The sequence below is a fragment of the Eleutherodactylus coqui genome, chromosome 11, assembly GCF_035609145.1.
Source record: "Eleutherodactylus coqui strain aEleCoq1 chromosome 11, aEleCoq1.hap1, whole genome shotgun sequence".
Lineage (NCBI taxonomy): Eukaryota > Metazoa > Chordata > Amphibia > Anura > Eleutherodactylidae > Eleutherodactylus > Eleutherodactylus coqui.
The window spans coordinates 1,957,042-2,101,220 of NC_089847.1; the positions used below are offsets into that span (position 1 = coordinate 1,957,042).

A 144,179-nucleotide genomic window follows, 5' to 3' on the forward strand; every position below is an offset into this window, starting at 1 on the left:
CTGAACAGCCCCCAGATATCCCCTCTACAGAAGCTGAACAGCCCCCAGATATCCCCTCTACAGAAGCTGAACAGCCCCCAGATATCCCCTCTACAGAAGCTGAACAGCCCCCAGATATCCCCTCTACAGAAGCTGAACAGCCCCCAGATATCCCCTCTACAGAAGCTGAACAGCCCCCAGATATCCCCTCTACAGAAGCTGAACAGCCCCCAGATATCCCCTCTACAGAAGCTGAACAGCCCCCAGATATCCCCTCTACAGAAGCTGAACAGCCCCCAGATATCCCCTCTACAGAAGCTGAACAGCCCCCCAGATATCCCCTCTACAGAAGCTGAACAGCCCCCCAGATATCCCCTCTACAGAAGCTGAACAGCCCCTAGATATCCCCTCTACAGAAGCTGAACAGCCCCCAGATATCCCCTCTACAGAAGCTGAACAGCCCCCAGATATCCCCTCTACAGAAGCTGAACAGCCCCCAGATATCCCCTCTACAGAAGCTGAACAGCCCCCAGATATCCCCTCTACAGAAGCTGAACAGCCCCCAGATATCCCCTCTACAGAAGCTGAACAGCCCCCAGATATCCCCTCTACAGAAGCTGAACAGCCCCCAGATATCCCCTCTACAGAAGCTGAACAGCCCCCCAGATATCCCCTCTACAGAAGCTGAACAGCCCCCCAGATATCCACTCTACAGAAGCTGAACAGCCCCCAGATATCCCCTCTACAGAAGCTGAACAGCCCCCCAGATATCCACTCTACAGAAGCTGAACAGCCCCCAGATATCCCCTCTACAGAAGCTGAACAGCCCCCCGATATTCCCCCTACAGAAACTGAACAGCCCCCCCGATATCCCCCCTACAGAAACTGAACAGCCCCCCCGATATCCCCCCTACAGAAACTGAACAGCCCCCCCGATATCCCCCATACAGAAACTGAACAGCCCCCCCGATATCCCCCATACAGAAACTGAACAGCCCCCCCGATATCCCCCATACAGAAACTGAACAGCCCCCCCGATATCCCCCATACAGAAACTGAACAGCCCCCCCGATATCCCCCATACAGAAACTGAACAGCCCCCCCGATATCCCCCATACAGAAACTGAACAGCCCCCCCGATATCCCCCATACAGAAACTGAACAGCCCCCCCGATATCCCCCATACAGAAACTGAACAGCCCCCCCGATATCCCCCATACAGAAACTGAACAGCCCCCCCGATATCCCCCATACAGAAACTTTGTGTTGCGATGGCGAGACTAATACATACAGCGCTGACAGAGGTCTGTTCACCGGTATTTATACCACAATCTGACGCTTGGCGGGACGAACAGAGGGGTCTTTACAAACTTCCAAACAGTAACAATGAATTCCAGATTGAAATGTGTCTCATAAACAAAGATCTGTGACTAGTGGGACAGAGACCTGGTGCGGAGCAACGAACCACTGCCCCAGCTTTATATGAGGGAGGCGGACGATATACCCCGGAACCAAAGAAACGCATTTAACTGCTCGGTCCGGTGGGGCCTACGGATGACTACAACAAACCTGAGTGTGACAACTCTTATATCCAGGCATGTTATAAAGCCAAGTCACAAAAGACCTGAATACCCCCTTTATTAGAGCTCAGCCAGCCCATTGATCACAGCCCCCGGCCCCTTCAATACAGCCCCTGACCCTCTCATGATTGCCTCTTCCCTGTACGGTAATTCTCCCCGTGACCCCGGAGTGCGGCATAAAATCACGTGACAAGTTTTCCGCGGATCCGTTTCAGTGTGAATCCACATTAGATGGAAGATCCAGCGATCGGAGCGACTTCCAGCGAGGCCGATCATCGGCGCTAGACTAGCCGGGGTCTCACCACCAACCGCGGGGGGGTTCTCGTGTAACGGTGTGGGGAGTATACTGAGAATGGCGCGATCGAGGAAAACATCCAGCGGAAGGGGATCCTGCGGACGGAAACAACTCATCACTGAAAGGGGTCGGAGGAGGATGTCAGGAATCGTTCTGACCAACAGGCTGCACAGTCAGCTGAATACAACGCTGGAGCTCCAACTAACGTGTCCGAACGCACAACTCGCCGTTCCTCCGCACGGATGGTATAACAGCGGGCGACCAGTTCCAGCGCCATTGTGTCTAAGAGGAACAGAAAGACTCCAGCGGGCAAAAGAGCGCAAAACTTGTATCACTGAGCAGCGGAGGAACATCTCCTGGTCAGATGGAGCCAGATTTATGTGCTGATGGGAGGGCAGAATTTGGCGCAAGCAGCATGAATCGCTGACCCCTTCCTGTCAGCCGGTCAGAACATGTCAGCACCGCCATCTAATCTGCGGTAACTACAAGCTTCCTGTCCGCAGGGGCCGGTATTCATAAGTGGCATCTAAGCCACCACGTTATAGATGGGTGGCTGTAATAAAGTGGCCATTCAGTGTATCTGGTAGCTTGGCTGATTCACACCTGTTGTTACATTATTGAGGAGCTCCTCTGGTTTGTAGCCGGCGGGGAGATATCATGGTGTGATGCATCTGTAGCCGCTTCACAAGAACGCTCGCCGCATTCTTCAGTAATTGTTTTCACTCTGAATATTAAGCTACCAGAGCCGGACGGCCAAGTGCAACACGGCGCGGTCAACGTCCGGCCAACCAAAACACAACTTCCCTGGGATCTCAGCACTTTAATTTGAGATTGGATGCAGATCAGCACAGACTACATTATAAGAACTGAGGGGAAATAGGGGGCTTTGGGGCTTTTAACGGGGGGCTGTATTGTTTTAGGAAGCATTTGGAGCAGATTAGCTCCAGATAATATTTAAGATATAAAGGATTAGGTTTTCAGACTTCCTCCGCGATGAACATCCTTTAGTTATTTTGAGATTATATCAGGGAGAGATGACTTCCAAGAAAATATTCCATCTGAAATCCCAGCGTCTGAGAAGAGCCGAGGTCTGATCAGCCCCAGATCTGGCCCTAAGCTCTCGCAGCAAGAAGTCGGATATGTAGCACCTCCAGGTCTACAAGCTGACGGGCGCTGCAGGTGTTCTGTATCTGTGAGGTTTGGCCTCCCATGTCTCCAGACGATTCTGGCAGGTTTCAGGTTACTCTGACCAATGCGGGAGGAAGCATTAGATTCCAGCCCAGGAATGTGCCGCTCAGTGACACTTCAGTCTTGGCACCAGATACATCAATGTGACAGGTCGAGCTCTGCAGAGGTTTGCGTTGGCTCAAAACTATTACTAAAACCTATCAGAATTACAAATGACAAAGTAGCTGCCGTGAGCACAAGGAGAAAGCTTGCGTTACACTTTTTCTTCCGTCATCTGTTCCTCTGAGTCTACAGCTCCTATGCGGACCAATGTGTTTCCATGGTAACAGACTACAAACTAGTCTAATCTGACCCTGTAGTCCTATAGCCTTTCATCTGTCAGCTACTTTTTATTAACTTATAGTCAGTAGGTTAGGGCCCGTCCACACTGTCTTGTGCTGCATCCGTTTAACACATGGACTTCCAAGGCGTGTCCCAGCCTGACCAAACCCAGTACATCATACACACGTATAACCTTCCGCAGTCACGCTGGGAGATGCTTTGGAAGTCTGCGTGTTAAATAAATGCAACTAATACAATGTGGACAGGCTCTTAATAAGAAGTAGAAGACAGATGGATAACAATATGACGGCAAGTTCACACTACATACAGAGCTTATAGTCTGCACCGTGCTGCACCGCCATATTTCTCCTCCCTCATCTGTCTACACTCCCCATGTTCTCCATGCTACTAATGACCTTTGTCTAAATTCACCAATAATCCAAAACCCCTGCTCCCATCTCCAAGACTTCTCCTGAGCTACACCACTGGTCTGGAATTCACTGTCTCAGACAATCAAGATAATTCCAAACAGTTTTAAGACAATACCTGCTGGCGGCCCCCTCACCCTTGTCCCTCCACACCTTTCACATCAGTACTTACATCAATAGCGGCAGGTGAGAGCCTTGTACAGCTTTATGTTTAATACCCTATTTATATAAAGGATGAACCAGACCCCTATAGAGAACAAGCATCGCTATCTGTGTTGTGCCCCCCTATTTCCTCAGATTGTAAGCTTTTGCCCCGCCCCCCCATTAACCCCTCATAAATTGTAAGATCTTGTACCCCCCTACTTCAGATTGTAAGCACTTGCGTCCCTCATTTCATAGATTGTAAACTCTTTTATTCTGTTTTTCCTCATAGATCGTTAGCTATTGTGTCATAAAATGGTAGAGTTGGAAGGGACTTACAGGGTCGGCAGGTCCACCCCCTGCTCATTGCAGGATCACTAAATCATCCCAGATAGATGTCTGTCCGGCCTCTGAAAACTTCCATTGAAGAACTCCCCACCTCCCGAGGCAACCTGTCCCACTCATTGATCCCCCTTGCAGTCTAATATCTAATCTGTGTCTCCTCCCTTTCAGTTTCATCCATTGCTTCTAGTCTTCTACCTTATGTGATCTAGACTCTATGCTTTTCTTAATACATCCCAGAATTGTGTTTGCCTTTTTGGCTGCTGCATCACATTGTTGACTCATGTTCAGTCTATGATCTATTAGTATACCCAAGTCTTTTTCACATGTGCTGCTGCTTAGCCCAATTCCTCCCATTCTGTATGCGCTTTCTTCATTTTTCTTGCTCAGATGTAGGACTTTGCATTTCTCCTTGATCACGCTTGTCCAGATATTTTGAATCCTTTTTCTCTTCCCCAGTGTTAGCTATCCCTCCTAGCTTTGTGTCGTCGGCACATTTGATCAGTTTCCCACAATTCCCTCCTCCAGATCATGTATAACAATGTTGACCCACACTGGGCCTAGGACAGAGCCTTGTGGTCCCACTTGATACATTCTTCCACTTGGATGTGCAGCCATTTATGACCCCTCTTTGAGTACGATCACTCAGCCAGTTGTGAATCCACCTAACAGTCGCCTTGTCAATCCCAGATTTGGTCATTTTTTCATTAAGTCTGGTATGAGATACTTTGTCAAATGCTTTACTAAAGCCAAGATATACTATATCCACCGCATCTCTCTGATCAACCCAGTCGGTGATTCTGTCATAGAAGGAGATTAGATTAGTCTGACATGACTTGTTTGTTACAAACCCATGCTGCCTCTGGTTAATTATTCCAATCTCTTCCAAGTACTTGCATGTATGTTGTTAATCTGTTCACAGATCTTTCCCAGTATAAAAGTTAGGCTCACAAGCTTGTAGTTTCCTGGATCCACCTTCTTCCCTTTTCTGAAGATAGGGACAATATTTGCACTTCTGCGGTTCTCCAGGAATTTTCACAGATTCCGGTGAATGGTTCAGCAATTACCTCTGCGCATACCATGAGACTTGGATTCATTGTTAGCTAAGTGCTCCCTCACCTACTCTCTGCTTATAGTGTACATTCTTGTTTCCCCCAATAGCACAGGAAAGATCAGATGTTACATTCACTGTCTGAGAGAAAACAGATACAAAATAGGATGTAAAAGTTCTTCCTTCTCAACATTATTTTTAACCAATTCACCATTTCATCTTGTAAACATCCAATAGCATTTTTGACTTCTCTTTTGCCTTTGACGCCCAAATCCTTTTTTATTGCTTTTGGCCTCTCTTACAAGCCTCAATTCATTATCAGCTTTAGCTTTTCTGACCCTTGCCCTACAGTTTCTGCAGACCCCATTATATTCTTCTTTAGATATTCCCCCTCTTTCCATTTGATAAACATATTTTTCTTCCTCTTTAACATGTGTACAAGTTCTGTGTTCATCCATCCGGGTCACTTTAAATGCTTCCCATTCTTCCTTCTTTTAGGGATTGGTAACGATTGTGCTCTGAGAATCTCATTTCACAATTTTTCCGAACCTTCTGTCCTTAAGAACATCCAGCCATTGGATTCTTCCGATCCTCTTTCTGTCTCAGTCTTCTCAGGTCTTCCTCCCCTTGTTATCCAACATCCAAGGATATCATGATCACGGCCTCCTAAGGTCCGGCCACCCTTACTACTTCAACCATTCCCTCCCTGTTGGTATACTCTCGTATTTCCTTATAGACTGTAAGCTCTTGTGTCCATTATCTCCTCAGAGATTGTAAAATCCTGCCCTCCCATTTCCTCATAGATCGTAAGCTTTTGTGACCTCCTAGATTATAAGCTGATGCCCCCCTATTTCCTCAGATTATAAACTCTTGCGAGTAGGAGCTTACTCCTGAAGTTAAAATTGCTTATTAGCTTAATTTTCCATGCAATGTCTGAGTTTTGTATGTACGCGCTGTGTAATATGTTGGCACTATATAAATATATTAGTCTGTAACCATGGAAATCCATAGGTCGATGTAAAACCTGCAAACAAAAAGTGGATAGAATTCTAAAAGGGTTGTTCGAGTTCCGAAAGGACAGCAGAAAGGGTCCTGCCCGATGTAAGATAACAGAACAGCTGATACTCCCCTCTCCGCTCGTCCCCCATCGGCAGCTCCGGTCTCCACTGTGTTGTTGTTTACAGGCTCAGTCAGCTGGTGACATCCTGGAAACCTGCAGCCAATGACAGCGCTCAGTGATAATCGCCGAGTGCTGTGATTGGCTGCAGCAGCTGGTCTGTAAAGGACTCAAGCTGACTGCAGCCTGCAAAGAGGATGTTAGCAAAGAGATCTGGAGCCGTGGGCGAGAGGCAAGTACCAGCTGCTTTATACCATGGGGGACCCCTTAGGCTGCCCATTCATAACTCGGACAATCCCTTTAATAAAGACTCTTGGCAAAATTACATTATTTTTTTATTTTTGTTGTACTGAGACAAAAAAATGGGCAAGAGGCAGACCTTCACTTCAGTGTGCTGCCAACAGAGGGCGCTACAGTCACATCAAACCCAGCTGAGATGGTTTGGGGAGAGTTGGAGCACAAAGTCAAAGAAAAGCAACAAGTGTTCAGCACTTCTGGAAACTCCTCAAGACTGTCGGAAAACCCTTCATGAAGCGGAGAGAATGCCGAGCGAGAGGCGACTGTGAGGAATGTAACATCCAACAGTCGGGTCAATACTTGGTTCACTGCTTAAGCAACACTCGGGACCGGGAGAAACAGACAGCTGCCCCGGCTCATCGCCAGGGACTAGTACGCGTCACTGGTGTACGGACCCTTTTACACGCAACGACCTGTTGATCAGATACCCGCAGGTTGTCCAAGCCACATATTAGCCTCTTACTCTCAAGGTCAGTACTATCGAGCAATTCCAGCAACCTGATTGGTTGGTTGTCTGATTCAACCTGATTGGTTGTTAGGGCCGAGCTTGAGAGTAATCTAGATATATGCGTCCCAGCCATAACCCTCTGCAGTTACACAGGATGAGCATCGCTCAGTGGATGGAGGCGAAGCGGTCTGGGGATCGTCCCGACCCATCTACACACTACGCCTGCTGCCATTAGTCGGTGGTGCCCATGTGTAGTGATGTATACCGTATTACTATGATGCTTAGCCTGACGCAGACCCCGAGAGGTTCGCAGGCTCGCCGTAACATCATGTATGTTTGTAGCCATTACGTGGTTTCTCTTGCTGGGAACAATCATATTCTGCAATGCATAAGTCACGTGAGATTCACACGTGTGTGCACGGAGCCCAAGGCCAGCTTCACACGGGGCTCAAAAATCACGTGAGATTTGTGCGTTTCAAGACGCAAAAACACAAACCTAATTCTTTTGGCCGGGTCACACGTGAGCGATGTTTTCCCGCATGGCACCGCGATCAGATCAGGAAACAATTCCGGGCGTGTTCCATCTTTGTGCGTTCTCTGGCATCGCAGCGTGCATTGTTTTCATTGGGCCTGGCAGTAGCATCGCCGGCCGCATTGAAAGCAATGGGAAAAGCTCTGCGATCCTCCGCTGCGCTGTGACGGCTGCGGATTGCTTCTTCTGCGTAGTGATGCAAGGCTATCTCGCATCACTTGGAATTTCACGATGCAGAGCGCGATACGAGGGCAGGATTCACGGCCCCATACCGCGCTTAGCCTTAGTCAGAGAAGCGCTTCAGCCATTGTTTGCCCAGGCCTGGAGAGTCACTTTAATTCAATGGGTGTTCCTTCATAGGTTTCAGGTCTACAATGTGGGAAAACACATGGGATGAAGATTGGTGGGGGTCTGATGCCTGCAGTACCACTCCAGACCCCCGCACTGGGGACAGAGCTGTGAGCTGCCAGCAGACATCCGTTGCAGGTGCTACGGCCCCAATGAAGTACTGATTGGCAGGGGCCCCGCGCAGTATACCCTCATTCATCAGGCATTGATGACCCATCCTGATGATAGGCTATCAATTGTTCAAGGCTGGAAACCTTCTTTAAAGGTTTATTCACATGCTGGGATCATTTCACAGTTTTTGCAACAATTGTTGTGGAATCAAACAGGACCTAATTTTGCAAAAATACAGCTAAAACGAGTGAGCAGGCGGTCTGAGGGATGTGAGCGCCGCGGTCAGATCTACAGGCAGACGCCCAAGCGGTCATGCAGCTCCTCAGGTCCATCATGGGGGAAGCTGTTCACTCTACATCTGTCTGCAGCCTCCTTTAGGGCTCATGCCCACGAGCGAGGCGAAGAATGCCCACGGATATTCCCCCGCAGGAGTACTGCAATTAAAAAACAAAGTGCCAGCGAGTGATCGCGTTTTTCTGTGGTCTCCATTCCTTAATATCAATGGAGCCCTCCTGCGGCGTAAATCCGCGGTAAAATAGCACATGCCACGAATTTTTTCCCCGCTCACGGAAATCCGCGGTGGGAATCTGCATGTGTCTGTTGGCAGGCAGAAAGCCATTAGCTTCAATAGAACCCTGCCACTGCGGCATTCACTCGGAGAAGTGGTGCAAATCCGTCCGTGGGCATTCACCCTTAGGCTGCATGTCAACGGGCGATGTTCCGCCGGCGAATCACGCTGTGGGAAGCTTTCCATAGTGTTGCTAAAACCCCCCGGCTAACATCCACGGCGGCGAGACGGACGGCGCTGACCCCTCGACTCACAACCACCGCAGCGGGACAGAACGCGCTGTGCGCCCCCCCCGGCTCAGATCCGGCGCGGCGGGACCGACGGCGCTGACCCCCCGGCTCACATCCGGCGCAGCGGACGACGCTGACACACACAAACCCCCGACTCACATCCGGCGGGGCGGACGGCGCTGACACACTCTCCCCCCCCCCCCCCCCGGGGTCACATCCGGCGGGGCGGACGGCGCTGACCCCCCCGGCTCACATTCACCGCGGCGGGGCGGACGGCGCTGACCCCCCCGGCTCACATTCACCGCGGCGGGGCGGACGGCGCTGACCCCCCCGGCTCACATTCACCGCGGCGGGGCGGACGTCGCTGACCCCCCCGGCTCACATTCACCGCGGCGGGCGGACGGCGCTGACCCCCCCCCCCCCCCCGGCTCACATCCACCGCGGTGGGCGGCGCTGACCCCCCCCCCCCCGACTCACATCCACCGCGGCGGGGCGGACGGCGCTGACCCCCCGGCTCACATTCACCGCGGCGGGGCGGACGGCGCTGACCCCCCGGCTCACATTCACCGCGGCGGGGCGGACGGCGCTGACCCCCCGGCTCACATTCACCGCGGCGGGGCGGACGGCGCTGACCCCCCGGCTCACATCCACCGCGGCGGACGGCGCTGACCCCCCGGCTCACATTCACCATGGCGGACGGCGCTGACCCCCCGGCTAACATTCACCGCGGCGGGGCGGCCGGCGCTGACCCCCCGGCTCACATCCACCGCGGCGGACGGCGCTGACCCCCCGGCTCACATCCACCATGGCGGACGGCGCTGACCCCCGCGGCTCACATTCACCATGGCGGACGGCGCTGACCCCCCGGCTCACATTCACCATGGCGGACGGCGCTGACCCCGCGGCTCACATTCACCATGGCGGACGGCGCTGACCCCGCGGCTCACATTCACCATGGCGGACGGCACTGACCCCCCGGCTCACATTCACCATGGCGGACGGCGCTGACCCCCCGGCTCACATTCACCATGGCGGACGGCGCTGACCCCCCGGCTCACATTCACCATGGCGGACGGCGCTGACCCCCCGGCTCACATTCACCATGGCGGACGGCGCTGACCCCCCGGCTCACATTCACCATGGCGGACGGCGCTGACCCCCCGGCTCACATTCACCATGGCGGACGGCGCTGACCCCCCCGCTCACTTTCACCATGGCGGACGGCGCTGACCCCACGGCTCACATTCACCATGGCGGACTGCGCTGACCCCCGGCTCACATTCACCATGGCGGACGGCGCTGACCCCCGGCTCACATTCACCATGGCGGACGGCGCTGACCCCCGGCTCACATTCACCATGGCGGACGGCGCTGACCCCGCGGCTCACATTCACCATGGCGGACGGCGCTGACCCCACGGCTCACATTCACCATGGCGGACGGCGCTGACCCCGCGGCTCACATTCACCATGGCGGACGGCGCTGACCCCGCGGCTCACATTCACCATGGCGGACGGCGCTGACCCCGCGGCTCACATTCACCATGGCGGACGGCGCTGACCCCCCGGCTCACATTCACCATGGCGGACGGCGCTGACCCCGCGGCTCACATTCACCATGGCGGACGGCGCTGACCCCCGGCTCACATTCACCATGGCGGACGGCGCTGACCCCCCGGCTCACATTCACCATGGCGGACGACGCTGACCCCCCGGCTCACATTCACCATGGCGGACGACGCTGACCCCCCGGCTCACATTCACCATGGCGGACGGCGCTGACCCCGCGGCTCACATTCACCATGGCGGACGGCGCTGACCCCGCGGCTCACATTCACCATGGCGGACGGCGCTGACCCCCCGGCTCACATTCACCATGGCGGACGGCGCTGACCCCCCGGCTCACATTCACCATGGCGGACGACGCTGACCCCCCGGCTCACATTCACCATGGCGGACGGCGCTGACCCCCCGGCTCACATTCACCATGGCGGACGGCGCTGACCCCCCGGCTCACATTCACCATGGCGGACGACGCTGACCCCCCGGCTCACATTCACCATGGCGGACGGCGCTGACCCCCCGGCTCACATTCACCATGGCGGACGGCGCTGACCCCCCGGCTCACATTCACCATGGCGGACGGCGCTGACCCCCCGGCTCACAGCCACCATGGCGGACGGCGCTGACCCCCCGGCTCACATTCACCATGGCGGACGGCGCTGACCCCCCGGCTCACATTCACCATGGCGGACGGCGCTGACCCCCCGGCTCACATTCACCATGGTGGACGGCGCTGACCCCCCGGCTCACATTCACCATGGTGGACGGCGCTGACCCCCGGCTCACAGCCACCATGGCGGACGGCGCTGACCCCCCGGCTCACATTCACCATGGCGGACGGCGCTGACCCCACGGCTCACATTCACCATGGCGGACGGCGCTGACCCCGCGGCTCACATTCACCATGGCGGACGGCGCTGACCCCGCGGCTCACGCAGACGTTTATTTACATCCAGCCTTTATTATCGGGACGGTGAAGGCGATTAAACATGAACTGCAGGCGGGAAAAGAAAAATGGCGCCGTTCCCCCTAGCAACCGTCCAGCGCAGCCCCCTCCCCCACTGGATGATCCCCGGGCGGTGCAGGCCGCAGCCTCCGGGCTCTACTCCAGGTGCGGCCAGCCGCCTCTGCCCGCTCCCCGCCTCCTCCCGCCGTCCTCCCCGCTCTCTCCCGGCAGCGGGGGTCTCCGGGGAGGGCGGCGGGAGCCCCCAAAGGCCCCGTGAGCCCGCAGCCCCGCCGCTGGTCGCCAGTTACCGTTTGGGGGCGAGTTCTCGTGGTGTTTTGTGGGCGATAATGGCGTCCTTCCTCGCGAGAGAATCCAGCGCCTCCTCTCCTCCTCACCGCCGCTCGGCCGCACTGCGCCTGCGCAGCCCCAGCCACAACGCGCAGGCGCGGCCCGGCGCTGGGCGACGATCTCCCTCTGCTGGTCAGAGTGTAGAGGTACAGCCGCAGGACCCTGGAAGGGAGATCACGTGTCACATGCTAGTAGTAATAATAGCAATATAATATACTACAGCTAATCATATTTATCTAATGCAGTGGGAAGAAGGACTCCAAGGGGATGAATGAGGGCATATGGTCAACCTCCCAACAAGATGTATTTAGGGATGACTAAAAGTTGTGGGCGCTGGGAATTAGGCCGCCTGCACACGGATCAGTCGGACTCTATGACCCCCGCATACCTGTCTGCAGTTTTCTTTATCTGTGTTGCGGATCTGCCGGTTGTCATGTTATGCTGCACCATCGCTAGAATGACGCGGATCCTGCGGCCTTTCTGCAGTCATGATTGGGGCGGGCCGCGGGTCTGACAGCTTCCATTGACTTCTATAGAAGACGCCCGCACACAATCCGCCTCCAGATAGAGCATGCTGCGATTTTTTCCCCGCGAGCAGAAAACCACAGATGCTTTCCATAGCGTGCCATGGCGGTATCTGCTGCGGAATACGGAGGCGGACGCCAACTCCAGGTTCTGCAATGCACATCCGGACATTTACAGGCCTCTTTAACCTGATAGTCTGCGCTCATCTTGGAGGTGGGAGGTCTGGGTAAGGCCTCATGCCCACGGGCAGATGTTTGCTGTGGAATCGGTCCTGGATCCGCCGGCGGGCTCCGCACCGGTAACCCCCATAGCATTCTATGGAGAAAGGATTCTTCCTGCACCAGCTGCGGTTTCTGCTCGCGGATGAAAAATCGCAGCACACTCCATTTTCCTGCGGTTCGTGCACAGAGGGCTTCCACTGCAGTAATAGAAGCCATCCGACCCTCGGCCTCTCTACAATTCACATAGCGGACCGCCCGGGGGTGACGTGGATGGAGAGGGGTGATGTGGATGGAGTATACTGATGGATGGAGAGGGATGATGTGGATGGAGTATACTGATAGAAGGAGAGGGGTGATGTGGATGGAGTATACTGATGGATGGAGAGGGGTGATGTGGATGGAGTATACTGATGGATGGAGAGGGGTGATGTGGATGGAGTATACTGATGGATAGAGAGAGGGATGATGTGGATGGAGTATACTGATGGATGGAGAGGGATGATGTGGATGCAGTATACTGATGGATGGAGAGGGGTGATGTGGATGGAGTATACTGATGGATAGAGAGAGGGATGATGTGGATGGAGTATACTGATGGAAGGAGAGGGATGATGTGGATGGAGTATACTGATAGAAGGAGAGGGGTGATGTGGATGGAGTATACTGATACAAGGAGAGGGGTGATGTGGATGGAGTATACTGATGGAAGGAGAGGGGTGATGTGGATGGAGTATACTGATGGAAGGAGAGGGGTGATGTGGATGGAGTATACTGATGGATGGAGAGCGGTGATGTGGATGGAGAGGGGTGATGTGGATGGAGTATACTGATGGATGGAGAGCGGTGATGTGGATGGAGTATACTGATGGAAGGAGAGGGGTGATGTGGATGGTGTATACTGATGGATGGAGAGGGATGATGTGGATGCAGTATACTGATGGAAGGAGAGGGGTGATGTGGATGGAGTATACTGATGGAAGGAGAGGGATGATGTGGATGCAGTATACTGATGGAAGGAGAGGGGTGATGTGGATGGAGTATACTGATGGAAGGAGAGGGATGATGTGGATGGTGTATACTGATGGATGGAGAGGGGTGATGTGGATGAAGTATACTGATGGATGGAGAGGGGTGATGTGGATGAAGTATACTGATGGATGGAGAGGGGTGATGTGGATGAAGTATACTGATGGATGGAGAGGGGTGATGTGGATGAAGTATACTGATGGATGGAGAGGGGTGATGTGGATGAAGTATACTGATGGATGGAGAGGGGTGATGTGGATGGAGTATACTGATGGATGGAGAGAGGGGTGATGTGGATGGAGTATACTGATGGATGGAGAGGGGTGATGTGGATGGAGTATACTGATGGAAGGAGAGGGGTGATGTGGATGGAGTATACTGATGGATGGAGAGGGGTGATGTGGAAGGAGTATACTGATGGATGGAGAGGGGTGATGTGGATGGAGTATACTGATGGATGGAGAGGGGTGATGTGGATGGAGTATACTGATGGAAGGAGAGGGGTGATGTGGATGGAGTATACTGATGGAAGCAGAGGGTTGATGTGGATGGAGTATACTGATGGATGAAGAGAGGGGTGATGTGGATGGAGTATACTGATGGGAGGAGAGGGGTGATGTGGATGGAGTATACTGATGGATGGAGAGGGGTGATGTGGATGGAGTATACTGATGGAAGGAGAGGGGTGATGTGGATGGAGTATACTGATGGATGGAGAGGGGTGATGTGGATGGAGTATACTGATGGATGGAGAGGGGTGATGTGGATGGAGTATACTGATGGTAGGAGAGGGGTGATGTGGATGGAGTATACTGATGGAAGGAGAGGGGTGATGTGGATGGAGTATACTGATGGAAGGAGAGGGGTGATGTGGATGGAGTATACTGATGGATGGAGAGGGATGATGTGGATGGAGTATACTGATGGAAGGAGAGGGGTGATGTGGATGGAGTATACTGATAGAAGGAGAGGGGTGATGTGGATGGAGTATACTGATGGAAGGAGAGGGGTGATGTGGATGGAGTATACTGATGGAAGGAGAGGGGTGATGTGGATGGAGTATACTGATGGAAGGAGAGGGATGATGTGGATGGAGTATACTGATACAAGGAGAGGGGTGATGTGGATGGAGTATACTGATGGATAGAGAGAGGGATGATGTGGACGGTGTATATTGATGGAAGGAGAGGGGTGATGTGGATGGAGTATACTGATGGATGTAGAGGGGTGATGTGGATGGAGTATACTGATGGAAGGAGAGGGGTGATGTGGATGGAGTATACTGATGGATGTAGAGGGGTGATGTGGATGGAGTATACTGATGGAAGGAGAGGGGTGATGTGGATGGAGTATACTGATGGAAGGAGAGGGGTGATGTGGATGGTGCATGCTAATGGAAGGAGAGGGGTGATGTGGATGAAGTATACTGATGGATGGAGAGGGGTGATGTGGATGGAGTATACTGATGGAAGGAGAGGGGTGATGTGGATGGAGTATACTGATGGATGGAGAGGGGTGATGTGGATGGAGTATACTGATGGGAGGAGAGGGGTGATGTGGATGGAGTATACTGATGGAAGGAGAGGGGTGATGTGGATGGAGTATACTGATGGAAGGAGAGGGGTGATGTGGATGGAGTATACTGATGGATAGAGAGAGGGGTGATGTAGATGGAGTATACTGATGGATAGAGAGGGGTGATGTGGATGGAGTATACTGATGGGAGGAGAGGGGTGATGTGGATGGAGTATGCTGATGGAAGGAGAGGGGTGATGTGGATGGAGTATACTGATGGAAGGTGAAAAGTGATGCGGATGGAGTATACTGATGGATGGAGATAGGGGTGATGTGGATGGAGTATACTGATGGATGGAGAGGGGTGATGTGGATGCAGTATACTGATGGATGGAGATAGGGGTGATGTGCATGGAGTATACTAATGGATGGAGAGGGGTGATGTGGATGGAGTATACTGATGGAAGGAGAGAGGGGTGATGTGGATGGAGTATACTGATGAAAGGAGTGGGGTGATGTGGATGGAGTATACTGATGGAAGGAGAGAGGTGTGATGTGGATGGAGTATACTGATGGGAGGAGAGGGATGATGTGGATGGAGTATGCTAATGGAAGGAGAGAGGGGATGTGGATGGAGTATACTGATGGAAGGAAAGGGGTGATGTGGATGGAGTATACTGATGGATGGAGAGGGGTGATGTGGATGGAGTATACTGATGGGAGGAGAGGGGTGATGTGGATGGAGTATGCTGATGGAAGGAGAGAGGGGTGATGTGGATGGAGTATACTGATGGAAGGAGAGGGGTGATGTGGATGGAGTATACTGATGGAAGGAGAGGGGTGATGTGGATGGAGTATACTGATGGAAGGAGAGGGGTGATGTGGATGGAGTATACTGATACAAGGAGAGGGGTGATGTGGATGGAGTATACTGATGGAAGGAAAGGGGTGATGTGGATGGAGTATACTGATGGATGGAGAGGGGTGATGTGGATGGAGTATACTGATGGAAGGAGAGGGGTGATGTGGAAGGAGTATACTGATGGAAGGAGAGGGGTGATGTGGATTGAGTATACTGATACAAGTTGAGGGGTGATGTGGATGAAGTATACTGATGGATGGAGAGCGGGGATGTGGATGGAGTATACTGATGGAAGGAGAGGGGTGATGTGGATGGTGTATACTGATGGAAGGAGAGGGGTGACGTGGATGGAGTATACTGATACAAGGAGAGGGGTGATGTGGATGGTGTATACTGATAGAAGGAGAGGGGTGATGTGGATGCAGTATACTGATGGAAGGAGAGGGGTGATATGGATGGAGTATACTGATGGAAGGAGAGGGCTGATGTGGATGGAGTATACTGATGGATGGAGAGGGGTGATGTGGATGAAGTATACTGATGGATGGAGAGGGGTGATGTGGATGAAGTATACTGATGGATGGAGAGGGGTGATGTGGATGGAGTATACTGATACAAGGAGAGGGGTGATGTGGATGGAGTATACTGATACAAGGAGAGGGGTGATGTGGATGGAGTATACTGATGGAAGGAGAGGGGTGATGTGGATGGAGTATACTGATACAAGGAGAGCGGTGATGTGGATGGAGTATACTGATACAAGGAGAGCGGTGATGTGGATGGAGTATACTGATGGATGGAGAGGTGTGATGTGGATGGAGTATACTAATGGATGGAGAGGGGTGATGTGGATGGAGTATACTGATGGAAGGAGAGAGGGGTGATGTGGATGGAGTATACTGATGGATGGAGAGGGGTGATGTGGATGGAGTATACTGATGGAAGGAGAGGGATGATGTGGATGCAGTATACTGATGGAAGGAGAGGGGTGATGTGAATGGAGTATACTGATGGAAGGAGAGGGGTGATGTGGATGGAGTATACTGATGGATGGAGAGGGGTGTGATGTGGATGGAGTATATTGATGGAAGAGAGGGGTGATGTGGATGGAGTATACTGATGGATGGAGAGGGGTGATGTGGATGGAGTATACTGATGGAAGGAGAGGGATGATGTGGATGCAGTATACTGATGGAAGGAGAGGGGTGATGTGAATGGAGTATACTGATGGAAGGAGAGGGGTGATGTGGATGGAGTATACTGATGGATGGAGAGGGGTGTGATGTGGATGGAGTATATTGATGGATGGAGAGGGGTGATGTGGATGGAGTATACTGATGAAAGGAGAGAGGTGTGATGTGGATGGAGTATACTGATGGATGGAGAGGGGTGATGTGGATGGAGTATACTGATGGATGGAGAGGGGTGATGTGGATGGAGTATACTGATGGAAGGAGAGGGATGATGTGGATGGAGTATACTGATGGAAGGAGAGGGGTGATGTGGATGGAGTATACTGATGGATAGAGAGAGGGGTGATGTAGATGGAGTATACTGATGGATAGAGAGAGGGGTGATGTGGATGGAGTATACTGATGGATGGAGAGCGGTGATGTGGATGGAGTATACTGATGGATGGAGAGGAGTGATGTGGATGGAGTATACTGATGGAAGGAGAGGGGTGATGTGGATGGGGTATACTGATGGAAGAGAGGGGTGATGTGGATGGAGTATACTGATGGATGGAGAGGGGTGATGTGGATTGAGTATACTGATACAAGGATAGGGGTGATGTGGATGGAGTATACTGATGGAAGGAGAGGGGTGATGTGGATGGAGTATACTGATGGAAGAGAGGGGTGATGTGGATGGAGTCTACTGATGGAAGAAGAGGGGTGATGTGGATTGAGTATACTGATACAAGGAGAGGGGTGATGTGGATGGAGTATACTGATGGAAGGAGAGGGGTGATGTGGATGGAGTATACTGATGGATGGAGAGGGGTGATGTGGATGGAGTATACTGATGGAAGAGAGGGGTGATGTGGATGGAGTATACTGATGGAAGGAGAGGGGTGATGTGGATGGAGTATACTGATGGATGGAGAGGGGTGATGTGGATGGAGTATACTGATGGAAGAGAGGGGTGATGTGGATGGAGTATACTGATACAAGTAGAGGGGTGATGTGGATGGAGTATACTGATGGAAGGAAAGGGGTGATGTGGATGGAGTATACTGATGGATGGAGAGGGGTGATGTGGATGGAGTATACTGATGGAAGGAGAGGGGTGATGTGGAAGGAGTATACTGATGGAAGGAGAGGGGTGATGTGGATTGAGTATACTGATACAAGTTGAGGGGTGATGTGGATGAAGTATACTGATGGATGGAGAGCGGGGATGTGGATGGAGTATACTGATGGAAGGAGAGGGGTGATGTGGATGGTGTATACTGATGGAAGGAGAGGGGTGACGTGGATGGAGTATACTGATACAAGGAGAGGGGTGATGTGGATGGTGTATACTGATAGAAGGAGAGGGGTGATGTGGATGCAGTATACTGATGGATGGAGAGGGGTGATGTGGATGGAGTATACTGATGGATGGAGAGGGGTGATGTGGATGGAGTATACTGATGGATGGAGAGAGGGGTGATGTGGATGGAGTATACTGATGGATGGAGAGAGGGATGATGTGGATGGAGTATACTGATACAAGGAGAGGGGTGATGTGGATGAAGTATACTGATGGATGGAGAGCGGGGATGTGGATGGAGTATACTGATGGAAGGAGAGGGCTGAAGTGGATGGAGTATACTGATGGAAGGAGAGGGGTGATATGGATGGAGTATACTGATGGAAGGAGAGGGCTGATGTGGATGGAGTATACTGATGGATGGAGAGGGGTGATGTGGATGAAGTATACTGATGGATGGAGAGGGGTGATGTGGATGAAGTATACTGATGGATGGAGAGGGGTGATGTGGATGGAGTATACTGATACAAGGAGAGGGGTGATGTGGATGGAGTATACTGATACAAGGAGAGGGGTGATGTGGATGGAGTATACTGATGGAAGGAGAGGGGTGATGTGGATGGAGTATACTGATACAAGGAGAGCGGTGATGTGGATGGAGTATACTGATGGATGGAGAGGTGTGATATGGATGGAGTATACTAATGGATGGAGAGGGGTGATGTGGATGGAGTATACTGATGGAAGGAGAGAGGGGTGATGTGGATGGAGTATACTGATGGATGGAGAGGGGTGATGTGGATGGAGTATACTGATGGAAGGAGAGGGATGATGTGGATGCAGTATACTGATGGAAGGAGAGGGGTGATGTGAATGGAGTATACTGATGGAAGGAGAGGGGTGATGTGGATGGAGTATACTGATGGATGGAGAGGGGTGTGATGTGGATGGAGTATACTGATGGAAGGTGAGGGGTGATGTGGATGGACTATACTAATGGAAGGAGAGGGGTGATGTGGATGGAGTATACTGATGGAAGGAGAGGGGTGACGTGGATGGAGTATACTGATGGATGGAGAGGGGTGATGTGGATGGAGTATATTGATGGATGGAGAGGGGTGATGTGGATGGAGTATACTGATGAAAGGAGAGAGGTGTGATGTGGATGGAGTATACTGATGGATGGAGAGGGGTGATGTGGATGGAGTATACTGATGGAAGGAGAGGGGTGATGTGGATGGAGTATACTGATGGAAGGAGAGGGGTGATGTGGATGGAGTATACTGATGGATAGAGAGAGGGGTGATGTAGATGGAGTATACTGATGGATAGAGAGAGGGGTGATGTGGATGGAGTATACTGATGGATGGAGAGCGGTGATGTGGATGGAGTATACTGATGGATGGAGAGGAGTGATGTGGATGGAGTATACTGATGGAAGGAGAGGGGTGATGTGGATGGGGTATACTGATGGAAGAGAGGGGTGATGTGGATGGAGTATACTGATGGATGGAGAGGGGTGATGTGGATTGAGTATACTGATACAAGGATAGGGGTGATGTGGATGGAGTATACTGATGGAAGGAGAGGGGTGATGTGGATGGAGTATACTGATGGAAGAGAGGGGTGATGTGGATGGAGTCTACTGATGGAAGAAGAGGGGTGATGTGGATTGAGTATACTGATACAAGGAGAGGGGTGATGTGGATGGAGTATACTGATGGAAGGAGAGGGGTGATGTGGATGGAGTATACTGATGGATGGAGAGGGGTGATGTGGATGGAGTATACTGATGGAAGAGAGGGGTGATGTGGATGGAGTATACTGATGGAAGGAGAGGGGTGATGTGGATGGAGTATACTGATGGATGGAGAGGGGTGATGTGGATGGAGTATACTGATGGAAGAGAGGGGTGATGTGGATGGAGTATACTGATGGATGGAGAGGGGTGATGTGGATGGAGTATACTGATACAAGGAGAGGGGTGATGTGGATGGAGTATACTGATGGATAGAGAGGGGTGATGTGGATGGAGTATACTGATGGAAGGAGAGGGGTGATGTGGATGGAGTATACTGAGGGAAGGAGAGGGGTGATGTGGATGGAGTATACTGATGGAAGGAGAGGGGTGATGTGGATGGAGTATACTGATGGATGGAGAGGGGTGATGTGGATGGTGTATACTGATGGAAGAAGAGGGGTGATGTGGATGGAGTATACTGATACAAGGAGAGGGGTGATGTGGATGAAGTATACTGATGGATGGAGAGGGGTAATGTGGATGGAGTATACTGATGGATGGAGAGGGGTGATGTGGATCGAGTATACTGATGGATGGAGAGGGGTGATGTGGATGGAGTATACTGATACAAGGAGAGGGGTGATGTGGATGCAGTATACTGATGGAAGAAGAGAGGTGATGTGGATGGAGTATACTGATGGATGGAGAGGGGTGATGTGGATGGAGTATACTGATGGATGGAGAGGGGTGATGTGGATGGAGTATACTGATGGAAGGAGAGGGGTGATGTGGATGGAGTATACTGAGGGAAGGAGAAGGGTGATGTGGATGGAGTATACTGATGGATGGAGAGGGGTGATGTGGATGGAGTATACTGATGGATGGAGAGGGGTGATGTGGATGGAGTATACTGATGGATGGAGAGGGGTGATGTGGATGGAGTATACTGATACATGTAGAGGGGTGATGTGGATGGAGTATACTGATGGAAGGAAAGGGGTGATGTGGATGGAGTATACTGATGGATGGAGAGGGGTGATGTGGATGGTGTATACTGATGGAAGGAGAGGGGTGATGTGGATGGAGTATACTGATGGATGGAGAGGGGTGATGTGGATGGTGTATACTGATGGAAGGAGAGGGGTGATGTGGATGGAGTATACTGATGGATGGAGAGGGGTGATGTGGATGGAGTATACTGATGGATGGAGAGGGGTGATGTGGATGGAGTATACTGATGGAAGGAGAGGGGTGATGTGGATGGAGTATACTGATGGAAGGAGAGGGGTGATGTGGATGAAGTATACTGATGGATGGAGAGGGGTGATGTGGATGGAGTACAGTGATAAAAGTAGAGAGGGGTGATGTGGATGGAGTAGGAGGCGTTCCTGTCTCTGCCTTGGTATGACTGCAGGACACTTAGCCATTAAATTAATCATGCCGGCCCCGACACAAACGCCTCCCCAGGACTACATCTATATTTATAGGGAATATGTGCTTAGATCCTGGGCTAATTACTCTTATTAAGCAATTAACACTTACAGGGCTACTGTAGCGAAAACACATTTCTGCACCCCTGCCCCTTACCTGGTTGCCTGTCACACTTGGCTGGTCTCCTCTGTGTTTTGCAGCCACTTCCCAGCAGTGCAGCCGTAGTGGTCCCGAGCTAGCGGGGCCCCTCCATAATGTTAAATGTTTGCCTTCCGCCATTGTATTGTCAGTGTCTTACATGTTGTATGCATTTAATGTGTATTGTACCTCTGCAGCACTGAATGGGTTAACGACTGGGTTATGTCTGAGAAATGTATCTTGTTGTGTGTCACGGGACTGTGTTTTATATATGTGTTAGTAAGGATGCTATGTGAGTCAGTCTGAGGGAGTTAGTCAGTAATTCCATCAGGGTGTGGGTCACACAGGCATTGTCTGGTCTGTGTGGTAAAGAATGGAAGAGGCTTAGAGACACCCCTCTATGCTTGGCCTAGGACTGCTTTGCCCAGGACGTGCCGGCATCATTGTTAGGACACCGAGTGAGAGAGAAAGCAGGAAAACACCTGAAGAGTGAGTAAGAGAAGGAGAGTCGCCGGGAGCGGGATCACACAGATAACTGGGACTGTGGATTGTCTGGATTTTCCTGAGCATCCTCCTTTCACACCACCGTCACAGAGTGTCATTTATATTGTTGTGGTGTTACTTTGTTGGAAGTTGAAGTAAACAGATATTACCGACCGTTCCCGGTTTTGTTCAGAGAGTTATCCCTGTGTGTGGACCTATTGCCATCTCAGGATTCACCACAGGGGATGGAACGGTGGCGTCACGAGTGACAACGAACTTTAAGGTAACCGCTAGGTATCCTTTTCCTCTAACCTCTCCCAGCAGTAACTTGGTTGGGTCCTGAGATACCCCCAGGGGAGGAGATGGTAGCGCCGCCATGACAGAAATCCTCATCTATCCCACCATCTCCTCGGCTGTGGGCTCGCTCCTCGGACGCTGCACAGCCCCCTGTCTGATGCTTCTCAAAAACAATCTTCAGGGCTTATTCACACGTCTGTATATCGGCCGGGTATTCACGGTATATACGGTGTCCCTCTATGCAGGGGGAGGAGGCGGGCCGAGAGTAGTGTACTGAGCCCCGCCCCTCTCCACCTCCTCTCCACCCCTCACCAGTGTTTACAATGGGAAAGACAGGACGGGGCGGAGCTAAGTGCATTACAAATAGTGGCGAAGGGCAGAGAGGGGGCGGGAGCTCAGTGCACTGCCCCCGGCCCGTCTCCTCCCCCTGCAGAAAGGGACACTGTATATCGGCCGGGCGTGATAACCCGATATACGGACCTGTGAATGAGCCCTTATGCTGAGATGTTTTGCTGTTAGTTTCCTATCAATCCCATGATGCATCGTCTCAGCGAAGCTTCCACCACTGTGCCTGCAGGGCTTATCATTAGCTTCTACAGACCATCAATTGTTCCTTCCTGTGATTTTTTTACGCACGTTCAGATTGCTGTGAATACAGTAACAATAAAAAATACCTGGACACTATAATAATATTACACTGCAATACCCCACAGCTGATAATACTGCAATTAATAATAATCAGTATATCAGCATTTATTTCTCAGTGTTATTATACTGTAAACAGATATAACATAAATGCAGTTACCCCGACCGCCCCTTTATTACCCCCATCTAGTAGCGTTGGGCTCCTTCACCCTTCAGAGCTGCAGAGATTCGCCGTGGTGTAGATCCCACTGGGCGATGAAACGGGTCTGCAGGAATACCGGCCCCTGCGGACAGGAAGCTTCTTGTAGTCCCTGCAGATTAGATGGCGGTGCTGACATGTTCTGACCGGCTGACAGGAAGGGGTCAGCGATTCATGCTGCTTGCACCAAATTCTTCCCTCCCATCAGCACATAAATCTGGACCCATCTGACCAGGAGATGTTTCCCCGCTGCTCAGTGATACAAATTTTGCGCTCTTTTGCCCGCTGGAGTCTTTCTGTTCCTCTTAGACACAATGGCGCTGGAACTGGTCGCCCGCTGTTATACCATCCGTGCGGAGGAACGGCGAGTTGTGCGTTCGGACACGTTAGTTGGAGCTCCAGCGTTGTATTCAGCTGACTGCAGAACGATTCCTGACATCCTCCTCCGACCCCTCTCAGGGATGAGTTGTTTCCGTCCGCAGGATCCCCTTTCGCTGGATGTTTTCTTCGATTGCGCCATTTTTTTTTTTCATCTTGCTTACCTTTGCAATTTTACTATCTGTAGTCCCGGGGGACAGTAGTAGTAATACGTAGGTATATCTCGTCAAACTGAAAAGTGACAGGTACCACGCCCCCTGTCACTTTCCGACCCTTATGTTAATGTGACAGCTGCCCCCCTTCTGAACCTAGGGAGCTGCACCAGCCTAGGTTATTATGCCGTCCCCTTTAGTTCAGTGAAATTAGCATGGGATAGCAGAAATGTCAGTCCTATGACGTGTCAATCATGATATACTCTGCGGAGCACAGTATATTCGGAATATGGCCGGGTTTATCTACAGCTGATATTAAGTAAAAATGAGTATATTATGAGACTTTATCTACAGTCTCTTATTTCATGAAGTTATCTATCTCCATGAGAGTGTACTATAAGGCTTTTAGCCCCCACCAGACCCCTTCATAAAGTTAAAGGGGTTGTCTCGCGGCAGCAAGTGGGTCTATACACTTCTGTATGGCCATATTAATGCACTTTGTAATGTACATTGTGCATTAATTATGAGCCATACAGAAGTTATTCACTTACCTGTTCCGTTGCTGGCGTCCCCGTCTCCATGGTGCCGTCTAATTTCAGCGTCTAATCGCCCGATTAGACGCGCTTGCGCAGTCCGGTCTTCTCCCTGGTGAATGGGGCCGCTCGTGCCGGAGAGCTGGTCCTCGTAGCTCCGCCCCGTCACGTGTGCCGATTCCAGCCAATCAGGAGGCTGGAATCGGCAATGGACCGCACAGAGCCCACGGTGCACCATGGGAGAAGACCCGCGGTGCATCGTGGGTGAAGATCCCGGCAGCCATCTTAGTAAGGTAAGGAAGAAGTCGCTGCAGCTCGGGGATTCGGGTAAGTACTAAACGTTTTGGTTTTTTTTAACACATGCATTGGGTTTGTCTCGCGCCTATTGAATAAAAAAAAAACCCGTTTCGGCGCGGGACAACCCCTTTAAGCTTTTATCCCTCAGTCTTTATGTCAGGAAGCTGCAGACCCCCCACCTTTTTTTGTTTTCACAACAAGAGAGAGAGCGCAGGAGACTGATGCAAAGTTTTAAAAAGCTTTATTGAGTACACAGGCGAATACATAAATGAAAAAAGTTATAGAAATACTATATAATTATTACACAATGAACTATATAGTCGCATTTTTTACAGTGATTTACAACTTTAACCAAGCCATTTGAAGCAATGGTAGATTCCTCTTTTTAGGCAGCAAGGTGGCCTGTGTCCCACTTGGCGGTGTGGAAGGATAGGGAGGTTTTTCCTCTGCGGGGTAGCGTGTGCTGAATCGGCGTTCAGGTCCATTTTCAGCGCCTGGAGAATTTCTCTAGTGCCGTGGCTGCCAATGACCGTAGAAGGCATATTAATCTCGGCCATCGATCGCATAAAAGCGTCCCAACCCAGAGGGTGATTTTTCTTGGTAGCGCTATGGCTCTGCGTAGCATGACGGATCAGGTCCAATATGTTGGACCCTTGAACGGGTTGCCCTTTGTATACGAACTCCTCTTTAGCATTCCACGCTGTAATATCACCATTCTGCGATAAGCTGTTTAGCAAAAGTTCTGCATTTTTTCTGAAACGGGGATTGACATGATTTACAATTTCATGAACAGCATTTCTATTAACAGGTTCGGCATTTGACAATTGCTGATGACCAGTATCATTAAGACTTTCTTAACCATTACGAGCAAATGTAGGTTTACTAAAAGGAAGAACAAACTCTATATGGCAGCAGGAAACACCTGATCCAAGAGTAACCTGGTGACTAAACAAGGATAGAGAGTTGAAATTTAGGACTCCAGAACTCCAACAGAAGAATCAATGTATGCAAAACAAGTTCCATGTGAAACTATACTGCTACCATGAATGACTAGGCACCGCCCCTGCACATAGGATCCCAGATTGGTGGAGTTAAAGGCTCCTCCGGGGTCATCAGGTCCTCTGGGGTCATCGGCTCCTCCGGGGTCATCGGGCCCAACCCCCTGCTCAGTGCAGGATCACTAAATCATCCCAGACAGATGTCTGTCCAGCCTCTGAACACTTCCATTGAATGAGAACTCCCCACCTCCCGTGGCAACCTGTTCCACTCATTGATCACCCTCACTGTCTAATTTCTAATCTGTCTCCTCCTTTTCAGTTTCATCCCATTGCTTCTAGTCTTTCCTTGTGCAGATGAGAATAGGGCTGATCCCTCTGCACTGTGACGGCCCTTCAGATATTTGTAGGCAGCTATTAAGTGTCCTCTCAGCCTTCTCTTCTGCTAAACATTCCCAGATCCTTCACCCGTTCCTCATAGGATATAGTGTCTTAGTATGTAAGGCTGAAAAAAGACATGTCCATTTAGTTTAGCCAATTACCCCCAATGTTAATCTAAGGAAAGGCAAAAAAAAACCCAATGGGGTAGAAGCCAATTTTCCCCATTTAAAGGGGTTGTCTCGCGCTGAAACGGGGTTTTTTTTCCCCATAGGCCCCCGTTCGGCGCAGGACAACCACAAGGGATGTGTTAAAAAAAAAAAACATATTACTTACCCAAATCCCCGCTCTGCGACGTCTTCCTTCTTCTTCCTTCACCAAGATGGCCGCCGGGATCTTCACCCACGATGCACCGCGGGTCCTTTCCCATGGTGCACCGTGGGCTCTGTGCGGTCCATAGCCGATTCCAGCCTCCTGATTCGCTGGAATCGGCACACGTGACGAGGCGGAGCTACGCGATGACATGTAGAAGGGGGCAGAGCCAGAACGCCGCTCGTGCCTGGACCGAGCAGAAGGGGAGAAGACCGCACAGCGCAAGCGCGTCTAAAAAAGCAAGACATCAGAATTAGACGGATCCATGGAGACGGGGACGCTAGCAACGGAGCAGGTAAGTGAATAACTTCTGTATGGCTCATATTTAATGCATGATGTACTTTACAAAGTGCATTAATATGGCCATACAGAAGTGAATACCCCACATGCTGCCGCAAGACAACCCCTTTAAGGGCAAAAAATTTCTTTCTGCCTCCAATCTGGCAATCAGAATAATCCCCGGATCACCGACCCTCCTGAAGGTATTAATGATAATATATAGTATTGTATCGCACAAGAACAATGTCCAGAACCTCTTATACTCTTATACCGTATCGCCGTCACCGCGTCGTCAAGACAGAGTTCCATAGTCTCACTGCTCTTACAGTAAAGAACCCCTTCTATGTTGTAGAAACCTTCTATCCTCTAGATGTAGAAAGCGCCCCATTGTTACAGTCCTGGGTATAATAGATGATGGGAGAGATCTCTGTACTGACCACTGATATAATATACATAGTTATTAGAGCGCCCCCTTGTTACAGTCCGGGATATAATAGATGATGGGAGAGATCTCTGTACTGTACCCACCCCTGATATATCTATACAGTTATTAGAGCGCCCCCTTGTTACAGTCCTGGGTATAATAGATGATGGGAGAGATCTCTGTACCCACCCCTGATATATCTATACATAGGTATTAGAGCGCCCCCTTGTTACAGTCCTGGGTATAATAGATGATGGGAGAGATCTCTGTACTGACCCGTGATATATCTATACATAGTTATTAGAGCGCCCCCTTGTTACAGTCCTGGGTATAATAGATGATGGAGGAGATCTCTGTACTGACCCCTGATATATCTATACATAGTTATTAGAGCGCCCCCTTCTTACAGTCCTGGGTATAATAGATGATGGGAGAGATCTCTGTACTGACCCCTGATATATCTGTACATAGTTATTAGAGCGCCCCCTTGTTACAGTCCTGGGTATAATAGATGATGGAGGAGATCTCTGTACTGACCCCTGATATATCTGTACATAGTTATTAGAGCACCCCGTTGTTACAGTCCTGGGTATAATAGATGATGGGAGAGATCTCTGTACCCACCCCTGATATATCTATACATAGGTATTAGAGCGCCCCCTTGTTACAGTCCTGGGTATAATAGATGATGGGAGAGATCTCTGTACTGACCCCTGATATATCTATACATAGTTATTAGTGCGCCCCCTTGTTATAGTCCTGGGTATAATACATGATGGGAGAGATCTCTGTACTGACCCCTAATATATTATACATAGTTATTAGAGCACCCCCTTGTTAAAGTCCTGGGTATAATAGATGATGGAAGAGATCTCTGTACTGACCCCTGATATATTATACATAGTTATTAGAGTGCCCCCTTGTTACAGTCCTGGGTATAATAGATGATGGGAGAGATCTCTGTATGACCCCTGATATATTATACATAGTTGTTAGAGCGCCCCCTTGTTACAGTCCTGGGTATAATAGATGATAGTAGAGATCTCTGTACTGGCTCTGATATATCTATACATAGTTATTAGAGCGCCCCCTTGTTACAGTCCTGGGTATAATAAATGATGGGAGAGATCTCTGTACTGTCTCCTGATATATTTATATATAGTTATTAGAGCGCCCCCTTGTTAAGGTCCTGGGTATAATAGATGATGGGAGAGATCTCTGTACTGACCCCTGATATATCTATACATAGTTATTAGAGCACCCCGTTGTTACAGTCCTGGGTATAATAGATGATGGAAGAGATCTCTGTACTGACCCCTGATATATTATACATAGTTATTAGAGCGCCCCCTTGTTACAGTCCGGGATATAATAGATGATGAGAGAGATCTCTGTATGACCCCTGATATATTATACATAGTTATTAGAGCGCCCCCTTGTTACAGTCCTGGGTATAATAGATGATGGGAGAGATCTCTGTACTGACCCCTGATATATTATACATGGTTATTAGAGCGCCCCCTTGTTACAGTCCTGGGTATAATAGATGATGGGAGAGATCTCTGTATGACCCCTGATATATTATACATAGTTATTAGAGCGTCCCCTTGTTACAGTCCTGGGTATAATAGATGATGGGAGAGATCTCTGTACTGACCCCTGATATATCTATACATAGTTATTAGAGCGCCCCCTTGTTACAGTCCTAGGTATAATAGATGATGGGAGAGATCTCTGTACTGACCCCTGATATATTATACATAGTTATTAGAGCATCCCCTTGTTACAGTCCTAGGTATAATAGATGATGGGAGAGATCTCTGTACTGACCCCTGATATATTATACATAGTTATTAGAGCGCCCCCTTGTTACAGTCCTGGGTATAATGGATGATGGGAGAGATCTCTGTACTGACCCCTGTCTTCTGCATACAGCTGCTTTGTTCTCGGAGCTTTCAGCTGGTATCCGCTGTGAACTCAGTGTCGCTGATAAGGCTCATTGCTGATTTTTAGTTTGCACGATGGCCGTCCGTTTAAATTAACAATTATCGCTTTTGAGTGAATTTTGAGTGATTAGCATTGTGTCTAAATGGGCCCTAAGATACACTGGAGAAGGACTATTTAATAGATTTGTTTTTGGGTCCCTGACAAGTTGGGGAATTATCTTTACTTATTGACAGATTGTTTCCTTTATGAGATCTGCAGGTTTCAGCTTCCAGGTTATATCTGGAAAATTAAAGGGGTTATTCAGAAAGCGCCCTCCAGGATACCCCGGGGTTGGAGTGGGAGCGCCGCTCCGACCCCTGAATAAAGTCCCCATAATAATGACCTCCTTGTGATTTGCTGCTTCATCTATTTGCTTCAGTAATGGATCTTCAGCGGCTTCTCTTATGTTTGGTGTCTATAGAAACCCCATATGGGGATTTTATTATTGTCTTTGCCTCCATGTATTTCCACCCATATAGACTCCACATCTTCATCTCTCTCCCATATATCCTCCCGTAATGTGGGCTTTATACTGGATTTTACATAAAGACAAGCCCCTCCCCTTTCTGTTTTTTACATTCCCTTCTGAACAGACTGTAACCCTGTAATTTTACTGCCCAGTTAAAGCTTTCATCCAACCAGGTCTCAGTTATTCCAACTATATCATAGTCTTCTTCAGAAATGATTACTTCCAATTTATCCACCTCATTGGTCAGACTTCTAGCATTTTAGCACAATTGGCGCTGTTCGATATACTGTGGGTGCCATATTAGGTGTGGTTAGTAGGAGTTCGAGTTACAAAACCAAATACAGTTACATCATTCATTTGGTTCAAAACGGGTTTTGCTTTTTGAGGTGTAAATAATGGACACTTTCAGTTGACTCGTCTCTGCTGTCTCAAATTGTATAGATAGGAATCTGGCATCCTTGTGGTTTTTCTTGTCTTTTTTCTTGTCTCAGGTCATAAACCTCATTGCTGTAAGGCATTTACTCTGCAGAACCTCCTGCTTACTGACCTGACCAGAATCAGGCTGAACCACAAGCTGATTCAGGCAGCATATAATCCCCCTCACAATCAGCAGCCCTACCGGACAGATTTCTAGAGGTAAGCCGGGTTTAGACACGATTATCACTCAGAAATCTTTTGAGTGACTTTTGAGCGATAATCGTTGTGTGCCTTTACAGGGCAAGGACATCGCTCAAACGTTGAGCGATCACTTTGCGCTCCGAGCAGGGGATGCAGAAGAGAGCGGGGCCGCTGTCTTCTGCATCCAGCTGTTCTCTGCTCGGAGCGCCCGGCTGTTATACAGCTGGACCGCTCTGTTCTTCATACCCGGCTGTCATCAGGGAGCGGGATGAAACAATCGGATCAGCAGTGAATCCCTGATAAGGCTCATCATCAGCCCGCTGAAAGACAGCGATGAGCGACGGAGAACAAAAACTGCCGATGTCAGTGCAGATACACAGCGACTATCGGTCAGAAGACGGGTTTGAGCGATTTTTGAGTGAAAATCATTGTGTCTAAATCAGCCTTTGGTGCCCTTATTGGTCAGACTTCTGGCATTTAGTCTACTGCGGCCATCATGACATCACCCACCGGGTGACTGCGCTGCAGCCATCATGTCATCACCGGCCTGGTTACTGCGCTGCGGCCATCATGACATCTCCCGTCCAGTGACTGCGCTGCGGCCATCATGACATCACCGGCCTGGTTACTGCGCTGCGGCCATCATGTCATCACCGGCCTGGTTACTGCGCTGCGGCCATCATGACATCTCCCGTCCAGTGACTGCGCTGCGGCCATCATGACATCACCGACCTGGTGACTGCGCTGTGGCCATCATGACATCATCGGCCCGGTTACTGCTCTGCGGCCACCATGACATCACCGGCCTGGTGACTGCGCTGCGGCCATCATGACATCACCGGCCCGGTGACTGTGCTGCGGCCATCATGACATCACTGGCCTGGTGACTGCGTTGCGGCCATCATGACATCACCGGCCTGGTGACTGCGCTGCGGCCATCATGACATCACCGGCCCGGTGACTGTGCTGCGGCCATCATAACATCACCGGCCTGGTGACTGTCCTGCGGCCATCATGACATCATCGGCCCGGTTACTGCTCTGCGGCCACCATGACATCACCGGCCTGGTGACTGCGCTGCGGCCATCATGACATCACCGGCCCGGTGACTGTGCTGCGGCCATCATGACATCACCGGCCTGGTGACTGCGCTGCGGCCATCATGACATCACCGGCCCGGTGACTGCACTTCGGCCATCATGACATCATCGGCCCGGTTACTGCTCTGCGGCCATCATGACATCACCGGCCTGGTGACTGCGCTGCGGCCATCATGACATCACCGGCCTCCTGCACTAATGTCCTTTAGTCTCGCAGATTAGTGAATAATATTAAATCTCTTTGTGCTTTTTGGCCATGTGTTCCCTTGTCCTGTTGGTCTGGGGGGTAGCTGTGTCCTTGCTTGTCCTGGGTCAGTGCCCCCTGGGCCATAATGCTGCTGTTTGTCCCCCTCCGTCCTCCTCCAGGATCAGAGGCCATCAGAGATATACTAGATAAAGATTAACCAGCCGCCCACGGAGCAGCGCTGTGCAGATAACGGCGGAGAGATGAGCGCATTAAGTGGATACGTCTAATGGATGCGGGCCCTTCCTGCACCTATGTGGAAAATGGGGGTCAGCTGCACCAGGAACTATGCATTGGGGTACCTCCATGCTGGACACGGGTGCAGGTCCTTGAGGTGGGACTATGAAGCCTGTGGAGGTCCCAGAACTGTTTGAGGTGGGAATACCGAAGATTAGAAAGAAGGGAGGTTTAGGTGGAATTACCCTTTAATTCAATCTACTGTTCAGGCCAGGAGCTTAAAGGAGTATTTCCGGACTAACTATTGATGAGCAGTCCCAGGATAGGTCATCAGTAGCCGACTGCCGGGGTCTGCCGCTCGGGTTCACCACCCATCCGTTGACTGTTTGGCCCACTATAACAGTTGTGGCTCCTCACTGTGATCGGGGCCGGAGACAGCGCCCCCAATGCTGTCACTAGGAGTGGAGCTGGCTACTATGGTGCCAGTGCTGACCACCGATGACCAGGTCCAGCTCGCTGCACTGACAGTGGACCGAACGATCAGCTGATGGACGCAGATCCCGAGCGTTGGACCCCCACCAATTAACTATTGATGACCTGCCCTGCGTACGGCTCACCAGTAGTCCTGGAATACCCATTTAAAATGAAGGTTCACAGAACGTCATCATTGAGGGTCTGTTGGGTTGGCCTCTGGCTGGTCGCTAAAATGAAGGGGGTCACAATATTCTTCCAAGCTCTGCACACTTTTGGCTTCTGTGGATGGCGATGCTTCGCCAACAAGTTGATCATTGTACAGAATAATGAAAACTTCTACAACTTTGTGATATCATTACATGAAGGGCGCTCCACAAATCAGGATGAGTTTTCAGTCTATTGACTTCATCAAGAAAGTTTCCATTCACCTTGGCCATTCATTTTCCCTGCAGCCTACCTGAACCCATCCAAATGAATGGCCGGCCATGAGATCCACGGATGGGACACGTCTGCCAAAGCTGAGTTATAAGAAGCTACACGGTATGTCACATAGAGGGGCGTCCCCCACCCTCCGCCCAAACATCCTAATGGGACAATCCCTTTAAAATGGAAGTAGGCTGCACTACTAGCAGAAATCAAGTGCAAGTAATTCCATCGGATGGCGCTGGGTGGGGGAGGGGGCGCTCGCACCGGCGTATATTATGTCTGTATGTTTCACTGACTGACTACAGAAAGCACACGACCAAACCAGAGCAGTGCTGTGTGACCCCTCGTCTCATGTCCTGGAAGCAAACCTTTCATGCACGGCCGCCGTTGTGCAACCCTCCAGGCGCCGGCTCTGCTTCTTCACCCTCAGAGACCCAGCCGTCCTACGAGCATGGCGACCCCGAGGCTCCCGTTTCATCCTATTCCCCATTTGTCCTCATTTATATTTACTTATTCACAAACCGCAATAACATTGTTTCCATCCGACATCAATGGGATCCGATAGTTGCCGGATTATCAGACAGTCCACATTACCGGGAGGCGTTGGTCACTTCTCTATAGAGATGCAGTCTGCGCAGCGAGAGCGCTGGTAGGGGAAGATGTAGGTCAGGAGATGCAGTGATGGCGCGGCCGGCGGCGACACGGTACCTTTTACTACCGCACATGTGATTTACACTTCATCGCTCCGTTACGGTGAATTTATGTACGGCGCAGACAGACGGCCGCAGGCGCAACGACGCTCGCCGGCACGGAGAGTAGCTGCGCCAGAACGAGGGAAATTTCTTCGCCTTCGCCACCCATCCAAACTCCGTGCCAGAGCGTAGGAGGCTGAAGGTAACTGCAAGAAGATAGCGTCCGCCCATCCTCCGCGCACGAGGTGTTCACTAGGGGGCGGGTCCCATCTGTTCGCGGCCGCAGTATTAACGGGCAAGAAAGGAGCCACGAAAACAAAACCCTTCAATCCATTGCGTTTAGACGTTACATTTTCTCCCGTTATGCGGCTGTGATTGTCACATTCATGTGTGTTTGTCCCAAGGCCTCATTCACACATTAAAAGAGACCGCGGAGAGCGAGTGCGCAGGAGAAAGAGACCGCGGAGAGCGAGTGCGCAAGAGGAAGAGACCGTGGAGAGCGAGTGCGCAGGAGGAAGAGACAGGGGAGACCGAGTGCGCAGGAGGAAGAGACCGCGGAGAGCGAGTGCGCAGGAGGAAGAGACCGCGGAGAGCGAGTGCGCAGGAGGAAGAGACAGGGGAGAGTGAGTGCGCAGGAGGAAGAGACCGCGGACAGAGACTGCCCAGGAGGAGGAGACAGTGAAGAGCAAGTGCGCAGGAGGAAGAGACAGCAGAGAGCGACTGCACAGGTAGAAGAGACCGCCGAGAGCGGCTGTACAGGTAGAAGAGACAGGGGAGAGCGAGTGCGCAGGAGGAAGAGACAGCGGAGAGTGAGGGCACAGGAGGAAGAGACCGCAGACAGAGACTGCGCAGGAGGAGGAGACAGTGAAGAGCAAGTGCGCAGGAGGAAGAGACAGCGGAGAGCGAGTGCACAGGAGGAAGAGACAGCGGAGAGTGAGGGCACAGGAGGAAGAGACCGCAGACAGAGACTGCGCAGGAGGAGGAGACAGTGAAGAGCAAGTGCGCAGGAGGAAGACACAGCGGAGAGTGAGTGCGCAGGAGGAAGAGACAGCGGAGAGCGAGTGCGCAGGAGGAAGAGACAGCGGAGAGCGAGTGCGCAGGAGGAAGAGACAGCGGAGAGCGAGTGCGCAGGAGGAAGAGACAGCGGAGAGCGAGTGCGCAGGAGGAAGAGACAGCGGAGAGCTACTGCACAGGAGGAAGAGACTGCGGACAGCGAGTGCGCAAGAGGAAAAGACAGGGAAGAGTGAGTGCGCAGGAGGAAGAGACAGCGGAGAGCGAGTGTGCAGGTAGCAGAGACAGCGGAGAGCGAGTGCGCAGGAGGAAGAGACCGCGGACAGAGACTGCGCAGGAGGAGGAGACAGTGAAGAGCAAGTCCGCAGGAGGAAGAGACAGCGGAGAGCGACTGCACAGGTAGAAGAGACAGCAGAGAGCAAGTGCGCAGGAAGAAGAGACAGCGGAGAGCGACTGCTCAGGTAGAAGAGACCGCCGAGAGCGGCTGCACAGGAGGAAGAGACCGCAGAGAGCGAGTGCGCAGGGGGGAGAAACAGCGGAGAGCGAGTGCGCAGGAGGAAGAGACAGTGGAGAGCGAGTGCGCAGGAGGAAGAGACAGCGGAGAGCGAGTGCACAGGAGGAAGAGACTGCGGACAGCGAGTGCGCAAGAGGAAAAGACAGGGGAGAGTGAATGCGCAGGAGGAAGAGACAGCGGACAGAGACTGCCCAGGAGGAGGAGACAGTGAAGAGCAAGTGCGCAGGAGGAAGAGACAGCAGAGAGCGACTGCACAGGTAGAAGAGACCGCCGAGAGCGACTGCTCAGGTAGAAGAGACCGCCGAGAGCGGCTGCACAGGAGGAAGAGACCGCAGAGAGCGAGTGCGCAGGGGGGAGAAACAGCGGAGAGCGAGTGCGCAGGAGGAAGAGACAGTGGAGAGCGAGTGCGCAGGAGGAAGAGACAGCGGAGAGCGAGTGCACAGGAGGAAGAGACTGCGGACAGCGAGTGCGCAAGAGGAAAAGACAGGGGAGAGTGAATGCGCAGGAGGAAGAGACAGCGGACAGAGACTGCCCAGGAGGAGGAGACAGTGAAGAGCAAGTGCGCAGGAGGAAGAGACAGCAGAGAGCGACTGCACAGGTAGAAGAGACCGCCGAGAGCGGCTGTACAGGTAGAAGAGACAGGGGAGAGCGAGTGCGCAGGAGGAAGAGACAGCGGAGAGTGAGGGCACAGGAGGAAAAGACCGCAGACAGAGACTGCGCAGGAGGAGGAGACAGTGAAGAGCAAGTGCGCAGGAGGAAGAGACAGCGGAGAGCGAGTGCGCAGGAGGAACAGACAGCAGAGAGCAAGTGCGCAAGAGGAAGAGACAGCGGAGAGCGAGTGTGCAAGAGGAAAAGACAGGGGAGAGTGAGTGCGCAGGAGGAAGAGACAGCGGAGAGCAAGTGCGCAGGAGGAACAGACAGCAGAGAGCAAGTGCGCAAGAGGAAGAGACAGCGGAGAGCGAGTGCGCAGGAGGAACAGACAGCAGAGAGCAAGTGCGCAAGAGGAAGAGACAGCGGAGAGCGAGTGCGCAAGAGGAAAAGACAGGGGAGAGCGAGTGCGCAGGAGGAAGAGACAGCAGAGAGCAAGTGCGCAGGAAGAAGATACAGCGTAGAGCGACTGCACAGGTAGAAGAGACCGCAGAGAGCGAGTGCGCAGGGGGGAGAAACAGCGGAGAGCGAGTGCGCAGGAGGAAGAGACAGCAGAGAGCGACTGCACAGGTAGAAGAGACCGCCGAGAGCGGCTGCACAGGTAAAAGAGACCGCGGAGAGCGACTGCACAGGAGGAAGAGACCGCGGAAAGCAAGTGTGCAGGAATAAGAGCCCACGGAGAGTAAGTGCGCAGGAGGAAGAGACAGTGGAGAGCGACTGCACAGGTAGAAGAGACCGCCGAGAGCGGCTGCACAGGTAAAAGAGACTGCGGAGAGCGACTGCACAGGAGGAAGAGACCGCGGAAAGCGAGTGTGCAGGAATAAGAGCCCACGGAGAGTAAGTGCGCAGGAGGAAGAGACAGCGGAGAGAGACTGCACAGGTAGAAGAGACCGCCGAGAGCGGCTGCACAGGTAAAAGAGACCGCGGAGAGCGACTGCACAGGAGGAAAAGACAGCGGAAAGCGAGTGCGCAAGAGGAATAGACAGCGGAGAGCGCAGGAGAAAAAGAGACTGCAGAGAGCGAGTGCGCATATCACTAATATAGTATTTATAACTACTATAATACTGCCCCCTATGTACAAGAATATAACTACTATAATACTGCCCCCTATGTACAAGAATATAACTACTATAATACTGCCCCTATGTACAAGAATATAACTACTATAATACTGCCCCCTATGAACAAGAATATAACTACTATAATACTGCCCCCTATGTGCAAGAATATAACTCCTATAATACTGCCCACTATGTACAAGACTATAGCTACTATAATACGGCCCCCTATGTACAAGAATATAACTACTATAATACTGCCCCCTATGTACAAGAATATAACTACTATAATACTGCCCCCTATGTACAAGAATATAACTACTATAATACTGCCCCCTATGTACAAGAATATAACTACTATAATACTGCCCTCTATGTACAAGAATATAACTACTATAATACTGCCCCTATGTACAAGAATATAACTACTATAATACTGCCCCCTATGTACAAGAATATAACTACTATAATACTGCCTCCTATGTACAAGAATATAACTACTATAATACTGCCTCCTATGTACAAGAATATAACTACTATAATACTGCCCCTATGTACAAGAATATAACTACTATAATACTGCCCCCTATGTACAAGAATATAACTACTATAATACTGCCCCCTATGTACAAGAATATAACTACTATAATACTGCTCCCTATGTACAAGAATATAACTACTATAATACTGCTCATATGTACAAGAATATAACTACTATAATACTGCACCCTATGTACAAGAATATAACTACTATAATACTGCCCCCTATGTACAAAAATATAACTACTATAATACTGCCCCCTATGTCCAAGAATATAACTACTATAATACTGCCCCCTATGTACAAGAATATAACTACTATAATACTGCCCCCTATGTACAAGAATATAACTACTATAATACTGCCCTCTATGTACAAGAATATAACTACTATAATACTGCCCCTATGTACAAGAATATAACTACTATAATACTGCACCCTATGTACAAGAATATAACTACTATAATACTGCCCCCTATGTACAAGAATATAACTACTATAATACTGCCCCCTATGTACAAGAATATAACTACTATAATATTTCCCCCTATGTACAAGAATATAACTACTATAATACTGCCTCCTATGTACAAGAATATAACTACTATAATACTGCCCCCTATGTACAAGAATATAACTACTATAATACTGCTCCTATGTACAAGAATATAACTACTATAATACTGCCCCCTATGTACAAGAATATAACTACTATAATACTACTCCTATGTACAAGAATATAACTACTATAATACTGTCCCCTATGTACAAGAATATAACTTCTATAATACTACCCCCTATGCACAAGAATATAACTACTATAATACTGCCCCCTATGTACAAGAATATAACTACTATAATACTGCCCCCTATGTACAAGAATATAACTACTATAATACTGCCCCCTATGTACAAGAATATAACTACTATAATACTGCCCTCTATGTACAAGAATATAACTACTATAATACTGCTCATATGTACAAGAATATAACTACTATAATACTGCCCCCTATATACAAGAATATATCTACTATAATACTGCTCCCTATGTACAAGAATATAACTACTATAATACTGCTCATATGAACAAGAATATAACTACTATAATACTGCCCCCTATGTACAAGAATATAACTACTATAATACTGCCTCCTATGTACAAGAATATAACTACTATAATACTGCCCCCTATGTACAAGAATATAACTACTATAATACTACCCCCTATGTACAAGAATATAACTACTATAATACTGCCCCTATGTACAAGAATATAACTACTATAATACTGCTCCTATGTACAAGAATATAACTACTATAATACTGCCCCCTATGTACAAGAATATAACTACTATAATACTGCCCCCTATGTACAAGAATATAACTACTATAATACTGCCTCCTATGTACAAGAATATAACTACTATAATACTGCCCCCTATGTACAAGAATATAACTACTATAATACTGCCCCCTATGTACAAGAATATAACTACTATAATACTGTCCCTATGTACAAGAATATAACTACTATAATACTGTCCCTATGTACAAGAATATAACTACTATAATACTGCCCCCTATGTACAAGAATATAACTACTATAATACTGCCGCTGTGTACAAGAATATAACTACTATAATACTGCCCCCTATGTACAAGAATATAACTGCTATAATACTGCCCCCTATGTACATGAATATAACTAGTATAATACTGCCCCCTATGTACATGAATATAACTACTATAATACTGCCCCCTATGTACAAGAATATAACTAGTATAATACTGCCCCCTATGTACCAGAATATAACTACTATAATACTGCCCCCTATGTACATGAATATACCTACTATAATACTGCTCCTATGTACAAGAATATAACTACTATAATACTGCTCCTATGTACAAGAATATAACTACTATAATACTGCCCCCTATGTACAAGAATATAACTACTATAATACTGCCCCCTATGTACAAGAATATAACTACTATAATACTGCTCCTATGTACAAGAATATAACTACTATAATACTGCCCCCTATGTACAAGAATATAACTACTATAATACTGCCCCCTATGTACAAGAATATAACTACTATAATACTGCCCCCTATGTACAAGGATATATCTACTATAATACTGCTCCTATGTACAAGAATATAACTACTATAATACTGCTCCTATGTACAAGAATATAACTACTATAATACTGCTCCTATGTACAAGAATATAACTACTATAATACTGCCCCCTAAGTACAAGAATATAACTACTATAATACTGCCCCTATGTACAAGAATATAACTACTATAATACTGCTCCCTATGTACAAGATTATAACTACTATAATACTGCTCCTATGTACAATAATATAACTACTATAATACTGCCCCCTATGTACAAGAATATAACTACTATAATACTGCCCCCTATGTACAAGAATATAACTACTATAATACTGCTCCGTATGTACAAGAATATAACTACTATAATACTGCTCCTATGTACAAGAATATAACTGCTATAATACTGCTCCCTATGTACAAGAATATAACTACTATAATACTGCCCCCTATGTACAAGAATATAACTACTATAATACTGCCCCCTATGTACAAGAATATAACTACTATAATACTGCTCCTATGTACAAGAATATAACTACTATTATACTGCCCCCTATGTACAAGAATATAACTACTATAATACTGCCCCTATGTACAAGAATATAACTACTATAATACTGCCCCTATGTACAAGAATATAACTACTATAATACTGCCCCTATGTACAAGAATATAACTACTATAATACTGCCCCCTATGTACAAGAATATAACTACTATAATACTGCCCCCTATGTACAAGAATATATCTACTATAATACTGCCCCCTATGTACAAGAATATAACTACTATATTACTGCAACCTATGTACAAGAATATAACTACTATAATACTGCCCTCTATGTACAAGAATATAACTACTATAATACTGCCCCCTATGTACAAGAATATAACTACTATAATAGTGCCCCCTATGTACAAGAATATAACTACTATAATACTGCCCCCTATGTACAGGAATATAACTACTATAATACTGCCCCCTATGTACAAGAATATAACTACTATAATACTGTCCCCTATGTACAGGAATATAACTACTATAATACTGCCCCCTATGTACAAGAATATAACTACTATAATACTGCCCCTATGTACAAGAATATAACTACTATAATACTGCCCCCTATGTACTAGAATATAACTACTATAATACTGCCCCCTATGTACAAGAATATAACTACTATAATACTGCCCCTATGTACAAGAATATAACTACTATAATACTGCCCCCTATGTACAAGAATATAACTACTATAATACTGCCCCCTATGTACAAGAATATAACTACTATAATACTGCCCCTATGTACAAGAATATAACTACTATAATACTGCCCCCTATGTACAAGAATATAACTACTATAATACTGCCCCTATGTACAAGAATATAACTACTATAATACTGCCCCCTATGTACAAGAATATAACTACTATAATACTGCCCCCTATGTACAAGAATATAACTTCTATAATACTGCCCCCTATGTACAAGAATATAACTACTATAATACTGCCCCCTATGTACAAGGATATAACTAGTATAATACTGCTCCTATGTACAAGAATATAACTACTATAATACTGCTCCGTATGTACAAGAATTTAACTACTATAATACTGCTCCCTATGTACAAGAATATAACTGCTATAATACTGCTCCCTATGTACAAGAATATAACTACTATAATACTGCCCCCTATGTACAAGAATATAACTACTATAATACTGCTCCTATGTACAAGAATATAACTACTATAATACTGCTCCTATGTACAAGAATATAATTACTATAATACTGCTCCCTATGTACAAGAATATAACTACTATAATACTGTCCCCTATGTACAAGAATATAACTACTATAATACTGCCCCTATGTACAAGCATATAACTACTATAATACTGCTCCTATGTACAAGAATATAACTACTATAATACTGCTCCTATGTACAAGAATATAACTACTATAATACTGCCCCCTATGTACATGAATATAACTACTATAATACTGCCCCCTGTGTACAAGAATATAACTACTATAATACTACCCCCTATGTACAAGAATATAACTACTATAATACTGCCCCTATGTACAAGAATATAACTACTATAATACTGCTCCTATGTACAAGAATATAACTACTATAATACTGCCCCCTATGTACAAGAATATAACTACTATAATACTGCCCCCTATGTACAAGAATATAACTACTATAATACTGCCTCCTATGTACAAGAATATAACTACTATAATACTGCCCCCTATGTACAAGAATATAACTACTATAATACTGCCCCCTATGTACAAGAATATAACTACTATAATACTGTCCCTATGTACAAGAATATAACTACTATAATACTGTCCCTATGTACAAGAATATAACTACTATAATACTGCCCCCTATGTACAAGAATATAACTACTATAATACTGCCGCTGTGTACAAGAATATAACTACTATAATACTGCCCCCTATGTACAAGAATATAACTGCTATAATACTGCCCCCTATGTACATGAATATAACTAGTATAATACTGCCCCCTATGTACATGAATATAACTACTATAATACTGCCCCCTATGTACAAGAATATAACTAGTATAATACTGCCCCCTATGTACCAGAATATAACTACTATAATACTGCCCCCTATGTACATGAATATACCTACTATAATACTGCTCCTATGTACAAGAATATAACTACTATAATACTGCTCCTATGTACAAGAATATAACTACTATAATACTGCCCCCTATGTACAAGAATATAACTACTATAATACTGCCCCCTATGTACAAGAATATAACTACTATAATACTGCTCCTATGTACAAGAATATAATTACTATAATACTGCCCCCTATGTACAAGAATATAACTACTATAATACTGCCCCCTATGTACAAGAATATAACTACTATAATACTGCCCCCTATGTACAAGGATATATCTACTATAATACTGCTCCTATGTACAAGAATATAACTACTATAATACTGCTCCTATGTACAAGAATATAACTACTATAATACTGCTCCTATGTACAAGAATATAACTACTATAATACTGCCCCCTAAGTACAAGAATATAACTACTATAATACTGCCCCTATGTACAAGAATATAACTACTATAATACTGCTCCCTATGTACAAGATTATAACTACTATAATACTGCTCCTATGTACAATAATATAACTACTATAATACTGCCCCCTATGTACAAGAATATAACTACTATAATACTGCCCCCTATGTACAAGAATATAACTACTATAATACTGCTCCGTATGTACAAGAATATAACTACTATAATACTGCTCCTATGTACAAGAATATAACTGCTATAATACTGCTCCCTATGTACAAGAATATAACTACTATAATACTGCCCCCTATGTACAAGAATATAACTACTATAATACTGCTCCTATGTACAAGAATATAACTACTATTATACTGCCCCCTATGTACAAGAATATAACTACTATAATACTGCCCCTATGTACAAGAATATAACTACTATAATACTGCCCCTATGTACAAGAATATAACTACTATAATACTGCCCCTATGTACAAGAATATAACTACTATAATACTGCCCCCTATGTACAAGAATATAACTACTATAATACTGCCCCCTATGTACAAGAATATATCTACTATAATACTGCCCCCTATGTACAAGAATATAACTACTATATTACTGCAACCTATGTACAAGAATATAACTACTATAATACTGCCCTCTATGTACAAGAATATAACTACTATAATACTGCCCCCTATGTACAAGAATATAACTACTATAATAGTGCCCCCTATGTACAAGAATATAACTACTATAATACTGCCCCCTATGTACAGGAATATAACTACTATAATACTGCCCCCTATGTACAAGAATATAACTACTATAATACTGTCCCCTATGTACAGGAATATAACTACTATAATACTGCCCCCTATGTACAAGAATATAACTACTATAATACTGCCCCTATGTACAAGAATATAACTACTATAATACTGCCCCCTATGTACTAGAATATAACTACTATAATACTGCCCCCTATGTACAAGAATATAACTACTATAATACTGCCTCCTATGTACAAGAATATAACTACTATAATACTGCCCCCTATGTACAAGAATATAACTACTATAATACTACCCCCTATGTACAAGAATATAACTACTATAATACTGCCCCTATGTACAAGAATATAACTACTATAATACTGCTCCTATGTACAAGAATATAACTACTATAATACTGCCCCCTATGTACAAGAATATAACTACTATAATACTGCCCCCTATGTACAAGAATATAACTACTATAATACTGCCTCCTATGTACAAGAATATAACTACTATAATACTGCCCCCTATGTACAAGAATATAACTACTATAATACTGCCCCCTATGTACAAGAATATAACTACTATAATACTGTCCCTATGTACAAGAATATAACTACTATAATACTGTCCCTATGTACAAGAATATAACTACTATAATACTGCCCCCTATGTACAAGAATATAACTACTATAATACTGCCGCTGTGTACAAGAATATAACTACTATAATACTGCCCCCTATGTACAAGAATATAACTGCTATAATACTGCCCCCTATGTACATGAATATAACTAGTATAATACTGCCCCCTATGTACATGAATATAACTACTATAATACTGCCCCCTATGTACAAGAATATAACTAGTATAATACTGCCCCCTATGTACCAGAATATAACTACTATAATACTGCCCCCTATGTACATGAATATACCTACTATAATACTGCTCCTATGTACAAGAATATAACTACTATAATACTGCTCCTATGTACAAGAATATAACTACTATAATACTGCCCCCTATGTACAAGAATATAACTACTATAATACTGCCCCCTATGTACAAGAATATAACTACTATAATACTGCTCCTATGTACAAGAATATAACTACTATAATACTGCCCCCTATGTACAAGAATATAACTACTATAATACTGCCCCCTATGTACAAGAATATAACTACTATAATACTGCCCCCTATGTACAAGGATATATCTACTATAATACTGCTCCTATGTACAAGAATATAACTACTATAATACTGCTCCTATGTACAAGAATATAACTACTATAATACTGCTCCTATGTACAAGAATATAACTACTATAATACTGCCCCCTAAGTACAAGAATATAACTACTATAATACTGCCCCTATGTACAAGAATATAACTACTATAATACTGCTCCCTATGTACAAGATTATAACTACTATAATACTGCTCCTATGTACAATAATATAACTACTATAATACTGCCCCCTATGTACAAGAATATAACTACTATAATACTGCCCCCTATGTACAAGAATATAACTACTATAATACTGCTCCGTATGTACAAGAATATAACTACTATAATACTGCTCCTATGTACAAGAATATAACTGCTATAATACTGCTCCCTATGTACAAGAATATAACTACTATAATACTGCCCCCTATGTACAAGAATATAACTACTATAATACTGCCCCCTATGTACAAGAATATAACTACTATAATACTGCTCCTATGTACAAGAATATAACTACTATTATACTGCCCCCTATGTACAAGAATATAACTACTATAATACTGCCCCTATGTACAAGAATATAACTACTATAATACTGCCCCTATGTACAAGAATATAACTACTATAATACTGCCCCTATGTACAAGAATATAACTACTATAATACTGCCCCCTATGTACAAGAATATAACTACTATAATACTGCCCCCTATGTACAAGAATATATCTACTATAATACTGCCCCCTATGTACAAGAATATAACTACTATATTACTGCAACCTATGTACAAGAATATAACTACTATAATACTGCCCTCTATGTACAAGAATATAACTACTATAATACTGCCCCCTATGTACAAGAATATAACTACTATAATAGTGCCCCCTATGTACAAGAATATAACTACTATAATACTGCCCCCTATGTACAGGAATATAACTACTATAATACTGCCCCCTATGTACAAGAATATAACTACTATAATACTGTCCCCTATGTACAGGAATATAACTACTATAATACTGCCCCCTATGTACAAGAATATAACTACTATAATACTGCCCCTATGTACAAGAATATAACTACTATAATACTGCCCCCTATGTACTAGAATATAACTACTATAATACTGCCCCCTATGTACAAGAATATAACTACTATAATACTGCCCCTATGTACAAGAATATAACTACTATAATACTGCCCCCTATGTACAAGAATATAACTACTATAATACTGCCCCCTATGTACAAGAATATAACTACTATAATACTGCCCCTATGTACAAGAATATAACTACTATAATACTGCCCCCTATGTACAAGAATATAACTACTATAATACTGCCCCTATGTACAAGAATATAACTACTATAATACTGCCCCCTATGTACAAGAATATAACTACTATAATACTGCCCCCTATGTACAAGAATATAACTTCTATAATACTGCCCCCTATGTACAAGAATATAACTACTATAATACTGCCCCCTATGTACAAGGATATAACTAGTATAATACTGCTCCTATGTACAAGAATATAACTACTATAATACTGCTCCGTATGTACAAGAATTTAACTACTATAATACTGCTCCCTATGTACAAGAATATAACTGCTATAATACTGCTCCCTATGTACAAGAATATAACTACTATAATACTGCCCCCTATGTACAAGAATATAACTACTATAATACTGCTCCTATGTACAAGAATATAACTACTATAATACTGCTCCTATGTACAAGAATATAATTACTATAATACTGCTCCCTATGTACAAGAATATAACTACTATAATACTGTCCCCTATGTACAAGAATATAACTACTATAATACTGCCCCTATGTACAAGCATATAACTACTATAATACTGCTCCTATGTACAAGAATATAACTACTATAATACTGCTCCTATGTACAAGAATATAACTACTATAATACTGCCCCCTATGTACATGAATATAACTACTATAATACTGCCCCCTGTGTACAAGAATATAACTACTATAATACTACCCCCTATGTACAAGAATATAACTACTATAATACTGCCCCTATGTACAAGAATATAACTACTATAATACTGCTCCTATGTACAAGAATATAACTACTATAATACTGCCCCCTATGTACAAGAATATAACTACTATAATACTGCCCCCTATGTACAAGAATATAACTACTATAATACTGCCTCCTATGTACAAGAATATAACTACTATAATACTGCCCCCTATGTACAAGAATATAACTACTATAATACTGCCCCCTATGTACAAGAATATAACTACTATAATACTGTCCCTATGTACAAGAATATAACTACTATAATACTGTCCCTATGTACAAGAATATAACTACTATAATACTGCCCCCTATGTACAAGAATATAACTACTATAATACTGCCGCTGTGTACAAGAATATAACTACTATAATACTGCCCCCTATGTACAAGAATATAACTGCTATAATACTGCCCCCTATGTACATGAATATAACTAGTATAATACTGCCCCCTATGTACATGAATATAACTACTATAATACTGCCCCCTATGTACAAGAATATAACTAGTATAATACTGCCCCCTATGTACCAGAATATAACTACTATAATACTGCCCCCTATGTACATGAATATACCTACTATAATACTGCTCCTATGTACAAGAATATAACTACTATAATACTGCTCCTATGTACAAGAATATAACTACTATAATACTGCCCCCTATGTACAAGAATATAACTACTATAATACTGCCCCCTATGTACAAGAATATAACTACTATAATACTGCTCCTATGTACAAGAATATAATTACTATAATACTGCCCCCTATGTACAAGAATATAACTACTATAATACTGCCCCCTATGTACAAGAATATAACTACTATAATACTGCCCCCTATGTACAAGGATATATCTACTATAATACTGCTCCTATGTACAAGAATATAACTACTATAATACTGCTCCTATGTACAAGAATATAACTACTATAATACTGCTCCTATGTACAAGAATATAACTACTATAATACTGCCCCCTAAGTACAAGAATATAACTACTATAATACTGCCCCTATGTACAAGAATATAACTACTATAATACTGCTCCCTATGTACAAGATTATAACTACTATAATACTGCTCCTATGTACAATAATATAACTACTATAATACTGCCCCCTATGTACAAGAATATAACTACTATAATACTGCCCCCTATGTACAAGAATATAACTACTATAATACTGCTCCGTATGTACAAGAATATAACTACTATAATACTGCTCCTATGTACAAGAATATAACTGCTATAATACTGCTCCCTATGTACAAGAATATAACTACTATAATACTGCCCCCTATGTACAAGAATATAACTACTATAATACTGCTCCTATGTACAAGAATATAACTACTATTATACTGCCCCCTATGTACAAGAATATAACTACTATAATACTGCCCCTATGTACAAGAATATAACTACTATAATACTGCCCCTATGTACAAGAATATAACTACTATAATACTGCCCCTATGTACAAGAATATAACTACTATAATACTGCCCCCTATGTACAAGAATATAACTACTATAATACTGCCCCCTATGTACAAGAATATATCTACTATAATACTGCCCCCTATGTACAAGAATATAACTACTATATTACTGCAACCTATGTACAAGAATATAACTACTATAATACTGCCCTCTATGTACAAGAATATAACTACTATAATACTGCCCCCTATGTACAAGAATATAACTACTATAATAGTGCCCCCTATGTACAAGAATATAACTACTATAATACTGCCCCCTATGTACAGGAATATAACTACTATAATACTGCCCCCTATGTACAAGAATATAACTACTATAATACTGTCCCCTATGTACAGGAATATAACTACTATAATACTGCCCCCTATGTACAAGAATATAACTACTATAATACTGCCCCTATGTACAAGAATATAACTACTATAATACTGCCCCCTATGTACTAGAATATAACTACTATAATACTGCCCCCTATGTACAAGAATATAACTACTATAATACTGCCCCTATGTACAAGAATATAACTACTATAATACTGCCCCCTATGTACAAGAATATAACTACTATAATACTGCCCCCTATGTACAAGAATATAACTACTATAATACTGCCCCTATGTACAAGAATATAACTACTATAATACTGCCCCCTATGTACAAGAATATAACTACTATAATACTGCCCCTATGTACAAGAATATAACTACTATAATACTGCCCCCTATGTACAAGAATATAACTACTATAATACTGCCCCCTATGTACAAGAATATAACTTCTATAATACTGCCCCCTATGTACAAGAATATAACTACTATAATACTGCCCCCTATGTACAAGGATATAACTAGTATAATACTGCTCCTATGTACAAGAATATAACTACTATAATACTGCTCCGTATGTACAAGAATTTAACTACTATAATACTGCTCCCTATGTACAAGAATATAACTGCTATAATACTGCTCCCTATGTACAAGAATATAACTACTATAATACTGCCCCCTATGTACAAGAATATAACTACTATAATACTGCTCCTATGTACAAGAATATAACTACTATAATACTGCTCCTATGTACAAGAATATAATTACTATAATACTGCTCCCTATGTACAAGAATATAACTACTATAATACTGTCCCCTATGTACAAGAATATAACTACTATAATACTGCCCCTATGTACAAGCATATAACTACTATAATACTGCTCCTATATACAAGAATATAACTACTATAATACTGCTCCTATGTACAAGAATATAACTACTATAATACTGCCCCCTATGTACATGAATATAACTACTATAATACTGCCCCCTGTGTACAAGAATATAACTACTATAATATTGCCCCCTATGTACAAGAATATAACTACTATAATACTGCTCCTATGTACAAGAATATAACTATTATAATACTGCCTCCTATGTACAAGAATATAACTACTATAATACTGCCCGCTATGTACAAGAATATAACTACTATAATACTGCCTCCTATGTACAAGAATATAACTACTATAATACTGCTCCTATGTACAAGAATATAACTACTATAATATTGCCCCGTATGTACAAGAATATAACTACTATAATACTGCCCCTATGTACAAGAATATAACTACTATAATACTGCCCCCTATGTACAAGAATATAACTACTATAATACTGCCTCCTATGTACGAGGATATAACTACTATAATACTGCCCCTATGTACAAGAATATAACTACTATAATACTGCCCCTATGTACAAGAATATAACTACTATAATACTGCCCCCTATGTACAAGAATATAACTACTATAATACTGCCCCCTATGTACAAGAATATAACTTCTATAATACTGCCCCCTATGTACAAGAATATAACTACTATAATACTGCCCCCTATGTACAAGGATATAACTAGTATAATACTGCTCCTATGTACAAGAATATAACTACTATAATACTGCTCCGTATGTACAAGAATTTAACTACTATAATACTGCCCCCTATGTACAAGGATATAACTACTATAATATTGCCCCCTATGTACAAGAATATAACTACTATAATACTGCTCCTATGTACAAGAATATAACTATTATAATACTGCCCCCTATGTACAAGAATATAACTACTATAATATTGCCCCCTATGTACAAGAATATAACTACTATAATACTGCTCCTATGTACAAGAATATAACTATTATAATACTGCCTCCTATGTACAAGAATATAACTACTATAATACTGCCCGCTATGTACAAGAATATAACTACTATAATACTGCCTCCTATGTACAAGAATATAACTACTATAATACTGCTCCTATGTACAAGAATATAACTACTATAATACTGCCCCCTATGTACAAGAATATAACTACTATAATACTGCCCCTATGTACAAGAATATAACTACTATAATACTGCCCCCTATGTACAAGAATATAACTACTATAATACTGCCTCCTATGTACGAGGATATAACTACTATAATACTGCCCCTATGTACAAGAATATAACTACTATAATACTGCCCCTATGTACAAGAATATAACTACTATAATACTGCCCCCTATGTACAAGAATATAACTACTATAATACTGCCCCCTATGTACAAGAATATAACTTCTATAATACTGCCCCCTATGTACAAGAATATAACTACTATAATACTGCCCCCTATGTACAAGGATATAACTAGTATAATACTGCTCCTATGTACAAGAATATAACTACTATAATACTGCTCCGTATGTACAAGAATTTAACTACTATAATACTGCCCCCTATGTACAAGGATATAACTAGTATAATACTGCTCCTATGTACAAGAATATAACTTCTATAATACTGCCCCCTATGTACAAGAATATAACTGCTATAATACTGCTCCCTATGTACAAGAATATAACTACTATAATACTGCCCCCTATGTACAAGAATATAACTACTATAATACTGCTCCTATGTACAAGAATATAACTACTATAATACTGCTCCTATGTACAAGAATATAATTACTATAATACTGCTCCCTATGTACAAGAATATAACTACTATAATACTGCCCCCTATGTACAAGAATATAACTACTATAATATTGCCCCCTATGTACAAGAATATAACTACTATAATACTGCCCCCTATGTACAAGAATATAACTACTATAATACTGCTCCTATGTACAAGAATATAACTAGTATAATACTGCCCCCTATGTACAAGAATATATCTACTATAATACTGCCCCCTATGTGCAAGAATATAACTACTATATTACTGCAAGCTATGTACAAGAATATAACTACTATAATACTGCCCTCTATGTACAAGAATATAACTACTATAATACTGCCCCCTATGTACAAGAATATAACTACTATAATACTGCTCCAATGTACAAGAATATAACTACTATAATACTGCCCCCTATGTACAGGAATATAACTACTATAATACTGCCCCCTATGTACAAGAATATAACTACTATAATACTGCCACCTATGTACAAGAATATAACTACTATAATACTGCCCCCTATGCACAAGAATATGACTACTATAATACTGCTCCCTATGTACAAGAATATAACTACTATAATACTGCCCCCTATGTACAAGAATATAACTACTATAATACTGCCTCCTATGTACAAGAATATAACTACTATAATACTGCCCCCTATGTACAAGAATATAACTACTGTAATACTGCCCCCTATATACAAGAATATAACTACTATAATACTGCCCCTATGTACAAGAATATAACTACTATAATACTGCCCCCTATGTACAAGAATATAACTACTATAATACTGCTCCCTATGTACAAGAATATAACTACTATAATACTGCTCCCTATGTACAAGGATATAACTACTATAATACTGCCTCCTATGTACGAGGATATAACTACTATAATACTGCCCCTATGTACAAGAATATAACTACTATAATACTGCCTCCTATGTACGAGGATATAACTACTATAATACTGCCTCCTATGTACAAGAATATAACTACTATAATACTGTCCCCTATGTACAAGAGTATAACTACTATAATACTGCCCCCTATGTACATGAATATAACTACTATAATACTGCTCCCTATGTACAAGAATAGAACTACTATAATACTGCTCCCTATGTACAAGAATATAACTATTATAATACTGCCCCCTATGTACAAGAATATAACTACTATAATACTGCCCCCTATGTACAAGAATATAACTACTGTAATACTGCCCCCTATATACAAGAATATAACTACTATAATACTGCCCCTATGTACAAGAATATAACTACTATAATACTGCCCCCTATGTACAAGAATATAACTACTATAATACTGCTCCCTATGTACAAGAATATAACTACTATAATACTGCCTCCTATGTACAAGAATATAACTACTATAATACTGCCCCCTATGTACAAGAATATAACTACTGTAATACTGCCCCCTATATACAAGAATATAACTACTATAATACTGCCTCCTATGTACCAGAATATAACTACTATAATACTGCCCCCTATGTACAAGAATATAACTACTATAATACTGCCACCTATGTACAAGAATATAACTACTATAATACTGCCCCCTATGCACAAGAATATGACTACTATAATACTGCTCCCTATGTACAAGAATATATCTACTATAATACTGCCCCCTATGTACAAGAATATAACTACTATAATACTGCCTCCTATGTACAAGAATATAACTACTATAATACTGCCCCCTATGCACAAGAATATGACTACTATAATACTGCTCCTATGTACGAGAATATAACTACTATAATACTGCCTCCTATGTACAAGAATATAACTACTATAATACTGCCCCCTATGTACAAGAATATAACTACTATAATACTGCCCCCTATGTACAAGAATATAACTACTATAATACTGCCCCCTATGGTCCCGAGCACATTTGAGGAGTGCTGTATACTGCTTAGTTTGCTCCTTAGTAGATGTTCTATGTAGTGATACACAGGCGGCCTCAGACGTGATAGATGGGTTGTGTCCTGATTTACGCTCAGGACTGCTGAATGTCTCTGCGGCTTCAGTCCCTCCCCGGGAAACTTGGAGCCAATGAAGAGTTCTGGGTGGAATATTAACTCTGCTGCTCAAAACAAACAGCCCCTCAGCATCTGGCATATATAGGAGCAGCGCCCATCTGTGCGGGCAATGAGCGGCTGCCCATAGGACGCAGGGATGAGGGTGCCCTCTATCCTGACACTCAGTAGACGGCTGGTAAGATGTGTCGTCCATCCAGACAAGAGGCTACTAGTCAGACGCTGCAGCCTGGCTGCCTGCTCCCTCCAGCACAAGGATGCAAACTGTGAGTACCTGAGAGCGCCCTCGTCTGGCCAGGGTGGTAAGATCGAAGTCTACCACCTAGAGGGGCACAGATATACAATGTGCACCACTGACACGGATGTAACACTAACCAAGCATATAAATTAGTGGGACCCTTTAATGACCAGCATCGCTGGCACGGGGGCCGTTGGAGGGGTGCTGCCTTCTTGCCCACCAGTCCTGGCAGGTTTCTTTATCCTTTTCTGCTCTTTTTGGAAGAAACAAAATAACTGATTTTCATGTCTTTTGATACAAAGTGTCTGCGTTCTGCCCCACCCCCAGAATGCTGAGACAGGGACGTTTTCTTAAAGGGGACATTTCCTTCCGATGTTCAGTTAAACTGGTTGTGCACTTTGCAACAATGATGTGTTGATTCTAGGGGGTCCTTCCCTGAGACCCCAGAGACTTACTGAGGTTAGTGAATGCCATGTAATACATGGAGGTGCAGACATCACCATTTCCCCTATAGAGACAAGGAGGTTTCTATAAGAATTCACAGGGATCCAGATGAGGCACAACTTAAAGGAACTTTCCAGCGATACATTGGGGGGGGGGGGGGTCCTCCGGATGGGTCATCATCAGTAGATTGTTGGCGGTCAGCTGCTTGGGATCGCCGCTGATCAGCTGATTAAAGTGACAGCGCTGCTGAGGGAAGTGCTTCACTCCTCTGGAAAGAGAACACCAGCTGGATGTCCCCAGCCATATTACTGAGGAAGGGGCGCTGCGGCTCCGAAACGCGTCTATTGGAAGTGGGATCTATTGCAATGAAAACAGAGGAGCTGAGCTTAGAAATACGTCTCCTGCCGCTTTAAGAAAACCACGTTTCCTACCTTTATTCTACGTATCAGCTGATTGCAGTGATGGCGGTGCTCAGTTGGGCGCCGCTGTCACTTCACTCCATGCCAGCACAGCAGTGTAAATTGTATAGCGCCCGTACCCGGTATTGCTGCTCTCTGGCCATGCGATTGATGAATGTGATGTCACGGGCCTGAGGTAGGTGTCGGTACTCACCCCAGCGCTGGGCAGAAGAGCGATGACATCACAGCATACGTATAACGCATCATACTCGCGGATGCATGTTGTACAGACCTGTAATACGCTGGCATGAAGGGTTTATGGTACCACACTGTGCCCGTGCTATCAGATGGCGCTACTCGCAGTAATACACAACTGTTACAACACTGAGTGCCGCCGAGCCGGCTTCGCTGTATACATGAGAGCCCAAAGCTGAATATTTATGGCACGATGGCCTCTGAGAAGGCTACTTGTTTGCATCTCATGTGTTGGGCACATGGGAGGTATACATCCGGTGCCCATATTGCCAGGGTGCCCATAGGCTCTCATGTGCCCAGCATATGGTAGCGGAGTGTGTTTTTGGCATACGCTGCACCGCTATTGGTCGTCACTTTATAGCTGCGTGGTGAATGGGCAACCTATGCCCGTGTATGCAGTATAGTGCAATATCCCGGAGGCGCCCGAGGGCAACGCTCCTGCCAGATGCCACTGAAGAGAGCTTACATCCTGCCGTCTTCTTGTCTTGGGCATCAGAGTCCGCTGTAACGACCACCTTTGTGCCACCAATAGTTATGCTCCTGCATGGCGGGTTGTTGTATCGCGTCCGATTAGCTCCGCCCTCTTCTAGCTGTAATTACCACTTACGGACGACCTTGTGTTTAGTGATGTTCCTGACCGCTTCAGGGTCATTAATGATCCATTAGATGGGCAGGGTTAGGGAAATTAACCCCCCCTCGCAGGCTTCCGGGGGGCGCTCTGCTGCTCCAAGTGACAAGTAATACCCCCTGCAGATGATAGGTGGCGCTGTAGCGAGCCAGGTCCACCATGGCAGCATTCATCAGCATGTCGTAGTGATTGAGGCGGATTCACTGCGTTCCGCGATGGAAAACCTGGTTTTGTGAATGGAGAGCATTGCTGGGAACCAGGGGGCTTCCGGGACATTCGTAGCGGGATTTGTGCAGCTGTAGCGCCACCTATTGGCAACGTATTTACAATTTTTTTTTTCATGAACGGCGAGTGCATCGTCTGAAGGGGCCGCTGTCTGGATTTCTTCCCATTTGCAGCAGCAGAGCGCCCCCCAGAGGCCTCTGAGGTGGGGAGTTTTACTTTGCTAACCTTATACATACCCACAATGCACCTCTGCTAGATCATCCGTGCGGCCCCTGAATATTTAGGTATTTTTCTGTTGGTTACCCCATTGACACCCATGACATTTAGTCACCTGCACTGACTAATGGGAAGCCTGTACTTACTGCTGTGATGCTGCCCCCTAGTGGTCGTATTTATGTAAAATGGATAGAGGAAGTAGTATATAATAGTTAAAGGGGATGTCCGGGGTTATAATCGCCTGCCTGTGGGTTGTGTGAGGTGTTACAGCTCATCCCCATTCACTTCAATGGAGCTAAGCTGTAATATCAGACCAATCCACAGACAAGGGTGGCGCTGTATTCGGTAGTAAGCAGCCATGTTTTCTTAACTCTGGACATCCCCTTTAAGAACAAGACCGGGATTCCAGGAAGACTTTCTGCAGCACAATGTTCTCATCTATTAGCAGCGGTGTGGCACTTAACTCCTTCCTCACCCAGGATATAAATGGACGGCGTGGGTGGGGGGCTTCGTGCGGATGAGCGTGCACTTACACCCTGTGGATGGCGTCAGCCCCCTGTTAATACATGCTGGGATCACGACATGTTAAAGGCTCACAGCGGGAGGGCGCTCCACCTGTGACGTCATCGCCCCGCCACCATGCAATCCCAGAGGGCTGATGGGTTACCATGGCAACCGGATGCCAGTCAATGGCGTCTGGGTCCACCATGGCCTATGATTGCTATGAGAAGTACTGCAGTGTATACTAAACCTGGTCAGAGCATCGCAGCTTCAAGTCCTGAGCAAGGACCTAGGAAATGTAAAAAAAAATTTGGGAAAAAGCCATGAAAAAAACCCTTAATTGCGCACTTTCTCCTGTTTTGGTTAAAAAAACTTAAAGAGAACCCCACACTCCGTATCGGCGCATCGATAACGACCGGAGAATCCATTCAACACACCTTCTAACCAGCAGAGATAGGGCTGACCGGCGGAGATCCGTCTGCTGGCTCCTGCTCCCGGGGCGGAGATCTGCTGCGGCACTTCACAACGCCCGTGGACAGCCGGCCTCGGGGTGACTACCCACTAGCGTTTGTGAATCTTCAGCGTATTTTTCCAGGTGTCTTTGGGGCTTTCTAATGTTAAACCGCATCACGGCAAAATCGCAATTTACCACGAAATCACGATTTTGCGCGATGCCATTTTAACATTAACAAGTCCCATAGAGCCCGGAGAAAAAACGCTGCAGAAGAGCTGCAGGGGGTCGGCACGCCAAGAGCAATGAAAAGCCTCACGTGGCCCAAAATGGTACCAGAAAAACCAGCGTGTCACGCGAAAAACACGCCCTCCCTGCGCGCCGTCCAGCGACACAGAAAAACATTGTCGCACTTTCATTTTTTTGCCCGAAAAAGGGTTTTCAACGTGCAAATGTGAAAAAACCTCAAATCCACCATCTTCGTCTGGTAATCGCACCGCCGCGTCCGGCCGTTTATGCTGCATGATTAACGCTGCAGAGCAAAAAACATAAAAAACACGCAGAATCGTTTATTTTTCTCATCGCCCGCCATAAAAATTACTAAAAGTCAGACATTATGTGCCCAAAGAAGAGCAAATTAAAGCGAAAAATATCCCTCGTAGCGCCGCGCCAGCGGGAAATAAAAGTTATGGCTTTGGCATAGCGGAGATACCCCCCCCCCCCCCCCCCCCCATATTGTTACGTCCTTCGGTCCGTCATGAAGGGGTTAAGCTTGGAAGCCGCACACAAAGCCTCCATGACACCAGGGCTACGGCCAGGCTCCCACCGCCGGATGTGAATTGCGCATTGCGTGGGCTCTGTCCGTGTGATACGCGGCAGCTCACAGGCAACCAATTACATTGGCTTACGCAGTTCAGATCCCTTTGGCGTGTCGGCAGTGCATAAACCGCGAGCGGCAAATAGAACGCAGCATGTTGTATCTTACCGCGGATATATGCAACATGAAGCCCATTGTTCTGTATGGTCGCGGATACGCCCGCAGCCCGCATGGATTCACACTGCGCATGGGCTGCGGGCATCCGCGTCATCGCTAAGCGGCGGCATGGGGGATACAAATAAGAAAAAGAGGTGCATTGCGCGAGACCGGCTGTGTGAGAGCGCGGTTATACGCAGTCCGATCTTGGCCGCGCTCATGTGATCCGCTGTGGAGCCGGCTGCGGTTTTCGCTCACGGCCGTGTGAGCCCAGGCACCGCTCTTCTCCTACAGGCCGGCCGTGGGGGTCTTGCTGGTTTCTGTGGGGTCCTCAATGTGTCCTTGGAAGCGGCGGGTAAAGAGGGGATGTTGTAGAATGTCTTGGAGGCTCCTGGGGCAGCGGAGGCCACAAGCAGCAGAGCCGTGGCGGCGGCGCTGACTCATCCGCAGCTTTTATGACTCATCGCATCTCATGAAAAGCTCCCTTTATAGGAAAATAACTGAAAGAAGGAAGAAATGTGAGTGTGCTAAAGAGCAGCGGGCAGCGGAGGCCGTCAGCAGGCAGGCGGCACACAGCCCTGCCGGATGAAGTGGAGGCGCAGCTCGCCGGGCGCCGGCATACCAGAAACGCTGCCAGTGAAAACGCAGAATGACGACACAAGGATCCTCAATGATTCCGCTGCCATCTGCGATGCTCGCCCGTCGGCTCTGCGCTTTTGCGTTTTTCGGTCTTTTTACGCCCCGTGTTCCCTGCGGAGCCTCCTTTTTGTCGCTTCGTATGAACTTGTGATTTCATGTGATGCGCTTATAAAATTATAAACTCCTACTGACTTTTGTGCGATAAAACCGCGAGATGCGACAAAGATTACTCTCAGGTACGGACATCGCTGGCGCGCAACAAGTGCAAGAACAAAGAGGCGATTGTCTCGCGGTCTCCAGTGTGGGGGAGGTGCCAGGCTGCGGCTTTTACACGATCCATTATAGTTAAACACAATGATCGGCCTGCGCACATCTGTTCGGCGGTAATCCGTCAGTGCGAACGCGGCCGACACGAATGTGTTTGCTTCTCGTCTGTTGTTCACTTTCTGTTCGCAGCTCGCCGCGTGTAAACTGTCATCATTCAGCCGTTCGCACGGACTGGTGGTACAGGGAAGCTGAACGACTGAACCTGAAGGAAATTGCGCGCAGTCAATCTGCCGTGTAAACACGCTCAGGAGTGAACGCCGTCACCGTTTAATTGTGCGAATGCTTTATCACTCCGTGTAAAAGGAGGCAAAGTTGGCGCTCGTCATGTGACCGGCCAGAAGAGGAAGGGCAACAAACGGCACCTTACAGGTGGGCAAAGTACATGGTCACATGACTGCCATTCGCATCCTCTGTGGCATGCAGGCAAGGGTTCCGCTAACGAGACGACTCATTACCGGCATGGGAGTGCAGCAGTGAGGATACTTGTAATGGACGGCTGGGGCTTATTCACACTGTGTAGTTGGGGAATCCCTTCTTCGACAGCAGCCGCCGGATCTGGTCATTGAACGGATTAGTGCGGCCGGGAAAAGAGGGGGTGAAAACGAAACGACTGAAATCCCCGGAGATCGCCGGTCCCGTTAGACGGCCGCGATTATCACATACGGGGCATGACCGCGCTGCTCTGCATCCGCCCTTAAAGGGGATTTTCATTCCTTCTGAACCATTAATGCTCCGTGTAAATGTATGCAGAAGCCTGAATGACGCTTCGCCCCGAGCGAGCGGGCAGCATCGCTAACGGAGAATGGAGGCGGCGGGAAGAACTGTCGCTGGGATGGCGCGGCGGGAATCTGTGCCGTGAGAAAGCGTCCTCCGTATCTGCAGGTGGGAAACAAGATGGGCTGCACAATATGCAGAACCAGCAGGCAGATACCCCATGGGGGGAACCCCAAGACTGAGCGCCCAGAAGATGCCCTACTGGAGAACCTGCAGACTTCACGAGCGAATCCTGGAAGCTGCCCGGTAATAAGGGTCTGTCTGCCCAGGAAGTGGTCAACAGCCCTGGAGGAGCGCCGGCCAAACTCTGGGGTCCAAGACCTTCAGAAGTGAAGAGGCGGAAGCCTTCAAGCCCCGATCTTCTGCAGAAAAGAGGATAAACAGGTTACCACCCTCCTAAAGCTGAGATACAAGATGTGATACGGGGAGCATGGAGGCTCTAGTACCCTGTTGTACCGCCTCTAGCTTGGATACAAGATGTGATACGGGGGGCATGGAGGCTCTACCACCTCTAGCTTGGATACAAGATGTGATACGGGCGGGCATGGAAGCTCTAGTACCCTGTTGTACCACCCTCCTAAAGCTGAGATAGAAGATGTGATACGGGGGGCATGGAGGCTCTAGTACCCTGTTGTACCACCTGTACCTTGGATACAAGATGTGATACGGGCGGCATGGAGGCTCTAGTACCCTGTTGTACCACCCTCCTAAAGCTGAGATAGAAGATGTGATGCGGGTGGGCATGGAGGCTCTAGTACCCTGTTGTACCACCTGTACCTTGGATACAAGATGTGATACGGGCGGCATGGAGGCTCTAGTACCCTGTTGTACCACCTCTAGCTTGGATACAAGATGCGATACGGGCTGGCATGGAGGCTCTAGTACCCTGTTGTACCACCCTCCTAAAGCTGAGATAGAAGATGTGATACGGGGGGCATGGAGGCTCTAGTACACTGTTGTATCACCTCTAGCTTGGATACAAGATGTGATACGGGCGGGCATGGAGGCTCTAGTACCCTGTTGTATCACCTCTAGCTTGGAAACAAGATGTGATACGGGGGGCATGGAGGCTCTAGTACCCTGTTGTACCACCTGTAGCTTGGATACAAGATGTGATACGGAGGGGTGGAGGCTCTAGTACCCGGTTGTACCACCTCTAGCTTGGATACAAGATGTGATACGGGCGGGCATGGAAGCCATAGTACCCTGTTGTACCACCTCTAGCTTGGATACAAGATGTGATACGGGCGGGCATGGAAGCTCTAGTACCCTGTTGTACCACCTCTAGCTTGGATACAAGATGTGATACGGGCGGGCATGGAAGCTCTAGTACCCTGTTGTACCGCCTCTAGCTTGGATACAAGATGTGATACGGGGGGCATGGAGGCTCTAGTATCCTGTTGTACCACCTCTAGCTTGGATACAAGATTACAAGATGTGCTACGGGAAGGCATGGAGGCTCTAGGACCCTGTTGTACCGCCTCTAGCTTGGATACAAGATGTGATACAGTAGACATGGAGGCTCTAGTACCCTGTTGTACCGCCTCTAGCTTGGATACATGATGTGATATGGGCGGGCATGGAGGCTCTAGTACCCTGTTGTACCACCTCTAGCTTGGATACAAGATGTGATACGGGAAGGCATGGAGGCTCTAGTACCCTGTTGTACCACCTCTAGCTTGGATACAAGATGTGATACAGTAGACATGGAGGCTCTAGTACCCTGTTGTACCACCTCTAGCTTGGATACAAGATGTGATACGGGAAGGCATGGAGGCTCTAGTACCCTGTTGTACCGCCTCTAGCTTGGATACAAGATGTGATACGGGGGGCATGGAGGCTCTAGTACCCTGTTGTACCGCCTCTAGCTTGGATACAAGGTGTGATACGGTTCTATTGGAAATAAAGCTCAGCAAACCCTCCAGTTCTCGGGCCAACAGAGGTGGGAAACGCACAGCCAGGAACTAAAAATGACCTAAAGGTAATGGTCCGTGGATCAGGTGCCATCTGCCCCTTGCCCGCCGGCCAGTTAGGTGCGGCTGGGTCTTCGGACTGACGGGTTCTTCTAATTAGGAAACATACTTTTTTAATATCTTATTTTAGAGACCCCCGTATTGTGCCGCCGGTAGGACTAAGGGGGAAGCCATTCTGGGACATAATGTAACATTGTACAAGGGCTGCTGTGTACGGAGGTCCTGTGCCTGCTGCATGCAGTGTCTGCACTTTGTGTCAGGACCTGGGATCCTCGCTGCGGGGCACGGAGGTGGAATGTGGATCTGGGTGCGGTTTTTGATGTTCTTGGCACTTCTTCTGCACATTGTGTCCCGGATGGAGGGGGGTGGGGGGCTGCTACACTGCATTACCTACATCAGACAGGCGGATAGCGAACGCGCTGCTTGAAGGGCCTCTACGTCTTATTAACATGTTCTGTACAGTTTGGTTTTTCAAGGTATCTAAAAAATTGTAGATTGTGCAATACCTGCCGCAACCGCCCTGCGTACCGATCACTGCGCCGTACGGTGTTACCAGCGGGTGCAAATAGCACTTCCAGAAGTAACCCTGCCACCTCCATGCATTGCACCAGTACACAAAGCGGCCACTTTATTAGAGACCCCCATCTAGTAGCGCATTGGACCACCTTCCTCTGGCCTTCTGAACCGCAGCATTTCGTTATGGCCTCCACAGGACACCCCAGGTGCACCAAGAACACCTCCCCCCACCATTACTGCACCTCCACCAGCTGACAGGAAGGGGTCAGCGATTCATGCTGCTTGCACCAAATTCTGCCCTCCCATCAGCACATAAATCTGGCTCCATCTGACCAGGAGATGTTTTCCCGCTGCTCAGTGATACAAGTTTTGCGCTCTTTTGCCCGCTGGAGTCTTTCTGTTCCTCTTAGACACAATGGCGCTGGAACTGGTCGCCCGCTGTTATACCATCCGGGCGGAGGAACGGCGAGTTGTGCGTTCGGACACGTTAGTTGGAGCTCCAGCGTTGTATTCAGCTGACTGTGCAGCCTGTTGGTCAGAACGATTCCTGACATCCTCCTCCGACCCCTTTTCAGTGATGAGTTGTTTCCGTCCGCAGGATCCCCTTCTGCTGGATGTTTTCCTCGATCGCGCCATTCTCGGTATACTCTCCACCCCTTTACACGAGAAACCAACCCGTGGTTGGCGGTCAGACCCCGGCTAGTCTATTACCGATGACCGGCCTCATTGGAAGTCGCTCTGATCGCTGGATCTTCCATCTAATGTGGATTCACACTAAAACTGATCCACAGAAAACTTGTCACATGACTTTATGCCGCACGCCGGGGTCACGGGGGAATTACTGTACAGGGGAGCACCAATTGTGAGAGGCCGGGGGTCTAATAAAGGGGCCACCAATGTACCAGTGCCCCCATACTGCGCTCCGGTATTCGCTCCACATATTCTCTGCACACATAAGGAGATCTCAGGACATTCTCATTTCTTAAATGGCTCAGGAAAATGACGCGAGCGATGTGATTGTAAGACGGATGGTTTATTATCAGGTGTGGCGCGGCCGCTGTGTCGGTGTTCAGGGTCTTCTGCTGTATTTTGAATGACCTAATAAAATATAATAGGAGGGGATTTCCGTGTCGGCGTTCATTATCAGCGCGCACGCCGGGCCGTCCATAATAACAGACCTTCCCTTATAATTAGCTTATGTAAATGAAGGCGCAGCGCTGTGCTGACCTCTACTGGTGGAATTCTAGAATGCACCAAAGGAAAATTCATTTCTGGTTGCTCTGGATAAATATCATCAAAATAACCAAATATCCAGATTCTGTCATCTCCAGCGGCACGGTGTGAGCGCGACTGTCGTGGGAATAATGACTGGCAGGGCGGGGCTGTAGCTTTGTGCCACCTCTAGACCCGCTCTTCCATTAGCCATAATAGGACATGATAATCCTATTTTTGTAGGCTTCCCTGAGGCCCCCTTGTCCGCGGCCGAGGCGGGATATCACTAGCAATATTGTGTCGCGGGGATCAGGGGGGAGAGCTCACAGGTCTCTGAAGTGAGCCTAACAGATAGGCTTACCGCGACAATCACAGCATGCCGCCATCTAAATCCCGCAAACGGATAATCACTATAATTCTGCGCTCATGGTCGCTGGCGCTGCACTTTCCATGGCAACCCTATGGAAAGCTTTGCAGAGCGTGATCCATGGGCGATTTATAACCAGCGCATCATCGCCCGTGGACAATCGCCCTAAGGCAACAGAAAACCTTTGGGTTGTGATCGTCCCCCAAAGATTACAATTAGAGATGAGCGAGCACACTGGTATATAGGCACTGTATTAGGTGGCCCCTGTATAGTAATGATTAGAGATGAGCGAGCACACTGGTATATAGGCACTGTATTAGGTGGCCCCTGTATAGTAATGATTAGAGATGAGCGAGCACACTGGTATATAGGCACTGTATTAGGTGGCCCCTGTATAGTAATGATTAGAGATGAGCGAGCACACTGGTATATAGGCACTGTATTAGGTGGCCCCTGTATAGTAATGATTACTGGTCTGAGCATTAGGGTACTCGAGATGCTCGTTACTGGAGACGAACACCACGCGGTACTCGAGTCAATTGCATTTCCTTCCCCGCATGTTTAGCGCCATTTTCTAGCCAATACACATGCGGGGATGGCATTACCACTTCCTCCTGTGACATGCCAGCCCTATCCCCCCCCCCCCCCACAGCAGTGAGTGGCTGGGCCGATCAGGTGACCGCCGAGTACTTAAACTGGTCCCGCCCGCGGCTCGCCTCAGACGCACGCTGGCAGAGGTTAGGGAAAGTGTTAGTGTAGGATCCTGTCTTCAAGAACCCCAACGGTCCTTCTTAGAGCTACATCTCACAGTGTGCATTACTGTTGTGGCTGGCTGGGAGCAGTAGTGCACCAATTTTTGTATTACGCATCTAGGCCTGTTCCCAGCCTTTCAGTAATAGCGTTCTCAGCCTGCAGTGCCTTACAACCAGCTCTCACCGTGAATCTGCTCTCTAACATTTCCTAGCCTGCTGCGAATGACTTCATTTATACCGTTCTCTGTCTGCAGTGCATTAGACAGAGGTCTCACCGCTAAACAGTACTGTAATATTTCCTGGGCCACTGCAAAGTATTTCAGCTCAGCCGCTGTGCAGAGCATCTCACAATACCCTTTCCTTGGTGGGGTTGAGATCGCCGCAGTTACCAGCACTATCCACTGGCTTTAGAGTCTTCTTGCGAGCGGTAAATTACCCCTAGGTATCAGCGCAAGACAGCGGGTTACTTATTTCAAGTCACGGCATAGAGCCTCCACTATCTACAGTCTCTGTGTGCAGTGAATTAGCCCCAGTTGTCAGTGCTGTACAGTGGGGTAATTTATTTGGGCCCTGCTCTATTCTTAATCCGCCATGATGAGGAGTAGGGGTAAGGGTCGAGGACGCGGAGGTCCAAGTGAGGGTGTGGGCACAGGCCGAGTTCCTGGTCCAGGTGAATCACAGCCGGCTGCTGCGGGATTAGGAGAGAGGCAAGTTTCTGGGGTCTCCAGATTCATATCACAATTTGCGGGTTCGCGTGGTAGACCTTTATTACAAACAGAGCAGTGTGAGCAGGTCCTGTCGTGGATGGCAGAAAACGCGTCCAGCAATGTATCAGCCACCCAGTCTTCTACGCAGTCCACTACTCCCGGCCTAGGGACTGCAACTCTGAATCCTCTGGCTGCTCCTCCTTCCCCCCCAGCCTCCTCACTCCATGAAAATGACACATTCTGATAAGCAGGCAGACTCCCAGGAACTGTTCTCGGGTCCCTGCCATGAGTGGGAAAAAAACGGTTCCTCTCTCACCGCAGGAGTCTGTCGTGACCGACGCCCAACCTTTGGAAAGTTCCCGGAGGTAATGAGGCTGGGGACTTCCGCCAACTGTCTAAAGAGCTTTTTGTGTGTAAGATGCAAAAGAGCTATCAGCAAACAAAATTTTCTGTGCTCAATAAATAGTGTGTAACCACAAATAGTAATCTGTCAGAGAATATATAGGAGTTACACTTACTGGGGAGGAGGGGGGTATGATAACCATGAACCCCCTCCTTGAAGTGATGACTCCTTCAGCCTCCAAATAGATGTTTACCACACGTATTACAAGTGAAGCAATAACACCTTTAATTCCAAACTAACAGGCAACGCGTTTCAGTGCACACAGGCACCTTTCTCAAGCCATAATTCAACATAAAATCATCACATATATATAGGAGATGGATTACTTACAATACATGCCGCTAGTGGGGGCAGCCATGATGGAGGCGTGTCATAATGTGCCGACGTCACGGCGCCGGTCACATGGTCGGTGCCCTGACATTACACCACTGCTGATGAGATATGGGGGCGTGCTGTGGCGTGCTGTGGTGAACCTACGTCATTACGCCGGTCACCTGACCAGCGTCCCGACGCCCACCACCAAACACGTCTCCCGGTGGTGGTGGCCATATTTAGGGCATGTGTTAGATTAAACAGCATCATCACGTCAGTCATTTGACCGGCGCGGTGACGTGTATCAACATGTATACGTGTATTTGTGTGTAAGGAGAATGATGACGATGAGACACAATTGTCTATCACTCAGGTAGTAGTAATTGCAGTAAGTCCGAGGGAGGAGCGCACAGAGGATTCGGAGGAAGAGCAGCTGGACGATGAGGTGACTGACCCCACCTGGTTTGCTAAGCCTACTGAGGACAGGTCTTCAGAGGGGGAGGCAAGTGCAGCCGCAGGACAGGTAGGAAGAGGCAGTGGGGTGGGCAGGGGTAGAGGCAGGACCAGAGCGAAGAATCCCCCCAACTGTTTCCCAAAGCACCCCCTCGCGGCAAGCCTCAGTGCAGAGGGCTAGGTGTTCAAAGGTGTGGATGTTTTTCAGTGAGATCGCGGATGATCGACAAACAGTGGTGTGCAACCTGTGTCACGCCAAGATCAGCCGGGGAGCCACCACTACCAGCCTCACAACCACCAGCATGAGCAGGCATATGATGGCCAAGCACCCGATAAGATGGGGCGAAGGCCATTCACTGCCTCCGGGTCGCACCACTGCCTCTCCCCCTGTACCCCAAGCTGCCACTCAGATCCAGCCCCCCCTCTGAGGACACAGGCACGAGCGCCTCCCGGCCTGCACCCACACCCTCACCTCCGCTGTCCTCGACCCCATCCAGCAGTGTCTCTCAGCGCAGCGTCCAGCTGTCTCTAGCACAAGCGTTGGAGCGAAAGCACAAATACGCCACCACGCACCCGCACGCTCAAGCGTTAAACATGCACATAGCCAAATTGATCAGCTTGGAGATGCTGCCATACAGGCTTGTGGAAACGGAGGCTTTCAAAAACATGATGGCGGCGGCGGTCCCACACTATTTGGTCCCTGGTCGCCACTATTTTTCCCGGTGTGCCGTCCCAGCCCTACACCAGCACGTCTCCCGCAACATTAATCGTGCCCTCACCAACGCGGTTACTGGGAAGGTCCATTTCCGCACAGGCGGGCAGGGCCACTATATCTCCCTGATGGCACATTGAGTGAATTTGGTGGAGACTGGGACTGAGTCAGAGCCTGGGACCGCTCACGTTCTACCCACACCCAGAATAGCGGGTCCTGCCTCGGTTCTGGTATCTGCGGTGGTCTATGCCACCTCCTCTAAACCCCCCTCCCCCTCCTCCTACCTCTCAATTAAGAAGTGTGAGCACATCGCCAGCAGTCGGTAGTGCACGGCGCGGCAGCACAGCGGTGGGCAAGCATCAGCAAGCCGTGCTGAAACTAATCAGCTTAGGCAACAAGAGGCACACGGCCTCCGAGCTGTTGCAGGGTCTGACAGAGCAGACCGACCTCTGGCTTTCGCCGCTTAGCCTCCAACCAGGCATGGTCGTGTGTGACAACGGCCGTAACCTGGTGGTGGCTCTGCAGCTCAGCAGCCTCACACACGTGCCATGCCTGGCCCACGTCTTCAATCTGGTGGTTCAACGGTTTCTGAAAGACTACCCACACTTGTCTGATCTGCTTGGCAAGGTGCACCGCGTCTGCGAACATTTCTGCAAGTCCACCACGGACGCTGCCACCCTGAGGACCCTGCAACATTGGTTTCAGCTGCCAGAGCACCGACTGCTGTGCGACGTGCCCACACGGTGCAATTCTATGCTCCACATGTTGGCCAGGCTGTATGAGCAGCATAGAGCAATAGTGGAATACCAGCTGCAACATGGGTGGCATAGTGGTAGTCAGCCTCCCCAATTCTTTACCGAGGAGTGGGCCTGGGTGGCAGATATCTGACAGGTCCTCGGAAACTTTTGAGGAGTCTACCCAGATGGTGAGCGGCGATGCTGCAATCATTAGCATTACCATCCCGCTGCTATCCCTACTGAGAAGTTCGCTGCAAAGCATAAAGGCCAGCGCTTTGCGGTTGGAACAGGAGACGGGGATGAGAGTATGTAGCTTGATAGCCAGACCACCCTCATGTATATATCTAAGCGCGTTTTGGAGAAGGAGGGGGAGGAGCAGGAGGAGGAGGGGTAAGATACAGCTGGGCACACTGCAGAGGGTACCCATGCTGCTTGCCTCTCATCTGTTCAGCGTGTATGGGCTGTGGAGGAGGAGGATCCTGAAAGTCATCATACTAGTGAGGACAGCGATGTGTTGCATACTGGTACCCTGGCACACATGGAAAGGGGTTTGAGAGTGATGCAATACCACAGGGACCTGGTGGAGAAAGTGATGCTAAACTTTCCATCTGACAGCGCTAGTGGCAGAAGACACAGTTCCGAGGGCCAACTATCAGGGGAGGTGCGGGGATCAGGCAGCATGTCCAGCGCAGGCAGGGGAACACTCTCCAAGGCCTTTGCCAGCTTTATGGCTCCCCAGCAAGACTGTGTCACCACTCCCCAATTAAGGCTGAGTCGGAAGGAGCACTGTAAAAAGATGGTGAGGGAGTACGTAGCCGATCGTACCACCGTCCTCCGTGATGCCTCTGCTCCATACAACTATTGGGTATCAAAGCTGGACACGTGGCACGAACTTGCGCTGTACGCCCTGGAGGTGCTGGCTTGCCCTGCCGCTAGCGTCTTTCTCAGAGAGGGTGTTTAGTGCAGCTGGGGGAATCATCACAGATAAGTGTACCTGCCTATCAACTGCCAGTGCCGACATGCTTACACTCATAAAGATGAACAAAGCCTGGATTTTCCCAGACTTCTCTTCTCCACCGATGGAGAGCAGCGGAACCTAAAGATTCTTTTCACTGCAACCGGAGAAAAAAGCATTCTCTATCACCGGAAAAAAGGGGGAATTAGCTTTGTCAATCACTCTCGGATATTATTAGTCCTCCTCCTCCTAAAACATCATGTCATCACGCTGAAATGCCAATTTTTCTGCGGCCCAAAAGGCTTGGCTTATAATTTTTTTTTACAATTTTTCAAAGTTTCTAAAGTATTGATACTTTAACAGACACCAATTTTTTTCACAGGGCTGCCTTCAGGCTCTGTTACAAATTAAGTAACAGCGAGCTGTATCTTTAAAAAATGTTTCTGGGTTTCACCTGCCCTCGCGGTTGAGCAATTTTTCAGGGGTGCCCTTGTACTCTTGGTACACTAATTTTTCTGGCCCTCGCCTATACTGTTATCTAACTAATTTTTCTGGCGCTCGCCTATACTAACTAATTTTTCCGGCCTTCGCCTACACTCATGGTACACCAATGTTTCAGGGGTCTGCCTATAGTCTTGCTACAGAAATGTTACAGGGGTCTGCCTATACTTTTACTACAGGAATGTTACTGGGGTCTGCCTATACTTTTACTACAGAAATGTTACAGGGGTCTGCCTATACTTTTACTACAGAAATGTTACAGGGGTCCGCCTATGCTTTTACTACAGAAATGTTACTGGGGTCCGCCTATACTTCTGCTACAGAAATATTACTGGGGTCCGCTTATACTGTTACTACAGAAATGTCACTGGGGTCTGTCTATACTATGGGCGCACCATCGCGGTGTTTTACCTATCTGGCACAAATACACTGACTGACTAGGGCAGAAATATGGGCCGAGGTCCTTGGCAGGGTGAAACTCTGCCATGTTTGGGCACTCTGATTTCTTCCTGTGTAATACCATCTTTGTGCACCCACAGCATAGGCAAGCCCAAGGAACTCAAAGACTTTCCCTTGTGGTGTTGAGCTATCTGACACCTACACAGAATATATTGTGCGGGGACACATGAATTTCCCATTGCTATGTAACTCAGGGCACCTTGGGTCACACAAGGTGGAGGCTGGGACCGAGCCTGACCCAGGGCCCGCTCACGTACTTCCCACACAGACTATTGTGGGTCCTACCTCGGTCATGGTTTCTTGGCCTTGTAAGGCCACCTCCTCCTCCTGCTTGGGGTCTGGGGATCAGCACTGGGCATCATGTATTTTCTCTTGTGTTACCACCGTTATCTGAGACACTGGTTTGGGCCGAACAAAAGGAGCGTTACTGCATTAATGAGACGTTCACAGCTGCACTAGCATCGGAGTCCGCTCTATGCCCACGATTGCTGAGGGTGTGTGCAGAGGCCGAGGTCTTTGGCAGGGTGAAAGTCTGCCATGTTTGGGCACTGTCATTTCTTCATGTTTATTACTGTTTTTGGGTTTCTTTGGCTCGCCTATGCTGTGGGTGCACAAAGACTTCCCATAGCAGTGATTTACCTGTCTGGCACAAATACACTGACTGATTAGGGCAGAAAAGTGGTTGGAGTCAGCCAATTCTTACTCGGTGGTTAGCGTCAGCCGCGTCTTGCTCGGTGGTTGACGTCAGCCGCGTCTTGCTCGCTGGTTGGCGTCAGCCGAGTCTTGCTCGCTGGTTGGCGTCAGCCGAGTCTTGCTCGCTGGTTGGCGTCAGCCGCGTCTTGCTCGCTGGTTGGCGTCAGCCGCGTCTTGCTCGCTGGTTGGCGTCAGCCGCGTCTTGCTCGCTGGTTGGCGTCAGCCGCGTCTTGCTCGCTGGTTGGCGTCAGCCGCGTCTTGCTCGCTGGTTGGCGTCACCTGCGTCTTGCTCGCTGGTTGGCGTCAGCCGCGTCTTGCTCGCTGGTTGACGTCAGCCGCGTCTTGCTCGCTGGTTGGAGTCAGCCGCGTCTTGCTCGCTGGTTGGAGTCAGCCGCGTCTTGCTCGCTGGCTGGAGTCAGCCGCGTCTTGCTCGCTGGCTGGAGTCAGCCGCGTCTTGCTCGCTGGCTGGAGTCAGCCGCGTCCTGCTCGCTGGTCGGCGTCAGCCGCGTCCTGCTCGCTGGTCGGCGTCAGCCGCGTCCTGCTCGCTGGTCGGCGTCAGCCGCGTCTTGCTCGCTGGTCGGCGTCAGCCGCGTCTTGCTCGCTGGTCGGCGTCAGCCGCGTCTTGCTCGCTGGTCGGCGTCAGCCGCGTCTTGCTCGCTGGTCGGCGTCAGCCGCGTCTTGCTCGCTGGTCGGCGTCAGCCGCGTCTTGCTCGCTGGTTGGCGTCAGCCGCGTCTTGCTCGCTGGTTGGCGTCACCTGCGTCTTGCTCGCTGGTTGGCGTCAGCCGCGTCTTGCTCGCTGGTTGGCGTCAGCCGCGTCTTGCTCGCTGGTTGGAGTCAGCCGCGTCTTGCTCGCTGGTTGGAGTCAGCCGCGTCTTGCTCGCTGGCTGGAGTCAGCCGCGTCTTGCTCGCTGGCTGGAGTCAGCCGCGTCTTGCTCGCTGGCTGGAGTCAGCCGCGTCTTGCTCGCTGGCTGGAGTCAGCCGCGTCCTGCTCGCTGGTCGGCGTCAGCCGCGTCCTGCTCGCTGGTCGGCGTCAGCCGCGTCCTGCTCGCTGGTCGGCGTCAGCCGCGTCTTGCTCGCTGGTCGGCGTCAGCCGCGTCTTGCTCGCTGGTCGGCGTCAGCCGCGTCTTGCTCGCTGGTCGGCGTCAGCCGCGTCTTGCTCGCTGGTCGGAGTCAGCCGCGTCTTGCTCGCTGGTCGGAGTCAGCCGCGTCTTGCTCGCTGGTCGGAGTCAGCCGCGTCTTGCTCGCTGGTCGGAGTCAGCCGCGTCTTGCTCGCTGGTCGGAGTCAGCCGCGTCTTGCTCGCTGGTCGGAGTCAGCCGCGTCTTGCTCGCTGGTCGGAGTCAGCCGCGTCTTGCTCGCTGGTTGGAGTCAGCCGCGTCTTGCTCGCTGGTTGGAGTCAGCCGCGTCTTGCTGCATGAGGTTCTGTGTGGGATTCCCTTGTCTGTTGGTGTGAACAATGTCCTGTTCTGCTTGTATGCTGTTTACAATCTGGGGTGGGCCGGGCCCCGAGGTTCCAGCATGGGGCCTATTAGGGCATTCACCTGCTTGCAGGCAGGACTCCTAGGGTAAGTTGTCTTGTAAGTGTAGGGACCCACGAAACAATGAGGACCTTGTCGTGGGTCGTGAGCTTAAGTATGTTGGCCCCAATATGACCCAATACCTCGCAGGTACTGTAGCGATTCCATCTGCCTGCGGGTACGCTGGGTGAGTGTTTTGGTGTTCGTCAGTCGTTGTTGGATGTCGGCTCACAAGTCCTGCTTGCTCTTGGCGTTGGTCCCGGGCGCACTGTGCATTGTGCTGAAGGCGGCTGTGATGTTCATCCAGGAGGTCCTGCAGTATCTGTAGGTTTGGTCCATAATAGGCTGATCATCATATCTGCTGTTCTTGCAGGGCGGCACTTGTGGACAGCTCATTCATGTCAGAAAACATTAACAACTTTTATCCATTTGAAGTTTGTGATGCGGGCGCAGGTGCGAATGAAGGAGCGTTAGTCAGCGGACGGCGCCGTCCCTCAGCTGTGTGGAGGGTCCTAAAAAAAATAGGTGGGGAGACGCACTGAGATTGTGGGGCCCAAGAGCTGGAGGGTCAGGTAGCGGGAGTGTAGAAGCAGCAACTAATAATAATATAATCTTTGTATAGCGCCAACTTATTCCGCAGCGCTTACAGGACACGGAGGAACACAGGCAGTACAACCGTTACATGTGAGGCACAATCAGTATGAAGCCAACGGGGAGGGGGTGATACAGGAGGTACAAGGGGGGGGGGAGGCATGGGGGAACACAGGCAGTACAACCGTTACATGTGAGGCACAATCAGTATGAAGCCAACGGGGAGGGGGTGATACAGGAGGTACAAGGGGGGGGGGGAGGCATGGGGGAACACAGGCAGTACAACCGTTACATGTGAGGCACAATCAGTATGAAGCCAACGGGGAGGGGGTGATACAGGACGTACAAGGGGGGGGGGGGAGGCATGGGGGAACACAGGCAGTACAACCGTTACATGTGAGGCACAATCAGTATGAAGCCAATGGGGAGGGGGTAATACAGGAGGTACAAGGGGGGGGGGGGAGGCATGGGGGAACACAGGCAGTACAACCGTTACATGTGAGGCACAATCAGTATGAAGCCAACGGGGAGGGGGTGATACAGGAGGTACAAGGGGGGGGGAGGCATGGGGGAACACAGGCAGTACAACCGTTACATGTGAGGCACAATCAGTATGAAGCCAACGGGGAGGGGGTGATACAGGAGGTACAAGGGGGGGGGGGGGAGGCATGGGGGAACACAGGCAGTACAACCGTTACATGTGAGGCACAATCAGTATGAAGCCAACGGGGAGGGGGTGATACAGGAGGTACAAGGGGGGGGGGGGAGGCATGGGGGAACACAGGCAGTACAACCGTTACATGTGAGGCACAATCAGTATGAAGCCAACGGGGAGGGGGTGATACAGGAGGTACAAGGGGGGGGGGAGGCATGGGGGAACACAGGCAGTACAACCGTTACATGTGAGGCACAATCAGTATGAAGCCAACGGGGAAGGGGTGATACAGGAGGTACAAGGGGGGGGGGGAGGCATGGGGGAACACAGGCAGTACAACCGTTACATGTGAGGCACAATCAGTATGAAGCCAACGGGGAGGGGGTGATACAGGAGGTACAAGGGGGGGGGGGGGGGAGGCATGGGGGAACACAGGCAGTACAACCGTTACATGTGAGGCACAATCAGTATGAAGCCAACGGGGAAGGGGTGATACAGGAGGTACAAGGGGGGGGGGAGGCATGGGGGAACACAGGCAGTACAACCGTTACATGTGAGGCACAATCAGAAACAATTGGGGTGGGAGTGGTACAGGAGGTACAAGGGGGGGGGGGGGGGGGGGGGACACAGGCAGTTGGGGATTTATTGTAGAAATCAGTTATTAGGAAGCAAACGGGGTGGGGCGGTAAGGAGATGCAGGGGTACAGGTCATATGTGATAGGCAGGGTGGAAGGTGTGGGGAGCCATAGGGAGGGGCAGGGGACTAGGTCAGGGGATTTGGTATGCCTCCCTGAAGAGGTGCGTTTTTAAGGCACGTCTGAAGTTCTGTGCATCGGGAATTGTCGGGATGCCTTGGGGTAGAGCGTTCCAGAGGATGGGTGCAGCTCTGGTGAAGTCCTGGAGGAGAGCAACAACAGCACCAGTGCTGCAGGATCTGATGTGGTTTAGGCAGTGAGAAGACAGAGGAGTCTGTGGATTCGATAGTTATGGTCACCAATAGATGGATTTAGGGTTATCCTGGGAGTGGGAGCTGGAGGAGGTGCGGTCATAGAATCCTAGACTGGTAGAGTTGGAAGGGTCCTTTGGGGTCATCAGGACCTCCAGGGGTCATCGGGTCCTCCGGAGTCATCGGGTCCAACCCCCTGATCAGTGCAGGGTCACTAAATCATCCCACACAGATGTCTGTCCAGCCTCTGTTTGAACACTTCCATTGAAGGAGAACTCCCCACTTCCCGTGGTAACCTGTTCCACTCATTGATCCCCCTCACTGTCTAATATCTAATCTGTGTCTCCTCCCTTTCAGTTTCATCCCATTGCTTCTAGTCTTTCCTTGTACAGATGAGAATAGGGCTGATCCCTCTGCACTGTGACGGCCCTTCAGATATTTGTAGGCAGCTATTAAGTCTCCTCTCAGCCTTCTCTTCTGCTAAACATTCCCAGATCCTTTACCCGTTCCTCATAGGACATGATTTGCAGACCGCTCACCATCTTGGTAACTCTTCTCTGAACTTGCTCCAGTTTGTAGAGGTCTTGTATAAAGTGGGGCGCCCAGAACTGGACCCAGTATTCCAGATGAGGTCTGACTAAGGGAGAGTAGAGGGGATAATGACCTCACGTGATCTAGACTCTATGCTTCTCTTAATACATCCCAGAATTGTGTTTGCCTTTTTGGCTGCTGCATCACATTGTTGACTCATGTTCAGTCTGCGATCTATTAGTATACCCAAGTCTTTCCCCATCTGCTGCTCAGCCCAGTTCCTCCCCTTCTGGATGTGCTTCCTCCTGTTTCTTGCCCGGATGCGGGCCGGTCATTTAGGCAGCCTGTCCACGGGCGTTGCGATATCGCGGGAGCAGGAGCCAGCTGACAGATCTCCGTGGTGAGCCTATCTGATAGGCTGACCGCGGAGAATCGCGGCAATTCTCAGCATGCTGCGATTTGCCGGCCGCGGGTGGAGAATCGCACTGCTTCTCCGCTCGTGGACAGGGGGCTGCGCTCTCTATAGCAACACTATGGAAAGCGTCCACCGCGTTCCCCGCCGCCGGATTACCGCCGTAGGGACCGCTATTCCCACCCGCCCGTGGACAGGCAGCCTTCCTCCTGTTCAGACTCCAGAATCTTCCGCCAGTCGCTGCCGTTTCCCCGTTCTCTGCCGCTCCTGACCCCCAGCGGTCTGGCAGGCGTATCGTGGCCCCACCAGCGGGTCCACACTGCGGCGCTGCTCTCCTCCCCCGAGGGGCTATTTACATAGATCGCACCAGTTTAGTCTTTGGCTGAGGACTCGTGTGATCCATTAACCCCTTGTCTTCCAGCCGTTAGTTTCCGGTATCTCCTCTCCGCTCGCTGGGGTCTCACACAGACGGTACAAACACGCTGCGGATTTCGCAGTCCGGTCCCACATTAGGGGGACACCGAGCGGACTGTTCTCGGGATGTCAGCCACGGCTCCCATTCACTGCCAGCAAGCAGAGGACGGACACAACGCAGGTATGTAGCAGGAGCCGCTGACGGGGCCAAGCGCCGGCGCTGATTGGCTGCTACAACCCGGAAGTAGACGTGACGGCGATTGGCTGGCGGGGCTGTCAGCAGGAGGTGGGCGGGGCCTCGGGTGTTGATGCTTGTGGCTCCGGTGACCCGCGGGCGGCTGACATGGTGACTGTCGGGTGTCGGAGGCTCCTCGTGCCGCTGCTGCTGCGGGGCTCCCGGGGCTGCAGCATCTCCGCCTGTTCCTACAAGCTGCGGAACGTGGAGCGTGAGTGACCGGGCGGCTGCGGAGCGGAGGGGGGCGGCACGGGGGTCTATATATATATATATGGGGGGGGGGAGGGGTGTGTGTATGTATATATATATATGGGGGGAGGGGAGGTCTATATATATATGGGGGGCGGCGTGGGGATCTATATATATAGGGGGGAGGGGAGGTCTATATATATATATATATAGGGGGGAGGTCTATACATATATATATATGGGGGGGGGAGGTCTATACATATATACGGGTGGGGGAGGGGAGGTCTATATATATATATATATATACGGGGAGGGGAGGTATATAAATATATGGGGAGGGAAGGTCTATATATATATAGGGGGAGGGGTGTGTGTATGTGTATATGTATATATAGGGGGGAGGGGAGGTCTATACATATATACGGGTGGGGGAGGGGAGGTCTATATATATATATATATATAGGGGGAGGGGTGTGTGTATGTATATATATATGAGGGGGTGGCACGGGGGAGGTCTATACATTTATATGGGGGGAGGGGAGGGCTATATATATACGGGTGGTGGAGGTGTATGTGTGTGTGTGTGTATGTGTATATATATATATATATATATATATATATATATATATATATATATATATATATATATATATATATATATATATATATGGGGGGTACGCGGGTCTATATATATATATACACACACACGAGGGGACGCACGGGGGTACGCGGGTCTATATATATATATACACACACGGGGGGAGGTCTATACTAGTGCCTCCGGCAGAGGTTCTGCGCCCCATTACAGCGACACCCTGGTTTGTGGCCGGGCTTCCAGCAGTGAAGGGGTGTCGGGGGTTATTGGGGTGTCGGGGGTTATTGGGGTGTCGGGGGTTATTGGGGTGTCGGGGGTTATCGGGGTGTTTTTTGCCTGCAGGTTCCTGTTTCCAACCTTCTAGATGCCGACACTCTGCGGACGAGTGGCGTGCGACCCGCTGATCAGCCAATCAGAGAGCGGCGCTCCGTCCGCGTTAGTTATGGCCGCACACGGGGCTCATCTCCATCCTGATCGCTGCGCCGGTAAATGATGGGTTTGTCGCTGACCGGTCATACGGCGCCCCCGTCGGGCTGCTGCTGATTGGCCGGTGTGATGGTGGATTAGTGGGAGTATATGAAGGGTTAACGCTACAACCAGATCTGTTACATTGTATCTGCACTCGATACATTGTAACAAACCCGCAGCTGTCAGGACACAACCAGATCTCATTGGCTTTCAGGCTCCATAAACCATTCACTGACAGCAAGCAGTGTAAGCTGTCAGACCGCTAGTTCTTGCCTCGTGTTCGCTTCTGCCTGCGGCTCGCCCCAATTTATGGTGGCGCCGTCTCCATGGCGATATTGCGCACGGCGATTATTACTGGTGCCCTGCAGGGACACACGAGGCGCCGTCCGCATTACGTGTCCCTGTAGGATGCCGCGATCGCTGTGGGGTCGCCATGGCGCCCAGCCTCCACGGAGGGATCCTGCCCCCATTGGCCCGGCGCTTTTGTGCTGATCCTCCATTCACTGACATTAGATAAGGCTTTGTACACCGCTACAACCTCTGCTAGAGGGATCAGCCGGCACTGATAAACCGCGGTGAATCGGTGTCGGCGCTGTAGGTGCAGCTGGTACACCGCCGGGGGGGGGTGCTGCTGCAGCAATCCGGTGACGCTGCAGGGTGAGGGCGGAGCCTCAGTGATGCTGCAGGGTGAGGGCGGAGCCTCAGTGACGCTGCCGGATGTCTTGGGGTACATTGACACACCCTGGTGCCAGCACCCAGGGGACCCACAGTCACCTCTGCTGCAGCAGCAGTATAAACGGGGAGGGGTAGAGCCTCGTGCACGCCCACCCCCACGTTGGCGCTCTCTCGTGTCCCGTCTGTTGGCTCTCTGCCGCCCCCACTGTCGGTGATCCCTGTAGCGTGGTTCTTATGCTGCATAAAATGGCCGAGCGAAGGTGAAGAATAACTGTCCTTTAGCGGGACGCTAGCGGCGGGATGGGCTGTGTTGTATCTCACCTGTAGTCATCTCTCTGCAGTGCACCCGCTATGGAAAGGACCCCTCGATGTCCCTGGAGGATCCCGCCAGTCCCCCATCAACATCCGAGTACGGGATAGCGTCTTTCATCCAAACCTTGCGCCAATCTCCACGCAGTACGACCCGAATACTTGTCTGCACATCTGGAACAACGGCTACTCCTTCCTGGTGGAGTACGATGACTGCACCAACAAATCAGGTGAGAGGCGGCCCCTGTCTGGGCCCAAGAGCTTGCACTCTTCTACTGACCGTCACATCTGGTTTCCGTGTTCGCTATCGGTGATCTGTCCTTGGAGTCGGTCGGCGGGTCCGGCGCCAATGTTACTGGGTCTGTTGTCGGTGTGAACACAACCAGAAGCCGAAGCGCCAGGCTGCAGCGGCACTAGTTGGTATTGGGATCTGCGCCTGCAATACCCACCCGGGCCGCTGCAAGGAGGGCAGAGCTGCCAGCTTACTGGATAGCAGTTGGTCAGCGGGCGTCGCCGATCAGCAGTAAAGTCCAGACATCCCCTTTAACTACGGATCTGCCTTAGAGGAGTCTTTCTCTGGCAGCACCGTGGCGGGTCGGGCTCCTCAGCCCCCTGGCATCATGAGTATGTATGCCCCTGGTGTGATTCATGGGCGGCCCCCATCCGCCAGGCGTGCCGCCTATAATGTCTGCAGGCCCTATTATAGTTGGGCGTCTCGGGCGCCGTAGTAGGAGGTCCGCCGACTCCGGGCCGTTTACAGCAAGCGGTTTATTGCTTGACCGAGCGAGGTCAGACTCGCTCCCGTACCGCCGGATCAAACAGCAGACGCATCGCTGCTCCTTCGGATCGTTGGCTGCGGTTACACTACAGGATGATCAGACCACGGCGGGCGCAGCGCTGGATCGGGCACTTGGCCCCCCGTTCTGTCGCGGCTTGTTCGGACCTGACGTCCTGTTCTGCATATATCTGCACTGGAGCGGCTGATATCCGTCACACATCGAGGGGTCTCAGCGCTGGAGACGGGATATAAAGGCGTGATTATGGGGGGCTCCGCACTTCCTGTCACTGTAATCAGACTGTAATGCCTGATAACAGAGAGCAGCAGGCAGATAGTTGTCCCTTTCAGTGGTTGAGCCGTCCAGCGTCTCTGCCGCCTCCTTGCTGACGCTCTCCATCCGGCATCCACATTAATTGCTGCTTTCTTGTGATGTTTGCTCTGATAATCCGCTTTACTTCTGGCCCTCGGCCATCACTAATGAGCGGCGCTCGGGGGGCCTGAATGGGGAATCGCATCGGACCTGACAGGCTCTGCATTGTTAAAGGGATGAGCGGAGATCCGGGCCGGATCTTATATCGCACTCATTGCTACGTCACCTAGTGGTTGTCTCGGGGATCGCGGCTGACCCCTCCATGTGCGCCATACGTTGGCCTTAGACGTCTTCAAGTGTCTTATGTCCAAACACTGCCTCTGTACTTACTGTGGAGCCCCTTCTACAAACCGAATCCCCCTGAGCAGTTAACCTGTTGTGTGCCAGAGCCACTGTGTAAGTATATAGTGCCCCCTCCTGGCTCCGTATAAATGCCCCCCGTGACTGCAGTGATTGCGCTTCCGTGTTGCAGATGTAATGCACTCGTCTTGCTGACACCCCCCGCCCCCCCCCCCCCCCCCCCCCCCGCAGCGGCTGTATGATCAGTCTGTGTAGTCGGCGCGGCGGTTGCGTTCTCGCCACTCATTACGGATGCGTCCCGACCCGCAGCCTCTGCGTTCCTTCTAATCGTATCTCTGCAGCCCTGAGGATGGGGGGCTCCCTGGAAGTCGTCCTAGCACGGCTGCGGCGCGGCTCACTGTTTCCCGCCGTCGTGTTGCGGTGTGCCGGCTGACCTTCTGTCTTTGGTCGCAGTGGTGAGCGGCGGCCCCCTGGAGAACCCCTTCCGGCTCAAGCAGTTCCACTTCCACTGGGGAGTCAACAACGACTGGGGCTCGGAGCACACGGTGGACAGCAAAGTGTTTCCTGCCGAGGTGAGATACGGACGGAGACCCCCGGTGCGGGGAGGGGGATATGGAGCGCTGCCCACAGTGCTGCTGCTGATAAGAGGGGGCCGACCGCGGTCAGTAAATAGCGATAAGGTATCGGCTTGATAACGCCCAGCTTATCTCTTATATAATAAGTTCCCTGAGCCGAGGAGGAAGGTGACGGGTGGGAACACAGGGAGCGGCGCCGGCTCGGCCGTGGTGCGACTGAACGCAGCTGCTGGGACTTAAGTTAAGCAGCCGCACGCTTTTCCTGCGATCTGCCAGCATTCTGACAAAACCACGCAGCCCCATAACAATGGAAGTAGAACCTCCGTGGCCCCATGCTGGCGCGGCTGTCCGCTCTAGAAGTTTCTGTAATGTTAAGCTCCGCCCCTTTGTGTACTGACTGATGGGCCTGGTTACTATCATGCTTGGGGTCCTCGGGTCCCCTGACATCTGTGGCCCCGGCTACAATGATATTGGGGGCCAGTTATATGTAGAAGTGGTAATCTGAGGAGCTGAGGCTCATGGGGACCCTCTCGCAGGTTCTGCAGCACCCTCCAACGCATGCTGGTGTCCCGCGACTACAACTGCTGGCAGCCATTGTGACAGTGTACCTTCCTGCGCCTCTGATCTATGGTAACGCCTCGGCGTCCGCCTGACTCCGGTGTAACCGCGTCTGCATCTTCTGTTCCAGCTCCACCTGGTGCATTGGAACTGCACCAAGTACCGCACCTTCGAGGAGGCCGTCATGGAGGACAACGGCTTGGTGGTCATCGGCGTGTTCTTAAAGGTAACTTTCCATCCGTCTGCGGAGACGTCTTCAGAGCTTTGGCCTGCGGTGATGCCGATGTCTTCTGTCTCTGCAGCTGGGCCGGCGCAACGAGAAGCTCCAGAAGCTGGTGGACATCCTGCCGTCCGTGCGCTATAAGGTGAGCGGCGCGGTGATCTGATGGTGCCTCTGTTGGAGCCCCGGCCGCTCACGATCAGACATGATCGCCGTGACGCCGGAGAGGATCCGTTTCAGTGCGCATCCGTATTGGGCTTGTTGCACGTGGACGACTAAAAGGGTGCGCACAAGATTCTCGGGTGCCGCTCGCATCGGTCGGCGCACTTCCTGTCCGGCACGCGGTTCGCCACGCAGTGACATGCTAGTCCCGTACAAGAATAGAACAAGCTGCCAGTAGTTTTCTGCCTTTCGCTTGGACCGGCCGTGGCCCGTCTGCAGCCAGATGATTGGCTGATATCTCTGTGGGAGGGACCGCTGCCTGCAGACATCCCAGGATGCGAATCCAGGCGTCGCTTCTAGATGCATAAATAAGATTTTCCGTGTTGGAATTCCACAAGGAGGTTGTGCCGGCTCCTCGGGGCGAGCGCGCCCCTCTGGTTGTAGACCTTGCTGAAGCTTGTAGTTATTGGACCTGTCATTCCTCTCTTGGGCCACCAGAGGGCGCTCACACAGCCGTTCTTCCTTTCCTGCTGCTGACACTTATAACTCCTCGCTGTGTTCTTGTTCTTCAGGACGCTCTTACGGAGTTTAATTATTTTGACCCCTCCGGCCTTTTACCGGCCTGCAGTGATTACTGGACCTATTCTGGCTCGCTGACCACCCCGCCGCTGACCGAGTCTGTGACCTGGATTATAATGAAGAAACCAATTGAAGTTGACCACAGTCAGGTGATTCTTGTCCATCAGGTTTTTGTCACCGACCTCTGACCTCTTCCCCTCCCCCTCCCCTAAAGCATGTAGGAAAAAATGCAGCAAATCACCAGAACTTGTGATGGGCAGAGACTGAGCAGGGAGTGCAGCTCTGGAGGATAATACAGTACAGGATAAGTAATGTATGTACACAGTGACTCCACCAGCAGAATAGTGAGTGCAGCTCTGGAGTATAATATAGCATGTAACTCAGGAGCAGTACAGGATAAGTAATGTATGTACACAGTGACTCCACCAGCAGAATAGTGAGTGCAGCTCTGGAGTATAATACAGGATGTAACTCAGGGTCAGTACAGGATAAGTAATGTATGTACACAGTGACTCCACCAGCAGAATAGTGAGTGCAGCTCTGGAGGATAATACAGGATGTAACTCAGGAGCAGTACAGGATAAGTAATGTGTGTACACAGTGACTCCACCAGCAGAATAGTGAGTGCAGCTCTGGAGGATAATACAGTACAGCATAAGTAATGTGTGTACACAGTGACTCCACCAGCAGAATAGTGAGTGCAGCTCTGGAGTATAATACAGGATGTAACTCAGGAGCAGTACAGGATAAGTAATGTATGTACACAGTGACTCCACCAGCAGAATAGTGAGTGCAGCTCTGGAGGATAATACAGGATGTAACTCAGGATCAGTACAGGATAAGTAATGTATGTACACAGTGACTCCACCAGCAGAATAGTGAGTGCAGCTCTGGAGGATAATACAGGATGTAACTCAGGAGCAGTACAGGATAAGTAATGTGTGTACACAGTGACTCCACCAGCAGAATAGTGAGTGCAGCTCTGGAGGATAATACAGTACAGCATAAGTAATGTGTGTACACAGTGACTCCACCAGCAGAATAGTGAGTGCAGCTCTGGAGTATAATACAGGATGTAACTCAGGAGCAGTACAGGATAAGTAATGTATGTACACAGTGACTCCACCAGCAGAATAGTGAGTCCAGCTCTGGAGGATAATACAGACTGTAACTCAGGATCAGTACAGGATAAGTAATGTATGTACACAGTGACTCCACCAGCAGAATAGTGAGTGCAGCTCTGGAGTATAATACAGGATGTAACTCAGGGTCAGTACAGGATAAGTAATGTATGTACACAGTGACTCCACCAGCAGAATAGTGAGTGCTGCTCTGGGGTATAATACAGGATGTAACTCGGGATCAGTACAGGATAAGTAATGTATGTACACAGTGACTCCACCAGGAGAATAGTGAGTGCAGCTCTGGAGTATAATACCGGATGTAACTCAGGATCAGTACAGGATAAGTAATGTATGTACACAGTGACTCCACCAGCAGAATAGTGAGTGCAGCTCTGAGGTATAATACAGGATGTAACTCTCGATCAGTACAGGATAAGTAATGTATGTACACAGTGACTCCACCAGCAGAATAGTGAGTGCAGCTCTGGAGGATAATACCGGATGTAACTCAGGATCAGTACAGGATAAGTAATGTATGTACACAGTGACTCCACCAGCAGAATAGTGAGTGCAGCTCTGCAGTATAATACTGTATGTAACTCAGGATCAGTACAGGGTAAGTAATGTATGTACACAGTGACTCCACCAGCAGAATAGTGAGTGCAGCTCTGGGGTATAATACAGGATGTAACTCAGGGTCAGTGCAGGATAAGTAATGTATGTACACAGTGACTCCACCAGCAGAATAGTGAGTGCAGCTCTGGAGTATAATACAGGATACGTAATGTATGTACACAGTGACTCCACCAGCAGAATAGTGAGTGCAGCTCTGGAGGATAATACAGGATGTAACTCAGGAGCAGTACAGGATAAGTAATGTATGTACACAGTGACTCCACCACCAGCAGAATAGTGAGTGCAGCTCTGGGGTATAATACAGGATGTAACTCAGGAGCAGTACAGGATAAGTAATGTATGTACACAGTGACTCCACCAGCAGAATAGTGAGTGCAGCTCTGGAGTATAATACAGGATGTAACTCAGGAGCAGTACAGGATAAGTAATGTATGTACACAGTGACTCCACCAGCAGAATAGTGAGTGCAGCTCTGGGGTATAATACAGGATGTAACTCAGGATCAGTACAGGATAAGTAATGTATGTACACAGTGACTCCACCAGCAGAATAGTGAGTGCAGCTCTGGGGTATAATACAGGATGTAACTCAGGAGCAGTACAGGATAAGTAATGTATGTACACAGTGACTCCACCAGCAGAATAGTGAGTGCAGCTCTGGAGTATAATGCAGAATGTAACGTGATCTTATATGATCTGGACGGGCCGGAGCCGCGTTTCTGTTAGTAATCCTCTTTCTTCTTGCAGCTGGCAGTTTTTCGCAGTCTGCTATTCACTTGTGTGGGAGAAGAAGAGAAAAACATGGTGGACAACTTCCGTCCTCTGCAGCCTCTCATGAACCGCACTGTTCATTCCACCTTCCAACCAGCCCTGAAGATGTCCGACTTCAAAAAGGCCGACGTACAGGCGGGGTAGAGCGCAGACCCTCTGATCAGCTGACGTCGCTGTCCGTTCTGCACAACATAGTGATACTGTCCGACCGCCTTCTGCCTCTGCCGCTCACAGCGGGATCCCGCTTCCGCTCTTCTGGAGTTTACAGGCACCTCTGAGCGGGACGTCAGCGCCTTACTTTATATTTGTTTGCCGTTTTTAGAGGGAGAACTGGATTTACGTGGCCTTACAGTAATATTTGTGGTCTTCAGCCCGGGAGGCATGGGGTGGCCCTTTTAGTCACATGATTGATGCTACATAGTGGTTGGGGTTCAGGGCCGTTCATGTTGTATCCATAGTGGTGCTCATACTAGGAGTCCGGCACGGAGTTCACGTCCCCGGCGCCGCGCTGTGCTAGAATCGGGCCGCTCTTATGTGAGCTCACGTCCTCAGTGCCACGCCGCGTCATGCCACGCTCTTCTAGACTCGGGCCGCTCTTACGTGAGCTCACGGCCCCGGCGCTGCGCCGTGCTGGACTCGGGCCACTCTTGCGTAAGCTCACGTCCTCAGTGCCACGCCACGCTCTCCTTGACTCGGGCCACTCTTGCGTAAGCTCACGTCCTCGGCGCCATGCCACGCTCTCCTGGACTCGGGCCGCTCTTGCGTAAGCTCACGTCCTCGGCACCATGCCACGCTCTCCTTGACTCGGACCGCTCTTGCGTAAGCTCATGTCCTCGGCGCCATGCCACGCTCTCCTTGACTCGGACCGCTCTTGCGTAAGCTCACGTCCTCGGCGCCATGCTACGCTCTCCTTGACTCGGACCGCTCTTGCGTAAGCTCGTGTCCTCGGCGCCATGCCACGCTCTCCTGGACTCGGGCCGCTCTTACGTGACTTGTGGCTGCTAACGCTCATGTATTGCGTGTATAAGTGCAGTCCATCATTTAGCACAATCGTGTGACCATTAATGGTGTGTGATGGTGCCAACTGCTGGGCTGCGTGTGCAGCGGCTAGTAGAGCACCGGCGGTAGCTGGCAGCACTCGTATAATGGCACTGCAAGGCTGGCATCACATGGCGGCGCTTCTTGGCTGCGCCTGGGTTTGTCAGTTGTCGCTGCGTGAGCGGCCAGCGGTTTGCAGGAGGTAAATGCTCATGTAATGGCAGCCTTGCCCGCGGCGTACAATGGGGGGAGTATAACTCCCATCCTTCGGGGGCATCAGATCTCTCCTAATCTGTGGCCGTGCGGTGAGCGGGACGCATCCTGACCTTTCTATATAGGATTAGTTCCTGCACATTAGGTTGTAGGACATGATGACCTACCTCTACAGAGCATGCTGGGTGTTGTAGTTCATAAATGTTTGGCCAGTTTTCTTAAAGGCGCAGGAGCCCTGCGGTCTGCCCTCTCTTCAGTAGGTTTTATCTGGACTGTAAATGCATGCTACCGCCCGCGTGCTGCCCGATTCTCGGGCTGCCCACACGTCACTGTGCATTTGTGTGTCCTAATTGTCTGTAGGGATGTGCGATGAGGTTTGCCCGTCTCTTTCCTACGGTCCGTGTCTGCGTTCGCTGCCTCGCTGTGTAACGGGCGTTGGTTGGTGAGGGGTGTAAGCTGATTATACGGGGAGGCGAGCTCTGTTCTTGCTGTTGGTCTTGTACATTTCTTCAGGTTTTTAGATTTTATCTGGCTGTGAGGTCACGTTGGCACGTTGGCGGGTCGGCTGGTGCTCCCGGCGTGGGCAGCATCTGATGCATCCAGTATGTGCGGGGGGGCTTGTATTCACCATAACACTGGACCGCATGGAGATAAGCAGCGCTGACTTGTCTGGCGGACGCTGAGCCAAGGGCTGACGGGGTGCGCCGCCCCTTTAAGCTGCTCTTTCAGCTCTGAGTCCCGCAGGCAGCGGATCTGATGCCCAAAGAGAAGACAATCCGACCTATTTGTTTCTCGCAACAATTCGGCCATTGAGCGTTCTCCGGCAGGATTAGCCGCGCTTCCTCTGGCTTTGTGGGAAACGGGATCCCTCTTGCGGGGAGATGATTAGAGGGGCTTCAAGCGTCCGATGGAGGCTGCAGTGCTAATCTCCATCCAGGGCGACCCTACAAAGCGTCTTCTAGTCACCTATAATCCAATTAGCGGTGCAATTATTTCATGGAGCCGGGACAGTCAGGGGAGGACGGGGTTAATCGTGTGATCTTACACCGGGGCCGTGAGATCAGAGGGCCTGTTTAACGGCGCATTCCATACGGTGAGTGCAGATCCAGCGCTGAGGCTGATTACACGGCCGAACCTCCCTTGTGGGTTCTGGGGGTCGGCCTCCAGCAGAGGCATCCCCTCCTGCAGGTTGTCCTCCAGCAGAGGCATCCCCTCCTGCAGGTTGTCCTCCAGCAGAGGCATCCCCTCCTGCAGGTTGTCCTCCAGCAGAGGCATCCCCTCCTGCAGGTTGTCCTCCAGCAGAGGCATCCCCTCCTGCAGGTTGTCCTCCAGCCTTCCTAGTCCTTGCAGTTGCTGGGATTCAGACTCTGCAAAACATTGTCCTTGCAGGAGCCTGGGAAAGCTGGAGCGCCCGTACCCCTCCACCGCGGTAGAACACGGACTCCTTAAAATACCCTGCAGCCTTTGCTTCTACTGCTGAAGCCCCAGGGCTGCAGTTCAGCTGCTACAGAACCTCTTTTTGAGCTTTCCTCAAATCCTGAATGAAGACTGCCCAGTTATGGGGCAGCAGAAGGGTGTACAGCGGGCGTTGCTGAGGGTGTTGCTGCCACGTATCTGGAGATTCCTGCAGCAGTTTAGGTCTGATAAGCGTTTCCCATCCGCCTCGTGAACGGGCGGCCCGTGTCGGCGAGCGGCGTGGGAGCGTCTGGCCTCTTGTTTTGAAGTGTGAGCCGGTCCGTTAGATCAGCGACCCTGCAGAATGTACCGGTGAGAGGAGGGAGCGCGACATCCCTGGTAATGCTGACTGTTTCCAGCGTCTGCAGGCGCCTTCCCCTGCCTTAGCAGTAACAGAGGGGTGTAGATGAGGGGCTGTGGGGTACATTTGATGCCGCTAATCTTTGGGAAAACAGAACCCGCGGGGTGGCAGTTCTATAACTCCCATGCCAGCCTGTGCCCGTCTGTCGCCAGTAGGTGCTGCCAAGTCACTGATGGGTTTTGGGTACAATTACCTCTTAAGAGTTTACTGCCACTTTGTATCCTCGGCCTTCCTTCTCGTCCGTCTTCACTCTGTGACCTTCTCTCCGCTGTTTCCTTGTCGCCTTCTCCCGGCTCTCGTCTTTCCGTCTTCCTCGGAATCCGACAATAACTCGGTGGAAATGTTACGTTTAACTCAGAAATAAATGTTACTTTTTAACTGTTCGCAGTCTTTGTCTTCATTCACGGCAGGAACGCCGACCGGCGCCGCTCTGGACGCAGCCTTGAAGGGGTCGCACCAAGATTACACATTCTTCCCTCTTCTCAGGATGGGGGGTAACTTGCTGATCGTGGGGGTCTCGCTGCTGAGATTCCCGCCAGTCTGCAGACTCTTGTCCCGCTGTGACTGTCACTGAACGGAGAGCTGCCGGTCAGGCGCAGTCGGCACTCCATTCATTTCAATGGGACTGGCAGAAATGCCTGACGGCGAGGCAGTCCTATTGAAAGATAAAGGCGCGCGTCACGCGGTCTCCTCCTCACAGCGGTATGGCGCGGTGCAGCGCTGCGTGGAGGCCTAAAACACTTTTTCTTAGAGGTTTGCTTTTGTGTCTCCACATTCCACGAGCCGCGTTCCTGTTATTTCCCATCGCCGGCGCTCCAGACGGCCGTGTTTATTGCGGGATGAACTCCAGGCTTCATTTGTCTCATTTTTTGGAACATTTTGATCGCTTTTTATTTTATTTTTTCTAGTGCCAAGATGACCAAAACCTGTAATCCGGGCTGTTCTGTATTTTTCCCTGCGTTCTCTGAGCGGTATACATCATATATTACGGCACCGTATATACTCCGGTATAAGCCCAGGTTGTCATCATTCTTTTATGCTGTAAACATCCCCCTCAGCTTATACTGGAGTGAGGTAACAAAAAACCTGCAATGCTCCCCTCCCAGCCGGCGCCTGTGTCCCCGGGGCGAGGGTCTCCCCGGCGGAGCTGCAAGCTGCTTGAGAATTCTCCCTGCTGTCAGCGCTGTGTAAGTAAGCGCTGTGATTGGATCGAGTGCCAGCCAATCACAGCCGGCGCTTGATCATTCACAGCCATTCAGTGGATGACATCACTGAATGGCTGTGATTGGTTTATTGAGTGCCGTCTGTGATTGGCTGGCGCTCGAGCCAATCACAGCGCTTACTTACACAGCGCTGACAGCGGGAAGAATTCTCAAGCAGCTTGCCGCACCGCTGGGGAGACCATGGTGCCGGGGACAGAGACGCCACCTGGGAGGGGAGTATTGTGGGTTTTCTTTACCCAGTATATACTGGAGTCTAGCTCGGCTAATACTTGAGTATATACGGTAATTCTACAGGCCGGTACGATTATGCCAACGCCAAATTGTAATAGTTTTTTTCTTATTCGCAACTTTTTCACAGCTTAAAAAAAAAAAGTAATAGTTTAAAAGAATAAATCCCCCACCCCCCGTTTTGCCGTATCTGTAATTAAAAAGTCTAAATAATAAAATAAAAATACATATTTGGTATCGCCGCGTCCGTAAAAGTCCGATCTATCAATGAAGTGCATTATTTACCCCGCATGGTGAAAGTCGTCCGAAAAAAAAAAATAAAGAACGCCAGAAATGCACTTTTTCGGTCGCCCTGTCTCCCAGAAAAAATGCAATAAAAAGCGATCAAAATGTCGTATGTATTCTGAAGTAGTGCTAATGGAAACTACAGGACGTCCCGCAAAAAATGAGCCACGCTGAACCACGTCTACGGAAAAATAAAGTTATTGTGCGCAGAAGATGAAGTAGAAAATAATTTAAAAAAATTAAATGACTGAAAACAAAATACAAGTAGTGCAGCAAAAAACCTCTCCAGGTTTGGTGTCGCAGGAATCGTGCCGACCCGCAGAATAACGTGATCAGGTCGCTTGTGTTGTAGTTTGTGCGCCGTAGAGACAAGACGCAACAAAAGATGGCGGGATGTCTTTTTTTTTTTTTTCATTTTACGCCACTTAGAATTTTGTAAACGGTTTTCAGTACTTTTATATGGCACCAGTAAAGGATACAACCGGCCCCACAAAAAACCGCGACAGCGATGGGGAAATAAATGATGTTATGATTTTTTTAAAGGGGGAAGGAAAAGAAGAGAAGGGGGGGGGGCAGTAGTATTGAGGGGTTAAATAACGTACTACCCTCCTCCTCCTCTGGGTCATTACGCCGCGGGGATACCACATGGGTAATATTGGTTTTAATTTTTTACAAAGTAAAGGGAGACAAGTGTTTTATTTTTTAATAATGCTTTTACTTTTTTGTCTCTTTAGGGGACTTCCACAGAGACTCTTCAGGACCCCCTGATCATATTCCGGGGATCAAATGGTGACAGCCCTTTACATGCTGCAGTGGCAAAGACCGTGGCATGTAAAGGGTTAACACAGCAGAGATGGGATGTTTTCTCTATTCTCTGCTGTGTACAGCTGGTGCCTGGCTATCCTCCGACAGCCAAGCACCAGCTCTCCCTGCCACAGCGACCATCAGAAGACAAGCCGATGGTCTCTATGGCAACCTGTAAACAAAGCAGTGCAGGACTTTGAATTTAGAAGCAGGAAATTGCCAGCAGATCGGTAATATCTTCCTGCTTCTGTTTTTCAAAGTCCTGCACTGCTCTGTGTGGGTCTGTGCAGGCAGGGCACAATACTACAGCTTGTGGCATTGTGCTCTGCAGCTCCCATAGTGATCCATAGCCCGGAAATGTTCTGGGCTATATCGCTATGGGCAGTGGAGCTTGTCCCAGAAAATTGCCGGGCGTGCCACTCAAGGGGTTATTACCGATCCATAGGATTGGGGATAACCTGTTGATCGGTGGGGGTCTCACCACTGGTCCAGAGAATGTGGGGGTCCTATGTCCCCCTATCCTCACCATGGGGTTAATGTAACCCTCCTCAACTCACAGTGAGGGGGCTGAATGGATTGCTGGTCACGCTTGTACTCCATTCACCTTCATTGGGGCTGTGGTGACCGGCTAGCACCCAGGTATTTCCATCAGCCCCATGGACCGTACTACATTCATTGGGACGTCTCTGTGCGGGTAGCAGTGACCCCCCCTCATGGTACACAGAACCCCTGTTCTTGAGCTCAGCGGAGACCCCCTCCCAATCAGAAAGTTACCCTGTGGACGGAGGAGAACTTGTAAGTGTGGTGCAGCCCTTTGAAGTTGGCTCCGCACACCAGATACTATGAGCTACAGATGACCTCGATGGCAACATTAATAAGTCAACTCTCGGAATCTGTTAACGCGGGTTTACACAGAGGGGACTGTTCACACAGGCTGGAGTCGTCCCCAACACGTAGCGCTGTGCAGGTTTTGTTGCATTTAAAGGGGTTGTCTGAGTTAAGGAAACCCCTCTGACTTCACCCATCCCCCGCTACTCTTTGCAGGCTGCTATGATGTCCTGTAAACCTGCTGCAGCTTGTTTGTAGATGGGCTGTGGCTAACTGCAGCCTGTAAAGATGAGGCCCCCAGGAGCCCGATGCAGGAGCGGTGACTGCTGCGAGGGGCTTCCTTAACTCTGACAACCCCTTTAATTGTGGAATGTTCTGTAGAATTTCTTGTTTTTTTTCTGCAGATCTTATTTGTGGAATTCCGTCTTTTGTACGTAAGAAATGCGCAACAACCGTTGGAAACCCTCCGTGATTCCGCGGCAGGAAGCTTCTCCGCAGGGAAGACGTGCAGGGTTTAAGTCCCGTCCGCATAATATTGTGGCGCCGGAATGTCCGTGTGTGTGAAAGGTTCCCCCATGGCCAACGAGCGGCCGTCGTGCGATGAACTTGTGATCGTGGCTAACGATGAGGGACGCGGTGCAGCCTGACGCATCGCAGCTCCAGTAGATAACAGCCGGCGCCTGCGCACATTTTACGGACGACGGTTGGACAAAATGGAGTCTTTTTTAGCGTCTTTTACCTCCCTCGATGGAGCGATGAGTCGGGACCCTCCGTACCGAGGGACTCCATACTACTGGTTACTGGGTCAAGGCACCGTATCTGCTACCCCGCCGGCGGTTGTAGGGCTTTGGTCTCGGACCCGCCGCCTCGCAGCTGAATTTCCTGTTGGGAATTTTTAGAAAAATGTAGCAAACATCCGCTAAGAAACAAGTTGTGAGGCCCGTTTACACGCAGCAGGAATCCCCTACACGTCCGGCTGTGCCGGAGAAAGACAGACCGCAATCTAGTCAATGGGATCCATCGAGTGCCGTCAGCTTGTGCCCTGGGATGGATCCGTGTACCGGAGGGGTCCAGAATGGAATAGAAGGCAGAGGTGAGCAGAGCGGTGCGGGCGGCAGACGGACGGGGTCCCCCAAGAACGGGCGGTGCATTTAGGATAGCCAATGGGGCGGCCCATATGAGAGCTTCGTTACAGCAAACGACGGTCCATGTTACAAAAAAATGCCTGTGATACGACTCCCAATAGGACATGCGACGAGCCGAGGCCGGGCGAGGGCGAACACGGACATACCCCGCGTCTGGATGAGGGGGTCAGCTGCTGCGAGCCCACCAACACTTCAGTGGTCGGTGACTAGAGCGGCGCTATACAACAACTAGAAATCAGATGTGAGTGCAGGGATTCCCCGCGGCGATAAAAGATGGCCGCAGCCCACAGCGCCATTCATAGCGGGGCATTCTGCAGCCTGGATTACACGGGAGGCCGTTATTTGTGATGTGACGGTTAAACTGCATCGCCCTGGCATCTCGGTGCCCGTATAAGGCACGGGCCACGCGGGACTTAAAATACTGTCTTCAAGAAAAATGTGCAGAAAAATCGTATGTTCAGTCATGTGATTCTCTCGCAAATCCTAAGATCAGGCTCGCCCGCATGAGTATAGCCTGAGGATTCGCGAAAGAAATGACGCCGGTGATCGCCTGGTGCCAGTCTGCCAAGACAATCGTCTCACAAACACATGGGTTATGCAACCCAGACGCCGGCCTGTGGGGGCAGAAACTCCCCTCCCCCCCAGACACCGGGCTTTAGGCGCAGACATCCCCCCCCCCCCCAGACACCGGGCTTTAAGCGCATACACCCCCCCCCCCTCCTTGCAGACGCTGGCCTGCGGAAGCAGACATCCCCCTCCCCCCCAGACACCGGGCTTTAGGCGCGGACATCCCCCTCCCCCCCAGACACCGGGCTTTAGGCACAGACATCCTCCCCCCCCCCCCCCCCCCAGACGCCGGGCTGTGGACACGGACATCCCCCTCCCCCCCAGACACCGGGCTTTAGGCACAGACATCCTCCCCCCCCCCCCCCCCCCCAGACGCCGGGCTGTGGACACGGACATCCCCCTCCAGACGAAAGGCTTTAGATGCAGACAACCCCCCCCAGACGCCGGCCTGTAGCTGCGGACATCCCCCCCCCCCCCCCCAGACGCCGGCCTGTAGCTGCCGACATCCCCCCCCCTCCCCCCAGACGCCGGGCTGTAGCTGCCGACATCTCCCAATGGCGTCCAGCGCAATCGGATCGATCACATCCTGTGTAATCATCGTTGGCGAAGTTCAGTTGTAATAAAGACCTTCCCTGGCGCCGGTGGGCGCGGATCGTGAACTCCGTGCAGCTGAGATCAGGATTACATTCTGTAGCATTTAGGCGGCTCTCACACGCAGCACTTCTTCCCGTGATTCATGCGGCATCCTGAGCGCCGCGCCAATCACGGTACACCGCTTCCAAATGCTGCGATCTTTGAGCACTATCTGTTCTCTTCGTTTTCATCTCCCGTCACGACGACGGGCCGCGTCAAACGCTGCGACAGAAACGGCGCTCAAAACCGCAGTTAAATGCCGTGATCGTCAGCGGGGTTTTGTGAACGCAGGTGTGAGCGTGGCCGAAGAAAGGCGCCCCACTGAGAAGAGCTGAGGTCTCCAAAACCCCCCAATCACACCCGATGGAGGTGGCGAACCGATCCGAACTGCCTGACCCATCAGAGCCGGAGGAGCAACGGCGCGATATACAGGCCGCAGTTATGGAAACAGTCAGCAAGCAGCTCACCTATAGGAAGCAGGAAAAGCCACCCGAGAAGAGCAGCAAAGGCGAAGAGCGGCAAGGAAAGAAACGGAGCGGAAGGAGCGCTGCAAACAACGGGAAGCAGAAGCCATGGAGGCCGATTCTCACAGGTCAAGATGGCCCGAAAACCTCTCATGGCAACGGCACAACGGGCAGGAACCGAATGACCAACAGAGCATCAAGGATGGGTGGAGGGAGAACTCCGAGGAACTGTATGCCCGCAGCCACATACCTGGACCACGGCATGAGGGGGCGCCGGCGGGCTCAGAGCCTCCCTTATAGGGGCTAGGGCAATGAAACAACTAGCCAAAAGTGAAGCATCAGGCATAGATAACAGCGGCAGTGCTAGTGGTGCCAGCACAGCGCTGTGCCAGGCAGTATGGGCATCCACACCATGGCCACAGGACTGGGAAGGATCTGTCCTCACCCCTCCACCACAGAGCGGCGACTCCCAGCATATCTCCAACTACCCAACAACCATGTTTACTCTGCCACGGGGAGGGGAAAAGTGGTGACGTCATCAGCGTGTGCCCGCCGGCGTGGGTACCGTACAAAATATGCAGTAAAACTGCGGACAAACGCCTAAAACTGAAGGCGAAGTAATGGGCCTCTAGCTGAGCGCAAAGACAAAAACATGAGGTCATAGAAGGCAGCGAGACGCCACCCTCCGTGGGGCGAACACTGCGCCCGCTGGAGGATATGTGCCAGAGGTACAACGTAGGAGAGCGTTGGGGCGAAGCGCGGCGCTAAACACAGACAAAGTCTGGAAACCAGGGCTATCGGCATAGCAACTAAACACAGGATCGTGCAACCACCGATCACATGAGAGCGGGGCGGCGGGGGAGGCTGGGGGGGCCGATATATCACCGGGGGGTGTGGGGGGGGGCGATATATCACAGAGGGGTGGGGGGGCCAATATATCACAGGGGGTGGGGCGCGCCAAAGAATACGATGGCTGATACTGGGTGGATATCACACAACTCAAAGAAGCAAGACCAAAACCATGGAGCCTTCAGGATCGCCGACTAAACAGCTAACAAGGTTGGCTCGCGCGGGCGGGGGTGTATTCCATTCCGTGAGCACGCGGCGTATTCATGGCCGACCGCGGCAGCCAGATGTTTAGGCATAAATACCCCCCCCCCCCCCCCCCCCCACGAGGCTTCAATGGTTGAAAATAATGAAGAGGACAATAGAAGCTGCCGTAATTGTATCGCCGCGTCCGTAACGCCCGCGCCACACAATACTACATGGTTGTATCAATGGCAGGAGTGAGAAATGGCGCAAAAAAAACCTACAAGTCGTCCCACAGAAAGCGCTGCGGCCGTGGAAGGTGGCGCCGCGAGAGGTTTATGTGCTGCACACGCGGTAGACCGTAATAAGCGCTCTAGAGGTCCATAATAAAGAGGTAGCGTAATACTTATAGCGCATCCCCCCAGGATAACGCTCTCCGATACATTGTCGCGCCCCGCAGTCCGAGGAGTCGGGAAGCCGTAAAGGCGCTGCGGGCGCTGGGAGCGATTTACGGGCTCTTAGGGCTGCGATTGGGTATAAAGTCACTTCTATATATCCACGAGGCGAGGAGGGTCATTCTCGCTGCCAGGAGGAGGGTCGGGGGGTCCTCTGCTGTGATCCACCCTTCCGCCGCCAGGGGGCGCCTCCTCCCCGCAGGTTGCATCAGTATGGAAGCGCCGTGACGTCTGTGAGAAGTTGCGGATAAAACCGGGCGGCGGGAGCGGAGAACGTGAGAGTGCGGGCGGCAGCAGCGAGATGACGGGCAGCGGGGTGAAGCGGCGGCAGTCGGGGCCCCCGGAGGAGGCAGCGGCGGCCAGCGAGAAGATGCTGCGGGAGGAGGAGCAGCCGGCGGCGGCGGCGGCCGTGGAGCTGCAGCGCTCCATCACGCTGGTGAACGGCGTGGCCATCATCGTGGGCACCATCATCGGCTCGGGCATCTTCGTCACCCCCACGGGCGTGCTGCGGGAGGCGGGCTCCCCGGGGCTGTCGCTGCTGGTCTGGGCCGTCTGCGGCCTCTTCTCCATCGTGGGCGCGCTGTGTTACGCCGAGCTCGGCACGACCATCTCCAAGTCCGGCGGGGACTACGCGTACGTGCTGGAGGTGTACGGGCCGCTGCCGGCCTTCCTGAAGCTCTGGGTGGAGCTGCTCATCATCCGCCCGTCCTCGCAGTACATCGTGGCGCTCGTCTTCGCCACCTACCTGCTCAAGCCGCTCTTCCCCACCTGCCCGGTGCCGGACGCCGCCGCCAAGCTGGTGGCCTGCCTGTGTGTCTGTAAGTAGCCGCGGGGCCGTGTGTGGGGGGCGGGGGAGAGCCGCGGGAGATGCACCGTATGGGGCTGGAGATACAATGTAGCCAACCTGCTCGAGATACAATGTAGCCAACCTGCTCTAAATACAATGTAGCCAACCTGCTCTAGGTACAGTGTAGCCAACCTGCTCTAGGTACAATGTAGCCAACCTGCTCTAGGTACAGTGTAGCCAACCTGCTCTAGGTACAATGTAGCCAACCTGCTCTAGGTACAGTGTAGCCAACCTGCTCTAGGTACAGTGTAGCCAACCTGCTCGAGATACAATGTAGCCAACCTGCTCTAGGTACAATGTAGCCAACCTGCTCTAGGTACAATGTAGCCAACCTGCTCTAGGTACAATGTAGCCAACCTGCTCTAGGTACAATGTAGCCAACCTGCTCTAGGTACAATGTAGCCAACCTGCTCTAGGTACAATGTAGCCAACCTGCTCTAGGTACAGTGTAGCCAACCTGCTCTAGGTACAGTGTAGCCAACCTGCTCTAGGTACAATGTAGCCAACCTGCTCTAGGTACAATGTAGCCAACCTGCTCTAGGTACAATGTAGCCAACCTGCTCTAGGTACAGTGTAGCCAACCTGCTCTAGGTACAATGTAGCCAACCTGCTCTAGGTACAATGTAGCCAACCTGCTCTAGGTACAATGTAGCCAACCTGCTCTAGGTACAATGTAGCCAACCTGCTCTAGGTACAGTGTAGCCAACCTGCTCTAGGTACAGTGTAGCCAACCTGCTCTAGGTACAGTGTAGCCAACCTGCTCTAGGTACAGTGTAGCCAACCTGCTCTAGGTACAGTGTAGCCAACCTGCTCTAGGTACAGTGTAGCCAACCTGCTCTAGGTACAGTGTAGCCAACCTGCTCTAGGTACAGTGTAGCCAACCTGCTCTAGATACAGTGTAGCCAACCTGCTCTAGATACAGTGTAGCCAACCTGCTCTAGATACAGTGTAGCCAACCTGCTCTAGATACAGTGTAGCCAACCTGCTCTAGATACAATGTAGCCAACCTGCTCTAGGTACAATGTAGCCAACCTGCTCTAGGTACAATGTAGCCAACCTGCTCTAGGTACAATGTAGCCAACCTGCTCTAGGTACAATGTAGCCAACCTGCTCTAGGTACAATGTAGCCAACCTGCTCTAGGTACAATGTAGCCAACCTGCTCTAGGTACAATGTAGCCAACCTGCTCTAGGTACAATGTAGCCAACCTGCTCTAGGTACAATGTAGCCAACCTGCTCTAGGTACAATGTAGCCAACCTGCTCTAGGTACAATGTAGCCAACCTGCTCTCGATACAATGTATGGGACCGTAGATACAATGTAGCCAACCTGCTCTAGATACAATGTATAGGACCGTGGGTACAATGTAGCCAACCTGCTCTAGATACAATGTATAGGACCGTGGGTACAATGTTGCCAACCTGCTCTCGATACAATGTATGGGGCCGTGGATACAATGTAGCCAACCTGCTCTAGATACAATGTATGGGACCGTGGATACAATGTAGCCAACCTGCTCTAGATACAATGTATGGGACCGTGGATACAATGTAGCCAACCTGCTCTAGATACAATGTATGGGACCGTGGATACAATGTAGCCAACCTGCTCTAGATACAATGTATGGGACCGTGGATACAATGTAGCCAACCTGCTCTAGATACAATGTATGGGACCGTGGGTACAATGTGGCCAACCTGCTCTAGATACAATGTATGGGACCGTGGGTACAATGTGGCCAACCTGCTCTCGATACAATGTATAGGACTGTGGATACAATGTAGCCAACCTGCTCTAGGTACAATGTAGCCAACCTGCTCTAGATACAGTGTAGCCAACCTGCTCGAGATACAGTGTAGCCAACCTGCTCGAGATACAATGTATAGGACTGGAGATACAATGTAGCCAACCTGCTCTAGGTACAATGTAGCCAACCTGCTCTAGGTACAATGTAGCCAACCTGCTCTAGGTACAGTGTAGCCAACCTGCTCTAGGTACAGTGTAGCCAACCTGCTCTAGGTACAGTGTAGCCAACCTGCTCTAGGTACAGTGTAGCCAACCTGCTCTAGGTACAGTGTAGCCAACCTGCTCTAGGTACAGTGTAGCCAACCTGCTCTAGGTACAGTGTAGCCAACCTGCTCTAGGTACAGTGTAGCCAACCTGCTCTAGGTACAGTGTAGCCAACCTGCTCTAGGTACAGTGTAGCCAACCTGCTCTAGGTACAGTGTAGCCAACCTGCTCTAGGTACAGTGTAGCCAACCTGCTCTAGGTACAGTGTAGCCAACCTGCTCTAGGTACAGTGTAGCCAACCTGCTCTAGGTACAGTGTAGCCAACCTGCTCTAGGTACAGTGTAGCCAACCTGCTCTAGGTACAGTGTAGCCAACCTGCTCTAGGTACAGTGTAGCCAACCTGCTCTAGGTACAGTGTAGCCAACCTGCTCTCGGTACAGTGTAGCCAACCTGCTCTCGATACAATGTAGCCAACCTGCTCTCGATACAATGTATGGGGCTGTGGATACAACGTGCTCTTCTCTTTATAGCCCCCCTGCAGCTCCTTTGTGTTCCGTCCTTCAGATTGTATCGGGTTATAGATGTGCGGGGAGTTGCGTTGTATCTATAGGGGGTTGTATACAGTCCTATAGGGGACATCCAATCACTGTAGAGTTAGATACAACGTCTAGGACTGTATGTAACCCTACAGATACAGACTGTATGCGCGAGTATAGATAAAAGGTAACACTCTGTATGTAGAGGAGGGCTGACCGTCCGCCCCTTATTATTGGGGTTGGGGGGCTCTCGGCCCCCTTGAAGCGACACATGCCAAGTTCTCGGTCACGCTGTAACGCGTCGCTTGTTCCTCACTTCCTGTGACGTTCTGTAAGTGTCGGAGTATCAGACTTTCTGGATGAAGGGATCAGTTATACGATCCCCCGGCTGTTCGCGGTTTCAGACTCGGTGCGGTTTTTTTTGCTCGCCTGCGCTGAGGACAGACGTCGTAGGAAGCGAAGGTTTTCTGTTGCGCATCATACAGCGGCCTGCTGTGCGCCCCCCTGCCCTCGCTGTATGCTTTGCATCATGTCAGCCGACTTCTCACTCCAGCACGTGCTGCAGCCCCGCCTCCCATTCATTCATCCAGCAGGCTCCGCCCCTTCTCATTCCTTGCTGTAGCTCCAGCCTTGCAGCGGCGTCTGTATCTGTCCGTGACGCCCGTCGCCCATCTGTGCCACAACTGCACATTTCCCCACAACGACTCCGTCTCGCCGTTCGCACGCGGCCTCCAGAGCGCGGTGTATTACAGCGGTTCATGGGTCAGATTTCGCTTTAACCCTCGTGTGGTACCAGTTTTGAAGTGCAGGATCGCGGCGCCGAAGGCTGCAGTCAGACCCCCATGATACCACACAAGGGTTACTAGGCAAGGCCACTGAAAACTCGTTTACACGGGAAAGGACAAGGGCTGCCATTAACCCCTTAATGACTAAACCGTGAAACTACAGATCTGCCTCCTGGAGCGGTTGTCCTAGGCGAGACGTGGGGTCGGTGATATCTTTGGTGGGAAATACATATTGGGGGGGGGGGGGGGGGATTGCTCGTAGACTTTGGATGACCTACTGGGGGCACGGCATCCAGTAATCGCGTAAGACTTGTAAGAGGAGGATTTGGCGCCTCTTTTGGAAAATCCTGTTTACTTTGCGGCTTGTGAGATTACTGATTGTTGGCCGGCCCCAGCGGCCGCGGTCTCCCAAATGTACGGTATATAGGCACGTCCTATAACAGCGCTCTACACGTCCGCTGTGAGTCGCCGTACAGTTGCAGTTGTGACGTCCCTCCTTCTCTGCGGGACCCCTAAGTGACCCACGCGATGATAGAAAGACGCTCGGCGGTCTGGTTGGCGTTGACCCTCATTGAAATTTAACCTAAAGGCTAGTGGCGGGGGGCCGTAATCCCGTCTGCGCGGCGTCCGATGAACCGGTGTATTCATGGGTGTTGTGTACTTCTCATCCGTGAAACGGACGGCAGTAGGACGCGCTGCGCCGTTCATCGGCCGGCTGCGCAGTTACACACAATGCCCACGTGCCGCTCGCCGAGGAGTAAACCCATGGCGTTTAGTCCGGCAGCGATGAACCGAAGTTGCACGCGGCGCCCACTAGGTGGGAGCAGATGGGGGTCTATAGCTTCGGGGGGCCCTCTTTGCCGACACCCCTCCCTCTTTAGACTCACGCCTGACACTTCTGTTCCCCGTAGATTTAAGGTTTTTCCGCTTTGTCGCCATTCCATCGGATTTCCAGCTGTTCCATATATAATATATTTATTTTATGGATTTCTCAAAAAATCTAAAAGAAAACTAAATGTCCATTTTTGGCGTTTTGTTTCTGAATTAATTTGTGCGATTTGTAGACTAATCTGTTAAACGCAAATGTGGCGACACGAAGAAACGCTGAATCTGGCAGCGGTGCGGTGAAGGTCCGTACTTCGCATGTGACCGCTTAGCCAGTCGCAGCTTCAGTGGCCGTTGAGGAATCGCTACCTGCGGCCGGACTCGGCGCCGCTCTTGGCTTCAGTACAGCGAGCGGCGGGATTGTTTAACGTTATTGTAACCTTCAATGGGGAGTGCGAAATGTCAGCGAGGAAAAACAGACAGCTTGTGGCGAGGAGGGGGGGGGGGGGGGAGCAGATTGTTATATAAGGGGCATACAAACCGCAGCAGAGTATCCGGCTGCCCCTTTATAGAACTTCAGCATCCAGTGTTGGGGCATGCTGGGTCTTGTAGTTCCACACTAGCTGTAGCTCGGCAGGTTGGTGGCAGCAGTTCCCGAGGGGTTAATACCCGGCAGTGGCTTTGGCTTCCTGACAAGCTGCGCGGTGAGGTTTCCGCGTGACATCGGGCGGCGCCTGCGGCGCTCCTGGTTCCTCTTGGTTTGTTTGTGCCAAGTTGGTTCCATTATTCCTCTGTAGGAGCGCGTTCGTGTCCCTAAACTGCGGCGGCCGTAAGGGCGGCCATATTGGATACTGCGCTAAATATCCAGTCATATTAATATCCTGAAATGGTAAATTCGGCATGGTGCATGCTGGAGCCGGCCGCCATCTTCCCATGTGCCGCTGTCTGACTTCTGGGAGCCCCCAATCATTCTAATGGAGGGTCTCCGTGGAAGTGACGGTAAACGTGCGGACGCTTCTCTGCAGGGACCAAGTGGCGCAGTCCATCAGGTTGTGTATTTTGCGGAAGCCGGTCCCTGACCCCCTTGCAGTAAATATCTGGTACGTTGGGATTCGGAAAGGCCGCGCTATTTCTGGGGACGTCGCCTTGATCGAGATCCCTTTAGGTGTTGATGCCGCAGGCGGCGGTTCTAGCGGAGATGACATCAGCGCATCCTCCGTGACGTGGATCGCTTTACTGCCACCCGCCATAGTCATGCCCCTCGGTCACACGTACTAATCCTCTTTCTCTCCTGGAGTTTTAGCTGCACCAACCTCCTGCGCAGCTGGTGCACAACGTACGATGCAGAGCTGCAGTGTAAAGCATGGGGGACTGCAGAATGTAGTACAGCGGTAATCAGAAAGCTATTCTCTAGGGTGAGTGCGATACCAGACCGTGTGACTAACCCGATATTGCGCTCGCCAACCTGCGATTTCCCCACAGATGCGAGGCGCTCGTGTCAGACGCCTCACATCACTTCAGGGAAGTGGCGACCCTTCAGCGATTGGCATGTATCTCCTGGCGGCGTGCGATGTGCCTGCGAGCGCTGATCCTGGCCCCAATGAAAACCATGGGCGATGCGCTCCGAGGGAACGGCCAAAGACCGGACAAACCGCGCAGCGGGGAAAACCGTTTATGACCCCGTTGAAAAGAGTGGAGTTCATATTTGTACGATTCCCCGGCGTGCGACCGGAGGAGCGGCTGAGGCCCAACTACTCGGGGTGAGGATCGCTCACTTGTCGGAGTCGCGGGCTTCTCGCTCCGTGTAAACGCTCCATAGATGGTGAGGCCCCCGATCCAGCGGTGATCTGTCTGTCTAAACGCTCTGCGGACGTGTAGCCTCTGTCGTCCCGTGTAAAGGGCCGTTACCCTTCAAACCCCGTCTGCAGAGGCACTTTAGGAGCGTGCAGCGAGGGTCCGGGGCCCCGCGGGCTGTCTGGTGGCCCGGTGGTGTGCAGGGTGTCGGCTGTCTCCCTTGTGCTCTGGCCCACTTTTGCGCCACTAAGCGCCCCCTACTAATTGCTGGCAGGATAAAGCCCTGGCGATGTGCGGCTCCGTGCCGGCCGGACGACACAATGAGACCTTTGTCCCGGCGCATTGACCAAATCCCCCGTAGCAGAGCGCGGCGGTCGGAGAGGCCTTGTGCGGGAGCGCTGGAGAGTGGCGGGATTAGCGGTCCCTACAAGAGGGGATTTCAGGGCGCCTGATGCCAGGATCTCGCAGGGGGCGCTGTTAGCTGATTAACGAAGAGACGCGGCGGTAATTGGCATGATTAACTATTTCACTCCCAGTCAGCGCCTCTCTTCCCATCAGTTTGCGCCATGCTTTACCCTACTGCTTCCTGTCTTGCCGTTCGCCGCCGTACGCTGCTGAGTCTCGTTCTCCCTTCTGTCTTTCAGTGCTGCTGACTGCAATTAACTGCTACAGTGTGAAAGCCGCCACGAGGGTGCAGGACGCATTCGCTGCCGCCAAGCTGCTGGCCCTGTGTCTGATCATCATCCTGGGATTCGTGCAGCTGGGCAGAGGTGAGCCGGGGCTTTCGGGGTATTGCGCTCTCCTGTGACCTCAGACTACAAGCCGACGCCCACAGCGACGTGTCGCATTGCTGGTCCTGAGTTACACGGAGCAGTCATTAGTTTGCAGGAATTCTAAGTAATTGCGCGGCTGTTGTGCCCCGCCCCCCTGCTGCGTTACAACCTCACATTCGCCCCACGCCGGCAGCCGGCACAGGAGTTGGACGCCTCGGCTGGAATTAATACGATAAGGCCGCTGCTTGCCTCATCAGAAAATCTCGCCTAAGAGGATTAGCGCCAAATCCCGCTTCTTCTGCAGGGCTTTGCACCTAAAGCAACCTGTCTTCTGTCTGCCGGGCGTCGGACTGCGTGTTTATCTAATTAGCCGAAGCTTGGCGTCCTGCAGTACAAATAATACCTGACGCCCCCGTGCCGCACCCAATACGTGCGCCGGAGCGGAGGCGGACGCCACATTAGCAGATCCTTTACTTGGCTTGTTGCATCGTGTTCTCTACTCCACTCACACCCAGAGCTGCGCTTACAGTTCTGTCGGCTGCTGCTAAGTTCTGTTAAAGGGGTATTGCAGCAGTATGAATCTTGTGGATAGACGATGGCTGGTCTGCGGCTGCTGCGATCCTTTACATGGGACTGACTAGGATATCCAACCTCTGGGAGTCCCATCGACACGCATACAGAGGTGTTTGTGGTCGCGCTGCTCATTCAGGACCCCCCCCCCCCCCCTCATTCTTGTTCCTGGTGGTGAGACCCCCACCAATCGGTCACCCCCTATCCTGATAGGTCATGGATGGTAGATCGTGGGCACTGACCTCACGTGAGCCCCTTATCGGGCATTCGCCAGTGCAGCTGAGGTGCGTCGCGGCTTATCTGGATTCCCTTCAAATCAGCGGACGTTCAAGCGCCTATTGGTCTCGGGGCGCCGGCAGGCAGCAGCTGTCTCAGATCTCTTTCGTGCTCGTCGCGGTGGTGGGAGTGTAATAGCCGCTCTTAGTTTCCAGCGGAGCCGCTTCTGCTGCCGTCCGCTCTGGCGCATGTCTGGTCCCGCGCGCTTCCAGCTGGTCCGGCGATCAGGTGATTCCTCGGGGTCCCGGGCAGCGAGTCCCCCACAATCATCCTGAGGATAGTTCACCAATAGTTTTTGTTTGGAAAACCCCTTCAGCCACTCAGACTCAGGTGCACGATCCCCGTTCTATTAATGGGGGGCACACAGGAGGCCTTCTCTTCTGATGGCGTTGTAGCTTTTTTTTTTTTTCTTACCCTCTGTCCCCATGACGTCCTATAAGACCCCTGGGGGTCCTATTTGCACTCTTTTCCTGTAGCTGGGGCGTCCACGGGAGCCCCCCGTTGTAACCGTAGTCACTAACAGAGCTGATCGGGGTCTGCTAGGACCCTGCAGCTCTGCTGTAACCAGGAGTCACATGATCGCCGGGTCGCATAGCGGTGGTAATGCTTCTATTTTCACTTTTTAGTACATAGCGCTGATTGAGCTTCTCCCTTCTCCTCCGGGTCCCGGCTGTGTCTGACAGCTGAAGGCCCGACCAGTTCCTGCTTGATTGCAGCAGCGGAGGCTTTAATCCTGCGCCGTACATCCGCTATCAGCAGGGGTTAAAGCCCCGGACCGAGCGCCGTATATATACCGCACGATGTATGCAGCACATGGCTGTGCGGACGCTGCATCTACGCGAGACGGCAGGAACCTCTCAACTCCTTCCACTTAAGGAAAGCAGCTGCACTCTGAATGCAGCTTTGGCTGTGATTGGAGTACAAGGCAAAGTTGCTGAAAACTGTCCTGCAGCTAGGGGTCGCGCCCTCGGGTGGTCCTTTCTGCTGACGGTACCCGTGTTTCGGGGGCGCAGTGAAGGCGTGGGTGCAGGGCTCCCCCTCAGCATCTCGTAGTTTGGAATGGCTGCAGCTTTGGGCTACTTGCATTTCCCCAGTTTGTAGGGGGTGAGATGGATGTGCCGGCGGGGGGCGTCCTGCCGTGTAACCAGACGGTCGGAGGATCTGCGTACTAGAGCCTGGATGAGGGGAACTACAACTCCCAGCCTGCAGCTGACGTGGGAAGTACGTTGCGGTGCACTTCCCATGTTAACCCCTTAGAGACCGCAGAGAGGAGGGCTGACGAGGTCTGTAACGTTCTGTCTGGTTGCGTGGTAACTCCACCCCTGACCGCCATACGCACCACGCAGGCGCCGACCTCTTCCTGGGTGACGGCAGAGTCCTGTATCAAGGGTTTGTACGGCGTTTTGCCTTCGGAGTCGCAGCGCGCCCGGGGTCCGGGGGTCTCAGGTTTAATTTGACGTCTTCTCTATAGAAAAGCAATGAAGACGAAGTGCAGGTAAACGTCCAGACGGCAGCCTCACCGGGGTAGAATTACCGGGCCGCCTTGGCTCTGACCGTGTAAGTAGCGCTAAATGTATTAGGGGTTGGCGTCTCTTCGGCGCCCCTCCCTCTGGTATTTCCTGTTAGAGGGTGCTGTGCCCCTGGGGGCACATGTGACGGGTCATGCAGTGCGGGCGCCGCACACGGGCTGTCAGCTGCCTCCCTCCATCCCAGGACTGTGAGGCGGTGCGCCCTGCGTGCTCCTTCACGTGCCGTACATGTGGATGACCCCCTATAGGGAGCCGGTGATGCAGGGTGGGCCGGTCCTGACACCACGTCATGTGGAGGAGTCGGTGGCCCCGTGCGCCATGTCTGGCGGTGTTGTCGCCGCGTGCGCAGCATTCGTACTCTTACCCTATTCAGTCCATCACAAAGATGGGGATGATAGATGAAAGCGCCCGTGTTCGTCCTGCGACAGCGACTACCTACTGGGGAAGGCTGTGCGAGGCGGACCGTCACCAACAAGAGCGCAGGTATAAAACTACCCGCCAAACGTTCTAGTCAGAGCCTGGTTCAGAAATGGCGCCAAACGTGGTCTGTCACAAACACGAAGAAACTGAGGCCTCTGTCAGCCCGGATGTCCGTCAGCCATCTGACCTTCAGCTGCGGATTGCAAATGGCCCTCAAACACCAAGTCGGCGACGGTCCCAGCTGGTTGGCGTATCACGAACGGCGTTCTGACGAGCGCTAAAATCTCTGAACCTGAAACCGAATAACGTGTGCCGAAACTGAAAGAGCGACAAAGGTAAACGTGTAAATGGCCGTGCGCAGTGCTGATTGCCACCGGAAAACTGGCGTTCGCGCAGTGAATACGGATGGTAAGCCCCGTTCTCTTCCGGTCGCCCGTGAATGTCGCGGTTTGTCTGGGTGACTGAACAGTTTTATAACCAACCGACACCAGAAGAATCTACTTCAACCAGATGGAGCGACATGCCACGCCTCCCGCGACTCGCTGGGCGGGTTCATGTACTGTTTACGGAGGGGCGAACTGCGAGCGGGGGGTTATGACCACCAACGGTACCTGTGGGGAAATTAGCAGAAAGTGTCCAATAACCTGCAGCCCCTGGATGCCCCCAAGGAAAACCTCACGAAGACCATCTGCAGCATCACCGCTGAAGAGCTGCAGGCAGTATCAGCCAACCTCCGCCAGCATCTGCTGTAATAGGGGGGCTCACCCTGTATATTGTATAGCGGAACAATCTGCAGGAGGCGCCGTGTTGTAGGAAGGAGAGGGATGACGTTCTTGTGGGCGGTGGCTCGGCTGCGCGGTGTGGCTGGCGGGACGGGCGTTTGTTCCCCCTCTTCATTACGTTTCTGTACCTTACAGGAGACGTCAGCAGCCTGAACCCGGATCACGCCTTCGACAACACCAGTAAGGATGTTGGCAAGTGGGTCCTGGCGTTGTACAGCGGACTCTTCGCCTATGGAGGATGGTAGGTGGGCAGCGCGGTCCGACCTGCAGCGTCACGGATGTCACCGACTCCTTGCTGACTGTTTCCTTTTATTTTTGCTGCAGGAATTACTTAAATTTTGTGACAGAAGAAATGATCGAACCGTACAAGTAAGTGACCGGCGGCTCTGACCGCGCCAAACCGCTGAGCCCAGTCAGCTTCCGGCTCCGGCACTCTGCAGCACTTCCACAACCTGTAACTATACATGTACACGGGCCGACCGTTGGGGGCAGAAGCGCCTGATGGCCGTCCCAACAGTGATCACACAGGAGTGATAACGGCGCAGCGGAGGCCTTCCAGCCGCCTCCATTCACGGGAACAGGAGGTTCTCATAGATAAGGGACTGCCTGAAAACAAGCGACTCCTCGCTCCGCCGCCTCTTGGCTTCGCTCTCACACCGCACGACTATCACCGAAGATCACTAGTTTGAGCCTTTTTTTTTCCCCTTGCTGTTAGTCGGCCGCACGGAGAATATAATGTGGGGAGCGGATTAATCTGCGCTGTCGCTGCGCGCCCCTCTAATAACGGATTAACCCTTTGTCTGCTCTCCCGGTAAAGCTATGACTTGTCTCCGCAGGAACCTCCCCCGCGCCATCATCATCTCTCTGCCCATCGTCACCTTGGTTTACGTCCTCACCAACCTGGCGTATTTCACGACTCTTACGCCGGAGCAGATGCTGACCTCGGAGGCCGTGGCCGTGGTATGTGGCGCTGATCATACGGAATACGTGACGCCTTTGTGGTGGGTTTGTTTGTGGCCCGGCGAGGGTTCATCCGACTGCCTCGTTGGCGCAGAGATTTTGGCAGTTAATACTTCTGTTTTGGGTGAAGCTTGCGTCCTTTTCACCAGGAATCTGCGCCGTTCTTCATCTGGCGCAGCTTTTGTGAAGGTTTATTTGGAGTAAATGCCGCGTCTCGGCGCGCCGCCGGAGGAAACGACTTGTGGGTTTCCCTTGGAATCTGTGTCTCGTTTCTCCGCCCGGTCAGGAGTCGCTACGCTGGGGGCCGTCTGCGGGAGCTGGAATGGGGGCCGTACTGGTGACCGCTCGGCTTCTGCAGACGGCTGTAGGATGCGGCGGCTGCTCTGAGGATTCACCGTCTGCTTTATCTCTGCAGGATTTTGGCAATTACCACCTGGGCGTCATGGCGTGGATCATCCCGGTCTTCGTGGGACTCTCTTGCTTCGGCTCCGTGAACGGGTCGCTGTTTACTTCTTCCAGGTAGTGAAGATGAAACCCCAAACTGCCAGCGTCTCCTCCGTATGTCCGACTGATGAGGGTTGATGTAATCGGACAAAGGGATTGTGTTCCGTCAAAGCAAAGAATAACTGGCCTAATTACCAGACCTCCATAACAACCGCTCCCGCAGGGCTAGTCTCTAGGGGGTGGCGGGGGCGCACATGCAGGGGCGGCGGCTGTAACACCCCCTACGTGCTTCTAGTAAACTGCTGGATACATTAAAGTAATGCCAGGCAGCAGCTGCAAAAGCCGTTACAATTTTATGGTGTGTAAAGAGGGATCGGACCCCCTGAAGGCTCCAGCATGCGCCGCTGGGCAGACGGGTTGGTTACCTGGTACATTAGTAATGGGGCCGCCCGTTATACAGTATAAACAGATGAAGCGCAGCTTGTCTTATTTTCTTCTCTCCCTCCTCAGGTTGTTCTTTGTGGGGGCCAGAGAAGGACATCTCCCCTCTCTTCTGTCCATGATCCACCCCAGACTGCTCACCCCCATGCCGTCTCTCATCTTCACGGTAAGTGCCTGCAGCTGTTCACAATATGGCGGCTAAGTGTCTGATCTCTAAGGGTCGGGATCCTGAGTGATCCCCAGATCTCCGGACCACGCATGGAGCCGTGGTGTGCGTGTGACCCACCCCTCCCAACTCCCCTGCAAACTTTTTCAATTTCTCACCATTTTGTAGATCTCTGCTTGCTGTCAGCAAATAGAAATATCCTTGTTTACGTTCAGAAGCTGAATCTGCACAGAACGGACGCCCATTTAGACCCAACAATCCTTGGGTCTAACTGCACGGACATCGGCGAGTTCTTGTTAACGAGTCGTTCGTTGTCTTTCAGCAAGCTGAAGAGCGATGAGCCTTATCAGTGCCGCGCCTTGAGTTCTCAGCGGGATACTGCTGATACTATTCCAGCTGTATCCTGCCCTGAACACAGCTGGAGTATACAGAAGACAGCAGTTCAGCTGTGTTCTGCATACCTTGCTCAGAGTGCTCAGCTGTATACCAGCCATGCGCTCCGTGAACACAGCCGGAGTATAGCCGCCCCCCCCCCCCCCCCCCCTGCGGTGATTTTCAGGGAAGGGCTTTAAATATAAGTCCCTCCTTGAAAATCCTCCCTAGCTGGTGTAACAAACATACCCCCTTTGCCGCCGCTGCGGGGCTCAGCCGCATGTAGGTGGGTCTTCTCCCTGCACTGCTCTGTGGACTAATGGCAAACTATCATGACAGCAGCAAGATCTGCGCTGCTATGATCAGAGGATTGTAAAGACTGGATACAATTGTAACAAACCCTCAGCTGCGAAAAGTATTCACCCTGTCTACACTCAGTCTTTGGAGATTAGCCAGACACTTTCCATTCACTAGCAGCAAGCAGAGGTTTAGAAGATGGTGAACTAGTGTCCATTAGAAAGCTATTGAACCTTTTATTATCCAGCGATTTAAATGGTTGTCCCACCAGACTTGGTGATCAGTGAGGGTCCGACTGTCAGGACCCCCGCAGAGCGCTGCAAGGAGGCTCCAGGGTCTCTTGATGTGCACTGATACTCTATTTCCCCCATAAGACGGCTGCCGTCTCCAGCAACTCCACTGACCTGAATGGAGCGGCGGTGCACATCTGTCTGAGCCGCAGGGCATGCTGGGATCTGTGGGGGTCCCGATACTTGTTTTAGTGGGACAACCCCTTTAAGCTTTATAGAAGTAGAACTAGAAAACCCCCTTTACATTGGGGTAGCGGCTGCATGTTGGAGCTGATGATACATAAAGGGGGGGAGGTGTTAGATTGATGTGTATCCATTGTGCAGACGCGGGCCGGGGGTCCTTGAGACGTTTTCTGCTCCTAACGCTCTACAGATGCAGCCTGAGAATCACAAAAGGGCCCCAACCCCCACTAATCCGGGCACATAATTCTGCATTGTGTAGCACTGCTCCCTCCTGCTGTTGTGTCAGTCCTCACTGTTGCTCTGGAATTCTATTCATTCTCCACTTTGTCCCAGTCGTCGTGTGTAATCTAGATCTGTGTGCCTCATGCTGTACTTTCTTCTACTCCCAGTGCGCCATGACGCTGCTCTATGCCTTCTCCAATGACATCTTTTCGGTCATCAATTTCTTCAGCTTCTTTAACTGGCTGTGCGTGGCGCTGGCGATCATCGGGATGGTGTGGCTCAGATACAAGAAGCCGGAGCTGGAGCGGCCCATCAAGGTATGAACTGTGTGCTGATGAGCGGCGCGGGTACTGGAGAAGTAGGACCCCCTGTAATAAAGTGAAGTCCCGCTGTGGTCCCGATGATTGTTATAACAGGGTTGTGTTCCCAAACGCCGGGCATCGTGGTGACCTCTCATTGGCTGCATCCGTCACCTGACGTCCTGAGATGACCTCAAACGCTGCGGCTGTGGATCCCGGTGCTTCACGTCGTGTCACTAGCGGGGGTCTCCAGTAACTGCACGGCCTCTAAGCTCTTGGAGCCTCTTGTAGATTTCAGGGCATCTGCCTGGTTCCTGAGCCCAGCTGCGCCGTTTCGGGGGAGCACACAGCTTTCCCGGACTCCAGAGCAGCAAGTCTGCCTCACTGCAGGGTAACTGTCCCCGTTTCATCGCTGCAGGAGTCGTGCCGCTAGCAGTTATGGCACCCGACTGAACGGAGAGCCGTAGTATCGGTCACCCAGCTTTCCCAGAGCGGCACATCCTCGCTGGCGGCCGGGGCTCATATTGCAGATCTGCCGCAGTGGATGTTTTCCACCTTCCCAAGAGCAGTTTTCACTAAGTGAATAGAACTCGAGAGAAGGGGGGGGTGACCCCTCTGGCATGCATCGCCTCCTGCAGACAATCATGGAGGCCGGCGGCTTAATCCTTCGCTAATGCAGCTGCTGCCGGCGACAAAGCGGTGACAGCGGCAGATCCCTCCGTTTAACAATGATGACAAGATAAGCGGCAGAAATGGCGCCGCCGGCTGCTAACGAGACACGATTGTTCCCGCAGCGCTCCTCCATGACACGGCTGGATTATTAACCCTTTCCACTTCCTAAAGATGCCCACACAGTAGGAATAACATGCAGCGGGGGATATTACACGCGTGTTACTGGAGTAACGGGATTCTCAGGGAATCGCTTGGGGGTTTCAAGCTCTGTCAGTAAAACTCCATGTTTAGTCGGAGCCGAGCCTCAGCATTTGGGTGGAGTGTCACCAGTGCGCCAGACTTTTTGCCCATTTTGTATGGCAATTCTTCCCATTAAGTGGGTGGGGTTTAGTGGAGGGCGGGGTTTAGTGGAGGGCGGCGCCACTTCTTGCCCTACAGACTGGCTGTGATTTACTCCGGAAGCCTAGCTGGCATAGATCAGACTTTGTGGTCAGGGCTGCACCGACCCGAGGAGGCATCTGCTCTTCATTGTGTGCATTTTGGAGGAAGACCGGCCTTTCACACATCAGTCTAAGTAAACTTCCCCTCTTTGGTGGTTCAGTTCCTTAGTTTTTAGGATCACTGTTTGCAGTCAGTGAACGGAAACAGTCTTTTTAATCACAAGCTGAAAAACTGCTGCCAGCTGAGGGTGTGTTACAATGTATCCAGACTCCAGAGTGATACATTGTTGCTCCTCTCAGGACAGGAGAGGGATTTGGGCTGCTGCTGTTTATCCCGGGGAGGATGGACTGCGCTGATACACTGTGACAAACCCTCATTAGGCCACCACTATGTAATCCTGGAGGGCCGATGGGTTGGCATGGCAAACAGACCCTGCCCGCTGGCTCCCTGAACACACTTTTTTTTTTTTTTATCCTGCGCAGAAAACCCTATTTAAAGAAGAAAACTGTGGTGTTTGAAAGCGTTTAAAGCCTCGTGGACCCCAAACAGGGCCACTAACTACAGTTTGTCATGCAAAACCTAACCCTCCCCTCCCCCCTGTACGGCCGCGGCAGCAGAATATAAAGTATGGCTTTTTAAAGGTGAAGTTGAAAATCTCTCCATCGTTGTGAACTTAAGGCCGAATCACTGAGGGGTTAAAGGGCACGACCCACCAACACTACGCCCCCTGTCATGGGAAGGGGGTCCTTGGTGTGATCGGAGCGCTGATGGGACGGACTGAGGTAGAGTGCCTGACCAATGCTCCTCTCTCACTGAGGCCCCTCGTTCTCATGATCCGTTGGGGTCCCAGCTATCCCTCTAACATTACCCCCTACCCCCGAGTCTGCGTCCCCCCGCAGGTGATCTGTGAGTCCTCAGCAGAACGCAGGCTGCCACGTGCAGCAGTCTGTCCTGCCTATGGATGCCGCCGGTTCCTGCTGACGGGGCGCTGCACTGACGCGCTTCCACATGTATAGTAACTGACTAATATAACGTTATTATGGGAAGAGCGCCATCCAGAATAAACGCAGGCGGCCGCCGGGGTATCTGGGGTCAGTCCGAGGGCCGCTGTCATTCGTTCCTAAAGTGCAAGGCAGCCCGGAGGCCGCAGACAGGTACAACGTTTCCACCGCTCCGGACTCGCCGCGCTGCTTTGATCTCAGCTGGATGCAGTTTAAGAGTTCCTTTTTCCTGCCGCCCCGTGTTGATGTTATGGATTAGTTCAGACGACGAGCGCGGCGGAGGGGGGGGGGGGGGGGCTGCGCAACTTCTGGCCGCGGCTCCTTTTTTGCTGCTCATTGTTCTCAAGTTTCCTGTAGAAATTCACCTGCTGAGGAAAAAGGCCGTTCACACACAGCGGGGGTCCGAGAACACAGCGACGGGAATAGTAACAGCAAGCGGGGCTATCGGGTACAGGAGACCACATATATGCAGAGGAGAGCAACGTGCATTTATGTATAGGTCACTCTGTATAAACTAAAACGGTGTACAGAAATGATTTATCCTGTATTATACTCCAGAGCTGCACTCACTATACTGCTGCTGGAGTCACTGTGTACATACATTACTTATCCTGTACTGCTCCTGAGTTACATCCTGTATTATACCCAGAGCTGCACTCACTATTCTGCTGGTGGAGTCACTGTGTACATACATTACTTATCCTGTACTGATCCAGAGTTACATCCTGTATTATACCCAGAGCTGCACTCACTATTCTGCCGGTGGAGTCACTGTGTACATACATTACTTATCCTGTACTGCTCCTGAGTTACATCCTGTATTATACCCCAGAGCTGCACTCACTATTCTGCTGGTGGAGTCACTGTGTACATACATTACTTATCCTGTACTGATCCAGAGTTACATCCTGTATTATACTGCAGAGCTGCACTCACTATTCTGCTGGTGGAGTCACTGTGTACATACATTACTTATCCTGTACTGACCCTGAGTTACATCCTGTATTATACTGCAGAGCTGTACTCACTATTCTGCTGGTGGAGTCACTGTGTACATACATTACTTATCCTGTACTGATCCTGAATTACATCCTGTATTATACTCCAGAGCTGCACTCACTATTCTGCTGGTGGAGTCACTGTGTACATACATTACTTATCCTGTACTGATCCTGAATTACATCCTGTATTATACTCCAGAGCTGCACTCACTATTCTGCTGGTGGAGTCACTGTGTACATACATTACCTATCCTGTACTGACCCTGAGTTACATCCTGTATTATACTCCAGAGCTGCACTCACTATTCTGCTGGTGGAGTCACTGTGTACATACATTACTTATCCTGTACTGATCCTGAGTTACATCCTGTATTATACTCCAGAGCTGCACTCACTATTCTGCTGGTGGAGTCACTGTGTACATACATTACTTATCCTGTACTGACCCTGAGTTACATCCTGTATTATACTGCAGAGCTGTACTCACTATTCTGCTGGTGGAGTCGCTGTGTACATACATTACTTATCCTGTACTGATCCTGAATTACATCCTGTATTATACTCCAGAGCTGCACTCACTATTCTGCTGGTGGAGTCACTGTGTACATACATTTCTTATCCTGTACTGACCCTGAGTTGCTTCCTGTATTATACCCCAGAGCTGCACTCCCTATTCTGCTGGTGTTGCCTGATCAGACATGACGTAACCTCTTCTTCTCGTTGCAGCTGAATCTCTCCCTCCCCTTCTTCTTCATCCTCGCCTGCGTCTTCCTCATCGTTGTGTCGTTCTACATGACGCCCTTTGAGTGCGGGATCGGTTTTGTCATTATATTATCGGGGGTCCCAGTTTACTTCTTCGGGGTCTGGTGGCAGACCAAGCCGGACTGGTTGCAGCGAACTATACGTAAGTATCACAGTTCGTGGTTCGGCCGCGATGCGCAGGTAGTCTGTCTTGTGCTCCCCGGTACGGAGCCCTCCAGCTGCTGCATTACTGAGGGCAGGCTGAGACTTGTGGTTCCTCTATATGTAGATGACAGTGTCCCCTGTATTGAAGGGGTATTCTGATCTGCAGCTGCTGCTGTATCTTTGGGATATGACATGTTATAGTAGCGAGGGTCTTCACTCTGGGCCCCTCACCGATCCAGGGAATGAAGGGGAACGGAGATGTGCTGCAGCAGTTGGGTGAGCGCTGCTGTGAAGGAGCCACAGATATGAAGTAGTGTTACAGCCCCTCAATTATCAGCGTTATTGGGGGTCCCAGAAGTCGCCTCTGCCCTCCAGTGATGACACGGCGATGTGCTATTGCTTAAGGTTCTGAACATCGCCCACGGACCCCCAATGACTATAATGGGGTCTGGCGGGTTTCCTGGATCCACCTTCTTCCCTTTTTTGAAGACTGGGACAACATTTGCCCTTCTCCAATCTTCTGGGACTTCTCCTGTTCTCCAGGAATTCTCACAGATTATGGCGAGTGGTTCAGCAATTACCTCCGCTGCTTCCTTTAGTATCCTAGGAGGTAATTCATTAATCTGTATTTGTATAGCGCCAACATATTCCGCAGCGCTTACATAGACGGGGGGAAGACAGAAGTACAAAAATGACAGAACCACGGTTACATAGTAATCAGCTGATGGAAACAATAGGGGTGAGGGTCCGGCTCCAACGAGCTTACATACTACAAGTAATGGGGGGATACAGAAGGTAAAGGGGCTGGAGATGTGCGCGGTATGGCGGGCTGGAGATGTGCACGGTATGGCGGGGTGGAGATGTGCACGGTATGGCGGGGTGGAGAGTGAGGGATGCTATACACATAGACAATGGTCAGACATTTAGCCGTGTGACAGCAGACTTTGCAATCCCTGCTAGCCATCATAAACCGCCCCTGCAGTCATACGGTCAGTAGGTCAGGGAGCATGTTATCAGGGGGGTACAGAGGGGTTTGTTTAGGGGATGCGGTATGCCTCCCTGAAGAGGTGCGTAATTCATCTGGACCTTGAGACTTGGGTTCATGTACGTTAGCTAAGTGTTCCCTCACCATCTCCCTGCTTATAGATAGCCTGCATTCTTTTATTCCCCCAATAGCACAGAGAAGATCAGCTGATGTTACATCTACTTTCTGAGAGAAAACAGATACAAAATAGGAATGTATAAGTTCTTCTTCCTCAGCATCATTCTTAACCAATTCACCATTTTCATCCTGTAAACATCCAATAGCATCTTGGACTTTTCTTTCGTTTTTGACCCCACCCAATTTTTTATTGCTTTTTCGTTGCATCACCAGACTTCAAGCTGCGGGGTGGATGTTGTCACCAGGTGTTGAGCCATGGGGTGGGGGTGGGAGAGGAGCCAACGGCGTGTCACCAGGTATAGAGCTAGCAGTGGTGTCTGGCGCTGGGGGGATGTCACCAGGTGTAGAGCGCCTCCTTGCCAGCAGTAGGTTGCAGCTTCTGGACCTTCCTGCGTCAACGGTTGGCCATGGTATTGGGAGTTGGAAGCTATCCGGTGTGTGTGGTGCCGCTACATTCAGGTTGACCTCATAAATGGCCAGAACGTGGACAACGAAGCCTTGTAGGAGCTCTGTGGGACCTGCTGCGAAGGACTAGGACCATTTGTTATAGTGTAGTCCACCCTCACCACCAATGGGCACAGAGACTTCCCGGACAATGTGGCATCACCCACCCTGTGGTAATACTCTGGTACAGCTCCGTGTCTTCACCAACATGATGAGCGCCATGTCATACGGCACACAGTGTGGAGGAGCAGAACGTCTGCAGACTTCATTGGCCGCCCAAAGTACGGATCTCAATCCCATCGAGCGGGACGAACTAGAACGCCGTATCCGTCCGCCCAACACACCCATCATCCCCCGCATCACTGTCTGAAGCTCCTCCAGGAATGGCGGCAGATCCCTCCACACATCTACGGGGATCTGGTGGGAAGCGGCCTCGGAGGGGACTGCAGTCATGGGGGCCAAAGGCGGCCCACCACTAGGGGGAACCTAAGCTATGGGTCCTAGTACGTCTGTCAGCGGGTGGGGTGTTTGTGCCGGAGTATCGGGCGCTGTAATGATCTGCAGAGCTGTAATCAATGTTCTGTCTTTGTATCCCACAGATGCCACAACCGTCTTGTTACAGAAGATGATGGAGGTCGTCCCTAACCAGTCCTAAACCAGCCGGCCGGCCGCTGCCGTCACGCACAAAGTAAAGGAGACGACTGACTACACTTGATTACATCCGGACTTCTGGGGCCGCTATGAAGCGCCGCCCCCATACTATATGCAGCGCCCCGCCGCCCTCCGACCCGCCAGCGTTTTTATAGTCGTCTTTTAGTTTGTTTGTCTACAAAAAAATCTGATGTAGAATTTTATTACCTCAGAAGGAAAACGGCCGAAAAAAATGTGGAATAAAGCGGCCGGCCCCTCTGGACGTGGGTTCACTGCGCCGCCGTCTGCGGCTTCTACCCATGGACGCTGGACTCTGCCGGGCGCCGCGGCGGCGGGACGCCCACATTTGTTTCTTCTACTTTTGAAGCATTGACTTTGCATAAAAAAAAAAAATCAGCATCAACCGCACTGCCTGGCCAACGGACGCCCCGAGACAGGACTGGCGCCGTGCCGCTCGCCGCTCGCCGCCCGCTGGACTTCCTCTCTACTGATACAAACTTTAGTCTTGTTTGCAAAAGTTTTTTTTCTATGTTTTGTTGTTTCTGTTTGTAGAGCACTTAGTGTCCCGCCGCGCCTCAGCCTACTGCACCCAAGTTACCAAGGGGCGGAGCCTGACAAGGCATTAGAGACCATACCACTAGAGCAGCGGTGTCAGGCCCCGCCCCCAGCGCTGCAGCATACAATGTATCTTAGAAGGTTCACGACTGTTACTGCTGAGTAATGGGAGGGTTCTGAAAAGTATTGTAAGTGTCCTCTAATGGGGGCCCTGCTACAGCTGGGGACCCCGCTCCATCTGGGGACCCCATGAAGTGACCCTCATAGTGGGGGAGCATTATCTGCCTTCCATCCCCGGAATCATGGCTGCGTTGTCAGGCTCACTAGACAGGCGCCGCCGTCTTCTACCTTCACGCACGCGGGGTGTCGGTGTTCTGAGGCCCTTAATGCTGCCCTCTGATTGGTGTAACTTGCGTTAGGTAGATGATTGTGGCAGCCATCTTGGATGACCCAGGAGTGAACACGGGAAGCGGCAGATCTGAGGGGCGACAACAAAGAGGAGCCGCCGGTTATACAAATCCCCATTCTGTAAGGGGATGACAGTTATATTGGGGGGTCCGAGACCCTCACCGACTCCTAAGAGGGTCCCAGCGCTCCATGTCCCCATACGTGAGGAGCAGGCTGTTGTAGACGGTCTGGCGCGGCGGTTGCTCCCCGGCGCCTCACCTGCCGCTCCGCCATCTTGATGTTTTGTGTATTTCCTAGCGTCTCTTATTTATTCCTCTAGCCGTAGTTCGCAGCGCTGATAGTCGCTCCTCCTCCAAGTACTACTTCCCTTCTACTCCACTCCCTTCCAGAGCTGCACTTAGTTGTGCCATCGGTTCCGGACGTGCATTATGGGAGATGTAGTATTTAGCCAAATCCCAGAATGCCGCAGTGTAGGATCTCCGGCGCGGCTGTAAACGCAGCTCTGGGTGTGACTGGAGTGCAGTCACTCGTGGATGGAGAAGGAACCTGCTTGCCCCTTGGTTGGCGGAGGCCGTGAAACACTCCAGCTTCGGGCAGACAAGGCGCCAGCCGTTTATAACTTGAATTAACTCCTTGTTTCCTGGAAGCGTTTTGTGTTTTATATTAGTTTGCCTTTATTACTAAAACCTCAATAACGAACTCACTGATTGGTTTTTGGCTTCTTTGTTGTGCCGTTTCTGATCATTTAAAGGGCCCCCGCCCCGGCTTTGCTGCTGTCCGCCGGCGGTGCGGCATCTGCATCGGGCGCAGCCGGTCTGTGGCGTTTCTATGGCGTCCTGTAATGCATTGTCCTCGGCCGGCTGCGGTCTAATCTTCACATCTCCGGTCCGTATTATATGTCAGCCGCTCCTCGATTCCTAATCAACTGACACATGCAAAATGGCTGCCTGCGACAGACGGGCGGCTGCTGACCGTTCCGGATCTATACGGTAATCCGCGCCGCCATATGTATTCTTACAAGCCGCATCCGTGTACAAGTAGGAGGAGAAAGAACCCCGTCCGCTAGAAGAAAATCCATAGCGGATGTCGTGCTGCGCGGTCCGTGCAGATGGGCACCGCGCAATTCATCCGTTGTAACGCAGCGAGTTCTGTGGTCAAAACCTGTACCAGAGTTGGCACACACCCCCACCCCACCCCCCCCGGCCGCATCCACAAACGCAGTATTACGCGTACGATTGTGTATTTACTGCAGTTTTTCCCACTCTTCGTTGTGGCGGGCGATTTATGAGGGAAATGCCAGAAATGGGACCGACTGCGCGTGATTTTTGCGCCAGTGTGCGACGCCTCACCGAGATGCACAGAGGTTCAATGCCCCTTATTTCGTGCTCCTATGAATGCAGCCATCAGCTACATGGGGGAGTAGATGCTGTAAATGACTACAGCGCCAATCTTGGTCAAAGGTGAAAATACACTGAACCGCGGGCTGAATTTACACGGACGATCGCCATATTGGCTCCAGACGCGCACGGTAATCGTCCTGGTAAAGCTGCAATGCGATTTGTGAGGAAATCACATGGAATTGCTGAGCGAGCGGTTTTCACGTGTGTGAAAGGTAAAATAAGAACGCGCTTGGCGATTATTCTTTTAAGCTCACGGATGGGAAATAATGGCGAGTTTTCTGCTGAATCTGAGAAAAATAACGTGCTGTTCTGTTGGAAAGCGGCGCTGCAAGAGAAAACACGGAAACGGAACCACCGGAAACGGAACCACCGGAAGCGACTCGCCGTGTAAATGTGGCCTAAAGCTAAGGCTGGCGAAGCAATAATAACCATAGAGACTGCGAGGCGCGGCCCCTGCGCGTCGCCCACCCTGGAGTGTCCCCTGCGGTTCGCCCACCCTGGAGTGTCCGCGGCACGTTGCCCACCCTGGAGTGTCCCCTGCAGTTCGCCCACCCTGGAGTGTCCGCGGCGCGTCGCCCACCCTGGAGTGTCCCCTGCGGTTCGCCCACCCTGGAGTGTCCGCGGCGCGTTGCCCACCCTGGAGTGTCCGCGGCACGTTGCCCACCCTGGAGTGTCCCCTGCGGTTCGCCCACCCTGGAGTGTCCGCGGCGCGTCGCCCGTGCTGGCCATACATGCAGCATGCTCTGCGATTCCTCAGAACTCTGTTAGTTTCTGTTATTGGCACAACAGGCGTGACGCGGACGGCGCGGCGAGGTGGGCGTTGGCTCTTATGACTGGCTTTACCCTCCGCTCAGATATTACTGGGGGTTCATTAATTAATGGGAGGAGCTTAATGATATAATGGTGAGAAGCTATCTGCCCGTGTTCATCTATAGGCGGCAGCCATCTTGTCTTTATAGTGCGCACCGAGCGCTCCGTGAACATAAAGGGATCCCGCTCTCCTCGTGACCCCCGTCATGTACCGTGCTGGGGGGCTCCTGCCCTTTTGGAACCCTCATCCATGTTCCCTCGTGTTGTACTGCTGTCGGGTTTATGGTATTTGAGGCCGTTGCCGCCCTCCTCGGAGCGCCGGTCCCGCAGTTACCGCATTTTTTGTGCTTTTGATTTTGTTTTTCTTTTCCCCGGAATAAAGTTGACGACTAAATAGGTTGTGATGTTTGTGGTTTATATTTGGGTTCTGCATGAAATGGCGCGTCGGCGTGCGATGGAAGACGATCCCAGCCACGAGATCCTCTGCAGCCCGATCCACGTGTTATTACAAGAGGCGGCTCCATTCCTACTGTGAGATCACATACAGCTGCTTTAAAGGGTCTCTACAGGCAATCATCCCCCCCCCCCGGAGCAGCACTGAAGCCGACGGTCCTCTGCATTCAGGTCTGCAGCCCCCGGTTGACCCTGGAAGCCCCTCCGTACCCCAGCCACATACATGCTTTTGCAATACTCAAGTGAAAGTACTCATAGAGGGAAATGTTTTGTGGCTGGGGGTCCGGCTGCCACGACCCCCAGCAAGCCTGAGCCTCGTGCTTGGAGCGGGGATGCACATGCTCAACACATTGACTTCTATGGGATGTGCATCGGTCTCCACCGGTCCCATAGAAGTGAATGGAGTGGCGGTCTGGAATGCACCCCAATCACAGGCTGTGTTCAGGGGCGCTGGTCTCGGGGTCCCAGCAATCAGACCGTTATCCACTGTCTTGTGGCGCAAGCCTCTTAATAAATGTGTCATCTGTAAGTGGCGCCGTGTGCCAAGTCTGACATATGAATCTACGCCAGCTGGGCGCAGAAGTGGGGGGGCGGCTATAATTTGCACAAGCATTTGGCAAAAGTGATAGTAAATAAACCTTGGGATTCGTATAGCGCCAACTTATACCGCGGCGCCTTCAGGTAATTGGCGGAAGAAGAGCTCCGTCACGATTTTGGCGCTTCAGCCAAAGACACAACATGTGATGGTGCCACCTGGATAATCGGTCCGCCCCGCTGCCTCTGTTGTGTGATATCTGCAGGCGCTGCCGGACCGCCCGTTACAGTGCTCCGCCAGATCAGGGCCGCCGCCCTCTGGGCACTTTCATAGGAGCTGTAGGGGTCACAGGTGGTCTCTGTAGGAGCTTAAAGACCCCTCTAGCGTGAGAGCGACTGCTGCAGATTGTGGATTAATGCCCAGAAACGTGACATTGGGGTATTGGGTGCACGGAGGGGAACGCTGTATTGAGCGCAGTACCAATGCTGACTGCTGCCCCCGTCTGTGGGCGCACCGGATATAGTATACAGGGTCTCTGCTTGTAAACCGCCAACGAGAGCTGCCTACATTTACTGCTCAGTTGCTGCACATCATTGAGTCGGTAGGAGGCCGAGCGTCAGCGGCAGTCTCACTCGGGTCGGGGTGGCCTGTGCATTGTCCCTGACTTTCCCCGGGTCGGTCTGATACTTGTCTAGAGATGGGCAGATTCCGGTCCATGGCTTTACAGCAGCTGCCTGACACTAGGGACCTCGGGGACCCTTCACACCTGGCGGACTCTGCTCCGTCACCCCCATGCATCCATGCAGATTTAGGTGCGTTCTAGAATGTTCTGAATGAAGGCTCCGCGGCTGGCTGTCCTCCCAGGAGCCCCTCGCCCTGCTGCCGCCTCGGGTAATGACGTCCCCCTCATTCTGTGCACATAACAATGACATTTGTTAACACGAAGCCGCCGTTGTTGCGCCATTCAGGCCTCTCTTGGCTACCTGCCGTGGGGACTTGCTTTGAGGTCGGGCCACTTCCTGTTGGGCGGACGCCCCGCTCGCCTGGGAAGAGTCTGAGTGTTTCATTGTCTTGCGGTTTGGAAGGGGAAGTGTGAGGAGATGTTCACACTGCGCAGTTTAACCCCTCGCCTTCCTGTGTCTGTGTAAACTTCCATCCGATAAGATCTCTAGAGCCGTAATCTCCGCACACAATGGCCTCGCACATCAGGAGCTTATCTCCCAAGCAGAAGCTATTTGTACTCCACCTTCGCTGCTCATAGAATGTCAGCTCTGCGGGCCGGCGCTCCTCGCTCTGGAGGCCACTGACCTGCAAATAAGGAGATTTTAGGTTATTATAAACTTAGAAAAATGACAATTTACATTTATCTAAACAAGCAGCGGAGACGTCCGGCGCTGAGCGGCCCGAAGGAGAAGTTCAGAAAGAGAGAGTTTGGCCGAGTCCCACTTGGTGCCCCCCCCCCCCATCCCCTCTAGAAGCGGACACACCACCTCTAGACCCCCGCACTGGTTATATGTGTACATCCACTGCTTCTTCCCTTACCCCAGATACTCCTCCACCAGCAGACGCCCCGACATTTAACACCGCACTCCTTAGATTCCCCGCACCCCCAGACCCTCCACCTGCTATTATGCTTCATCCACTCACCTATATGGTTTCCATGTCACCCCCCCCCCCCCCAAACCTGCAGGTGAACAACCCAGGCATGGCTTCCTAAAGATGGCCTCCTCCAAGCCTTAGGTAACACGGGAAACGGGACTTACAGCCGCGCACATGGGACGGCCTTCAGCCCTGCCCTCCGGCCACCATAACCAATGGAAGCTTTGCTGGGAGACTGAACCTCCAGCCGCACTCACAGAACGTCCTTCAGCCCCCTCACCACATTCACAGCTCCACCGCCAACACTGGAGATTTTAGGGGCGGACGCCAAACCATCCCTCACATATTCCCTCTTCGCAGTGGGGCCACCTGCCAACCCCTTTCTATAAACCCATCACTGGGCCCTTTCAACCTCACATTTTCCTCACCTTCCTGGAATGCTTGGAATTGCCCAATTCCGTGGACCCCCCCCCCCCTTCTCTGGGCCCACCGCAGGACCGCTCTGGTAGCCATCCAATGCTGGATGACTCCCCCCCACACACACTTTTCGCAGAGCCCATTTATGGAATTTTGGGTCAACCAATGCCGAATGATATCCACACTTACAGAGCTTGCTGTTACCAGTTTCTGCCCATCACCCCTCCTGTTATTATGAACTGGGGGGGGGGGGGGGGGGGTGTCTGGACCAGGATGTCTAACGCTCTCCCCCTTAATGTGCACTGAACCCACATCAGCAGGGTCCAGGCTGGGTCGGAGAAGGGGGCTCCCTATGCAGCTACCTCCCTCTGCTGGTTCAGAGGCTTTCCCTGGGAGGTTGACTTACTGCTACTCTTCCTGGGTGGTCTTTTTAACACTTTTTATCTTCTTCTTAGCCCGGGAGTCCTGGTCAGGAGGGTCCTTGCCAAAGCAGACTCTCCAGGTGCTTTATATAAGCCATTAACCTTTCCCCCAGGCCTCTGTTCTCACCCTCTTCCCAAGAGCTTGAAAGGACGGTAACTTGTCCGGCTGGAAGCTCACTACACAATGACTGCCTGCAGTTCTCTGTTGGAGGCCTGCTCCATATTGAACACTAGACCCTTCATATCATCACATGCCTCGGCCAGACCCGGCTGAGACCCTTCAAACCAGTCATCATTCCTGAGTTTCTCCACAACGGGACCTGCATCCTTAAAGATGGCCATCCTCTTCTCAACCAGGGTCTTGGTCAGCCTGGTTGCATTGGGCTCTTCTTGCCCCACCTGAGTTGTTGGCCGGGGACCTGACTGCCTGTAACTCCTCCTGGCGTCTTTTGATGGTGTCCCCGGCCTCGCAATACTTCTGGGTTTTCACAGCTATCCTGGACAAAAGCAGTTTATATCCTCCAGGGGCCACAGTGTCCGACAGTCCCTGATGGTAGGACTGGGGTCTCCCCCTGAAGCATCTGACCTGGCCCTAGCAGGGCTGTTGCTGGAACTCCTTGCAGCCAAGGTCCGGGAGGGCCGCCGTCTTTCACCCTGGTTAGCCTGATGACCTCCAGTGATCTCCAGGAGGAATGCAGGAGACACATCGCTGCATCTCTGGCTGCATCTCCTCAATCCCTCCTGGGGGGGCGATTGCAATACATCCTCACCCTCCGCTGGCATGCCCCGTGAGTGGAGGTAGTGGGCCACCCTCCAACCAGAGGCCAGGACCTCACCCTCCGCTGGGCAAGAGAGAGCAAAAGCCCCCGGGCCTGGAGGTAACAGAAGGTGGCTTGGAGCCACAATCACCTGTACATAACCCGTACCACCACCACCACCAGCAGGCAGTATCACACAGGATGGGATTAGATACACGGCTCAGCAGACAGTATCACACATGATGGGATTAGATACACGGCTCAGCAGACAGTATCACACATGATGGGATTAGATACACGGCTCAGCAGACAGTATCACACATAATGGGATTAGATACACGGCTCAGCAAACACTATCACACATGATGGGATTAGATACACGGCTCAGCAGACAGTATCACACATGATGGGATTAGATACACGGCTCAGCAGACAGTATCACACATGATGGGATTAGATACACGGCTCAGCAGACAGTATCACACATGATGGGATTAGATACACAGCTGAGCAGACAGTATCACACAGGATAGGATTAGATACACGGCTCAGCAGACAGTATCACACATGATGGGATTAGATACACAGCTCAGCAGACAGTTTCACACAGCATAGGATTAGATACAGCAGCTCAGCATACAATATCACACATGATGGGATTAGATACATGGCTCAGTAGACAGTATCGCACATGATGGGTTTAGATACACGGCTCAGCATACAATATCACACATGATGGGATTAGATACATGGCTCAGTAGACAGTATCGCACATGATGGGTTTAGATACACGGCTCAGCAGACAGTATCACACATGATGGGATTAGATACACGGCTCAGCAGGCAGTATCACACAGGATAGGATTAGATACACAGCTCAGCAGGCAGTATCACACAGGATAGGATTAGATACACTGCTCAGCAGACAGCATGACACAGCATAGGATTAGATACACAGCTCAGCAGGCAGTATCACACAGGAGTGGATTAGATACACAGCTCAGCAGACAGTATCACACAGGATAGGATTAGATACACAGCTCAGCAGACAGTATCACACATAATGGGATTAGATACACGGCTCAGCAAACACTATCACACATGATGGGATTAGATACACGGCTCAGCAGACAGTATCACACATGATGGGATTAGATACACGGCTCAGCAGACAGTATCACACATGATGGGATTAGATACACGGCTCAGCAGACAGTATCACACATGATGGGATTAGATACACAGCTGAGCAGACAGTATCACACAGGATAGGATTAGATACACGGCTCAGCAGACAGTTTCACACAGCATAGGATTAGATACAGCAGCTCAGCATACAATATCACACATGATGGGATTAGATACATGGCTCAGTAGACAGTATCGCACATGATGGGTTTAGATACACGGCTCAGCATACAATATCACACATGATGGTATTCGATACACGGCTCAGCAGGCAGTATCACACAGGATAGGATTAGATACACAGCTCAGCAGGCAGTATCACACAGGATAGGATTAGATACACTGCTCAGCAGACAGTATGACACAGCATAGGATTAGATACACAGCTCAGCAGGCAGTATCACACAGGAGTGGATTAGATACACAGCTCAGCAGACAGTATCACACAGGATAGGATTAGATACACAGCTCAGCAGACAGTATCACACAGGATTGGATTAGATACACAGCTCAGCAGACAGTATCACACAGGATCGGATTAGATACACAGCTCAGCAGACAGTATCACACAGGATAGGATTAGATACACGGCTCAGCAGACAGTATCACACATGATGGGATTAGATACACGGCTCAGCAGACAGCATCACACATAATGGGATTAGATACATGGCTCAGCAGACAGCATCACACATGATGGGATTAGATACACGGCTCAGCAGACAGTATCACATATGATGGGATTAGATACACGGCTCAGCAGACAGTATCACACATGATGGGATTAGATACACAGCTCAGCAGACAGTATCACACATGATGGGATTAGATACACAGCTCAGCAGACAGTATCACACATGATGGGATTAGATACACAGCTCAGCAGACAGTATCACACATGATGGGATTAGATACACAGCTCAGCAGACAGTATCACACATGATGGGATTAGATACACAGCTCAGCAGACAGTATCACACATGATGGGATTAGATACACAGCTCAGCAGACAGTATCACACATGATGGGATTAGATACACAGCTGAGCAGACAGTATCACACAGGATAGGATTAGATACAGCAGCTCAGCAGACAGTATCACACAGGATAGGATTAGATACATGGCTCAGCATACAATATCACACATGATGGGATTAGATACACAGCTCAGCAGACTGTATCACACAGGATGGGATTAGATACACAGCTCAGCAGACAGTATCACACATAATGGGATTAGATACACGGCTCAGCAGACAGTATCACACATGATGGGATTAGATACACAGCTCAGCAGACCGTATCACACAGGATAGGATTAGATACACAGCCCGGAAGAGAGTATCACACATGATGGGATTAGATACACAGCTCAGCAGACAGTATCACACATGATGGGATTAGATACACAGCTCAGCAGACAGTATCACACAGGATAGGATTAGATACACGGCTCAGCAGACAGTATCACACATGATGGGATTAGATACACGGCTCAGCAGACAGTATGACACATGATGGGATTAGATACACAGCTCAACAGACAGTATCACACAGCATAGGATTAGATACACAGCTCAGCAGGCAGTATCATACAGGAGTGGATTAGATACACAGCTCAGCAGGCAGTATCACACATGATGGGATTAGATACACAGCTCAGCATACAATATTACACAGCATAGGATTAGATACACGACTCAGCAGACAGTATCACACATGGTGGGATTAGATACATGGCTCAGCAGACTGTATCAGACAGGATAGGATTAGATACACAGCTCAGCAGACAGTATCACACAGGATCGGATTAGATACATAGCTCAGCAGACAGTATCACACATGATGGGATTAGATACATGGCTCAGCAGACTGTATCAGACAGGATAGGATTAGATACACAGCTCAGCAGACAGTATCACACAGGATCGGATTAGATACACGGCTCAGCAGACTGTATCACACATGATAGGATTAGATACACGGCTCAGCAGACAGTATCACACATGATGGGATTAGATACACTCTGTGCCTCGGAGTGTGTTCTTATAATGGCACCCTTGCCCTGTATGAGGCTCGGGGTCACGACTCCTTCCTGCTCAGTACTCTGATTGGCGCCGGATCTGCATGATGCTACATGAAGTCTTTGTGGAATCCCCTAACAAATCAGACTTTTATTGCGCTTCCCTCGCAGCACATATAATAAGAACCACGTGGGCCCCCGGGCGCCCGGATATAATGACTCCCCTCCACACATGGACTGAATGAAAACCGCCCGAGCCCCTCAGCCAATCTGCTGTGGCGCTGCGGCACACCCCCGCCATCGGAGGGAACACAAGATTCTGGCTGCGCCAATTCAGCCACAACAGTTAACCATATTGTTCCCGAGACTAAAAGTGGACCGATGAGATTTCCACCGCCGGACTATAATCTCCGCAGCGCTCCATGTGCGCCTCTCCAAGTACTAGGCATATCCTGGCATCTCTGTGTGCCTACACAAAAATGTACACCGGGCCAGCCTGGCATAAATTATACATTACGGCTCGGCGCACTGGCGTTTTTCTTGCACGTTTTTTTACGCAATTGTCAATGGGACTGTCTAATGTTAAAAACACATCACAAGTTGGTGCTCTGCAGTTTTTGTGCCCTAAATGTATCAGTCCAGCGTGGCCACGCCCCCTCCTGACCGGCCGCGCTCACATGTTGGAGAAGTGGTAAGCTAAAAAGTCACACATTTTTGTTCAAGTGCAAAAACGTGACTTTTTAATGCCACAATTCTGGCATACAAGCCTTCATAAATATTCCCCTGCGGGCGGCTCCGGGTTCTGTGGACGGTGCGAACCAGGGACGGGAGGTAGGACCACCTAGATCAGCGGTGGATGAGTGCCCTATGCAGATTACAGGGTCTACTAGTGGAGCCCTCCTGCTATAGTCAGGGGTTATCTCCCCTTCCCCACACAGGCGCAGTATTCTGTACATAAAGTTTAAAGCATCCCTCCAGTTTCGGATTCAAATTCTGACCTGAAACAGGAGAGGCAAAATGTCTAACACATGCAATTGTTCTTCTCTGCCGCACCTCCAAATTTCTGGTTACGAGCCCTGTTTTCAGTTGTCCAGCATGGCCGCAGCAATCTTCTAACTACTTAATGCACACTAAGCCATCTTAGGGTGACCGCCCACTAGCGGTTTTTTTTCTGCTGCGAATTTGCTCCTATTTTTTCTTCCAATTGTCAATGGGACTTCCTAATGTTAAAAACGCAAAGTTGCGTTGCGTCGCGTTGCGGTTTTAACATTAGGAAGTCCCATTGACAATTGGAAGAAAAAATTGGAGCAAATTTGCAGCAGAAAAAAAAACGCTAGTTGGTGGTCACCCTTAGCTGAAAATAGGAACCAGAACTACTGGATCGTAGTGACAGCAGAGAAGAACAAGTGGAGGTACTATGTCCCCCCCCTGCCTCCTACACAGCTGTTCTCTCCCCTGCCTCCTACACAGCTGTTCCCTCCCCTGCCTCCTACACAGTTGTTCCCTCCCCTGCCTCCTACACAGTTGTTCCCTCCCCTGCCTCCTACACAGTTGTTCCCTCCCCTGCCTCCTACACAGCTGTTCCCTCCCCTGCCTCCTACACAGCTGTTCCCTCCCCTGCCTCCTACACAGCTGTTCCCTCCCCTGCCTCCTACACAGCTGTTCCCTCGCCTGCCTCCTACACAGTTGTTCCCTCCCCTGCCTCCTACACAGTTGTTCCCTCCCCTGCCTCCTACACAGCTTTCCCTCCCCTACCTCCTACACAGTTGTTCCCTCCCCTGCCTCCTACACAGTTGTTCCCTCCCCTGCCTCCTACACAGTTGTTCCCTCCCCTGCCTCCTACACAGTTGTTCCCTCCCCTGCCTCCTACACAGCTGTTCCCTCCCCTGCCTCCTACACAGCTGTTCCCTCCCCTGCCTCCTACACAGCTGTTCCCTCCCCTGCCTCCTACACAGTTGTTCCCTCCCCTGCCTCCTACACAGTTGTTCCCTCCCCTGCCTCCTACACAGTTGTTCCCTCCCCTGCCTCCTACACAGCTTTCCCTCCCCTACCTCCTACACAGTTGTTCCCTCCCCTGCCTCCTACACAGTTGTTCCCTCCCCTGCCTCCTACACAGTTGTTCCCTCCCCTGCCTCCTACACAGCTTTCCCTCCCCTACCTCCTACACAGCTTTCCCTCCCCTACTTCCTACACAGTTGTTCCCTCCCCTGCCTGCTACACAGCTGTTTCTGTTTCATCCTACATATGGAAATGAGATGTTTGGTATAATTAGTTACTCATACACCTGACTATAATCCTACAAAATCCCTGTGTGCAAGCATACCCAGACGTACTGATTGAAGATAAGGAGCACTCACACTAAAGCCCCATTTAGACGGGATGAATGTCAGGCAAACGATGCCCGACACTTGTCCCCACAAGTACCCGCTCACATGCTGTTGCACAGGAGTGGATATTGTTGCTTCACAGCAGGGCGGCTGCAGGAGATTTCTCTCCTCGCTCCCCCACCCCTCTCCATTCACTAACATAAAGGTTGTTCAGTACTGAGCGGCTGCTGTTTACACTGAGCGATCATCGTTTAAGCTGCATTATATTGTGATCGCTCAGTGTAAACAGCAGGCGCTCAGTACTGAACAGCCACTATGTTAGTGAGAAAGTACAGGCTCATAAAATGGAAGAATCTGTCTCAAAATGGCCACTAGATACAAAATGGAGCATTATAAGATGTAAATAAGCTTGTGCGTAGTGAAACAATAATTCAAGCAGAAATAGCTTTAGAGCATGAGGTGCGGTACAGTGTGTAATGATGTGTCTCTGTTCTTTTTCATGAGAACCAAGTCTGGACGCAGTTGTTATCAGAAGAAGCCCTCCCACACCTCCATTCGGGGACTTGGACAAAGGAACTGACTGTACTACAGCCACCTGAATCACAGGGTGAATACAAGGGAGGACCAGATAATGCTGGGAGAAACAGACACTTGAGAACATTACGTATATATTCTCACACTACGCTGATTGCTGAACAATGCATGATTCTTAATGTTTTTCTAACCCAATGAGATTAACGCCGTGACTAATGACGTATTCCTTTCCTGTATTAGAACTATACCAAGTCAATAAATGCTCAGTGTACGGCACGCCTTAAGCAGAGTGAGCTGTATATCTGCCGCGGCTCAACTCTACGTATCTGTGGGAACTAATAACTATAAATTATATAGTTTTTGGCCTCCTTGATGCATCCAGGTACGAATTAATTTGGACCTCAAGACTTGAAAGGTTATGTGACCGTGTAGCGGTCCTTAACATTAGTGAATGGAGAGGGGTGGGGGAGCGAAGAGAGAAATCTCCTGCAGCCGCCCCGCTGTGAAGCAACGATACCCACTCCTGTGCAACAGCATGTGAGCGGGTACTTGTGGGGACGAGTGTCGGGCTTCGTTTGCCTTAAATATTGATCAGATTTACATTTCTCTTCTGTTCAGCCACTTAGCATTTTGTTAATTGGTGAGTATAAGCTATTGCGGCTGCCGTCGCACGGCGTTTATTGCTGCAGCTTTCACTTGCCGTTGTGAATTGCAGTAAACCAATGCCCTGTGAGGGCGGCCGCCGATTCCTGAACGCATTCCTGTATTTGTACAAGCGCTGTATGATGTGGATATCCTGATGACTGTCATGTCTGCAGCCGCTAACAGCAGCTGGTGGAGAAACTCAGGTCCTTCATGCAATTGGAGCATTTACTGTTTTTTAAATATACACTCATTGTCAGTAACCTCCTTCCCTAGAAGTATATAAGATGTGATACAGGCAGGCATGGAGGCTCTAGGACCCTGTTGTACCGCCCCTAGCTTGGATACAAGATGTGATACAGCAGGCATGGAGGCTCTAGTACCCTGTTGTACCACCTCTAGCTTGGATACAAGATGTGATACAGGGGGCATGGAGGCTCTAGTACCCTGTTGTACCACCTTTAGCTTGGATACAAGATGTGATACAGGCAGGCATGGAGGCTCTAGTACCCTGTTGTACCACCTCTAGCTTGGATACAAGATGTGATACAGCAGGCATGGAGGCTCTAGTACCCTGTTGTACCGCCTCTAGCTTAGATACAAGATGTGATACGGGCAGGCATGGAGGCTCTAGTACCCTGTTGTACCACTTCTAGCTTAGATACAAGATGTGATACAGGTGGGCATGGAGGCTCTAGTACTCTGTTGTACTACCTCTAGCTTGGATACAAGATGCGATACAGCAGGCATGGAGGCTCTAGTACCATGTTGTACCGCCTCTAGCTTGGATACAAGATGTGATATGGGCGGGCATGGCGGCTCTAGTACCCTGTTGTATTGCCTCTAGCTTGGATACAAGATGTGATACAGGGGGCATGAAGGCTCTAGTACCCTGTTGTACTGCCTCTAGCTTGGATACAAGATGTGATACAGGTGGGCATGGAGGCTCTAGTACCCTGTTGTACCGCCTCTAGCTTGGATACAAGATGTGATACGGGTGGGCATGGAGTCTCTAGTACCATGTTGTACTGCCTCTAGCTTGGATACAAGATGTGATACGGGGGGCATGGAGGCTCTAGTACCCTGTTGTACCGCCTCTAGCTTGGATACACGATGTGATACGGGGGGCATGGAGGCTCTAGTACCATGTTGTACCGCCTCTAGCTTGGATACAAGATGTGATACGGGGGGCATGGAGGCTCTAGTACCCTGTTGGTCTGCCTCCCTGGTGTATACTTCCATATATATTTTTATACATATATCTATCTTTCTCCATATTTGTCTGCATTACATGATGAAGGCTCGTCAGTGTTTATATCCTTCGTGTTACTCTGCTGGAGGTTCATTTATTTCCGTTTAGTGCCTACAGTATATAACACGTTGCGTACCGTATATACGCAGAGCACACGATTAGGATGTCCTTATACTGTTTGTCTTGGTCTCTACCTTTCATCTAATAGTTCTGCACCTTCTCCCTGTCTGTTACTTCCCAACACACCGAGGAAGGGGCTCCTGTGCCTCGAAATGTGTCTTAGGTGAATATTTAATAAGGAGACGTCCCGCTTACACATCCCGCTGTTGGAGCTTTTATTCGGATGCCTGCGCTGTTCCGGGACTTTCTGAACGCTGTCCTATCAGGACATAAGAGACATTTGTGCTGCTGTCTTTAGTTCCTTCCAGTCCCGGACAGCTTTTGCCTTGAGACTGGAGGAGAGCAGTAATATTACCTGCCGCCAGGTGTGTTTGCGGTTCTTGGGTCCGTCTTTGGTCATGTAACCCACAGCACTTCTCTCCCGGATACACCCTGTGGATCACTGCATGCTACTCTTGTGAACAGCGCTGGCCGGTCCCAAAGCAGAGCAGCGAGAACAGCCTCAAAGTCATCCTAAAAGACCCAAAGGGCAGCGAATGGACCATGACAGGTAATATTACCTCCCTTTCCAGTCCTGGGACAAGAGGGCCGCTTTACTCCAATGGGAGCCTTATTGTGTCATGCAGCACATATAACTAAGGAGTCCAACATGTAGCAGCGGGTCGCTGCCGGGTGCTGCCCGCATTCATTCTGGAGGGGAGAAACAAGAACGTGCCTAAATCTATCCAGTGAAGAATCATGGAAGCATGCTAGATTAGATATTTACAGCAATAAGGTGCTTGTAGATTTGGGGTCCGGGAGCTTTAGGTTACGCCAATGTTACATAACGGCACGTCTATAAGGATAACATGTAAACAACAGGCGGCGCACATTTGTTCTTCATAACCGTAATGTAGTTTGTGGTAACCACAAGGGCATTTCTGGAAAAGCAGAAAACGGGAAAAAGAGGAAAAACTATCATCCCAAAAAACATTACATAAACATTATATAAATGCTGCGTCTTTATAACTTCCTCACTGCTGGAGGCACCGAAGGCTTTTATGTGCAGGAGGGTCCGATCGTGCGGCGTCCCGTAGGGTGACCCCGGTCACGTGGCATACACTGAGGAGCTGGGAGGGCAAGATGCTGGCTTGTCACGGCGGGACATACCACGCTCCCTCCCGGAGGGACGCACACAGCCAAGGCCAGGGCAGCGCTGGGCCTCTCCTGGACACCCCCGGCATAGGGATGCCTAATAAACATTAGGACAGGTGAAGGGGTTGTCACAGGTGACACCACCGTGCCGGTACCCCCCGGCATGAACATCGGTGGGGAAATAACTGAGCCACAGACAGGTATAGTACCTCAGGTCCCCGGGAGCGGTCAAGGCCTGGAATAACTTTACTGAATAATAACTTCAAACGGTACAAGGCAAAAATCAGCAGCATTCCAAATGCAGCAAAATGACAGATATAGATATACACACACACACACAGACTTGACAATGAGTACCTCCACACAGGGATCCCAGCCTTCAGGACACCTGGGTGTGAACAGTTGAAGGAGAAAGAATACCTCTGCACTGGCCTGGAGAAAGTCTACCTCACTGGCTGCTCACTCTCTCTCTCTAGGATGGGTTCACTTACAATTCACGCTGATCCTTGCGCTTGGGAAACCTCTCCTCCTCTTCCATCTTCAACACAAGAGGGCTGAAGGTGCCCCCACGTCTCTGTACTTTCTTTCTCCCAACTCCAGAAGATGAGTCTCCTTTCCCTCTCTCGAGCACTCACATTTACAGCCTCTCTCATACCACATGACAGGACATAGATTGTTACATTTGCAGACAGTCAGCTCACACTTTGCAGACATTAAAGGGGTTGTCCCGCGAAAGCAAGTGGGGTTCGGCACTTCTGTATGGCCATATTAATGCACTTTGTAATATACATCGTGCATTAATTATGAGCCATACAGAAGTTATTCACTTACCTGCTCCGTTGCTAGCGTCCCCGTCTCCATGGTGCCGTCTAATCTTCAGCGTCTAATCGCCCGATTAGACGCGCTTGCGCAGTCCGGTCTTCTCCCTTCTGAATGGGGCGCTCGTGCTGGAGAGCTGCTCCTCGTAGCTCCGCCCCGTCACGTGTGCCGATTCCAGCCAATCAGGAGGCTGGAATCGGCAATGGAAAGCACAGAGCCCACGGTGCACCATGGGAGAAGACCTGCGGTCCACCGTGGGTGAAGATCCCGGCGGCCATCTTCGCAAGGTAAGTAAGAAGTCACCGGAGCGCGGGGATTCGGGTAAGTACTATCCGTTTTTTTTTTTTTAAACCCCTGCATCGGGTTTGTCTCGCGCCGAACGGGGGGGCTATTGAAAAAAAAAAAAAACCCGTTTCGGCGCGGGACAACCCCTTTAACCCCTCACACGCTGCAGCTGTGCAATACACATAACAATGACAAGACAGTCTGCACAGAGCATCTACATAAGACAGACATGACATTATGGAGGGGCAGGAAGGCATGTGCTGGGCCACTACAGGTGTATAGAAGGAAATCCGACTGCACTCATATTGACTTATTGGGAGACATTTTATCCTCAGTGCTGAGTTAGGATAATAACATTACAGAAGAGCGATCCTGGCCATTACTAAAGTGTCCCCCACTCCAGAGGACTCGCACATCCAAGCATTATATGGCATTGATTTAACAGTGATGTAACACCTCATTTCTCCAGTGGGGGCACTGCGGGATGACTGCACATTGCTGGGGATTCACTCATTCTCAGGGGCTGCTTTGAAAGATAAGAAGTTGTTAAAAGCTTACTTTTCCTTGGCACAAAAACACTAAACAGAGAAAAGAGGTAAAGAGAAAAAGAGAAAAAGAAATGAGAGAGATTAGGAAAAGAAGGAGAACGGAAAAAGAGGGAATGGGAAGAGAGAGAGAAAGGAAATAGAAATGAAAAGAGAGAAGCGAGAACAAGGGGTTTGGCTTCTTTTCCTGGAGGATTGCACATTTGTTCCACGCGGGAAATATCTGCAATCCACGATCTCCGGCAAGCACTAAAAATCAATTTTAGAGGATCTGCAGGCCATCGGCTGACGAAATCTGCATGAAATACTCGCGTGTCCCGGGGACATTAGACCTGATAGAGAGGAAACATGAAGAGAGAGAGAAAAGGAATGGAGAGGGAACAGGAAGAGAGAAGGAAGAGAGAGGGAAGAGGAGAAGAGATAAAAAAGATGAGAAGAGAACATAGAGGAAAAAGGGAGTGAACAGGAATAGAGAGGGAAGGAGAAAACCAGGGAATGGGAAGAGAGAAGGAAGAGAGAGGGAAGAGAGAGGGAAGAGAGAGGGAAGAGGAGAAGAGAGAAAAAAGATGAGAAGAGAACATAGAGGAAATAGGGAGTGAACAGGAATAGAGAGGGAAGGAGAAAACCAGGGAATGGGAAGAGAGAGGGCTAGGGAGAGAAATAGAGAGGGAAAGAGAATAGACCTGGAACAGCAATAGAGAGGGAACAGAATTAGAGAAGTAATAGAGGGAACAGGAAAAGAGAGGGAAATGGATACATAGGAAAAGGGAAGAGAGAGGGCAAGGGGAGGAAAGAACATGGGAAAGAGAACAGAGAGGGAGCACTGCAGCACAGACCGCAGGCTGCAGGTATCATATCCTTATCATTACAAGATATTGCAGAGCACACGGCAGAGACGTAACGATACAATGACCGATCAGGAGGTAATGAATTACAATGCGCAACAAGAGCTGACAATCTGAAGGAGGGAAGGTAATAGCACCCGGTGTCATACGGTATATACAGAAATCTTTTCCCTCTGGCTGCAGACACAGCGGATATTATAGCTGCACTGATATCTGCCCTGCGGCGAGGATATAATGGAAGGCTCTTAATCCGTTTAAAATTCCCAGCTCTCAAATCCTTAAATTCCAGAACAGAAGAGATTCGTGCCCCGGCTTAGACCTGAAGATAGGGTGCGGTAAACTGCAATTAGCGCCTCAGCCTTACGGAACAGCGAGGGAATACAGGTGACAGGGACCTGGATACAATGGTGTATACCTCAATGGGCGAGCTCCCAGGCCATGTAAGTGATCACATGGAGGGCAGTGAGGTCAATAAATGTAGTAGGTCAGCCTTTCATTGGATGATGATGTCACAGCGAGAGCAATGATTTCACACAGTCTATGTAGCAGGTCAGTCGGTGATTGGATGGTGATGCCAATGAAGTCGCGGTCTGTACGCGGCCCCGCAGAGCTGTCCCGGAGCTCACAATCTAGCGGTCTTGGCACAGTTTGTGGTTCTGTGTGAGATTCCAGGAATACAATGTTACTGGCAGAACGATACGAATGATGCTGAGAAGATGCTGGTGCTGCAGTATTATGGGGGGTGTCGGACCCCCCATTCCAGTGCTGTCTGGGAGCTGGTGGCCTGACCTGCTGCACTCCTGCCGTCAGCTACTCAATAATATCATCCTCTGCCAGTGAAATCCATCTACAAGTCCCGAATACAGACGAGTCATAAAGTCCTGGACCTGTTTCTGCCAGGCGGTCGCAGGTTCGAGGCCAGGCCGGCTCCACACTTCTTCTCCCTCTGTTGTTGAAGGACATATTATTTTCTAATTTTACATATAAAATAGCAGAAAGTGTTCATGAAAAGTCTGCGGCATGATATTGTAGGTTATTACACGGAAGCCTCGGCCCGGCCTGTATATCAGCAGCGCCTACCTGACCTACGTGTGCACAGGGGTCTGCACCATCCCTGCACCAAGTGCATCAGTGACAGGAGGCCATGCCATCCACCGACATGGGCATAGGGTGAACATAACGGTAATGAGGCCTCTTACATACAGCAGACTTCTGGGCAGGATTTAGCTTCAGTATTTGTAAGCGAGGAGGGGTCTAAAACACAGACAGGAGCAGATGCTTCCATTATACATTCGCAGCTTCCGCTCCTGGTCTGGCTTCTGAATACTGATACAAAATGCTGGCCTAATAGCTCTTACAGGAGCGGGCCGCTACATCGGGTCAGAGCAGCGGCTCCACTGCAATCCCAGTGTACTGCAGCGCTGACAGCGACCGCCCAATCAGCTGGTCAGCCGGGGTCCCAAGCAGTTGGCCCCGGCCAATCAACTACTGATGACCTCCCCCGAGGACAGCTCCTCCATAGTATCTTGTAAAGGAAGCTTAATCGCTGATTAGTTCATATTATCGTTTTTTGTTTCCATCTAGTTGTTGGAAGCGGCTAAATGGAAAGAAAACGCTTCCGCTTTGGGCCCCCAGACTTCTATTGGAGACCTTCGGCTTCTGTTTTTCTATTTTCTGCCACCATGCAGTTTTTAGGAATGAAGCAGAGGCTCAGGCGGACGCCCGTTTGCTTCCAGATCAAAAACGGAACCAAAATGGATTTTTTTAACATTATTGTGAATGGAAAATGGAAGCAAATAGAAAGCAGTTGGCTTCCGTTTTCCATTTCCATTTAGCTGCTGCCACAACGGGAGTGCTAGATGGAGACAAACCCCTAATGGCCCATTCAGACGAGGCGACAGTCCGCCAAACGACTGCACGAGCGCGGACGTCACCACTAAGGTCGTTAGCGCTCGGGCAGAGCGTCTAGGCAGGGATCACCGCTGGCTTCTCGTGATATTCTATGTGAAGTGCTGAGCGGGGAGCGTTTACACGCAGCGAGAAGCCCGCGATCCAGTGAGGATTTTATGCTGATTTTAAGTTACCGATAACAAAAAGTGAGTGAATAGTAGACGATTGTTTTGCACTTACACTGCACGATTATTGCTCAATTTGGTTGGTTTGAATGAATTTGGAGCGATTGTCCCGTGTAAACGGCCCTAAAGATGAAACGTTATGTAACTTCCTAATACTTTGTGCTTCTGAGAAGTGGAAACAATTGTATCAGTGGAGACAATACTACAGACTGATACATTGTAGCAGAGAGCAGTGTCAGGAATGGACACAATTGTAACAAACCCTCAGCAGAGAGCAGTCCCGTTCACTGATAGCAAACTATGGTGTTGGAAATAGTGTGGAGCTGAAAAACAAAGAAAATCGGGGGAAATGCTGCGGAATTTCAGTGCCGAACGTTCTGCTGCAAATTCTGCAGCTTTTCTCCATAAATCCTCGGGTGCAGACGGCGAGCAGCTGCGGGTCCACCGCTGAGATCAGTAAATGCATTGCTCCCCCTCACCTCCTACTTGGCACAGGAGCGCAGGCAACCTCTGGTGAGTGCCAAGCCGCTGGTCAGGTGATGCAGAAGTGGAATATCGGACTCACCTGTGTGAAAGCACCCCAATGTATAGGCCAATCTGTAGGGTCACTGAGGCTAGCCGTCACATACTCAGCTGACTGCATGTGCCCTGAATGTAAAGGGGGGCTGCGAGACACCCCTGAGAACAGACCAACCAACTTGAAATGCAATTGCCGTATCCTTATCGATCCTCCGATATCTGCCGTCGGTGAAGCATTGGAGGGCCGCCACACACACTAATGAGCCGGCCACCCATATACATCCATGAAGGGGCCCATACATCTTAGCTGCTGGCCAAATGCTTGTTCGGCCTGAAAGCTACTTCACCCCCCCTTATATATGGAGGCTCGGCATATCTCCAGGGGGGACAAAGGGTCAAGTGCCCGATCCTTCAGTCCCCCAACATTATGCACAGGGTCCCACACACATACGAGGCCGGTCCACGAAAATCAGCAGGGCCAGGGATTTATATGATGTTTTCCAGGGTCGTCGTCTATCATTCGGCGCCACATTCCTGCGCGCCTCCAACTTATTAGACGAGCGGCGCTACATTCCTCTTGTAAGAGCTAATGGGATGAATATACGCCATAAGCACTTTGCCCCACGACTACCTGCTGCACACATCCCAACCCCGCAGCTCTGACCGTTCCCAAGACCCGGGGATGAGGAGCAAACCTGAGTAAGAGGGGCGTGGCTAACAGAAGTCTCGCAATGCGCCACATTTGACTGTATTATTACTGTATCTGTGCGGAATCCAAGATGTGCAGCAGGTGAGGGAAGTCCATCGAGCCAAGCGAGTTATGCCATTCTCATTGATTTCTTGCCTCTTCCAGCACCACCGACCCTCCGCCATTGTGTGTTCATTCATCGCTGAGGGTCTCTGCTTTTGGCCTTCATCCTCCAGGTTGAGCTATTCCTTCTCGATTCTTCTGCTCGTGTCGCTTTATATTTAATAGCAATGATTCGTGATAAGTGGCGCCAAAGGGGCTCCCACCCTCCGCTCTCCACCAATGGGAGGCCACGTTACATCCGGAGTCTGGAGGGTGCCGGGACATTCCTGGCACTGCGGCGGCTGCTCATGGCCCATTCATGTGGAAGGTCTTTCCACTTCATTGCACGGTGATATTCCACTGTGCAGACGGGTGATGAGCTGCGGTGCAGCCGGACACATCGTGCCATCCGTCTCCATCCTCTGTTGTGATTACAGGGGTGCACACAGATGTTGGGGGGACGTGCCATATCCCTCCATTGTACAGTACAGAGAGCACTGTTCTATAGGGTACGTATACGGATCTGTTATCCAGGTGATATACCACCCAATATAGAACGCTCTCACTGGGTCATGTGACCCCAGAGGCGCCGCTAATCTACAAGCAGAAAGATGCAAATCCTGTGCGGCTGCTATAGGGTACCAGAGGAGGCACCCCCTCATGTAAAGGGTGATGAGAGCCCGTGCAACAACCATCATCTCAAGGGTCCTGCAAACCCACCAAGTGCTCCATCCCAGGTGCTCAGGGTGCGGTAGGGTCTAGTGGCGCGTTGGACCTCCTTTGACCTTCAGAATTGCAGCGATTCATTGTGGCATAGATTCCATTGGGTGATGAAATCGGCCCCTGCGGACAGGGAGCTTCTTGTAGTTGCTGCAGATTTTCTGCCTCTGGACGGAAATAATATTGTTTCCGTTTACTGACAGCAATCAGGGGTCTTGAAAATTGTGAGAAAAACACAAATCCATTAATTGTAGTACTTCCCTTTAGATGATGACCTAGCATGACTGGGGGCGTTGGTCTATCATTGGCGCAGACGATATTACGGCACGCGCTGCCTTATGTGATTTGTGTCCATCTAGCAGAAACATTTCCATGATTCTATAATTGTGCCATCAGTGCGCGGTCACATGACCGGCGCTCGCTGCTGCAGGCACATCCACAGATAAGGGACGCTACGTGGAAAGCCACCTGAGTCACCGGACCGCAGCGGACGCAACTTGAAAACTGCGTCATGGAAACAACCGACTCCTGCATATTTAACTGATTAACTGCTGGGGTTACATTGTAGCAGGGACATGCGGCATCTCTACTGCTCTCAGCAGCGGCTGCTCTTTCCTACTGATCCCAGTCCACTTACATAGCTTGTACATATACAGGGTGAGCCGCCTTGGAAAATACTGCGACAGGAAGAACGATCGAGGCGATTATTTTCCCCCCTATTACAGCAGATGCTGGCGGAGGTTGGCTGATACTGCCTGCAGCTCTTCAGCGGTGATGCTGCAGATGGTCTTCGTGAGGTTTTCCTTGGGGGCATCCAGGGGCTGCAGGTTATTGATGGACACCTTCTGCTAATTTCCCCACAGGTACAAATCCTATATGGAAAAGTCCGGGGACGGTTGGTGGTCATAACCCCCCGCTCGCAGTTTGCCCCTCCGTAAACAGTACATGAACCCGGCCAGCGAGTCGCGGGAGGCGTGGCATGTCGCTCCATCTTGTTGAAGTAGATTCTTCTGGTGTCGGTTGGTTATAAAACTGTTCAGTCACCCAGACAAACCGCGGCATTCACGGGCGACCGGAAGACAACTGGGCTTACCATCCGTGTTCACTGCGCGAACGCCAGTTTTCTGGTCGTGGTGTTTTGGTCGGGGGGGATTCTCAGTAGCCCAGCACCCGGTATTCTGCGTCCTCCAACCATCACAATCAGCACCGCGCACGGCCCTTTACACGTTTACCTTTGTCGCTCTCTCAGTTTCGGCACACGTTATTCGGTTTCAGGTTCAGAGATTTTAGCGCTCGTCAGAACGCCGTTCGTGATACGCCAACCAGCTGGGACCGTCGCCGACTTGGTGTTTGAGGGCCATTTGCAATCCGCAGCTGAAGGTCAGATGGCTGACGGACATCCGGGCTGACGGAGGCCTCAGTTTCTTCGTGTTTGTGACAGACCCGGTTTGGCGCCATTTCTGAACCAGGCTCTGAATAGAACGTTTGGCGGGTAGTTTTATACCTGCGCTCTTGTTGGTGACGGTCCGCTTCGCACAGCCTTCCCCAGTAGGTAGTCGCTGTCGCAGGATGAACACGGCGGATGGGGGGGGGGGGGCGGATTTATGAAAATGGTCTAAAAGAAAATCTGTCCGTGTTGCCCCTAGCAACCAAATCACAGCGCAGCTTTCGTTTCTTATACTGTTGCGGCCTCCACCAAAGGGTACGGTGCCGGGATCGGGTGTGGGCTACTTTTCTGTGGCCCGCCCAGTAATATTTCCGCTGCAGATATATAACTCATCCATACCATAAATACGTCCTCTATACGGCGCCGTATATGCCTCATCTGTACTGCGTCAGATACCTGGAAGCTCCGCCCTAAAAACAGCCGCTGGATACTGCTGGAGAACAGGAGGCTCACTCTCCAGGTAGGTCGGTGTGGTAGGTGGGTGTGTTCTAGGACCAAAGGTAGGTGTATGCGGCACTGCAGGACTTGTCGCACGTTGTTCTCCGGCGGACGCTCCTCGCTCCGTTTCATCTCCCTGATGTTTGTGTAATGTGCAGCACAGCGCCATCCACAGGAAGCACATGGAATCGCAAAGCGGGACATTCCCAGATCACATATATGGTTTTTGTTAACAAAAGCCTTTAAAAAAAAGTGCTCACCTAGAAAACTAGAGTTAACCCCTTAGTGATGCGGCCTGTTTTTGGCCTAAATATGACCATTTGGGGGGATTTTCTTCTCTATTATTTCTTTTCCCATGCCCGGGGTTCTGTGGGGGCGATGGGTTTTCTTGCATGGCTAGCTGAAGTTTTTATTGGTACCATTTTAGGGGGGAAAAGGGCTTTTTGATTACTTTTATTGCTTTTTTTGGGGAGGCAAAATGAACAAAAATACCATTTGGCTCTGTCGTTTTGCCTTTTTTGTATCAATGGATGAGCGCGAATAGCGGACAGAAACGGGCAAGGCGGCAGCCGCTCGCTGTTGTCTGCCGACTCCACACTGCATTTCACATGGAGGACAAATGTGACTTGTGTGCGGCGCGATGGGACGTCCAATTAACCCTTTGTAAGGTGCCATTGTTCTTCTGATCCATCCTTCACTGCGGAGGCAATCATCGGGGTCGTCATCCGCCGTGCGTCACTCTCGTATACGATCGGGCGCGCCGGACATTTATAGGTCTCTGCCAGGACTGCAGAATAACGACTCCGGGCAGATGATGATGCAACACTGCCAAGGAGGTTACACCAGACCGAACCTGAGAGTCACACAAGGAGGAAGCCACGGCATGATAGCCTTGAATATGCTGCCCCCTATAGGTGATGCGAGGCACTGCAGCTGGTTCACATGCAGATATACAGATGACAACCTGTGCTTATTGACCGCAGACGTCACAGTCGCCCACTTGTGACCCCCACAATTAGTCAGAGAGGAGAGGCCAAACGATGTCAGATGATGACTTCAGTGGATGCCATGTAATATCAGAGGTGGACAGGATACGGCGGCCCTCACTAACTGACTTACTACATCTGCTGACCTTCAGCCCTGACCCAAGGGCGTCCATATCATAGAGGCCCACCGTACAACTGCTGTGGGGCCCCATTCTGATTGCACCACCCCTTTTGCTACGGGGTAGTGAGGACATACAGAGGAGCAGGACCTTCCTCCAGAGAGAAACTGAGCAAACAGGGAGGTGGCCCAAGGGGCATGTTAACCCCTTCCCACCCCAGGATGTAAATGTACCTCCTGGCTGGTAAGGGCTTCCTGCAAATGCATGTAAACGTACCTTCTATGGATGGTGCAGGCTCAGAAGATAAGCGGCAGCTGACCTCCTGCTGCAAAAGCCACTGTTAACCCCTTGCATGCTACAATCAATATTGATTGCAGCAAGAAAAGTGTTCACCGAGGGAGGGCACCCTCTCTGTGACGTCATCGGTCACTCACCGTGTAATCGCAGAGGGCGAATGGGTCGTCATAGCCGGTTATTATGAGAAACGAAAATGCATTGCAGTATAGAAGTACTACAGTGTATTGTCAGTGCGATCAGAGCATCACAGCGCGCTCCCTCTGTGACTCCAGCCGGCTCTCGCAAGAGCCTGGCTGGTTGCTATGGCAACATGACGGCAGATACCGCCGTCCTGTATTGCCATAGCCTGTGATCGCTGTAATAAGCGATAAGGCATGGCAGGAGAGAAGTCCTGCTATGCCTTATTGCAGCGATCATTAGTGCTACAGTGTAAGTCCCTCAGAGGGACACAGATGGTGTAAAAATAAGAGCAAAATCAAGTGCAAAAAATAAAAATGTAAAAGAATATGTTAAAAAACCCTTTTTTAATGCTTTTTCTCATATTAGCATAAAAAAAAAAATTAAAAATCCCACATATTTGGTATCGAACTATCGATGCATCCGTAACGACACGTACAATACATTGAACATGCTTTTTATGCTGCACGGCAAAGAGTGTTAAAAAAGATGCTAAAAAACCGAGGCAAAATGCTAATTTTTAGCATTTTGCCTCCCAAAAAACGCAATAAAAGTAATTAATAAATTACGTATGTATCCCAAAATGGTACCAATAAAAACTACAGCACGTCTTGCAAAAAATAAGCCCTCAGAGAGCTCCGCCCATGGAGGAATATAAAGGTTACAGCACTTTGAATGCAGTGAGTTTAGAAAAAAATAATAATTTCCAAAAAAGGGTTTTTATTGTGGAAAAGTGGAAAAACCTAAAAAAAAAATTTGAATTTTGGCATCGTTGTAACCGTACCGACCGCAGAAAAAAATGTAGTGTCATTTATGCTGCATGATTAACGCTTTAAGAAAACACAAAAAAAATCTATGGCAGAATTAATGTATTTTCTCTCCCTACTAGAGATGAGCGAACGTACTCGGTAAGGCCGATTTCACAATCGAGCACCGCGATTTTCGAGTACTTCACTACTCGGGTGAAAAGATTCGGGGTCGCCGGGGGGCGGGGCGTGTCAAAGCGGGGGGTAGCAGCGCGGAACAGGGGGGAGCCCTCTCTCTGTCCCTCTCCCCCCCACTCCCCCCTGCAACCCCCCCGCTCACCCACAGCGCCCCCCGAATCTTTTCACTCGAGTAGTGAAGTACTCGAAAATCATGGTGCTCGATTGCGAAATCGGCCTTACCGAGTACGTTCGCTCATCTCTACTCCCTACGATCATAAAAAAAATAAAGGTTTTACAATATAGTCTATGTACCCAAAAAATGGCACCATCAAAAACTACAGTATGCCTCGCAAAAAACAAGCCCTCATACGGCCGCGTCGACGGGAAAATGAAAAAGGAATGGCTTTCGAAAACTGGAGATGAAAAATATCAAAAATCGTTTGGTCCTCAACGCCAAAATAGGCCGCGTGCTTAAGGGGTTAAAACAAGTCATGAACTTCATGGAAATTTCTTTACAAGGAAAGGAAAATGCCTGAAAAAAGGTGATGGGGGGGTTCTTAAATAGTAATTGGCATTTAAAAAAGGTGCACATTTTGTCAAAAGCCGTGCTTTCACGTACAATTTGCAACTTTTGCAAATCTTCAGCTCTCATTTGCACCAACGGGAGATGCGAGGTCTGAGCGGCTGCCTAAACTTGTGCCGACAGCAATGGCATAGAGGCTGATGTGTGGGCTTCATAAACTCCCCCTACATGGGAGGAAACATATCATTATTGCACATCACATACACAGGTTTATATTAAATACATAGTACTTAGAGATGAGCGAGCATTGTCCTTAGCGAGTACCTGCCCGCTCAGAAGAAAAGGTTCGGCTGCCGGCGGCGGGCGGGGAACGCCGGGGAGGGGGGGGGGGGGGGAGATCTCTCTCTCCCTCTCTCCCCCCAGCTCCCCCCTGCTCACTGCCACAACTCACGGCTCACCCGCGCCGGCACCCGAACCTTTTCTTCCGAGTGGGCAGGTACTCGCTAAGGGCAATGCTCGCTCATCTCTAATAGTACTATCACTGCTACATTAACTTCAAAGCTTACAGAATTCAGGCTGACATGGGACTGCCATATAGTAAGGGACCCCCTACATGATAAAGGCTCACTCCATACGATTTGAAACCCCCCTATATGGCAGGATTCCCCAACCACTGGCTGCTCAGTGAATGTGATGTACCCGGCCATCTGCATTGTATCCAGCCCCC

At 50.2% G+C, this 144,179-nt stretch overlaps 4 protein-coding genes across 6 annotated transcripts in view; 3 read left to right on the forward strand and 1 right to left on the reverse strand.

Moving 5' to 3' along the window:
* LOC136582650 (uncharacterized) overlaps positions 1–701 on the forward strand; it is a 7,453-nt gene extending 6,752 nt beyond the window's left edge. The window contains exons 3-4 of the mRNA XM_066583822.1: positions 1–296; positions 396–701. The exon at positions 1–296 is cut by the window's left edge and continues 301 nt beyond it. Coding sequence (XP_066439919.1) covers positions 1–296; positions 396–701 — 602 coding nt within the window. The remainder of the gene's footprint in view (positions 297–395) is intronic.
* Positions 1–11,897, reverse strand: part of BANP (BTG3 associated nuclear protein) — a 364,607-nt gene extending 352,710 nt beyond the window's left edge. The window contains exon 1 of the mRNA XM_066583886.1: positions 11,793–11,897. The gene's annotated coding sequence lies outside the window, so the exon portion shown is untranslated. The remainder of the gene's footprint in view (positions 1–11,792) is intronic.
* A 41,194-nt stretch (positions 11,898–53,091) lies between these two features.
* CA5A (carbonic anhydrase 5A) lies at positions 53,092–86,988 on the forward strand. Of its 3 annotated transcripts, XR_010787088.1 has the most exons (8): positions 53,092–53,375; positions 77,499–77,696; positions 79,368–79,486; positions 80,178–80,273; positions 80,350–80,412; positions 81,002–81,157; positions 83,515–85,977; positions 86,110–86,988. XR_010787088.1 is itself a non-coding variant. In XM_066582492.1 (7 exons), the coding sequence occupies exons 1-7, from the start codon at positions 53,249–53,251 to the stop codon at positions 83,680–83,682; spliced, it is 927 nt and encodes a 308-aa protein (XP_066438589.1). In that variant the 5' UTR covers positions 53,092–53,248; the 3' UTR covers positions 83,683–86,988. The 3 variants fall into 3 exon arrangements, 2 of the variants coding, with proteins under 2 accessions (XP_066438589.1, XP_066438590.1); XM_066582492.1 differs by having other exon boundaries at positions 83,515–86,988; XM_066582493.1 differs by lacking the exon at positions 53,092–53,375 and adding an exon at positions 75,270–75,441 and having other exon boundaries at positions 83,515–86,988.
* Positions 86,989–94,429: 7,441 nt separating this feature from the next.
* SLC7A5 (solute carrier family 7 member 5) lies at positions 94,430–117,030 on the forward strand. The gene is made up of 10 exons (XM_066582491.1): positions 94,430–95,084; positions 101,707–101,832; positions 105,548–105,653; positions 105,737–105,781; positions 106,249–106,372; positions 106,788–106,891; positions 107,327–107,423; positions 108,955–109,104; positions 112,928–113,105; positions 115,313–117,030. Exons 1-10 carry the CDS (start codon positions 94,568–94,570, stop codon positions 115,366–115,368), a joined length of 1,503 nt encoding a protein of 500 aa, XP_066438588.1. The 5' UTR covers positions 94,430–94,567; the 3' UTR covers positions 115,369–117,030.
* Positions 117,031–144,179: the final 27,149 nt, after the last annotated feature.

Excerpts from the sequence above, each read along its gene's own strand:
- CA5A (XM_066582492.1), top strand. The coding sequence starts at position 53,249 with ATGAGGGTGCCCTCTATCCTGACACTCAGTAGACGGCTGGTAAGATGT. Across the intron at positions 77,697-79,367 it reads TGACTGCACCAACAAATCAG|TGGTGAGCGGCGGCCCCCTG; the intron begins GTGAGAGGCGGC and ends CTTTGGTCGCAG. Across the intron at positions 79,487-80,177 it reads GCAAAGTGTTTCCTGCCGAG|CTCCACCTGGTGCATTGGAA; the intron begins GTGAGATACGGA and ends CTTCTGTTCCAG.
- SLC7A5 (XM_066582491.1), top strand. The coding sequence starts at position 94,568 with ATGACGGGCAGCGGGGTGAAGCGGCGGCAGTCGGGGCCCCCGGAGGAG. Across the intron at positions 95,085-101,706 it reads GGTGGCCTGCCTGTGTGTCT|TGCTGCTGACTGCAATTAAC; the intron begins GTAAGTAGCCGC and ends TCTGTCTTTCAG. Across the intron at positions 101,833-105,547 it reads ATTCGTGCAGCTGGGCAGAG|GAGACGTCAGCAGCCTGAAC; the intron begins GTGAGCCGGGGC and ends TGTACCTTACAG.